Source organism: Talpa occidentalis, unplaced genomic scaffold (assembly GCF_014898055.3).
Source record: "Talpa occidentalis isolate TD23 unplaced genomic scaffold, MPIMG_talOcc4v2.1 talOcc4.3, whole genome shotgun sequence".
In the NCBI taxonomy this organism is placed as follows: Eukaryota; Metazoa; Chordata; class Mammalia; order Eulipotyphla; family Talpidae; genus Talpa; species Talpa occidentalis.
In genome coordinates, this window is record NW_023603184.1 from 106,473,383 (window position 1) to 106,617,561 (window position 144,179).

Below are 144,179 nucleotides of genomic sequence, written 5' to 3' on the forward strand. Positions count from 1 at the left end.
ATAACTGACTTTGCAAAGCATAGTTTGCTAGGAACCATGCTTATGCTGGAGACATCCCAGAAGGGCCCACACACCCCTAAAAGAAAAAAAAAAATCATTCTCTCTGAATATGAGGCACTTGCAATGAAGCTGCAGGTTTAGATGGTTCAATGTACCAATCGAAGAGCACAAAACAAAATATTAAATATTTTTGCAAGGAAATGTTTTTCACCATCATGATTTCTAAAATTCAGACTGACAATCAGAATCTTACTCTTGGACTAGATCTTATTGTGAGAAATGAATGCTCATAGGAGTCAAGCTATTCCTTCTAAAACTTTGGAAACTGTGAAGTCATTTGTCTATTTATTTTTTGGTTTGTTGCGTTTTGCTTTCTTAAGTCCTCGTTTAACTCAATAAAAGTTGTTTTGTTGCACTGTTTGAAGCATGATGTTGGCAAAGTTTCACAGGAGGATCAGGACCCAACCCACACATGCAAGCAGTGGTGATGATGAGCAATGATGATCTTAAATGACAGCTATCATGGATGGGACATATGTGCTGTGCTGAGCACTCATCATAGATAACTTCATCTGATCTTCACATTTCTATGAGTTAGGTACTACTATTATTACCATCTTGCAGAAGAGTAAATTTGCTTAGAGAAGTAGCATAATGTGTTCATGTTCACACAGGTGCTAAATTGTATCTGCTCCAAGCCTGGGGTCCTTAGTACTACATCGGGAACCCTAGAAATCCTTAAAACTGCATTGGGAATCCAGGGTCCAAATCTCACAGGCTCTCATCTAGAGGAGTCTCCCCTGACAGAAATCACAGGCAGCCAGAAGAGTCTAGAGAGAGAGGTGTGCCTATGTGTGCAGAAAAGCCAAACACAATGGGTAAGGGTGAGCTGAGCAGGTAGGTCTCTTTAATTGAACTGGTTCAAATCCACATCTGCAGGAGCTACATCTTGGATCAGCTACTCCCTTGGGCCTCTCCAACCTGCTGGGACCACATGGGAACTCTTCCGCAAGAATCATTGGAATTCTGACCTCCTTCCTTTATGGAATTCTCAGATTCTCTCTCAGCTCCTAGACAAAAAATCTGAAAATCTCCAGCTTCTAAATAACAAAGCCAGTAACTACTCTCCTTACTCAAAATACTTATGTATTGAGGACCCAATTCAACTGGGTCACTGAGATGAGCTGGGGAAAACAATACAGAAACCACTGCAGGTTACAGTTATATAAACCAAGTAAGTCAGAGAACTGAGTGATTGTTAGTGAATTGTATTCATATTATAGACCATCAAGATACAAAATTATTCCCATTCACCACTATATGAAATTAAAGGCAAGAATCATGCAGCATTCTTTGGGAGTCATTCCAAACAGAGTTATGTAAGGAGTTCAAGGATGACTCTTTAATACTCAAAGCTGCATACGGCTAACATGTAGGGGAGGTGGTGAGACCTGGTGTGGTGGGCCTTGGAAGGCAAAATGTTCACTAGAGACAAGATGACAGTGGTAATTCTGCCAAGGCTAGCTGGACAGGCCTGGATGCTACTTCCTGAAGAAGCTGTAGTCTTCTTTGTTTAGAGTGATTTGAGAAATTCCACTTTCAGAAAGCAAGCATCCCTGCAGCATCACTTACAATAGCCAAAATATAGAAACAACCTAAGTGTCCATCAGTAGATGCATAGATTAAGAAGATGTGATATATATGTATTATATAGTATGATATATCAATATATCAGACATATATCTGTTATGATACTATTCAACAATAAAAAAGAAGGAAATTCTACCATTTGGATGGACCTTGAGGACATTATGCTAAGTGAAAGTAAAGCAGACAAAAACAAATACCATATGATCTAACTTATATGTGGAATCTTCCCAAAAAAATCTTACATACAGAGATTCTTACATACAGAGACCAGATTCATGGTTCCAGTGAGGGAATCCAAAGGCACAAATTTTCAGTTATGAAATAAATTAAGTCATGGGGATGTAATGCACAGCATGGTGACTATAGTTAATAATACTGTCATGCATATTTGAGAGCTTTTAAGAGAATAGTGTTAAAAGTTATCATCCTAAGGAAACAAAACTTTTGTGATTATTTGTGGGGACAAAAGTTAACTAGACTTACTGAGGTGATTAATTTGCACTATATACAAATGTTGACTCATTATGTAGTATACTTGAAATTAATACAATGTTATATGTAAATTATACTTCAATAAAAAACTAAAATATTTTAAAAATAGTCACCATACTCTTAAATAATAAATAATCATTTAGATAATAGTCACCATACTCTAAAGTAACAGTATCTACCCAGAAATCATGACCATGAGAATTCGGTCATTTTTCCTTGGAAACACATAGCTCCCCCTTACCATGCCACACTCTCTCAGGGAAGTCTTAAGTGCTGCTAGGTATAGGGTGGATATTCTTCATGCAAATGGCCATGGGACTTTCACCCATACAACATGTGAGGGATATTGAGTACATGTAAGAGTACATTCTATAAATGCAGCAATTCCTACCTAAAGAATTCAGAGAATACATGGTTGGAAGATGTGTTGTTCTACATTTATGCCATGAATTTGAGTATAAGAAATTTAGAACCAAAGAAATGATGGTTTGCATCTTCCTGCATAGGCTGTGAGGTTACCACATGTTTGGGAAGACTGATATTTGTAACCTTCATCAAGGAAGCACAGTAGCAATCGGAGTTGTTGGCAAACAACATTCAAGGTAAAAGAAGTAGTAGGATGAGTAAGAATATAAAAGCATTAATATAAATGTACTAGGAAGCCACAGCAGCAAGAAGATATATATAGTTTCAATACAAAGTTCAATAGATAGTTCTAAGGAACTATGTGTTTGAGACTAATAATAGTGTTGCTGCTTGTTTACTGCATAGGAGATACAAAACTAGCCAGGAACAATGGAGAACAAGGACAATGAAGACATGCTGGGACATGCACGCTGATTAGACAACACACAAATGTATACTGATTAGACGATACCCATAATTCTAAACTTTCATGAACAAGTTATTTCACCTGGCCTTTGTAATACCTTTTTAATCAAACTGCAGAGGCAGAGAGGAGCCCACAAAAACACCCAAGTCCCCACACACCCTGGAGAAAGCTGGAAACCCTGTCTCTCAGTATCAATTCTCCCCTTCTACTGTAGAAATAAAATTTCAGCTGAGCATATGACTGCTTAAAGGTAACATTTCCCAGCCTCCTTGTTATGATGTATGGTCATTCGACACTTCTGCATTATGCCACCAGAAGGGCACTTCTCTGACCTTTTACTGTCCTTGCTGCTGGGAAAGGGTGAGAACAGAAGCATTCCCGGAATCAGAAATGGAATCCACGAATAAGATGGCAGAGCTGTCCTACCTGCATGACTCCCCTGTGTCAAAACTGTCCTGTGAGACAGAAATAAATTCCTATTTTATTTATGCCACTATATTTTAAGGTCTCCATGAGACAGCAATTTCCTGAAATTGAGAAAGAAAAAAAAATCAAGATTCCATTTTAGACTTAAGTTTGAAATTCCTATGAAATATTAAAATGGTGATGTCATGTGAATAGTTGGATCCACAGTCTGAAACTCAAAAGAGAGATCTACATTAAAAAAAATGCAAGAATGGTCAGCATACAGATTTTGATTAATCTTATTGAGGTATAACTTACAATACATTGCACCTATCCAAAGGGTTCAATGTCATGACTTCTGTCATGAGATGTATGTACCTGTGACTCCATCCTCACGATACAGATACTGAACATTCCCATCACCCCAAAAGGTTTCCTCCTGCTCTTCGCAGTCCATCCCTCCCTTTATCTTCAGTCTCAGAAAATGCTGATTGACTTTTTGTTGCTATAGGTTAGCTTTCACTTTCTAGATTTTTAAATAAATGAAATGAAATTGTATATACATACCCTTTCATGTCAGTCTTCTTTCACTTAGCATAACACATTTGGGACTCATCAATGGTTCTGTGTATCAGCTGTTCATTCGTCCTTATTGCTGAGTAGAATTCTACTGTGTAGCTAAAACATTTTGTTTACCCCTGTTGATGGATTTTAGGGTTGTTTCCAGTTTTTGGCTTTTGTGAATGAAGGCTGATGTGAATATGCAAGTACAAGTCTTTGTGTGGACTTACGTTTTCCATATAGATTGATTTTTAATCTTTAGGATTCCAAATTCTCAAGAATTTGAGAAAATAAGAGTGTAGGGCCAAGTTTTGAGATAAAATATGTAGATTGGATGAAAGAAAAGTTCCTGAAACAGAGTTTCAAAGAAGGCTACAAAAGCGGAGGAAAACCAGTTAAATGTGGTGTCACTGAAGTCAAGAGAAAAGGTACTTCAAAATGGCAGAAATTGACAGTTCTGAAAAATGCTGCTGTGAAGCAAAATAGGATTCAAACTGAAACGTGTCAATTAAATTTGATAACAAGAAAGTGATTGAAAACCTTAGCAAGATGTATTTTGGTGGAGAGGCGGGGAATGAAAACTGAATTGGAACTGGTTAAATCGTAAATAAGACGGGAGGAGATGAAGTATGTCTATGTAATGTTTCTCAGAATCTGGACAGAGAAAACAATGAATGAGATGATGGAGTTAAGGGAGAAGAACTCTTTTAAATGGGAGATACAAAAGCACATTTGAGTGATGATGGGAACGATTCCATTTGGGATTGGACCTGGATGGATGATAGGGTTTATACAACATAAGAGCTTATTATGGAATAAGTAGGGTGAGGGAAGCCAGGATATTTGTAAGAAAGAAGTTCAAATGACCATGAAATACAGGCAAATCGGAAAGAAAGTGAAGCTAGAAGGAAATGGAGAGATTGAAGGACTGGAGGCTTTAACGCAGCATGGCTATAGTGGAAGCAGGAAGGAATGAATTAGTGGCAGGTTTGAGTAAGTGACTTCAGAACAACACAATGTACAGTGTGACCATGGAAGTGAGCGGCTAAATCAGAGTGTGGGAGAAAGTAATTGTCAATATGGAGGTCAAAGAACTGAGGAGCAGTGTGCTTGCTGCACAGGTTGTCCAAATAAGCAACGAAGTTGCCAAGGGCAAAGGGAAAACTTGGGCTAGAGAAAAATACTGGCAAAAAGTACACTTGTCACCAGGAAAAGGTCAAACTCTTGGATCAAGATGAACTGGGCATAGGAGGGGAGAAATGTAGTGGGCGGCACAGGGGAGTCCATAAGCACACAAATACAGGATGTGGAATCATTTCATCCTTTTTGGGTGTCCTGCCTCAAATCCAAAAGATGTAAAACATCCATGGCGGGTGGGGGTTCAGGTTGCAAATCTGACTTTTGTGGAAGCCCTTAATTGGTTTAAAAGATATTCTTGTGGCGTTAATGTCTTAATGAAATAATACTAGGCAAAATCTGCTTCTGCTATTTCCCCCAGAAGAAATTTTTCCTGTAGCCAAAGCACCAGTCCTATGAGACATAGCCACCATTATTTTATATTTATTACTGTACTTAATCTTTTAAGAAAACAGGATTAACTTTCAGATTAAACACCATGTAAATGTTGCACTGTACTTTAATTAAAATGAATAAGCTAATTAAACCAGGAAAAAAAGTTCAAATAAACCCTTGGGAGTATAGCACTAGAGAATAGATTCTTTGTTAATGCTTTGTGATGTGAGTAAAGATTATAGCACATTAGAGATAAATATTAGTTGGCTTTGGTTATATTAAAGGTTCCTGGATCATATATCATGCTATTAATGGCTAGCTTATATTAATTATGTCTGCAGACCAAAGCAATATTTGACAATATATGATATATGGTATATTATAACATGACTCAATTCTGAATAGCATTGTTAGCATAGATTTAAGTTCTCATATTCAATTTAGATTTCTGGGGATTCTTGTGTTTAGTTAATGCCAATAGAAATGAGCCTTTTAAGAAAAATAAGACGTGGTAGAGGCAGAAATGCATTCATTCTATCCTGCTTGTTATACTAGGATCCTGAGGACGTAAGGGTTCCACTGGAGCTATTACGACCAAGTTAGGGGAAGTGCCTCAGTGCCTGGTAGCTCTCAATGAGCGTTCAGTCCACAGCTCATTGCCACTGAAGTCAAGCCATGGTCTGCTGTGTAAATGTGCACTGTGGGGCTCTTTAATGCATGGATTATGGGTACAATAGGCTATTGCTGCTTTTCTTTGCATAAACACATTCTTGGGGGATTTAAATATCTATACTATTGCTCAAACCGTATAATTTCTGGGATTGTTCTTATCATTTAAGTCACATAGCTTTAATGGAGATTTTCTCAGTTTGCAAAACAGTGATTTCTCCACCAGAGAAGATATAACAGTCCGCTATAGATGTAACAGTCCACTGGGATTAACTGTGTCCAAACTCATTTCACAGTTTGTCCTTAATGTGACTTAAGATATTTAGTGTACCCTCACTTAGCGGGGATTCTTGACAATTCCTGCAACAGACTAATTAGATTCAATTGATTCTGAGATCATGGATGGGTAGGTGGATGGCTGGATGGATGGACGAATGGATAGATGATAGACAGATAGATAGATGTGGCAGTGGATACCAATCACTGTCTATGATCTCAGAGTACTCTATTCAGGGCTATTCATTACTACAGACAGCTGGCAGAGTCCTTCTCCAAAGTGCCGACTGTGTAAATCATACAGAAGCCACGCATCAAGAACTGGTATGACATTTATCCAAGTGCCTCTAGTCACTTCCCAGCAGTCTCAGAAATACGTGACCTACATCCTTAGCATTGTTGGCCTTTACAACACCCACTCTCAAGTCTTTATGCATAGTATTAGTCCCAGTCAATACGCTATTCACAGTTGAACACATTTTAAAACTACTTACCTAATAAATCTGTGTCTTTTCAAACTTGCAAACACAAGGCAAAGAAACATCTGAAGACCCTTCCTTGCTATACTCCCCACAATTTTACTGAACTGCAGGGATGCTTTGCAACTGGAATTATACTCTGCATCCTGTAAAACACCAAGAAACTTGGAGGCTTTCAGCCACAGCATAAACAGAGCTAAGCTAAATCTGCTTTTGCTGCTTAAGATTTGATGACATATTATTTTTATTGTTTCATTATTATATTGTAGTTTTATAGCCTCTTTTTTCAAAGGAGTTGAAAGAATTTAATCTTTTCCCTCTACATGGTCACTTTATTTTTCAGAGAGTGAAAAAGAAATAAAAGATAATGAGAAGGGGGAAACTACAATGGGAAAAATGGAGAAGCAGCAGTATTTGTAACAAGCTCTTTCTACCAAATATCAATGGATTTCCCACACAAGTGGAAATGTGTTTAAACACAGTCCTAATATATGCAATTTAGATATGAATAAATAACTCCTTCTCTTAATATAGTTCTTCCCTTCAAGGCAATTCCACATAATAACAACAACAACAGGTAACACTTACTGAATGCTTGCTATGTGCCTGGCACTGCTCTAAGTGTGTAGCATGTAGTAAGTTGTTCTTCACAACAGCCCTATGAGGTAGATATTATTTGATTATCCACTTCTTACAGATGAAGAAACTGAGGCACTGAGGGGCTCCGTAACTACCCCCAGGTCACACACCACTAGAAACAATGAAGCTGGGATCCCTTTTGTTCCACCCATCACCCGATCACCTTAAACTGCAAGAAAAGTGTCCTCGCCTTAAGAGTGAGGCTCCCAGCGGCAATGTGGCCAGTCCGAGGCTAGAGATAGCAGAGATCCAGCAGAGAAGAATGAAGGTTGGGACTAGGTCTCTTCACCACAAACCTGGTGGGTGTTCTCCAGGAAACTGCATTGTCTTAGAGAAGAATATACTTTTCTGCACTCTTGTCTAATTCTGTAAAAGTGTGTGAGAAGGAAAAAAAAATGTGTGTGAGGAGGTCAGCTGTGAAAACCAAGAGCATTAGCACAATGCCAGACACACTGTAGAAACCAAATTGTCAGTTTCCCAGAATGCCCCTTGTTTTATAAAATAGAAACTAGGCAATTATGTCAAATATATAAATATAAATAAATTAAAAGATTTTTTAAAAATGGAAGTTAGAACTGACTTGTTTCTTTGAGGTGACTGGGGTATTGAGAAGGACTGCTGAGGAAATTCAGGGTGCCATTCCCATACTGGCAGTGACAGAACCTCCCCTCTGCCTCTGCCCTTCTGCCTGGAGGAGGCAGAGTTAGAGAAGCAGCAGGGACAATGGGACGTGGGGAAAGCGAAGCCTACTGAGTAAGTAACCTCGCAGCCCCTGCCTGGGCCATGTGCCTTCAGAACCAAGAAATACCTGTTCTCAGGAAAGCTCAGTTCAAACTGGCACAGAGAAGGAAGCTCTGCACCCCCAAAGCTCCCGTGCGCTAAGAATGTGGACAAAACATTTTTTCTGAGTTTTGAGACTATTACTAGGAAAAGTAAAATAGCATGAAATAAAAATAAAGCATAAGTTCAGATAAGTCAATTTGTTATCACTTCCAATCTTAAATTTGTGATTCTAAAAATGATACCCCATATTACAAGTGAAAAAACTGAGGTAAAAGGTAAAAAGGCTTGCTTGGGCCATAAAAAATATCCAAGGATGAATTTGCTAAATTTCCAGATACTTCCTAGACACAATTACAAAAGTTAGTAATAATTAGCTATTTGCTAAGCTTTGGAAACAGCCCAAATGCCCAAAAATAGATGACTGGATCAAGAAGATGTGGTACATATATACCATGGAATATTACTCAGCATTCAAAAAAGATAAACACATGCAATTTGCAGCAACCTGGATGGCGCTGGAAGGGATCATGCTCAGTGAAATAAGCCAGAGAGAAAAAGAAAAATACCAGATGGTCTCACTCATAGCAGGAATCTAGAAAACTTAAATAAGGGATCAGGAAAATGAATAACTATAAGAAAGTGAAAATCAAAATCAACAAAAGACTATGAACCAGAGACACTTTTTGGGGGGTGGGGGGTGGGAGGGGAGGGATTGGGGTCAGAATGGGGGGTTGCAATTGTATGGGGAATATAAAAATAAAATTTATTATTTAAAAAATAATAATTAGCTATTTGTTACTTATACTTTCTTAAAAAAGAATCTTCATAAACTAAATTTCTTCCCAGTTAGCTATCAATTTCTTTTTAAAATTATATACTAAAATACTATAATGTCTTGAATTTTTTTTAACATGTTAATAGGTTTGTAGGCAAGGTTAATAAGATCATTAATTTTATGTTATAAATTCACCTCATATAGAGATTGTTTCCTTGTACTACTCTAATTCAAAAAAAATTAATGCTCTAAAATTCTTACATAAAGTGGCTCATATGTGGAAGTCTTGAATTAATGTAGTTATCATAGTCAAAAAATATTAGGATGCCACAATAAATACAATATTTATTTAATAAATATTATTAAAATAAAATATTAAAAAGTGACAGTAATTATTAAGTTCTGTGTGAGAGAAAGAGACAGAGACATAGAGAATAAAAGTAAAAATGTCAGGGTTCCATAAGGTGAGTATCATTGTAGTACATGAAATGTATACAAAATATCCTTGCTGATTTACAAATTAACCATCTTTGTTTCTGCCAGAAATGTGCTCAACATCCTGCCTTTGGTCATGTTGGATTGCCTGGTGTGAACACACTGACTTTATCTTATTCTGTCACTGCTGGCTCCTTCCTAAGAACAGAGACTATCTCTGTGCTAAGAAGGAAAAGGAATTCATTCAATGGATTAAAAATTCTACATCCATAGAACACGAAGATTTTCATAAGTCAGACCTCATACTGAAGAATAAATACATATTTATAAGAAGCATCTTACAGAAGTCACAGAGCAGAAAGTAAAAGTTTGCTGAAATGACAGCAAAATGAAATGAACATTTGCAGCAGTTGCTATCTATTTATTCTGAAATAAAAGCCTAGAACCATCTTTCACACAATGCTTACCAACAATAAATCACTGTTAGTAATGATTTTCACACCAAATACCCTCTTTGATTAACCTTAACATATCTTGAAACTGAGAAGTTTGATCAGAACTGTGTTCCACACCAGTGGCCAACAAACTATGGTCCATAGGCTAAATCTGGAGGGCTGCCTGTTTTTTATAAATAAAGTTTTATTGGAATATGGTCATGTCATTCACTTACATATTATCTATGAATGTGTTCACACTACCGTGACAGAGTTGAGTAGCTGCAAAATTGATATTCTGACCTACAACCTGAAATAATTATCTGGAGCTTTCCAAAAAAAAAAAAAGTATGCTGACCCCTTTTCAACACAAAATAACTCAATGCTTTTTCACAAATAACATTCAAGTAATAAAACAGATCTCTTTGCTGTATCTGTTCTCTTCTGCACCCAGTCATTCAGATATTTTTCTTTTTATTTATTGAGGTATAACTGACATGCAACATTGTATTAGCTTTTGGTATACAATATAATGATTTGATAGTTATCTTCAGGGCGCTAGCAAGTAGCTTCTAGTATCCTCAGTTCTGAATTACTTATGCTTCTCATGCATTGAGAAATGATTACCACAATAAGTTTACTTCAACAAATTAAAGTCAACAAATAGTTATGAGTGGCCTCCCTGGTGGCCTAAAGATTAAGTCTCAGTGCTGTCACCACTATGGCCTGAGTTTGATCCCCGGCCAGGGAGCTAACCCACATACAGTGCAACAGACTTCACCTGTCTCACCTCCTGCTCCCCTTAGCAGTGTATTTCAATAGATCCACCTACCCTGCTCCCCACTCTGTTGCTGATGAATCCTCCCAGCCCCAAACCTCTGTCCTACACCCCAGTTCCTCTACGCAAAAACAAATTTTAATAAAAAGTTGTTTTTTATATTGTTGTTCATTCTTACAAAGAAACTTTACCTTTTTTTTAGATTTATTTATTTATTTATTTATACACGCACTGGGTACAGTCAGAAGCACGGGAGGGTGAGAGAATTCACCAGAGCCAGAGTGGGGAATAGAACGGGCAGAAGGACCGAAGTACACTGCCAAGGGGAGCAGTGGGCGCAGCAGGAGAGGTCTGCGTGCCATATGGGACCCTCGCCTGGTGGCCGGGGATCGAGCCGGCGCTGCAGAGGCTGCGGGCAGCTTTGCAGGCCAGCCTTCAACCACTGCACCACCAGGGGAGGCCTCCAAAAAGTTTTAAAAAAATAGTTATTGTGTGCTTCCTCTGAGCCACACACTATATGAAATCTCTAATGCACATGCATGAAAATTGAATAAGAATTCTTTTAGTCACAATATCTAAAGAAATGCTAAAGAAATCTAAAGAAATCTCAAAGTGAATTGTTTTTCAATGCTTTCAGCCATTAATATTTGCTTCCCAATCATCTCTTTAAGTGATGTTAAATTTTGGAACAAAGTAAATAGATGAGAATTGCATCTCTTTTCTAGAGCAGCACATGCCTCAAACAAGAAACCCTGTTTTGCCATTTCCCCACCCTCTCTGGGCTCTCTCCCACCCCACCTGAGATGAACCTCACTGGGAACAGATTGAAAATGTGCTCTTGGCCATTCCTTTTGTTTAGGAATCTAATACACTGCAGGGCAAAAAAGAATCTCTTCTTATTTTTAAAGGCCTTTAAAATTAAAAACACAGTTTTCAGAAGTAGCTCATTTCAATCTCGACCATTTTCTCCAATGAGAAAATCCGGTTCCTTGTCCTTTTCCATTTAAATTCATTTACTTCTTTGTAGTTATCTTCAGGGAGCTAGCAAGTAGCTTCTAGTATCCTCAGTTCTGAATTACTTATGCTTCTGTGGTTAATATACATAGGGAGGTTAATCTTTTGGCTTCTTTGAACAGTTTTACAGCTAATAAAAGAAACATTTCCATAATGGACAAATATGTTATAAGAATTATCCTCAGACCGGGGAATTCTACTCATTCTCCCAAACTGTACCACATTAAAATTCTTTGGAAAAACATATTGAATATCATACTCTATAAAGATAGGTGATGCTTCATTTCTTATTGCTCTTCCTATCCAGATCACCAATCCCTAGAAGATGCAAATACTCCCAGAGAGGCAGGAAACCAGGGAAGAGAGCATGGATGGCTCTTTGGAACTGTAGACTTAATCAAGCCTCTGTGCTCAATACACTGAGCTAAAGAAGCCACCTCTGTGCCCCAGATGAAGTTACAACCCCGTGCCACTATATACACAAGTGTGATGACTGGGTGAAAGAAAATAAGTAGATTAATGTAAACTCCTCATTATTTCCAGGAAATAAACACAACTGATGCCTCACATGGCTTTACATTAAAAAAAAAAAACCCAAAAGCTATTTTTTAATTTCACTCCCACTAAAATTTTTGCAATAAATAGTTAAGAGATTTCAATCTGTCATCAATGCTAAAAGAATTAGATTGTTAGTTAGAGAAACAAGAAGATAATTAATTATAATGAAGTTAACCCAGATATTATTCCTTCTGCTACAGTTACCAAAGACCAAGCTGAGGGAACCCTGGCATAGATATTCAGGGTTTTAAGTAAATGGTTCTTTACAACCTGCTAGAATCATGAAAATGTTCAGAATTTGATCTAATGTTCTTGGAAAATAGTATACTCTTAAAATAGCTCCATTTGACAAAGCAGATCCCTGAGCAACAGAATTGGAACCTCCTTGGTAAATCCTGCTGGCTCTGGGAGAACAGCCTCAGTCCCTGGGCCTCATGCTATGTTGTCTACTCCATGGCCAGCCCTTTTAAAGTTGCCCATCTACTTCCACCCATTCATTCATAAGCAATAAAACTGCTTTGATGGGATTGGTTTAATACTTGGGAGACTCCTGGATTTGACGAATGTATGACAGCTGCTTATTTTGGCCCCTTTTACAGAACTGTAGCTAATTCTAGATGGAAATTCTATTTCTTCCCTTTGGTTTCACACATCAGAATATATTCAAGGATCTGGTGCAGAGAGCCAAAAAGAAATGGCACCTGGGGTCCTGTCAGCACAGAGCTGAATTGGTGCTCAGAGCATACTCTCCCCAAGACTAACGAGTAACAACTCCAGTTAGCACCAAAGTCATCGTCCACAGACAGACCCTCCCTTCTCTCTTCAAATCCCTTCAAGCCATGACTGGCCTACAGCTTTGCGTCTTCCAGTTACCATGTTTGCCATTTTTTGGACAATTACCCAAGTTGCAGGGAAGTGTTTGAGGTGCCTCCAGCTGGCAAAAGCCTCCCACCCATCCCCAATGGACTGCTCTTCCCTAGCCACGTCCTTGACATTTCCTCCAACACAAACACCAATAGTGTTATTTTACTTGTGTTCTTTTGATGCAACTCTAGAACCATAATTTCATGGCCTTATATCAGCCATTAGATTAAATGGCAGAAAGTAAACATGCATTGCAAAATACACTCCACCAAGGGTAGGGAGTCAACTGTGTTTACAGTGAGGAGAGCTAATACTCCTTAGCTAAGAGGGTACAGTTCAGTTTGACCGGGTAGCTTTCATTGGCTCTGTCATGTTTAGATAGGGAGAAAATATATATTAATAGTGTACTATAATCAATTGCTATATATATATATATATATATATTTATATTTATTATATTTTTATTATTCACATATGCACATTTTAGGAATATTTCAGAAACAAATAATATCAAATCAGGCCAAAATAACAGATGATATGCCTGTGCCCCCTGGCAAATTCTTCAGCTTTTTGAGAAGGATAATCTAACTCTTGAGTTCCCCCTTGTAAATCTTCATTCCAAACTGGAGGGCAGATTCAGAGGTCACTTTTTGCAGCATCAAAATTCTTACTCTCCATTAAATGGAAGTCTGGGGAAACAGTGCTCCACCTCAGGAGAGACATGGGGTGCCTGGCTGGCAGAGATTCACTAAGACAAGGTAGGACGGGGGTGGGGAAATGGCTGGATAGCAGAAGCTGGCTGAGGAGAAGGTGGCTGGGAGCACTGAACAACGGTGAGGGTGTGTGTCCTCACCCCTCATGATGAGGGCATTTATGTCAGTGTAACACCAAGAACCAGGGCGAAGGAAGGACAAAGGAAACAAAAGGCTACCCAGTGTTTAGAGGCCTGCGGGCTGTTGTCAGGAGTCTAGATCTGTCTGTACAGTCCAGCAGAGGAAGCCAGATAGCAGGGGGAGAGGCTGGGCGGAGGTCAGTCAATAGAACTTTGGGAAGAGCAACCAGGAAGCTGATAATTAGTTTGACCCAGAGAATCAGGGGCCTTCCAAAAGCAGTTTCAGAAAGAGCAACACAAATCATCACCATTTTTTAAAAGTCACCATTATTGAGACTAAGTAGGTCCCTATATTAAATCGAGTAGTTTATCTATATATTTAATCCCCATACACAATACCCCATACAGGTATATTTATTGTTTAATACAATAGCCCAATGGATTACGTATTATCTTCATTTTAGAATTAGAGTGTTTGGGCAATATCTCCAAGATTAACAGCTATTAAGTTGCAAAGACAGGATTTGAATTCAGGTATCCTGTACAGGTTAACCTTAGTGCCTGCAATGCTTATTAACACATTATGATATCCTACCACAAGGAGAGGGAGGGGGAATTATCTTACTATGTAAAGGTACAGGAATATGTTTATTTTAAAAAATGCCAAAGAACAGACTTCATAGTACCATATATATGAAGAGAAAATAGTTCAGTTAATAAGACATGGCTCTGAGTTTTCACCTCACCCACATGTATATTCTTAGACGCAAAACTTTCTTGGAAAACTATGTAATTCATACATTTACTTTTCGCAGCTCCTCTAGAACTATTTAAAGTTCAGGACAATTACTCTTCTTATAGATTTATTAATAAATTTTTAAAAATTTTAAACTTCCTCCCATCCCCTTCCCTCCTAGTTTCAGAAAATTCACTTTCTTTGTTAGTGCCCACTAGTTTTTGTAAGTATTTTGCTTCATTGAATTGGCTGGTATGTAAACATCCAATGGTTGTCTTTGCCAGCCTGATTTACTTTACTACTTCCATTTTGCTGTAAATGGCAGCATTTTGTCTTTCCTTATGATTCTGATGTGTGGATATACCTTATCTTCCTAATCCAATCCCCTATCAGTGGGCTCTTAAAATAAAGCTACAAAAAACACTGTACAGCATGTAATTTTTTTGAGCTGATGGTTTTATGTTTTTTAGATAGATGTCATGAGTTGATTGCTGGATGATACAGTGTTTCCAATTTCAGTTGTTTTTTTTTTTTTTAAGGTAAATCCAGATCACTTTCCATAATAGTTTTACCTATTTACATTCCCATCAACAGTGTATCACATTAATTCTTACAGAAGTTATTTATTCAGCATTTGTGTTTAAGGCTGCCAAACTCCTTTCAAGCACCATTTCCCATTTCTGATCAGAAACACATTCAACAGACCCTGTGACCGCCCTCTGTGTGGTCCTCCCTGGTGTTTTGACACATTTTCCAGGCTTTCCTGATATCCAATGTAATGTGGTCTCTTTACCCACTAAGAGCCACAGACATCAGCAGCAGACATTGACCAATGCAGATGTAGAGGGACCTCTCTCCTGAAGGACTTTTTCTAAATGTCTACAACTCCATCTCTTTGGTGCTCAATAGAACATCTTTTCTGTCCCATGGGAATCTTTCCTCTCTAAGCAATTCAAGCACCATTCACATGATATTTCATTACCATTTACATTATACTATCATGTTACATGCCATTTGCTTATTCCTTCATAGTCATTGCATTTTGTTAGCTTTCCCTGAAGCATGATAATCTGATGGGCTAAAACCCAGAAAGGAAAATGAAGACGATGTAATGCAGGTAGCAAGAAGTGTTAAGCAGAGGAAGGTACTTGGGAGTTAACAGAATGACTGTTGATTCAGGCAGATTCCCTAGAGGCAGACTCCAAAAAGTTGGTTTATGTACTATAGCAACACAATCCAGGTACACACCCTGCCTCATTTAAGGCTCAGCCTTCCATCCCACCATTCTATACTACAGATCCACACCTAGAAAAGTTAGCCTGCCCTGGAAGGGGGTGATAAGAACAAAGAGGAGCTGCCAGGGCCAATATCCTTTACACTGAGGACTATGGCAAGAGAAGTCAATAGGAACATGAGAGGTGACCAGTTGTTCCCTCAGGAATCTAGACAATGGGCCAGCTTCCCACACCCAGGGCAAGAAAGGCTGGGTCCCGAGCTTGCAAACTAAGTGTCACATAGGCAGAGCAAGTAATGTGAGTGAGCGAGGTGACAAGAGTGCAGAAATCAGGAATGTATCTGCAAGCTGCAGGGCTCCCATCCTACTGAAGGAGCCAGCCTCTCTCAGCTTTCCCCAGTTATTACCAGGGAGAATTAAGGTCAGTGGTGCAGCCCCTCTGGTTTTGAAAGAAGTCAGAAACCCAGATTTTTCATGTAAAGGCTCTCAGTTTTAAAATGTTACTGACGAGTACCTCCCTGGTGGCACAAGGTGTTAAGTTACAGCACTATGAAGCTATCCACAGCCATTGCAGCACAAGTTCAATCTCAAGCCAGGGAGCTGACTTACATGGTGCAGCAGATCTCGTCTGTCTCACCTGGTGCTCCCCTCAGCAGTGTATTTCAGTAGATCCACCTGTTTTGCTCCCCATTCTGTCTCTGATGAATCCTCTCACCCCCCACGCCTCTGGCCTGTACCCCAGTTCTTGTATGCATAAATAAATAAATCTTTAAAAAATAAAAAATAGGCCTCCCCGGTGGCTCAGCTGGTTGAGCACAGCGCTGTAAAGCTGTCTGCAGTCTATGCAGAGTGGGTTCAATTCCTGGCTGGCTAGGGAAATGCCCATATGGCGCAGCAGACCTCTCCTGTAGTGTCCACTGCTCCCCTCAGCAGTGCTTTCGGTCAATCTGCCTGTTTTGCTCCCTACTCTGTCTCTGTTGAATCCTCTCACCCTCCCGCGCCTCTGGCTTATACCCCAGTTATTATATAAATAAAAAATAAATCTTTTTAAAAAATAAATAATAAAAATGTTACCGATGATTTGGGTATATTTTTAGACTCTGTGTTCCCTTGAGTATGGACCTCCATCTATCTGTGGTTTCCATATATCTATTTGAAGCCCTGCCTGATGCCCAAAAGCTAAATCAGCTTCTTTCCTTTCATTAGTGTGTTCAAGATTTTGCTCTCACTGCATCCTCTGCCTCTTCCTTTTGATGTTTCTCTGCTTTCTTCTGGCTCACGTCATCCTAATTCCCTCAATCTAAACCCTCATTCCTTTCTCCAAGGCCAACCTCCTATCAAAATTCCATTATAATGATTATATAAAAATACCAGCCTTCCCAATCAAACAAAACAATTTATGAAAAATCAAAATGAGTAAAACTTTTAAACTTTGCGTTAAAAGTCATCTAATACTCCCTGTCCCTGGGGGTACTTTTGAAAAATTAATATTTCAAAGGTTCATGCTTGAATTTATTTTTCCAGCCCTATTTGATACTGCCTCATACATATGCTATGTTTTCTCTTTGAATTCTGGAAGTGTTCTATTAGCTTCTCCTGCCCAGCCACTCCACTTCCCAAATGCCCCCAGCTCCACATCACAAACATGAAACTGCTAAGGCTAGAGCCCTCTCTCCTCAGAGTGAGCAGGCAGTGGTGCTTGCCACCCCCTTATGATCTCCTGTTTGAGGAACTACACCTGTGACTGGAATCTCTCTGAGGGAATTCTGAATATTTATCCAGCAGCTCCATAACCAACTCTCCACTAATACAAAAGCATTTTCATGCCACTTTTCCTAGAGTCTTCTCAATTTCTTAGTCACAAGACTAAGATGTCAATAAACAAGGCCAATCTTGAGTCTAGAGAGAGTAGACATGATCTACATACTGAGATTTACCACAACATACAACACAAACTAAAAATGAACCCACCTGGGCCTCCCCGGTGGCGCAGCGGTTGAGCGCTGGGTTGCAAAGCTGCCGGCGACCTCTGCGGCGCCGGTTCGATCCCTGGCTGCTCCCCGGCCACCGGAGGAGGGTCCCACATGGCGCGCAGACCTCTCCTGCCGCCCGCTGCTCCCCTCAGCAGTGTACTTCGGTCTCTCTGCCTGCTCTGCTCCCCGCTCTGGTGAATTCTCTCACCCTCCCGCGCTTCTGACTGTACCCAGTGCATGTATAAACAAAACGAACTAACAAACAAACAAATAAAAAAATAAAAAAAATAAAAATAAAAATGAACCCACCTGTTCACAGTGGCTGAAATCTCAGGCCAACCTTTTCATTCCACCATGGAGATGCAGGAGACTGTGCCCTAGGAAAAGCTCCAGCAGACTCAGTCCATCCTGAGGGGCATCTACCAGAGATCAGATGTCATCCTGAAATTGAGGCAGGAGAAAGGAAAGACTTGGGGCCATGAAGTAAAAGGGAGGTCCACCCAGGATGGGTGAGCCACCTGAGGGAGGAGGCGAGCAGTCTCGCGTGATTTTGCCTGCACTTCTCCACCCCACTCCCACTTTGCTCCTCCTCCAACCCTGGAGTACAGTCAGCACCTGTGCATGCCATATGGGAACATTCGGAGAGAAACGGTAACACTTCCTCTGATCATAAAGACAAGAGCAAACATCCTAACCCACCTCCCATCCCCATAACTCCTAACCCAGCACTCACAACAATTACACGGAAACTCAAGAGACAGATAAATTTTGCTGAATGTCATGCTGGTAATTTCTGAATCTGAAGACTCAAGGCAAGTTCTTTCTCATCAAGGAATTCACTTTCCTGATCCAACAGAGATACAGCCCAGAGGGCAATCTCCCCTGTTGGGTATAATTCTTTGGGTGAAATGTTTAGAGGAGGGCTGCCTGCACAGAGCAGCAATTTCCATGCAAATTTGTGCCTGCGGGGGAAATGCAATTGGTCCAACTAGTTTACTGATGTAGCTCTCCCTTCTCACTCCAGTGGGGTGGGGTGTGGAAGCGAGACCTGGAGAAGTCTGTTTGCTCATCTTTTCTCTCCCTCTGAGCATGCCAGACATAAACGACTCCTGGGTTCCAAAAGAGGCGTTTGCTCCACGCTGCTGCTCAATGGCTAGGACTGCATGGAAATGAGAAGCTGTGTTTCCCTCCTTCCCTGCAGGACCACAGAACAAATTTTCTAGAGTTTGTCTTTTCAGAAAAAAAGAGGGGGGAAACACCCAGAATATTCCATGTTTTGTGAAACAAAAAATTGGCTGATTGAGAATGTAGAGTTTACAAAGATAAATCAGCAGCAGCATCCAAATGAACTTGGGTGATTCCAAGCGATGAGAGTGCTGCACCCCACCCACCCCATTCCAACGGCCCGTGGCCACCGGGAGGCAGTGGCATGTGTTATGGCAGGAAGAGTTCAGGACCAACAGATTGTTCTAGTCTCCAGCACTAATTATCAAGATGAACTTGGGCAAACTGCAGTAAATGTGATGGAGCTGAACTAGCTCAGGACTCCTTAAACCGAGATCCAGGTGTTTGCCCTGGAGCATGAAGGCTTTCCAAGGGGAAAATAGACAGGAATACCTTTGGGGAGTCAACTACCGAGTCTTCAACTTCCGAATATACTCTTCTTTGAAATTAATCTGCTTCGGATCATGACACAAGGACTGTTTTTCCACAATAGTCTTTTTCCTACTTAGCAAAAAAAAGCATGTCCTTCGCCCACCATAGTCCTAGCGAGATACTTTCTCCTGGAAAGCACCACGCTTCTTCCTGAGGAGAGCCCCTTGAGAGAAAAGCAGAACTTGGGAAAGAAATCTTGAAGGGAGATGAAAAACTCCAGACAAGGCTTTTTCTTTCTTTTACCTTCCTCCATTCTCTTCTTTCCTTCCTCTATTTCTCAGAATTCAGAGCAAGAAGGTCCCAAAGGGTTGCGTATTAACACATTTATTTGAATTAAAAATTGAAATAAGATTTTTTTTCCTGAGAGAAAGTAAGACCAACTTGGCAGAATGGATTAACAAGAAGGATTGGCTTTGCCAATTAATTTGTATGATGGACACTCGATAAATTTAATGAGCTGAATCTGCAGACCTGAAGTTTTGATGAAAATATATTTTAATCATGGCTATGATATTCAATACATCATCTAGTATATGCACTCTGCAACAATTTAACTTTGATAAAATTTTAGATATCAACTCAAAAAGAATCTCAAAATTCTTTTATGGAGTGCACAAGCAAATGAGACAAAGCCACAAGTATCGCTAACTCATTTCAGATGAAATTTCTTTTTTTTTCTTGTTCTTTTATTATAAATTTTATTTTTATATTCCCCATACAATTGCGACCCCCTTATTTTGACCCCAATCCCTCCCCTCCCTAATCCCAACCCCCATAGAGTGTCTCTGGTTCATAGTTGTTTGTTGATTTTGATTTTTACTTTCTTATAGTTATTCTTTTTCCTGGTCCCTTATTTAAGTTTTCTAGATTCCTCCTATGAGTGAGACCATCCAGTATTTTTCTTTTTCATTCTGGCTTATTTCGCTGAGCACGATCCCTTCCAGCATCATCCATGTTGCTGCAAATTGCATGTGTTTATCTTTTTTGAATGCTGAGTAATATTCCATGGTGTATATGTACCACATCTTCTTGATCCAGTCATCTATTTTTGGGTATTCGGGTTGTTTCCAAAGCTTAGCTATTGTAAATAGTGCTGCTATAAACATAGGGGTGCAGGTGCTCTTTGGAATTGCTGTTTCTGTGTCCTTTGGGTAAATACCTAGGAGTGGAATTGCTGGATCATATGGAAGCTCTATGTTTAGTAGGTTAAGAAATCTCCACACAGTTCTCCATAGTGGTTGGGCCAGTTTGCCCTCCCACCAACAGTGCAGGAGAGTTCCTTTTTCTCCACAACCTCGCCAACATTTGTTGTTGCTAGTTTTTTTAATATGTGCCATTCTCACTGGTGTAAGATGGTATCTCATGGTAGTTTTGATTTGCATTTTCCTGATTACAAGTGATGTTGAACATTTTTTCATATGCCTGTTGGCCATTTGCATTTCCTCTTCAGAGAAGTTTCTTTTTAGCTCTTGTGCCCATTTTTTAACTGGATTATTTTCTTTGTTGTTGAGTCTCCTCGGCTCTTTGTAGATTTTTGTGATCAGTCCTTTATCATTAGTGTTGTGTGCAAAAATGTTCTCCCAGTTGGTGGGGTTTCTCTTTGTTTTTGTTATTGTCTCCTTTGTTGTGCAGAAGCTCTTTAATTTGATGTAGTCCCAGCTGTTTATCTTTGCCTTCACTATCACTGCTTTGGGTGATGTGTCTGTAAAGATGTCTTTGATGTGCATATCATGGAGTGTTTAGCCTATATTTCCTTCTATGTATTTTATGGTTTCAGGTCTTATGTCTAGTTCTTTAATCCATTTTGAGTTGGTTTTTGTGTATGGTGTGAGGTAGTTAGTCAAGCTTCATTCTTTTGCATGTAGTGACCCAGTTTTCCCAGCACCATTTATTGAACAAACTTTCTTTGCGCCAATGCATATTCTTTGCTCCTTTGTCAAAGATTAGTTGACCATAAATCTGTGGGTTTATTTCTGGATTTTCTATTTGATTCCATTGGTCTGTGTGTCTGTTCTTGTTCCAATACCATGCAGTTTTGATGATTATGGCTTTGTAGTATAGTTTGAAATCTGGGAGTGTGATGCCTCCATTCCCTTCTTTTTTTTTTCAGGAGAGCTTTGGCTATTAGGGGTTTTTGGTGATTCCATATGAATTTCATCAATAATTGTTCTATTTCTTTGAAGAATGATATTGAAATTTTGATTGGAATAGCATTGAATCAGTATATTGCTTTTGGTAGGATGGCCATTTTAATAATGTTTATTCTTCCAACCCATGAGCAGGGGATGTCTTTCCATTTCTTTGTGTCTTCTTCTATTTCTTTTAACAGTGTTTTATGGTTTTCTTTGTATAGGTCCTTTACCTCTTTTGTTAGATTTATTCCCAAGTATTTGATTTTTTTTTGTTTTGATAATAAAAGGGATGGTTTTTTTTATTTCTTCTTCTTCAGATTTATTGTTTGTGTATAGGAAGGCTACTGACTTTTGCGTGTTGATTTTGTATCCTGCCACTTTACTGAACTGATTGATGAGTTGAATTAGTTTATCTGTGGAGTTTTTGAGGTTCTCTATGTATATTATGATATCATCTGCAAATAGTGATAGTTTGACTTCTTCTTTTCCTATTTGGATTCCTTGGATGTCTTTCTCTTGCCTTATTGCTCTGGCTAGGACTTCCAGTATTATATTGAAAAGCAGTGGTGAAAGTGGACATCCTTGTCTTGTTCCAGATCTTAATGGAAATGCTTTCAGCTTTTCATCAGGTGAAATTTCTTGATTTCTTCTTTCTCCCTCTCTTTGCATCCAACCACATCTCCCACACTCTCTTTACCTTGCCTTATTGCTTTCTCAATCATAGCATTTGAGAGGAGTCATCAGTCCCAGTCCTCATTCTTTTTAGTTCCCTGAAAATAAAACATACTTGAAAGACCCCAAAATTAGAGAAAAGCTGTGGGAGCCAAGCATTAGGTCCCCAAAGCATTTCCCAATAACTTGACCATATTTTAGGTAAGGGGACTGGAATGGGATAGACTGAATATCTCAATTATTTCAGAAAAAAATGACTGTTCTGTTCCCAGTTCCCTCACTAGACTAATTTAATATTTCCTTCCCACTCATAAGAAATAAACATGGTATGTCAGGTCACACGGAGTAGCAACACTTCTTTTTAACTTTTTCTCTGTAATGTATTCCATTGACACAGTTAGCTTTTTGTTCACAATGACCCCTTGATTCCATTCATATTGGTGCAAATTGCAAGATTTCCTTCCGTTTTAGGGGTGTGTGTGTGAGTCTGTGTGTGTGACATTTTCTTTATCTATTCATCCACTGATGGACATTTGTTTCTATAGCTTGGCTATTACGAATAGAGCTGCAGTGGGAATGCAAATATCTCTTTGGGATCCTGACTTAAAGTCTTTTGGAAGTGGGATTATAGGAATCTTTTCTCAGAATATATAAAACAAATAACTGAGATTGCAATAGGAGATAATTATCTTGAAATACTGTTATCAAAATATTTTTAAAAGCAACTTTGTGGCATAGTAATATATGTGATTTTATGAATATATGAAATAGCAAGCATCAGTGACAGGAGTAATATCTATCATAATTTTAAAGCAGTGATTAGTATAAATGATATTTTGAAATATCTGCAACCACTATAACTTGTTATGAAAATATCTACTATTTGGTGACAAAGTCACAAATACTGCTGCTATTACTGAGGTTTATTACACAATAAGTCTTTATTATATGCATAATAAAAGCAAATGTTCGTTTTTGGTTAGAGTTTAATGAAAATAAAGATTTGAGCTTTTTCCCATCCAAGTTCACAGAGCCCCCGCTCTAGAAAAATTTTTGACTCAGACAGTAGTTGTTATATTTGCATACCATGTAACAACTGTCCAAGACACTTTATAAATTAAGTAATTGAAACTCTGAGACGTTAAATAACTTGCTTAAAGCAGCAAAGTAAAATATTTATTATTTAAACTCAGGTTTGTATGTATTGCTTAAAGCTTATTCCCATTTTTCACTACACGACGCTGCCTCCTTCAGGTACAGATACAGTTTACATTTGGTGGGGAGTCTTAAAAAATCAAATACTTCCAAAAAAGAGATTTCCAGTAGATTTTCAGGGATGATGAAAAGTAGTACTATTTGGAAATAGGAGTCTTTAAACAACCATTAAATCTTGTTACACAAAGGACTGTTCTCATTCACCCACCCACTTCTTCAAAGAGGTAAGGAATTGGGCCAAACCATACAACTATGCCCATAATCCTGTGAGAGCTACGCAGGTCACAGATGTAGGGACAAGCAAAACTAATACATATTTTTGAATGAAAACAGCAGACTGTGGGAAGGATATATTTTTACAGCTGTCATTGCAGGTAATGTTCTAGATGCACTCTGGACATTTAAAAATTATTCCCAATTATTATGCCTACTCATAGAGGAGTAACTGATGAAACAAAATGGAATAAGAAGGAATCTCCCTCTTTGTACAGTTTTCCAATGGCTTTGTGTTATTGAGTAGATTTCCCAGATCTTAGAAGGAAGAAAACATTGGGAGAGGAGAGAATTAAAAACACTGCTTCACCGACTGTATGCAAACAGCTGAAGGCAGGATCCTCCTACCAGACTTTAGCTCACCAAAGGGGGAGACCACACCTTTGGCCCTGTTTATGTTCCTCCATGTTTTCTGGCACAGAAAAGGCACATGATGGTTGTTTAGCTTAGGCAGTGCTGGCCAGTGAACATCTTCTGTAACTCTTCAGCACATCCAAAGCATTTATCTGTCTAAAGAGTGCATTCAGTATTTTCAGCAGGTTGATTTTCCAGACTGTGAACTTTTTGGACTATGTTACATTCATTAATCACTGAAATGAAGCACATCTTACCCCTTGCCTTTATATTTCTCTCCCACCAAGTTTCTTGCCATTTTTAAGTAGAGTCAGTAAGTATTGTAGCCATTGCACCCACTAGAGGACATACCTCATCTGACTTTTTCTAATGTGTCAAGTTCAAATATGTGGTATTCTATTCAGTGCATTAGAAAATTTAGATGGATAGCAGTGAATTATCTCTACTAAGTATAATTATCTTACACTACAAACACTACCAAAAAATTTCTCCAGTCTCTAATTAAAATTTCTCCAGTCTTCTCTATCTAGTGTTAATTCCAAGACTCTATTTCAACAATATTTATTAAGTACCTACTATAACCTTTGCACTATTCTACCTGCAGAGTTGGGAATCCAATGTGATAAATGCTTAATGGTGTATAAATGAAGCTTTATGAGTGAATAGAGAAGCAATACATTTTTGTAGTGCTTCACAATTTTTAAATTGCTTCCATATATAATAGCTCATTTTTTTTCCCTCAAGGCCTTACTTTCTTTCCTAGGTGGTAGGTTGGGCAGATATTACCACCAAGTATTAATAAGTTTTGCCCAATGTTCCAACAGTGCATGAATAGAAAAACTAAAACTTGAATCCAAACCACAAAGATCTAGCCCAGTTCTTGAGTCTCCATGTTCATGATCCATTCCCTTTCCAAGCTGACTGCTTTCCCACCTAACCAAAGTCATTCAACAAAACCACACAATGATATATTCTGAGACCACTGTTGTTTTACATCTTATCCCAAAGTTCCACCTGCAATTATTCCACTAGGAATAATTGAGTAGAAACATTTAATAATCTATTAATTCCATACTGAGGGTGTCCATTTATGTATTGCTACTTAACAAATTATTCTGAAACCCAGTGGTTTAAAACAACAACCACCTTGTTTTATCTCATGATTTTTTCTGTCAGGAATTTGGGATGGCCTTCCCTGGTGATTCATCTATTCATCTGTGTTGCCAGTGGTCACTCTGCTGTATTCAGCTGCCTGATGGCCTCAATCACATGGCTGGCACTTCATAGGGGATGGCAAATGGCTATAACTCTAGGCACCTATGTGTGAGCTTTCAAGCATGGCAGCCTCATGGTAATCAAACTTTTCACCTGGAATCTCAGGGTTTGAAAGTGATAAGCCAGAAGCTACATGGTCACTTGTGACCTTGCTTTAACGGTGACATAGCATCACTTCCATTATACTGTTTGGCCAAAGCAGTAATAAGCCTGCCCAGATTCAAGGAGAGGAGACACAGACCTCTCCATAAGAAGAGGGTCAAAGAATTCATACCAGGTTTTAAAACAGTTACATTTGAGTTTCTGAGTTAACTTACACCTCCCCTTCTTGACCAACGGTGGCCAAGAAAGTCGTCTCTGTTCTCACCCATTTCCTCTTTGTTAGTTCTCCAAGTTTGCTCACCATCCTCCACCTGTTCTGCACACGCCACAAGGTCCCATCGCCCATGCTGTTATGTTGGAAGTTACTTCCTGAACCTGGGCCCTCATCACACAAGGTTCTCTGTCTTCATCTACAGCTGCAAGGAATGTACACTACGGGACTGAAACTTCATTAATTTTATTTAAAGTACTACTTGTCTCTGGATTCTCAGTGCTAAGGATGGCGCTCTCACATTGGCACCACTTTTGTACTGTTCAGTTCCCTGAGGCACTCCTGCTGCTTCTTGGTATACATGTCAGTTCTATACTGATATCTGCCAACTTCACATTGCACTCCCACAGTAGGGTCTTGCCCTGTTTTCATAGAATGTACTGTGCTCCCAACAGCACCCTGAGTTGCAGCCCACTAAACAATACACTGAACTGCAAAGTAAGAACACAAGCATGGGGTCAGAAAACTCTGCATCTGTAATCTCTGCTCCACTACCTATTCCAGGTTCTTACCCAAACTACTTAATATCTCTCAGTCTTAGTGTCCTAGTCTGTAAAATGGAGACAAAGATAAATATGCCATAGGGCTGTCAAAGAGATTAAAAGGGACTGTGTAGGTAAAACAAATGTCACACTGCCTGGTATTTAATAAATAACAACCAAATGGTAACTGTGGTAGTAGCAGTGATACAACTAGCACTGACGGTGGTTAACAATATTTAATTGATGAAGGACTATAAAGGCATAAAGTACCTATGAAAATGCAAAAGAGTTTTTACAGCTCCAGTCCTCTCTGTGTATATATAAACTGACTTGAATAAAAACGTGTATGTGGACAGATACACACATACATAACATCAAAGTATTTACATTTACCATTTGTACCAGATACACAGTTGAACCTCCATATATGCAGGTTCTGCATCTGCAAATAGAACCACTGAATTTAAAATATGTATTATGCAGTTAGTCTATGATGATTGCATCTAAACCAAACATGTATAGTTCTTCACCCCTGTGTTATTATTCCTTAAATGACATAACAACTATTTACTTATAATACCTTATACAATGTAAATGCTATATAATCTAGAGATATATAGGACTATGTGCATAGGTTATATTCAAATACTACCCCATTTTATAAGGGAATTAATTGTAACTTTACTGAAACCAATCCTCTTGGATACTGAGGGATGATTGTATTTTTATTTCTATTTCTTAAATGTCCACATGGGTATTTTTGGACAGTCATTCACACTGGCTTTTCAAGTAATTTTTTGCTTAAAGAATCTACCTATCTTAGAAAAGCACTCAAATGCAATGGTTAGATTCAACAGATCACAAAGAATACAGCATGATGAAAATGTCTCTGGAGCATCATAAAGAAACACTTTAATATTTCAGATAGCTGGATTCACTCCAAGGACTGACACACCCCGTCTGCATAGAACTAGCTGGCTTCAAAATATAGTTCTTGGTGCCAGTCTGCAGTTCAATGAATGTGATCAGTGCAAATACAAGGTGAATAAATCTTACAGATACTGCACTAAGTTATTTCCCAACACAAGAACACTAGAGGCAAGACAATCTTGATTAGTCAATAGCAGGGCTAGTATTTCATCTTGGACTAGCTGATGCAAAGGTTCATGTTATTGACTTTGTTTGAATCTTCTTTGAAGAAAAAGCAATATTCCACTTTGAATTGGTTATTATTGCAATACCCTCCCATAGCTAAGATCTGTCAATATTCCTTCATCTGCGAGATGCTTAAGGTCTAAGGTTTTACCCCTCCTGACATGAAGTAATCTGCATCACAATTCACATCACTGACACAGTTCAATCTTTCTGAACAAATGAGAATCCCCCCAATGGGACCATATTTAACTGTCACTCATCTATAGTTATGCTGAGGAAAATGAGTAGAGGATAAGCTAAGGGCATTTTAGAGGGTTTGAAATTTGCTTCTTAATAAACAACAAAAGTTTGGAAGCAACACTGACAGTTCCTAGGTTGGTGTAAGCATAGTGTTAATTCCCTGGGACTGCCATATCATAGTACCATAAACTGGGTGGCATAAGCAACAGATTTATTGGCTCACAGTCCTGGAGACTAGAAGTCCAAAATCAAGGTGTCAGCAGGTTGGTTTCTTCTAAGACTTATGGGGGAGGTTGTATTCTAGCCCTCTCTTCTAGCTTCTGGTGGCCCAGGCACTCCTTGCCTTGTGGCAGAATAATTCTAATCTCCGTGTCCATTTCACAAGCCATCTGTTCTCTGTGTGTGTTCACAGCATCATTATTCCTTGCAGATCTATCTCTGTGTCCAAATTTCTTTTATATAAGGACATCTGTTATATTTGATTAGGACCCACCCTAATGATGTCATTTTAACTCAATTGCCACTGTAAAGACCCTATCTCCAAATAAGATCATGTTCTGAGGTATTGGGGGTAGGACTTCAACAGACCTTTGTGGGGGACACACAATTTATATACAAACTATGCAAAACATGGCAAAACTTTGAGTGAAATAGAGAAAGGAAATGGCATAGTCATATTACAGCATTGTAGGTCTGGGGGGAAAATACCAAAGTATTACAATACAAAAGGTTCCCATTCTAGCCTTGTAAAACTGTCTTTCCATTGTTTAGTCTACTTTTCTGCAAGTTACCATTAACATTGTTCCACTTTGAATTCTGTGATTTGAAACCCAGAGAACGACTTGACAACTTTTTTCCCAAATCTGCTCTAGGAAATTTAACTCCCAAGTAGTTTCTTTAGCTAGATACAGGATTACCCTGATTTCTCTATATTTGTTCTTTCTTTAGCAAGAGGGTTTGGAATAACTTGCAGTCAGCTTCTTTGTATCTTACTGTAATAGATGTGCATGGTACTTATCATTAGCCATAAGATAGCTGCAAACTGATAAAAATCCTTCCAAACATTGGAAAACTTACTTCATCTTTCTCAGAAGAATATTTTTCCTCTTTCCATCCTCTGGCTTCTCAGAACCAACACCATATAGAAGGGGTCAAATAAAGAACCTTTGGTATGTATAAAGTATGTTCTTGGGCCATAAACATTACCTCTGCCAAGGACTAGGTTCCTAGAAATGGATTTTCAGTTTCTCTCAAGCGCACTCCAAAGAAGAAAAGGGAGGAGAACCTCCTGAAAGACTATTTGGTAAAAATTGTACAAGAAATGAAGGATAAGAGATTAATTAATAGGAATCTTATCTGAATCCAACTCTGGATATATGTAGGATTTTGAGATTCTATTCCACAGTGGAAGCAATAATGAGGAAAGTAAAACCACGTTAGAAATACTGGTCTCCCTGGTGGTGCAAGGTGTTAAAACACAACCTGTGAAGCTGTCCTCAGCCTCTGCAGCATGAGTTCGATCCCCAGCCAGCCAGGGAGCAACCCATATGGCGCAGCAGACCTCTTCTGACTCGCCCACTGCTCCCCTCAGCAGTGTACTTCAGTCAGTCTGCCTGTTCTGTTCCCCACTCTGGTGAATCCTCTCACCCTCTGCACCTCTGGCTTATACCCCAGCTCTTGTATGCATAAATGAATAAATCTTTAAAAAAAAAAGAGATGCTTACACTAATCTTTGTAACTGTACATGTACATATGTAACTGTATTGTCCCTCTAAATTGAGTGCTGAATTGTGACTATTCCCAAGTCAAAAGAACCTTGGTTTAAGAGATAGACAAAGGAAAGTTAGAGAAAAATAACAGCTGCTAGAACTTACAGTTATAGAATAATTAATTGTAATAAATTTGAAAATGCAATGCCAGAATCAGAGGATCATTTAGTTGTCTCATATTTTTACCTGAGCAACTGATTACAGAGAATCAAGTTGTGGAATGTACAATGGCAGCCCCAGATTCATGTTCAACATGTGGATTTCTGGACCTTTCCAAAGGTGCCAACATACACTAAATGAAAAAAAGAAAAAGAAAGAAATATTACAAAATCATCTACCCCAAATTTGTCCTATTAATTCCAGTGATAAAAGTCACATAGTTTAATGGTTATTTGGCTATTATGCTAGAGCACTAGCTTTAGATATTCTTCTTTCAAGTGAAATTGTATCTTTGTGTACATTTGATGACATCACATCATATTGATATGGTATATGAGTAGTTGTGTTGCATGGTCTCAAAACCAGAACAGCCCTGAGAGATTTTCTAGCTATCAAAGTGTCATTTACACAGAAAATCCCTATATGTGCTTCCTACAGTTCTGTAAGGGAAAGGAAATGGGTGCTCACTGAGAAGGATGCATAGATCCTGAGTGCATGTGCGACTTACCCAGACTCACAGACAAAGCCAGTATCATGCACCACATGCGCTCTCTTCACATTTGTGTTTCATGCTCCGGTCACTCCAAACACTGTTCTCAAATACTTCAGCATCTGAGACAGCTATTCTGTCTCCCCAGACCTTACCCTTTGTTCTCAATAACAGAATTATCCATGCTGCTGATCACAAAATTTCTCAACCAACACACTCACTTCAACTCCATTGCATTTTGGGCACAATTTGGATTTTCTCATCACTAAGAATGGCTCACCTTCAAGGTCTCTAGTCAGTTCTTTTTCAGAAACAATCCCCTCATTTTTTTCTACTGTCCTCATAAACCTACTCACTCTGCCTTTGTCAAGAAAATACTAATTGAGAACATGCAGTCCTGAGAAATCAGTGGAAGAACTATTCAACAGCCTGCCCACACGGCATTTTCCCTCTCAGCATAGCACCCCCTTAGCCCCCTTGGCTATTAGCACCTCTCAATCACTAGTCCACACCTGCTCTAAAGGCCTTCACTGTCTGCCAGGAAGTAGATGGTCATTTCATTGTCACTCTCACTAGCATTCTAAATCCTTCAATTTGTTGATCATCCATCATTCTAATTCCCAAATCTGGGTCACTTTGTTATTCACATTTGCTGCTCCTGCACAACTTTGCTGCTGGATAAAATCAAAACCACGATGACCAGGTCCACCACAAATTCAAACTGACTCACTCTAAGACCTTTAAATTATTTCAAAAGGAGCTAATAGAGAACAAAAAAAAAAAATGGTTGGATGTTTTAAAGATGCAGATTCGGGATTGAAATAATGTAGCTACTTATAATCACAATTCAGCTAACCATCAACAGAACGTAATGAACTCGGTGTCACAGTTGGTGCTTAAGCAGAGTTCAGATGATAAGTTTCCAAAGAGAATGGCTGTAAGAAACAGCTAGAGAGATTTTGTTAAATACATGATCCCAAGTCCTATCTGATATCTACTGAATCAGAACCTCTGGGAAGAGTATTTCTAAAACTCCATAGGAGATCTATTGCCACTAATCCAGAGATTGACATTAATTAGGGTCCCACTGTGTTATATTACTCACTGTATTTTTTTCCAGAATGCAACAAAAGGGATGTCTTCAATGAATGTCTACGTTGGATGGTTGAATTTTATATTTCATTTCCTCTTGTTTCTTTTTTCCTCTACCTGAGCCCAAAGTTTATTAATGCTGTCTATTGCTGTTCCATGCATGACACTTAGACAACAACACATAACTGCAACTTGGAGCATGATCCCTGCCCAGATCAGCTGTCAGTCTAGGGTTTCCACCAGGCTGGAAATGACAGTGATGAACATACACATGAATCCTGCCCATTCCACCTCCACCAGTGAAAACACCATAACTCTTCATTTTCCCACTGATAGACTGACTGTTTGCTGTCTTTATTTTCCACTGTTGTCTTCTTCATTTGCAAAGACTTTATGTTAGCCAGAATGAATGCTTCATTTCTGCCCTTATGGTAGAGTAAAAGCAAGATGAACATCACGTCTTGCTGGACTAAACACTTAAATACATTTGTTGCTGCTGCTTGTCTCAGTGGACTCGACCTAGTGCAGCTCATGTCACTGTTTTTCAAACATCTTTATGGTCAGTGAAAAGATCAAGCATTACCTCCAGTGATGGTAAGATACAAATAGCCAGTTCCAGGAACATCCCTGAAGATGAGTCACAGTCTGATCAGTTGATTTGTAATAAATCTCTCCCACATGTTTCTTGATAAAAGCAGACCTTTCAGGGTTTTTTCAAGTTCCTTATTCAGGCTTTCTTTCCCATACTTTTCAGTTGCCAAATTCTATAAAACTATAATTTTCCTGATTTACTATGGATATGATTGTCTACACAGTCCTTAAAAAAAGTTCGCTGCAAATATAGTTACTTGACCCCAATTTCATATATACACACACACACAAAAGAAGTACTCTACATGCCTCTTCTTGTCTTCTTTCATTAAATTACAAAAGGTTTCATATAGGTCAGCATAGCTGGTGCCCCCTTACTTTCATTTCTATGATAATTTTCTTTATTATCAATAACAGTGATGGCAATAAAAATAATAATAATGCCTGCATTTCTTCCCAAGAGTACAAAGGTCTTGGCCCTGGGTACCAACATGCACTAAAATAAATAACAGATGCTGTATATCTTTTTTTTTTTTAACATCTTGAATGTCTTAAACAATTTCCCTTTGGTTACTATGGAAATTGCTAATGATTCCCAGTTACTAAAGGCAAGAGTGGTTTAAAAAAAAATTTTTTTTAATTTTAAAAAGAGAAAGAAAACGTCTGTCTTTCAAAGCTTGTAGGCTGACCATAGACCTGAGGCATAGAGCAGGGGAGGGGAGAAGAGGGGCCATCACAGGGGAGGGGAGAGAGCAAGGGCTGTGGTGATGAATCACGGGTGCTTTGGTGGTGGGAGAACTACAGTGATGTGGGAAGAAATCAAATACTGTCCAAAAATGAAGAAAAAATCATGTAAGGAAAAACAGAACTTTATCTAAAAATGAACTAAAAATAAATTTAAAAAAATTAAAATTCCATCTTTTCTCTTGTCCTTTTAACAGAGCAGTCTTACATTTTCAGTCTTTCGAGTCTCATATACACATCACAAACTCTTTGAAATTAAACAGACACTAGAGCAGTACTCCAGGGTTTTTCTCAAGGAGAATGAAGGCCAGAGTTTATATAGGAGTTTTTCTAACAGAGACGGTGTCTAGAGAAGATGGCATGACTTATCTAGACGAAAGTTTGTCTCTGAGGAAAATATGGGCCTCAGGCCCCCAGTCTGGACTATTCTCTTCTTGCCCAAAATCATTCACTTCCGCTTCCCTTATTAAATCATAAATCAGCCTTTTGGAAATGTAACTTTTCTTTGAGTCACTAGATAGACCACTTAATATCAATGAAGTAGACTTTGATTTGTTAGTTATTTCCTTGCAGACACCATACCTACCAATCCAGAGGCAGCAACAAGATAAATGGGTCAGGAGGCACAGATCAAGTTCTTCGGAAGCACAGAGAGATGAAAATGATTAAACAAAAGGCTCCGTTTAGCCCATATTTTATTTTTTATTCATTTCAATTGATTAAACATTTATAAAACTTTTATTGTCCTGGAATAAGTTCCCTTGAAAATTGAGCCTGGGGCAAGGCTTAAATTCTGAACTGTACAGGGAGATGTAATCCAGGGCAGTGTGAGAGATAGAAGAGAGAGCTGAAGCAGGTAAGATTAGGAAGCAAATGCAAGATATGCATTGTGTTACAAAATCATTCACTTCACAAAGAGACACAGTCTCTCGGGAAAGGCAATACCGAAAGGTTTCTCTTGGAACAGTCCAACAAGGGGTGGAAAAGAGAGATAAATGATCTCTCCACTCCATCCATTACACCTGAGCCATGCCGTTGCCATCCAGGAACTAGAGTGGAAGAAGAGTTCCTGCACTCCAGAGAGACAAAGGCCAGAGAATCAGAGGTGCCACAGAAGAGGTGTCTGTGAAGTATTTGTCTTATATCCTATCCTTAGTCAATATGGCTATCAGAAATGTAATTAAGTATATCCATTGTATAGTTTCAAATCACAACTAAAAAAAAAAAAATACCTTATGACCACTGGTTTCCTTTGAAAAAGACATGTAACAGTGTATGATTTGCCTTTGAATTTCCTTTACAGTATTTCCAAACAATAAACATAAATAAAAAAAAACAGTTGATCTTCTGAACTTTTGCTTGCTAAAGCCCCTCTAGACTAACAGAATTAAATAATAGATAAGAGTTTCTAAGGAAGCACTAGGAAATCAGATGAGCTGCTAGGTGGTTGTCTGGCAGGAAGGTGGTTAGGAATGACCCTGACTTCCACAACAAAATGGTGTATAGGGCCTCCCTGGTGGCACAGGGATTAAGTCTCAGTGCTATCAAGCTAATGTCAGCCACTGCTGCATGAGTTTGAGGGATTTAACCCACACAGGCACAGCAGAACTCTCCTGTCTTGCCCGCTGCTCCCCTCAGCAGTGTATTTCAGTAGATCTGCCTGCTCTGCGCTCTCTCTCTCTCTTTCTCTCTCTTTCTCTCTCTCTCTCTTACACACACACACACACACTCTCACACACTCTCACACACTCTCTCTCTCACACACACACACACACACACACACACACACACACACACACCCCTATGGTCTAGACCCCAGTTCTTGAATGCATAAATAAATAAAAATACATCTTAAAAAAAAAAACCCAAATGGTTTATCAAGTCCAGTGCTGTGGGAGGAGGGAGAAATTTTGGGAAAATAAATAACTCCTTTTATTTGTATGCAAATAAATTATTTATATGCAAATAATACAAGCAGCTCTGCAACTATGGTTATAATATTTTGTATGTCTTATTAAAAAAATATTTTAATTTATCTGCCCTGGGGAGAAAGCTTTTATTTTTATTGTGTTACCAAATTTTCCACTGAATTGTTAGAGCCAAAATAACTCTGCATCTGATGCAATCTGAACCAGAATCATCGGACATATTTCTAATTGTGATTAAAATACTTCAGTTTAATTTAATTTCTTTCTGCCGCAAGGGTGTCCAAATGTCCTTAGGGCAGAGGATTTGCTTTGAAAAATTAAGCATTTGCTTTGAAAAAATTCATTTTTGCTAATGTCTAATGTTAAAGAAGTTATTTGAAAGGCATGGGACAACATAATTCTACTATATCAAATCTTATTTTCCCTAAATTAGCAAGTTTAAGATGCTTACATTGTTAACCCCAAATCCTTGGACTACCTTTCTTTTCAGTTTGTCTGAATTTCTTGGAAAAACATCTATTTCTTGATCATTCTCTACCTACAAGGAGAATACAAAATAATATTGGGGGAGCTTATCTTGTTATAGAACTAGTCTATATGAAAGAAGCCTTATATTAGTTTTCTAGAGTTGCCAGAAAAAAGTGCCACACCCAGACTGACTTAAACAACAGACATTTATCATAATTTTCTGGGAGCTGGAAGCCCAAAATCAAGGGGCTGGTGATTATTTCCTTCTGAGAGAAGGATCTATTGCAGGCCTCTCCTATGGGTTTGCAGCTGGTCATCTTCTCCCTGTGTTCCTTCTCATCATTTTGCCTCAATGTGTGTCTCTGTGTCCAGATGTCAACCTTTTGATAAGAACAACAGGTCACATCAGATTAGGATCCACCCCAAGGATCTCATGTAACCTGATTACCTCTGTAAAGTCCCTATCTCCAAAAGGTCATATTCTGAGGTACTAGGGTTAGAACTTCAACATGTGAAATTGAATGGGACAAAATTCAATCCATAATGCCCCCCAACCTTTCAATTTGCTTATATGATCCACAAAGATGGATTCCACTGGGTAATGCAGATGTTGGAAGGCAGGCTTTTGTATCCAGTCACAGCCCCTGGCTGCCTTTGAGACCTCAAATAAGTCAGTCTCCTTAAGCTCTGTTTCTTCATTTGTAAAATAGGACTGATAATAGTTCCTACCCCTTAAGGTTTCTGTGAGCATTAAGTAGTAAATCCATGCAAAGTGCTTCACCCAGTGTCTGGCATAAGTAAGTGCTCCTGAGCTGTGACGACTAGTATGAATTACTAAGCTATAATGATCAGTATAAACTTAAAAGTAAAGCTCACAATGCAGAGGTGGGGAAAATAATTTCTACCTTTCTTTTCCAATTGATTTACAGCCCCTCCTGCATAAGATTAAGAAGATTCCCAGAGCCAAGCTCTGGGAAAGGTTGGGCTAGCATTACAGAGGCTGGGTCTGTACCCACAGGGTCATCCATGCTGACACTTTGGGTCTCAGAACTTCCTTCTCACAGTATCTGCTTTTCCATATCGCAGAAAGTCAGCTCTACTCTCTATATTCTATTTCTAAGCAGTTCGTATTTTCTCCCTTATTCAGCCAAAATTAGATTACCTTTTTATTTATTTTTTTTGGTCATTGCTGAATTTTCTTCTAAAACCTTCTTTACAAATACATTAATATTCATGTGGTTCATATATTAAATTTACATAAAAGAAAATTTTCTGTTCCCAAGATACTCATTTTACTTTAGGAAGTCCTGAGACTTGTTATAAATACCTGTTTTTGTTGTTTTTCAGCCTTGGCTTACCTCACCTTCTCATGAAGCCAGGAGTAAAAAGATCTATGCTGTGAGATGGGTCTCTGACCAACGAATTTGCTTTCCTAGCGCATTCGAGAAGGAGTGAAATTAGCAAACTCTGCTCAATCTGACATGTTCAGGAGATGCACCTCTTGGGAAAAGGTCTAAAACTTCATTAGAGCATCCTGGGCTGCTGTGAGTTTCATGGACCCTTCCTCCATGGAAAAAAAAAAAAATTAGAAACTGTTTTTCAATTTCACTGGCATAAAGATGAATATATTAATATTGCATATAAAAATATTCTCTTCCTCCTAAAAGTCCACATTTTTTCTGGTTTGAAAATAAATTAGAATGATTTGTTGGATCCCTACAAGTCTTATGGACCCCAAGCACCATGTCTACTGTGCCAACAAGTGTCATCCTGAAAGCATCTGAGACCACACAGAAGTTGATACAAGGTTCTTAGTTGCTAACTTAACCAGCCCTTTATACAGCAGCAAAGATCTGACTTTGATAACTCTTCTGTTATTAGCCATGAGCTAAGTCTTATTAAGAGGAAAATAATATGCAAGGCTATTGTAACTGTGGCCTCCAGCACAGTTAGAGCAAGGATTACCCAGACTCATGGCACATATTCATTTTCATCATGTCTCTGAATTTCCTCTATAAATGTGCAAATACATAAATTTGGATTTGCTGCTTTTCAAATTTTATTTTTCACAAATCAAAGTTGCCAATGAAAAATAAAGGAAACTAACTTGCACTGAGAACATACTATGCATCAGGCATTGTCTTGTCCACAACCATGGTCCAGGGAGACAGAGTCTTAAGCTCATTTTTACATACAAGCAAACAAAGACTAAAAAGGGTCAAGTAACTTGTCCAAGATAATGGAATTTAGTGATGATAGAACAACAATTCAAATCCAGATCCTTTTGATTTCAAAGTCAGTACTCTTTCTACTGCATCAGATAGATTGTTTATGTTGAGTCGTCCTACTTAGTATCTTTAGATAAAAAGATTTGGAGTGAAATCTTTTTTTTTTTTTTTTAAGAGAGAGTAACTATTTTCAAATTAAGCCAGTTATCAGGTAAAATCATATCATCTAATAGAATCACAATCTTTGTTGAACCTGAGGAATATTAGAAGATATGCTTAACTTTGGAAACAACCCAAATGCCCAAAAGTAGATGACTGGATCAAGAAGATGTGGTACATATATACCATGGAATATTACTCAGCATTCAAAAAAGATAAACACATGCAATTTGCAGCAACATGGATGGAGCTGGAAGGGATCATGCTCAGCGAAATAAGCCAAAAAGAAAAAGAAAAATACCGGATGGTCTCACTCATAGCAGGAATCTAGAAAACTTAAATAAGGGACCAGGAAAATGAATATAAGAAAGTGAAAATCAAAATCAACAAAAAACTATGAACCAGAGACACTTTTTGGGGGGTGGGGGGCGGGAGGGGAAGGATTGGGGTCAGAATGGGGCGTTTGCAATTGTATGGGGAATATAAAAATAAAATTTAAGATTAAAAAAAAAAAAAAAAAAAGAAGATATGCTTAATTCAATCTCTTCATGTTCTGGATGAAAAACTTCTAAAAGGATTTGTAACATTGCCAAGGGCACATGGAAAGAAATGCACCATAATTATAGCTGCTTGCCAAACACAAAAAGCAAAAAGTAACATATATGAAGTATGAAAAATAGAAGAGTTACAGGAATAGAGAAGACCAAGGAAGTTAATCTCATACAAATTTGTGTTGGTAGAGATTCAATAATCAAGGCAGTTTCTATTAAGCTATAGAAATTGAGGTAGGCTTGAAAGATGAGTAGGAGATAAACTAGCAAAATGGAGTACAGAGTGCTTTCTAGATAACCAGTGCAAAGCCAAGGACGGAAGCACATTAGCATTTAGCCTCAGCTTTAAAAATTTAGAAAGCAATTTCATAAACCCTTCCTCCATTATAGCTTACTATCCTGTGTTTTTTTAACAAATATATATATATAATTTTTATTGTTTTTAGTTAGAAGTAAATGAATGCTTATAAAAAGTTCAAAACATTACAGAAGTATATAACTAAAATCAGAAAATTTCCCCTAATCCTTTTCATAAATCTATCCCAACTCTCTTTCCCATATGTTAAGTTTGGTATGTATCATTTCAAACTTTTTAAAACAGAGATAGTCAGACACCTGGCATTTCTAGAAAAGTTAGGGCTAGAGGAAGGAGATATACTGGAAGAAGAGAAGAAACCTTGGGGAAAGAACTGAGATGTTTGAGAATAAATTAAAATACTTTATTTTGTATAATGGCAATGTAAGTCATATGCCATTGGAGATGCTGAATGGATTTTAAGTTTGGTTTGGGACAGGGAGAGAAGAGGGTTAAAAAGAACAATTAGTGGAAGTCCTTAAAGTGGGTGAAAGAGAGCTACCCCAAAGGGCCTGGTAATTAGGGTATATAGGTTACAGAAATTGGAAAGAACAAGACTATCAAGTGTTTTAATCCACAAGCTAAAGAATCTGGAGGGTTTTCTCTAGGCAATAAGAAGTGACTGAGAGTAGTTGAGCAATGGGATGGGTGACTTAATAGATGTTTTAGGAAGAGTCATCTGGCAGCAATAGGCAGGGGATAGACTTGAAAGTTATGGAGACCAATCAAAAGGTTATTGGATCCTTAAAGCATATAGTCCCAAGGAGATCATCTTAAACAGGGACAAAAGTTCAAATATAAGTATTTTCACTACAGTGTTTTAACAGCAAAATATTTATGGAAACAAGCAAAATATCCAAAAGTAGGGAAGTAGTTATAAGAAAACGATGGTATCCCCAATTTGATGAAATTTCAAGAAGTCATTAAAAATAATGTGTTTGAAAAATACTTAGTGACATGGAAAATGCTGGTAATGCAATGTTGAGTGAAAACACTGACACAAAAATGTGTATGAGTTTGACCCCAATTATATAAAGAATTCCCTTATGAATACTGTTGTGATTATCTTGCCTTAGGAAAAGATCATTAGTCTTAATGAACATGTTTTAGTTTCTAATGTTCTGCATTCAGTAAATAAATTGAAAAAACTTTCATATATCAGCATGACTTAGCTAAAGGAATGTTTCAATTCCTATTATTAATTCAGTTTTATCTCCCTAAGCGAAAGATATAATAATTGACTCTACTTCTCTGAGTAGGTCTTAGGAGTAAATAAGCGAAATGAAAAGTAAGACCCACTTCTGAAGTAAAAATACTGAACCAGTGGGGAGCCAGCACCCACTCATGAACCCCTTGTAATGCCATGTTTACAAACAAATATTATAAAGCCACAACCTTCTGGAACAAAAGAAGTTAAAGTTGTAGGAGGGGTTATCTCCAGGAAATGGAACAGTGAGTGATTTCATTGCCTATTAATAAGTTTGCATCACTTTGATAATTAGGAGGAATTTGTTTTGTTTAATTTACTTTATTTGTTTATTTCAACAAAGGAGCAGTGTTTAAGATTATGAAGTACAGGAACAACAGAGAAACCAAAACAGGTCCAGAATTGCCTTCTGATTCAGGATATAAAGCCTTGACAAGGGCCTCCCTGGCAGAGCAAAGAGTTAAGACGCAGCACTATGAAACTGCCCACAGCCACTGCAGCATGAGTTTGATACCCTCCAGGGAGCTATCTACATGGCGCAGCAGACCTCTCCTCACATGCCCGCTGCTCCCCTCAGCAGTGTATTTCAGTCAATCTACCTGTTCTGTTCCCCACTCTGTCTCTGGTGGATCCTCTCACCCCCTGCATCTCTGGCCTGTACCCCAGCTCTTGTATGCATAAATAAAAATAAATCTTTTTTTTTAACAAGCCTAAATGCCTAAATTCTTTTTTTTTTAAAGGTTTATTTATTTATGCATATAAGAGCTGGGGTCCAGGCCAGAGATGCTGGGGGTGAGAGGATCCACCAGAGGCAGAGTGGGGAACAGAACAGGCAGACTGACTGAAATACACTGATGAGGGGAGTAGCGGGTGAGACAGGAGAGGTCTGCTGCGCCATCTGGGTTTCCTCCTGGCCAGCCCGGGGAATTGAACTTGTGCTGCAGAGGCTGTGGATTGTTTCATAGTGCGGTGCTTAACCCCTTGCACCACCAGGGGGCCCTAAAAATAAATCTTTTAAAAAATAAAAATGAATAAAGGCTTGATAAAAAACAATTTGTGGTATATTTCATCGACTTTGTGACTACAAAGCATTATGAACACTTCAGATATTAAAAAAATCTAAGTAATTTTACTGGGATATTCCCAAAGACTTTAAATGGAATAAGATACATTTTATTTATGAAACAGCACCTTCTGGCTACCAAATATTTCATAAAGCTTCTAAGATGACTTTCATTAAGAACTGTCAATATGGGGGTGGGGAATAAAAATATCTTTGAAAAGAACTGTCACAATGGTAATGCAATACAAGAACATTTCACAATTTCCATTAGTAGCACAAAACAAACAAAATACAATTTTAAAGACTAGAAAATTACACTTTTCAGTATAATTACCTTGACATTTTTTGACATTATAATGACACTAAATTCAGACACATAATTACCTATACAAGTTCTCAAATCATCATTCTATAGATCTTAGCATTGTAGCTACTTCATAAATGCTAATAGGACTATAAAGGTACTATAATGATTTATAATAATGAAAATGGAGTTTTCTAAATTAGCAGTTTATTCTCCATTTTCCATCAAAATAGTCAACAGGTAAATTTCATTTTGTCATAAAATTTCTATTTCTATTATTTTAGTCATTAAACCAAGCGGTAATAAAACGAAAATTTACTGTATCCGATGTGGTAGGATTAACCCAATCCCTGCCATCTTCAGGTGGCATTGACTATGGTCTTCCTTCCTGTCCATTATCCCCCAGGAGAAATGGACACCTTTAGACCACCCAGAACTTCCTGTCAACTCTAAAAAGAATTTCCCTGGATAATTATGTAAAGCTCAAACAAAATAAAACATAAATCAGACATACTCAAAAATTATTTAGTTATTAAAAAGAAGGAAATTTTGCTATTTGCAGCAACATAAATGTGCCCTGTGGGCATTATGGTAAGTAAAATAAGTCATACAAAGAATGCAAATATTGCATGAGCGCACTTAAATGAGAACTCTAAAAAACAACAAACAAAATCAAAACTCAGAGACAGAGAACAGATGGGTGGTTGCCAGAGGCAGGGGTGGGGGATGTGGTTGGGTGAGGCCAAATCATGGTCAAAAGGCATAAACTTTCATTTATAAGAAAAATTAGTCCTGGGGATGTAATGTACAGTATGGTGATTACAGCTACCAATACTGTGCTGTATATTTGAGAGTTGCTAAGAGAATAAATCTTAAAATTAAAAGTTCACCACAAGAATAAAAAAATTATAACTATGTAGGAGGACTTAACTAGACATTGCGGTGATTATTTCATAAAATATACATCTATGGAATCATTATGTTATACACCTGAAATTAATACAATGCTTAAAGTCAATTATAAGTTTCAACTAAATTTACTCCACACTCCATAGTTCAATGGTTTCTGTAGTAATGGAAGATGCATAGCAAGTACACAGGGAGGGCTTCACCAGAAACAACTTGACATTGTGTATTTTTGCAGTCTGACATGGTCATTTTTTTTCTGATCTCACAATAGAGAGCTTAGCCTTCCTAAGTTGTTTTAAACCTCAGCATTGCTAGGTGACCTGAAACTGGTAAATTAAACTCCTTGGCACCCATTGGCCTTACTTGGAAAATTTATTTAACAAATATTTATTAGCCAATTACTTTCTGAAATGCACTATTAAATAGATGTTGGGGCCTCCCTGGCGGCGCAGGGCATTGAGCACAGCACTGTGGAGCTATTCACAGCCTATGAGTGCCAGTTCCATCCCCAGCTGGCTTGGGAGATACCCACATGGCAAGGCAGACCTCTCCTGTCTTGCCTGCTGCTCCCCTCAACAGTGTGTTTCGGTCAGTCTGCCTGTTCTGCTCCCCGCTCTGTCTCTGGTGAATGCTCTCACCCTCCCGCTCATCTGGCCTGTACCCCGGTTCTTGTATAAATAAATAAATCTTTAAAAATAAATAAGTAAATAAATAGATGCAGTTCTCTCTCCAATGTTTTTTGACTCTTGCTCATTGGCCATTCTTTCTCAAAGCCTCTCTATCAATAAGAGAAGAAAAGTAATAAAATCTAAATATTTAAAATTCATTAACATAAAATTGTAATGTACTTCTGATTTTCAAGTATAAAGCCCAAATATACATAGAAATGCTAAATTTCAAAACTAATGTAGCAAAACTTGCAAGCTGACCATAGATATGAGGCACAGAGCAGGGGAGGGGGAGGAAAAGGGGTCAAAACAGGGGAGGGAAGAGCACAAGGGACTGTGGTGATGGTCACAGGTACTATGGTGGTGGGAGAACTATGGGGATGACACCTGAGGGGAGAAATCAAATATTGTACAAAAACGCACAAGGATGTAAGAAAACAAATTAATCAAAAAAACCTGTGATACATTAATTAATGCATGCTTAGAAAGCCTTTTTTTCAGTTTTATTGCACATAATTGACAAATAATATTGTATTAGTTTTATGTGCACAACATAATGACTATATGTAGATGTATATACTGCAAAAAACTACTACAATAAATTCCGTTAACATTCATCATCTCACATGGTTACACTTTTTTTTTCTGGTGATAAGGACTTTTAAGATCTACTCTCTCAGCAACTTTCAAAAATACCAGAAAGTATTATGTCCTGCTGCATATTACATCTTTAGGACTTATATATAACAGGAAGTTTGTACCTTTTGACCCCCTGGCTTCACTCATTTTAAACTTTTTAAGGATACCAAATCCTATGGCACCGCTATGTTCAGCAACATGACTGTTTCTATTTGGTAGCTCTAGTACTGACCATTTCTTGTACAAATATAGCTGCAAACAGAGTGCCCCCAGGTCTCCTCCCCAACTCATGAATACAAATAGAATCACACTAACAATTGGAACTCAAGTTCTACTGACCCTTGCATCCACACAGCAGGATTCAACATCCTATAATAGTTTCTCAAGCACTTCTGGAAGTCCAAGTTCTCTCTGAAGTCAGGTGCTTCGGGAACTCACGAATAATCTGAGCGTCTGTTGTGGTTCTCTCCAATTGGGCATTTCCATAAGACCAGGCAGAGGGCACGTGACCAGGCTTACATTCACCAGACCACACTACTGTTCTTCTGCCACCAGAGGTGCCAAGCTGCACGGCGAGATGGGACAGTGCCTGATGACTACCTAGTGCTGGCAAACGGTGGCCGAGCCTGGCAAAAGGCTCCAAAGCAGCCATGCTTGCATGCCTATGCCATCTGGAATTTTAGGTTTTGTTTGTGGTTTAACTTTTTTTTCATTGACACAACTCGGAATTACATATTATGGTTTGGCTTTTTTTCAGACAACATGCTTCACAGTAACCACAGACCTCTACTGTGTGACTGGCAACTCTTTTCCTTAAAATGAAGATTCTCCTTGGACACTCCGAGGTTTCCTTAGAAATATTCTCTAAGTTCTGTACCATGAATCTACCAGACACATTAACACATATTCAGACTCTAGCCCAGGCTAAAGCTGATACCCCCATATATGCTAATTATACCTATACAAGTCTAAACAAAAGTGCTAAATTTCGAAGAAAAAACATATTTTTGGTTTCCTTTAGAGAAGGATGCTAGGGTTAAAGTTTTGGGTTTATTATTTTGAGAAAAATAATTTGTAATTAAAGAATTCATATTTCTCCCTTTGGTATAAAATTTCACCAAAATAGTTCAAATTATACCCCTAAAATTCCCGTTTGCTCATTCTAATAGAGTAACTGATTATTTAAATCAAGCAAACTGAACCACTTCCCCATAAATTGTTTCCCCACTTTAAACTTGGGCAAGTTATTTAAGCTCTCTAAATTCTAGTTCCCTCATTTTTAGAATGGGGATGATGATAATAGGACCTACCTTATAGGGTTATTTTAGGGTTAAATGAGTAATGTATATAAAGCCATTAGAAGAGTGTCTGGTGCATAATAAGCATGTTTATTAGTCCTTTAGGACTACTCTGTTAAGGACTTGAGGCGGCAAAGCAGGCATGATTTTAAATGAGACAATGTATAACATTATCTCACCCTAATCTAAAAGCACTCCGGGTATTTGGTCAGTGGTTACTGACATACTCTTGAATCCTCTGTCTCTTAATCTATAAAATGGTGCTAACTGAAAAAGTACATGGAAATTATTTGGCAATGACATCATATACAGTAAACATTCACTTATTATAACATTTGTTAAATAACCTGTAATTACGTCTGCTTTACATTATTTTTTTTTTACCTTGCACTTTCTTTTTAAATATGCTTTTTGGGTTATTCTAACTTAGACACAGTGAGATTGTTAAGAAGTTCAACATTAGCAAAAGTAGAACTTACCTCAAAATATCATTATTTTACTGGCACAATAAAATTAGTTACAAGATACATAATCTATTTTTTACACTGACTCAGTTTAGGAATAAACTATGTCTTACAGTTATAATTCCATTTCACTCTAGAAATTATGACATACGTTCATTATTACTATGCTATTTACTTTTTGGGTGAAACTTACTTTTAATTAGTCTCAAATCAAACCTACCTGCTTTTTATACTTTGATTATTTAGTTCAATGTAGTTTTATTTCCGAAGTTAGGAAGGAGTGTCTCTCAGCTATAGCCTCAGCCTTCAGAATTCTCCAAGTTGTAGCCTGGAGTAGTTTCTATCACAGACTTTTATTTTTTATTTTTTATTTTTTGCTTTACATTATTGTGCTGAGATAACTCAGGTATAGTACTAGCATAATGATTTTGTATTTATTAAGCAAAGAGTTAACACATGTTTGTTTTCTCGCCACACTTTCCTTTTAAACCTTAAGGAATCATATATCATCTTTTTCTGAATTACCTTTGAGTTTCTTTTCCTTGTCTGCAATACCTAGAAGTTCAAGGAATGGAGAGAGCCAATGATTGATATAAACTCTGCCTACCCTACCACCAAGACACTGCACAAACCTGTGAGTAATAAGCAAGGCTTCATCAAAAGTGAGGATTTATCTGGATAAATCTAGTTCAAAAAAGGTAGCTGAGTTTCTGGCAACACACATACTAAGTATCAATATCAACCCTTCCTTGTAATGACTGAAAATATGGGATAAAATATAAGAACATCTTGAATGCATCCTCATGAGAGCAAACAAGGCAGGAAAACCTAGGAAGGCAGTACTAAATCAACTTTACCCTTAGGACATATGCTGAGCCCACTGAACCTGAGCACAGATTTTTGTGCTCTAGAGACAGAAGACAAAGCCCAGGGACCACCCAAGTTGGAGTGTCCTACATTAGAACCCTCATAAAATTGGGAACTAAAAGCAAACACTCAGTGAAAGAGGGGGCTAAAACAAACTACCCATTTCCACACTCCCACCCCAAAGATTGTATGGAAACTAACAGTTTCAAAACTTGGCAGTGAGTAGAGTGGAGAAAAATTATATCCTGAGAATTTGTAAGCACAAGCTTACAAGTTTGCTCCACAAATTTGCACTTTTTAAGCAGTCTAAATAAAACTCAAAGTCAATATTATTTAAAGTGGTCCTAGACTGGTAATGTCCCACATGCCTAGAAAAACAAATGCAAATTATTTGTAGGAAAGGCCTCTTTCATCCCGAGACACAAAGAATCTCAAGGGATAGATTTTCAAGCAAACTAAACCTGAGTCAAAATTGCTAAACACTCAAGGAACCAAAGCCATGAGTAAGAGCCAGCAGAAATAAAACAGGACAATCAGATCCAAAACACATCAAATGTGACTGAAAAGTACTTGAATTGTGATACACAATATTTAAAAGCATGTTTAATTCTAGAAATTAAAAAAGTAGCACCAAAATTAAGGAATCAATGGACAGATTTAACAGCAGGTAGGACACAGTATAATAGAGAGAATTAGTGAACTAGAAGATAGATAAAAGAAATTATCAACAAAGGTTAAAGCAACAAAAGAATTTAAAAATTAAAAGAAGATTGAAATGTATATTTTAAATGAGTGAATTGTATGGTATATGAATGATCTTAATAAATCTATTTAAAGAATTAAAATTTGCATTAACTAAAGTAAGCTAGGTTTTAAGACCAAATAGACTCAAAATACAAAGGGTTCTAACAAAACCGAAGCTTAGATCTCTTTGACATCACAGCCCATATCGAGTGTTCTTGGCCTATGAGCACCTCTCTGCTTGCAGTGAATCAGGGCCTGCAGCTCCCTTCATCTCATGGATCTGCCAGCCCCCGAGCCTTGGGCCTCTTCATAGCCTGCATTCATCAGACATAAAGGGAAAGAGCATAAAGGGGACACATCTACTTCCTAAAAGCCTTGGCCTGAAAATGGTCACACAACATGACCACTCTATGCTATAAGAAATGCTGAAAAATCTCAGGCTTTTACCTGAAGATATAGAGCTAATCAGACTTCCAAAAATCCAAAGGGAGTGAAATGGTGCAAAGGCAACATTCAAAGAGATACTGGCTAAGAATTTTCCAAAACTGGCGAACAGTTGGAGAAATCTACAGGTCAGAAAAAAATCTTCTAAGACCACAGGAGAAAAAGTTGGGACAAGATACTGCATATATTCATGGAATGAAACATGCCACAGGAAATTGCCTAATTATCTCTCACATCATGAAGCAAAAAAAAAAAAATTTATATCATTGTTCATTTTTAAACAATATTTGCTTCCCACCCCCCACCTCTCAAGTATAGTCTCCATAGAATTTCCTTCACCAGTGCACCCATGCACCATCATCTCAGACTCACTACAAAGGAAATGGAGGTGTATATGGCTGAGATTTGAAAAGAAAAATAATCAGGTATACACATATGCTGTGTAAGTTCTCTATCTTTTAGTGTAACTGCTATAAATCTGTTAATGACAGGTATTGGGATTAAATTACCATGCTACCTTGGGATTTGTGGAATCAGATTGTAGCTTTTATAATCTGATGCTTTTTTCCTATGATTAGAGTTTTTACTTGGGATATTTCCATTAAAGCAAATTCACCATAAGCCTTTAAGCTTTTGGTAGAGATGGTCTAGCTTAGCAAAATTTATTCCATTGTTTAACTTCAGCTTTGATTTGTATACTAGCTATACTTTTGGAGTAAAATAAGTAGTTTTTCCCCTTTATAATATTATGTAAATAAGATACTTCATGATTTCAACTTTACTAAACAGCATAAAGCAGTGAGGCTTTGGAGTCAGATGTAGATGAAGATTCTGATTGTCACTGAATCACTGTTGTCACCATGCATACTAAACTTTCCACACCATGAAATGAAAATAAATCCTACCTTTTTGTGACTTTAAACAACCACAACAATAAAAAGAAAGAACAAATATGTCATTTGAAAATTAAGTGACAGTCTAAAAAAACAAATTATTAAAATAGAAAGGTTGGTAAATATACTGAATATAAAATCATTACGCAAAATGGTATTTCTGTATACCAGTAATAAAAAGAAAAAAATTAAAGATGTCATTTATTATAGCACCAAAAATATGATGTGTTTAAGAATAGATCCTACAAAAGATGTGCAAGACCTTTAAGAAGAAAAATATAAAACTTTATTGACAGATATAAAGAAGACATTAGCTAATGAAGAGCTATACAGTGAGATTGATATTTGTCAAGAAGAGACGATAGAATCTTAAACCAAAGGAATAGCAAAGAGTCCAGAAACAAACCCACACACAAATTTCAGAGGTGCAACTGCAGGTCAGTGGAGAAAAAACTTTTTTTTTCAATAAATAGGGATGGGACAATTTGTTTTTAATATGAAAAAATTAAATTCCTTCCACACAGTAAACAAAATCAGTTCCAGGCAAGACTATAAAACTTTTAGAAGACAACAGAGTAGAGCATTTTTATGGTCTTAGGCTAGGAAAAGAGTTCTTAAACCAGACACTAAAAGTTCACATTATAAAGGAAAATATTGACAACATTAAAATTAATGTCCTCTGTAGCTCAAAAAGCATTATAAAAAGTGAAAAGACAAGCCCAAACTAAGAGAAGATAATAGCAACACATTAAGTATCAGAATGCAAACTATATTTTAATACTTCTGCAAATCAGCAAGAATGACAAACAACCAAATAGAAAAATAAAGCACAAATAGCCTATAAACACAAGAAAAAATGTTCAACCTCACAGTAAATCAGGGAAATTAAAACCATGAAAGACGATTCCAAAACAGTCAGACTTAGGAAGTGTGATAAAGTCAACTATTTATGAGGTTGAGGAGCAGTAAGAATGCTCCTTCCCTGCTGGTGAGAATGTAAATGGGCACCACCTTCTGGAAAATAGCTTGGCATTACCTAGGAAAAGTAAGTGCACATACAGAGTTTAGTATCCAATGTTCCTACTCCTAAGTATATATCCTAGAGAAATCTTGTGTATGTGCATCAAGAGATCAAGAGACATGCAGAGCTGGATATGACAGCATTGTTTATTACAGATAAAACTGGAAAACAACTTCAATGCATTCAACGGACTAGAGCAGTAAGTTGGGTTATATTTTCATATACAAATATCATACCATACAACAATAACAATTTACTAGAGCTACAAACATCAACATGCATGGGTATCACAAGTGAAATGTTATTAAAAGAAACTAGTCACAGAAGAATATGTGCAATTTCTTTTCATTTATATAAAGTTTTAAAACCTTATATACAATCCAGACTAAACAATGCGATGTTTAGGGGCATAGGAATAGGCGTGATGATAATAAAAAAAAAGCAAGGGAAGAATTAATAACACCCAGAACTGTTGATTCTTCTAAAGGAGAAGGAGGGTCTGGACTGGTGTAAAAAAATAAAGGGGGCCTCCCTGGTGGTGCAAGGGGTTAAGACGCAACCTATGAAGCTGTCTGCAGCCACTGCAGCACAAGTTTCATCCCTGGCCAGGGAGCTACCCACATGGCACAGCAGACCTCTCCTGACTCGCCCATTGCTCTTCTCAGCAGTGTATTTCAGTCAATCTGCCTGTTCTGTTCCCCACTCTGTTTCTGGTGAATCCTCTCACCCCCACACCTCTGGCCTGTACCCCAGTTCTTGCATGCATAAATAAATAAATCTTTAAAAAAAAACTTAAAAAAAATAAAGGAGGAGGACATTCCCAGGATATGGTTATGTTCCATTTCTCTGCTAGATGTGGAAGAATCTATTTGTTTTTCTTTAAATTTTTCACATCTATTTTCATACATTCTTTTGCATACCTGTTATATTGTATAGTAAAAAAGTAAGATTAAAGTCATTTGACAATTGCCTTAATTATCTGAATTTTTCCTGAATTACAAGAACAATTATTTCAGTGTTCTCATTTGCATTTGTAAAAGAAAGTCAGAACTTGGGGTTTCTCTCTGTGACAACACCTAGAGACTTAAAGAGAAAACTTTTATTCACAATCCCTATTCATTTACTTCAGCAATAGGTTTTAAATAAGCAAGTTTTCATAATCACTCAAAGCATGGTAGAAAATTATATCATGTCTTTTTTATTCTTAACGGTACTTATAATATTAAAGAAATATCACTCTTTAGCAGTGCTGTCCAATTGAAATATAGCATAAGCCAAATAAGAAATTTTAAACTTCCTAGTAGCCTCCTTTTCAACATTTGATCCTTTTTTACAAATTATTATTGATATGTTTGGCATTCTTTTATATTAAATTTTCTAAACCTGGTGTGTATTTTGCACTTTCAGCACATCTCGATCCGGACTAGTCTCATTTCAAGTGCTGGACAGTCATGGTGCTGAGACTACCCTACTGGACAGCACAGCGTTAGAGTCTCCAGATGAAGAATGAGCCACTTGGCTTCAACCCTAGAAATTAGGAGAGATCTACCCCCAAGCCTAGAGGCTTATTTGCCCTCCAAACTACAAAGAAGTAGATTTCTAATTTTAGCACTAAGAAGAGGTAGGTACCTTATTTACACAGAACAATAGAACTGGTCATTTGTATCATATCTTTTCTCTTTATATCCCTGAATTTCCTCTGGATTAGACCTAACAGGAACTTCTTGTAAAAGGGAAATAATAATGCTTTGGACTTCTTAAGCCCATTTTCCTGAGGAATCTAAAAAATTTTAAGAACATTGGTTCACTAATCAACAGTCTTGACATATTCTACCATTTCAATCCATGTATTTTTAGAAAAATTGGGGCTTGGAATAGAATGCCTAAAATCACAGATGGAGACAAAAGGTGAACCTGGGCCGTGGGCCCCCTGAGCTAACACCCCTGGGCGCATGTATGTGTTTCTTCAGGTTATTCTATTTTCTTTTGGTTCCAAGCATTCATGGTTCCAATTATTCATGAATGTAATATTTCCTTATATTATTTCATATTTCACCAACTCTACTTCATTGCAATATTCTTCCTTCCATTCCTCAATTGGCTTCAGGAACCAAATTTAATATGCCAACTTCATGCCTTATTTAGTAATATTTCCAAAAGGAAATAAACAACTGGTAAAAGATTTTGTTTTCCTGATTGTGTAAAGAAAAGCTATTATAACTTTTTCAGAACAACTTTTAGCATTAAAAGCCAAATATTGACTAATCACCAGAGAGCTAGAGAATGAGATCATCAGTATTGATGGAATTTTTCTTTTGACTCATTTTCACTATTTTGCATAGGAAATAAGAATGTTCTTAGTACATGTTGTTTAGTGAGTGTATTCATTTTCTAGCCATAATTGCATAAAGGTATTATTAATGAGAATCAAGCATTGGCTTTCTGGGACTCATTTGTATGTTTAATACACACTCATTTCCCTAGTCTTTCCCTATATTTTAAACTGCATTTTATCCACAAAATGTTTAACTAACCTCTAGTATGTTGATATTCTGACTTTCAGATTTCCTAAGCCAACAAAAAATAAACATTTTAACTGAGGGATTAGCATAAACTTACCAATTCTTATTTTGCCACTGATAGCTATAAAAAAGTTATATTCTATCACTTATTTTGTTACCATCATTTCATTAAAGCAGTGCTTCTCCACCCTGAGCATGCATCGGTGTCATCGAGAGGACCAGTTAAGTCACAGATGACAGATGACTGGGCCCTACCTGCAGAGCCTTTGATTCAGTAGGTGAGGGCCCAACAACTTATATTTCCAGCAAGTTTCCATGGTGCTGAAGCTGGTCTAGGGGACCACACTTTGAAAATCACTACTTTAATGAGGCCATTTTCTTCAGGAAAAAAGAATGATGAATGATAATCTCAGAATAAAGAACGATAATCTCCTGTCTCGCCCACTGCTCCCCTCAGCAGTGTATTTCAGACAGTCCATCTGTTCTGCTCCCCACTCTATATCTGGTAAATCCTCTCACCCCCACACCGCTAGCCTATACCCCAGCTCTTGTATGCATAAATAAATTAAATAAATCTTTAAAAATAAATTGATTAAACTTAGCTTACTTTTCTCATTTCTTTCCAGGTCAGTGAAAATTTCACAAACAGTAATAGTCCTTGATGTCACACTGGAAACCAATGCCTTAGTCCAGTGTCTGAGTCACTGGTGGCTAACACTTGAAATGAGACGAATCCAAATTCAGATGTGCTATGAGTATAAAATACACACTGGATTTTAAAAATTTCTACTAAAAAGAGTACAAACTATTTTTTTAATAAAATTAATAATTTTAGGTTGATTAGATGTTGAAATAACATTTTGGATATATGTAGTAAACGAAAAGTATTTTAAATAATTTCACTTTTAAAGTGTGGCTGCTAGAAAATTTGAAATTACATATGGGGCTCCTCATAATTCTATCAGACAGCACTGCTTTTAAGCAGTGGGTCCCAGTGTGGTCTCTGGGCCAAAAGTATCCGCATCAGCTGGAAACATGCGTGGAAAAAATATTCTTGGACCCCGATAATGTTTACATTAATGAGTCAGAATTTCTAGGACTAGAACCAGCAATCTACACTTCAGTAAACCCTCCAAAAGAGTCTGATCCAGGTTCAAGTTCAAGAACCACTGCTAGAACAATCCTAATCAAACTTGAATGTGCTTACAAATCACCAGCGGAGCTTTTCAAATTCTCATTCTAGTTCAGTAGGTGAGAGGTGGAACTCAGGAATCTGCTATTTTAACAAGCTCCCACTTAGTAAGAGAAACTGCCAGAACTGAGGCCATTCTTTGAGATGGCCTAGGACCTAGAACTCCTTATGGATCACTCTAACAAATATCCTCTACAAACAAATCAACACACATCCCCAAACACCAAAGGATTCAAATCACAAGATTCCATTTGGGCTATTCAAAAGGAAAGGAAACGTGTTCCTCTGCCAGAAAGGATTTTTGTCAGGATCCTTTGGAAGCTATAAATAAATGCTTCCATTTAATTGTCTGCATTATCAGACAACCTGCCATGTTCATCTAATAAGAAAGTGTGTGTTTGTGTTCCTATTTTTCCAGTAGGTTAATGGTGATTCAATATATTTAGAGCTGGAAGCTACTTCCACTAGGTTGGAACATTTGAATGAAAAATGGGCACTCCAGCTGCATCTCCCTTGGCAAAGTGATTCATTTAATCAGCACTGTTGTTTATATCTAGATAGTGAGTTTTAATCTTAGTTACTATCTGCTGAATTTAACTAAGAGATGGCAAGGAGGACAAAGAAAGGAGAGGAAACTCTTCTCTTGAACTGTGCTGAGTCCATCTATAGTGTATCTATCATTAGAGGAACCACAGAGACAGGGGAAGATGATGGGAACCAGGGTAGACCTCAGATTCTGCTTGGTTCCCAGGAGACTGAATCAGACATCCAAGAAGTAGCTACCTCCATATCTGAAAGAGGTATTATTTTTCTTTCTTTCCTCCTCCTCTTGAGTCTCTTTTATTTTCCTCACAACTTGTTATAATAGAAAATAGAGAAAAGTAACATTTACAGTAGTTTGGAGGGGAAAGTTTACAATCCCAATGAAAAGACAGAAAGTGACTATTAGTTGTTTGACGTGTATTATGTCATGATGTCTTAATAAACCAGAATACAGACATGAAAACTAGTAATCATGTCTTCTACAAAACTTTGCCAACAGTCTGTTTTTTATTAATTGTATTATTTTATTGCAGCATTGGTATACAACATTGTGCCAATAAGCTTTGAAATAAAACTATAAAAAGCTTTATTTTTTTAACCAAAGTCTATCTCTTTCATTGTTTATTGTAAGTACAGGAAGAAAAAACACAGAATTAAATAGGTGAGGCATTTTTTATATGTGATGTATTATCCTTCCCTTTCAATTTTGATAAAAATCTATAATATATGGTACATAATCCATGCTAAGTATGAGAATGTGCTGCAAAATAGCTTTTTGGTACATGCGTACACATATATATGTATATGTATATACTTCTTGTTTTTTTCAACATTGACTTAAACCCAGCCATTAAATTCAATTTCTAAAATTCTTCATCAGGTACAGTGAGTCCACCATATGCCTAGTCCACATGCCATTTGAAGAGACAGAGTCATATAATGATAAGGCAATAAAATAAAAAATTTTGACTACTGAGATCTGTGAAGATAGTTTCTTATGTTGACCATTCATAGTCTAGATAGAGATAGTAAAAAAAAGTTCCTTAGCTATAACACAGTAAAGGGTTTAATTCAAAAATTCATTGTATTTAACAACAATTTGTGACTTCGGCATGAGTTTAGATGCTGGTGTGGTCACTCTGGGGTAGGTTTTTCAGAAATTGAATTTTCCGGGGAAGAAAAGTGCCTTGTGGAGTCCATGAAGAATGAACGTGACAACCTGGAGAGCCTAGAGTGTCCCAGGTAGAACATCTGGTCACATAGAGAAGTGTGACATAGTCCCCTTACACAGGTCTGGTTTGGAGCCTCAGCTGTTCTACCTACCAGTATGTGGACTTTGAACAAGTCACTTAACTTCCCAACATCCCAATTCAACTCAGATCAACCTTGCATGAACACCAATGATTTTCCCAGGTATTTCTGGATAAATCATTTTCTTCCTTAGACTCTAGTGCCCTGTGATTTTGAAATAGAGGATAATATCTACTTTTCAGTGTTGCTGAGCATGTGAAAATAGTATGTGTAAGATTTCCCCCAGAAATTGAAAGTAGAGCATTCCTGTTTGGTATGATTTGAGAAATTATGTTTTTGGTCTGGGAATGCTAAAAATGGTTCCATATAAATTAGTGGTAATAGCACTCTCAGACCCTAAAAATAACCTACCAAATCATGCCAAACAGAAATGTTCTGCTTTTTAAGACTGGGGAAAACCTGTACAGTTCCTGGAACAAATCAATGCCCTGTACCTGTATTGTGCAAATATGGATGCAAACCTGGCTGAACCAGCAGCGGTGGCTCAGGCAGAGTTGCAGAGAAACTCTGGCTTCTCTTTCTACTCCCCTCCTGCATGGTGGCGACTTCGAGCCTTTGAACTTGCTCCTCTAAGGAATAGGAAAGATACTTATTTTCTTTGGTTAGCACACTAAATGCTTATGTAATCTTTTTCATACCATGGGATTTTCAATTAGTTCAGAAAACTGTTCTTACTCTATGTTCCCACCATACATTTTCCTTACCTTCACAAGTCCTAGCTTTGTCCATTCTTTCATTTACTTGTTTATTCACCAAATATTTATTTAACACTTACTATATTAGATTTTTAATGCAAGAGGAATTTTTTTTTAATGTCCATAATTCTCTAACTTCACATTTCTGAGATATGGAGCTCGAACCCATTATACTCAGTTCAAAGTTTGGGCAAAAGTCTGGGTGACTCAGTCAATAATGAGTGCAAACAACCTGACTTTAGGGTCAGAGTAAAATACCAACTCCTTTTGAGACAACCTGGGTAGAAGGAATTTTGAAATGGGAGGATAAGAGTTGCCCGGTGTCCTGTTGGAAAAGTGGACTAAATCTAACATCTTGTTCAAATAAGTTGGTCCACCAGACTGAACAAAGGTGCCATGCCAGACAAAAGGCATTAGATTGTGACTCACAATTATCTCACAATCTGCTGAAGAGGGAAGGCCAAGAGCCCCTATGGGCAGTTGGTAAATGCTGATGAAACAGCAATGTATGGAGAATATAATCCATCTGCCCCATGCCCCTGCAGAGTCCATCTCAAAACCCACTGTGACACTGTTCCCCTCTGCCCCAACTCTTGGATCTGCCCCTTAAAATCCTCCTCCCTCCTCCCATTTTCCCTTCTGGATCCAAGTTATAACTCTGCCGTTCTGGTACTGGCTCCCTTGTGTATGAGTTTTTAATAAAATCTTGAATGGCTTAGCTGAAACTCTCTAGTGAATTCTTTCTCCAAGAGGGTCTCCAGACCCATACATTTTGGAAATCTGTAACACTTTGTGTGGTCCCTCTAACCTCTCAGCACTCTATACAAACTATTTTAAAAATTCAAAAACCGCCTTCTCCCAGAAGCATCCCTCATGGCCCTTGACCTCTCCCCGTCTCAACCGCACCTATCACAGTGTGCTCTAATTGTCTGCCAAACCAATGCACCTCCTAAAGACTAGTGGTTCTCAAACCTTAACTAATCAGCTGGAAGGCTGGTTAAACTAGATTGCAGGGCTCTGCTCCCAGAGTGTCCAATTTAAGAAGTCTGGAATGGATGGAATACAAGGTTTGCCAGGGGATGCTGTTCCCAGGGATGCTGTTACTGCTGGTCCAAGATCATACTTTGAAAAGCCCTGTTCTCTTTCTTGAGAACTCCAATTTCTTTTATTTGGTAGCCCTAGCACCTAATGCACAGTGTAACACATGATAGATATTGAAACAATAGCTGCTGAATGGAAGAATGGGTGAACTGCTGAATCCTTTGCCATTTGGATATGGAATGAATAAGATAGATATGGAATGACAAATTTATCTCATAGCACAAGAGGGACCCCAGATGTTCCTCCATTAGTACTAAGCTCCTTCTTAACAAGCAGAGGATGAGATTCCCTCTGCTGGAAACTGTGCTACAGTACACTGCTATCTGGTGCTTCAGAAAGCTGCCATATGAAAATGCAAATTTTATTTTTGATACATGAACTCACCCCCTAGGATCAGAGACTTGATTTGATAGGTTAAAAATAGTAAACTTTCTTTTCTGTTAAATAAATATCTCTTCTTTAATAATAGCCATATGTGAATGAGTAAAAGATGACAAACAGGACACCAGCATTAGAAATTCATTCCAAAATATGACAGTAAGTGCTCCTTCCCAATATCGACACCGGAAATCAGGCTGACCAAATTTCTGATGACCTGGGAGTCCTTCCCATGGAGAGTCTAAGTTCATTAAGAATATGAGATGGATCCCAGATTCAGTCTTTTTAACAAGTTTCAGGTGGGGTGCAGATGGTGGTTTTTTAAGTCCCCCAGATGACTTTAATGTGCACAAGCCTGAGAACAACTACAAGAACCCAAGGAAAAATTTTCTTATGAAACTATTTTGACCTAATATTTTTCACCTGGAGCAGGTTAGGTCATGGTGCAAAAAACCAGGTTCTCAACCTGGAATGTGGCTTTGTTGCCCTTTGGTTTCCTGGAAGGAATAAATGTGTAAGGCATTTCTACCAAAGATCACATTTTGCGTCATGGCTCCATAGGGCTTGAGCCACTCCAACAATAACAATAGGGCCATTAGTCAAAAAGACCTCAGGAAAAGGGGGAACTTGTCACAGGATGATGCCAATTACCCAATTATTCTGAACTCCTAAACTAAACCTTGTACTCTGGTCTTACAACATCAAAAGTTTGGGTATGATCTGGAGAAGCCATTAGCATATTGAATCTTATGCTGGGACAATGGGAGGGTAAAATAAAGGTGGAACTAGGAATGGTCTTGCACGTGAGTATAAATATGGTGGTGTCAACAATTAACCTTCCACTGAAAACATTTTTTCCTGTTTATATGTATGCTGCTCTGGTGAGAAAAAAATGTGTTTGATGTCATTGGACATTATGTTTTGAAAAGGACTTCCCGTGTGCTAAGTTTATTTAAAATGAATTATAGTTTTAATTCAGAAGTAAAAAATTCTACCTTTTAAAAGCCCAATTATGTTGGAATCGTACTGCTTTCCTACTTTCTTCACTCTTTTGCCTTCACCTTTAGAACAAGAATAAAATGCAAGCATCTCACCATAGTACTCTGTATGGGCCTCTGCTCCAGGATTGGGGCAGTTAGTCGAGCTTCGTGAGGTCTGAGCACTTTGGCTCATTAAATTGTTTAATATGAGCTCTAGTTTTTACTATCGTGTAGCAAAAACAGATATTTTCCAAAATGAAGAGTAGACAAAGGTAGAAACATGTATAGGACTTCCAGGACACACCCTCACAGGGACTCTAGAGCTAAGTCATTTTGTTAAAAAAAAAAAAAATAGTATTGCAAATTACCATTCATTTTTAGCATGGCACCAGCACACAGGAGTCACTGGATTAATGTGGGTGACATTCGCTTCTTTTCAATAACTGCTCGTGTCTTTCATTAAATAATTACGATCAGGAAAGAAAAAATGGTTTCTTGCAAAAGAATGATTTGAGGAAGGAAAGGCTGCAAATGTGCAAACTAAAGTTCATTATATTTTCAATAAGAATTTCAAGCACAATAAAGATTTTATTATCCAAATATATTACAAAGAAATTGGTATGATGCCCCATGAAAGATATGATGCTACACTAGGTTCATTTGTCTTTCCTTTGCTCTCATACCCAAAATCATAGGCTTCCCTTTGAATAGGACAGGTTTGAGATCCATGTAATCACTCCCATTTTTATGTCTACAAAGTTTTTGTGCATCATCTGGTGCCCTGGACTCCACATTTGTGATGGGAACATGTGCTGCACATGCAAAGGGAGAAGGCATTTCCACAGGCTAATCTCTGCTAGCTCCCCCACTTTACTCCTCCCTCGAACTGACCACCTCACCCTTAACAACTCCTGCATGGGAGATCAATTAGTTGTGATGTGCACAAAAACCTCCACTAAGAAAGCAGGAATTAGATCAACCTCCCTCTCTCCTACCACTTAGATTCTTGGCCTATTGAAAAATGTTAGATTTGATAAAATTGAAAATTCCATTCCTCAATTGCACCAGCCACACTTCAAGTGTTCCACAGCCATCTTGCCTAGTGACCACCATATTTTATGGTGCAGATGTAGACAGATGTCCAAAGGTCATAACTAAGATGGAGAATAATGGTTCCCTTATTTCTTGGAAAGTCAACCAAGGAGGAGAAAAGGGAAAAAATAGGGCAGTTCCCTCTTTCTCAGATAATTTTTTCAGTCCCACCAAATCCACCATTTTTTTTTTCTTTTCCCATGGATTTCATTCTTTCTCCTTCTCAATCCCTTCCCATATTTTCTAAGCACAGTGCATCCTATTTTCTGCATGGTGATGTGTGAGAGACTTTGAAGGCAATACACGAAAAACAATACTTCTTCAAAATGTATTGCTAGGCCTGCATTTGTGCTGCTGACCCTCACAATAACCCAGCTTGGGTGGGGTGGGATGGGGTAGCCACCATATGGAAGCTGCTCTTGCTACCCCCATGCTCCTGTGCTCAACAGGGGTATACTATTCAGTTATAATTATTTTTGTCATGCAATCATCATAGTGGTTGGTGTTTGGAATTCATATTCAAGTTGCTTGGTGGTTTAATAGCCTTGGTAGTTTAATTCCAACACTTTAAAATAATTGTTTTAATATTGATGAAGACTGCTCTTGCTACTACTTTTAAATAAAATCTGATGGGCAGCAATCCCATGTGTATTAAAATAGAGTAATAATAATAACTAATAGGGCCTCCCTGGTGGTGCAAAGGATTATCTCAGCACTATGCAGTGATCAGCCGCCACTACAACACGAGTTCAATCCCTGGCCAGGGAGGTGACCCACATGGCACAGCAGACCTCCCCTGTCTCACTCGCTGCTCCCCTCAGCAGCGTATTTCAGTAGAACTGCTTGTTCTGCTCCTCACTCTGTCTCTGGTGAATCCTCTCACCCTCCCTGCACCTCTGGCCTGTACCCCAGCTCTTGTATGCATAAGTAAAATAAATCTTAAAAAAAAAGAACAATAACTAATAGAAATGAAGTCATTTTTTCCATAGTGTGTGTGAAAAGCACAATCTTTTTATCTCCGACTTACAAGTGGAGTTGAAAAGATTGCACCGCAAATCTTAGTCACATTCCCCTTGATTCATCTGTTATCCACTCAGCGTACACAAAGACTATAATTCTCCCATCCCCTTGAACTTAGACATGGCCAAGTAATACTTTCTAACCAATAAAATTAGAGCAGAAATGAAGTACATCACTTCCAGGATTAAGGATTCACTGGCCATTCTTGACTCCATGCTTCTCCTCTCCTGCTTTGATCAACCTTGAAGTATTGCACAGGCAGATCACATTTTAAGATGGTAAAATCTCCATATCACTAGACAACTCTGGAGAAGAATTCACCACCCACCAACATACCAATCCACAATGAATACGAAGAGTGAGCAAGAAATAAACCATTCTTGTTTTAGCCACCGATGATAATTGGGGCTATTTTTATTGCAAGCACAAGTAAGTTATTCTGACTAATTCACCAAAGCATAACCAACATAGTCTCTCTCTGCTGGCATAGCAAACTGTTAATGTTACTTAGAGATAGGAAACCAGATTTTCCCTGGTGTTTGTCAGATACCTTTTGAAACACCATTAATTATTTCTATTAGGGTCTCCAATAAAACTCCAGTGTAATGTATCAGGGATTTAATAATACACAAACACATCACACCCCCCATGTGCCTGCAGCTATACCATTTAAGATGCTCTCCTTGCCCTCCAACACCATGGTTCCTGTATTACGTGCATGATGCTTAGCCTCCGTGTGAATCCTTCCCTGCCACTTCCTCCCTCTGTGCTCACGGGAGTGGACCTCGATTGCAGCACAGCAGGTTACACTGTTATTGAGATATAAGAAAGTGAGTTCCTGTATGACTCATCTCCATTTCCCTGATGTGTCACACACTATGAGAGTAGATAAACTAGTGACTATTTGAGGGGAGAATGAATGGACAGATGTATTTATCGGTTTTCTTAGACTTGCTTAAGCCCCTCTGTAATTTCCATTTTTATCACCTCTTCCAGCAACCATCTCAAATATATATACATCATTGTAAAAATGATGTATTTGTTATACAAAAACACAGCTTCAAGACAAATCCTAAATACTCCCCCCTACCCTTGAAGTTGTATCACATGGTGGTTAAGCTCACCATCTCTAGAATCAGATGACCTAGATTCAAATTCTGAATCTACTACTTACCAGCAGTAGTAACCCCGAGAATCAGATCTGAAGCTTTGCACTCAATGTGCTCCTCAGCCAGCTGCTCCCAAGTCACACCTTGTGAGAAATTCCACATCTTGGAACACATTTCCCACCACCGAAACTAAAATCTGATATATATATATATATATATATATATATATATATATATATATACACACACACATACACACACACAGATATATATACACACATATATATTTTTTACATCATTTTTCATTTTTGTACAATGTATACATTTTCATCTTGGTTATAGTCCCCGTGAAATTCCTACCACCCATGCACCCGTGAACTATCACCATGGTCCCTTGTGCTCTTCCCACCTTTGTTTTGATCCTACTCCCCTCTCCCCCCCTGCAGAATGTCTCTGGTTTATAGTTGCCTGTTGATTTTGATTTTTACTTTATTATAATTAGTTGTTTTTTCCTGATCCCTTATTTGGATCCTCTACATTCCTGCTATAAGTGGGATCATCTGGTATTTTTCTTTTTCTTTCTGGCTTATTTCACTGAGCATGATCCCTTCTAGTTCCATCCATGTTGCTGCAAATAAAATCTGCTTTTTAATAAGACTCCCAGGTGAGTCTCAAAGTCACATGTTCAAGAAACACTGCACTAAAGTAATATCTAGTAATCTGTAATTGAAAATTATATCAAATGTTATGGTTGACCTTGTTTGAGCAAGAGCACTCACAGCAGTGCTTCTTAATCTACAAGAGAACACAGAGTGACCCTCTAAAGAAATCACATAGGCCTGAGACCAATCCCACTTAGCCCACACCACCGGACCCCTTAAACCCTCACCTTCATCCTATTGATCAGAGGTTGGTGGGCCCTGGGCATCCTTTTTTACTTTTTTCTTTTTTCTTTTTTTTTTTTTTTTAGTTTCCAGGTGATTTTAATAAGATGAGACCTATTAGCCTTAAGGGAGCATTAAATTCTGACTAGGTGTTCTGATGATTGGGCTCACCAGAAAAAGAAACTGGTCGGGCCTCCCTGGTGGCGCAGGCGGTTGAGCTCCACACTGTGAAGCTGTCCGCAGCCTCTGCAGCAGGGGTTCGATGCCGGCTGGCAAGAATCCCACATGGCGCAGCAGACCTCTCCTGTCTCGCCCGCTGCTCCCCTCAGCAGTGTATTTCTTCAGTCTGCCTGTTCTTTTCCCCACTCTGTCTCTAGTGAGTCCTCTCACCCTCCTGCGCATCTGACCTGTACCCCGGTTCTTGCATAAAAATAAATAAATCTTTAAAAAAAAAAGAAACTGGTCAATAAAAAGAAAATAATCTGTGACTTGGGGGAAATTCCAGTAAACCCCATCGGGTTTTTAAGATCTCTAGTGTTTTTCATGGTGAGGGCCCACCCTGGGCCTTTGTACCCATCTCCTGCTTCCACTTATATTCACCTTCATTCCCACCGGTCTGCTCCCACCATCCCCAGCTGCAACAACCTTTGTTTCTCGTACTGTTGGTGACCCAGCCTTGACTTCTCAGTACCCTTCTGCATGTTCCCCCACATCCTGTTTTTGACCCAGGGCTGGGCTTTGATAGTTTTTCTGATCAGAACTAGAAGAGACTTTCCAGTTCTCTTCTAGTTCCAAGGAAAAAAGAACAAATCCCTGCCCCCAAAACAGAAGACTCAGGGAGCTGAGGAGGGTATTCACCTGCTTGCAGCCTGTAGACACCAGCCTCTCAGAGCTGAAGCCACTTGCTTGTATGCCTCAATCTTCCCCTTTCCCATCCATTTGATTTCAGGAGCAAATGATCTAGTGGCAGAAGAAAATTAAACAATTAAATGTGGCAATTGTGATCCTTTAACTTTGAAAGTTTCATAGCAAAAACTCGGGTCAAACCAAGGGTTAGAAAACAATTTTAAAACATACTCCTATCAATTAAACCAGGGTTTAATAGCACTAATTCTTAGGGCAATGGAAGGTCATTACAACGTTTGAGCAGAGATCAGACATAATCAATTTGCATTTTTAATAGCCCCTTCTCACTGAATGTTTTCTCTCTTCTCTGGAATATGGAATATAAAAAAACAAACCAAAATAACAGACAAAAACAAACCCTTGAAATCAGAACTGAGGCTATCAAAAGGGGAAGGAGGGTGGGAGCAAAGTAGTGAGGGAGCCAGTGGTTTAGGGTGGAAGATGATTGGTGCTTTGGTGGTGGGTGTAGTGTGGTAACATACATTTGTAGAGGTATGAATCTCTACTCCTAAAACATACACAGTGTCACAAATCATTACCTCAATGAACATGATTTAAAAAAATTTTAAGACCCTTATGGTTACCACGTGGCAAATAAAATGCTGGGGACAAGAGTAAAAGCCAGAAAACCAGTAGGAAGCTATGGTGGGGGTTCAAGCACAAGATGGTGGTAAATTGGACCTGGAAATTATAGCAGAAGTTAACAGAACTGGGCAGATTCAAGAGATATTTTGAAGGTAGAATTAACAAAATTTGCCAATGGATTCAATTAGGTAAAAGAGGAAGGAATTAAAGATAACTCCTAGGTTTCTGGCTTGAACCACTGGAAAGGACCACTTACTGTGCTGGGAAAGAATAATGAAAACAGAATCTTTTGACAGACCTGCTGAGGTGTTCTGGAAAGTACCTAGCAATTAGGAGAAGGGGCAAGTGGGACCACCAGGTGAGATATTAAGAGCCAGGAGTCTGGCAAGAGCAGATTTGCAGGTTTGCATTTAACACTAGGAGAATCTAGGAATAGGATCTCAAAATCCAGTGCACCTCCCTAAGTCCCGAAACTTTTAGTACTTTGGCTATTTGTCAGAGAATAAAGACAGACTCAAGCGTGAGAGAAGAGAACAAAGAACCAGGGAAAGCAATATGTGGAGCTTGGGGACTAGCTGTGAAGCAAGCACTCAAATCCTGGAACCCAGGTCCAGGGGACCAAAGGAGCGGTAAAGACCCTCCTTTCTGAGATGTTTTCTTAGTACCTTGCTTGTGCTTGCCCATTTAGTGTGTATGGCTCCAGTTTGCCTGATCAAATTACAACAATGAAAAACCTTAGTTTGGGGCGGTGGGGGAGTCTGAACCGACTCAAGAAGCATGTGGGAGCCTTCCTGGTGATGCAGGGGTTAAAGTCTGAGCATTATCAAGCTATTGCCAACCACTGCAGCACTAGTGCAATTCCTGGCCAGGGAGCTGACCCATATATGGTGCAGCAGACCTCTGCTGTCTCACCCACTGCGCCCTTCAGCAGTGTATTTCAGTAGATCTGCCTGTTCTGCTTCCCACTCTGTCTCTGGTGGATCCTCTCACCCTCCTGCATCTCTGGCCTACACCCCAGCTCTTGTATGCATAAATAGATAAAAATAAATCTTTTTTTTTTTTTTAAAGAAGCACCTGTGCCAATTTTCTGGGGTGGAAAATGTTTATATACACTAAAAAGGCAGGATGATCCACAGCCAGGTTCATCTTATGCAAATGAGGTTTTTAGTCAGTGCAGTACTGATTGATGAAAAGCTTGTCAAGTGGTGATTGGTAGAATTACAATTCTGGCTGGTCTTTGGCTGGAGGTTGATTTTATTCTCAGCTGTGAATATGACTATGCACGCTCAGGAGCCTGGACATGCCTGGTTCCAATTCTCTACAGACTTCCTGCTCTGGTTTTTACCCATACTTGGTGTAGGGTAAGAAAAAATATCAGGCTTTTCTGCCCTCCCGCCATCAGGATAGATGAGGGAACCCTGTGATCCTGAATGCATGCCTGATGGCGGGCACCTGAAGTGGGTACACCTGCGCTAAGACTGTGCTTTTTTTAAGGGCGGCGTCACAGGGACGCCAGAAGCCGAGAAAGCAGCAGTAGAAGCTGAAGCCGAAAGAGAAGCCGAGAAGCAGCAGAACGAACTCCAGAGAGTTCAGATAGAGCGAAGACTTGCTGGGGGGGCCTCCCAGCCCCCCAGCCAGCACCCCTGCCTGCCATATGCCTGGTGAACCCCAATAAAAGACCTGCAAAAAACCACTGAGGACTCTGACTCCTCCTTTACCCAGTCTGCATGGGATTAGAGAACCTGCACTGTGTCCAGTCCTGCCCCTACACTTGGTGACTCCATTTTTATTTTTATTTTTAATATTTTCATTAGATATTCCAATATTCAATTAATATTCATTATTTAATAAGTACTTGTAAAAAACTTACTATATACCAAGCGTCATCCTAAGTGCTTTAAAATGCTCATTAAATCCTCAGAATAACCCTATGTTAATGGTAAGAACCACTATTGTTGAGTTGACAACACCACACTGACAAAAGAGAGTCATGGAAAAAGCTGTAGGATGTAGGATGCTGCCAAAGAGCAAGATCCTGGCCTTTCCATTGATAGAATAATCATACAGCATCAGTTGTGAGGGGAAGGAGGACAAAAAAAAGGGAGGGGAGAAACTAGAAAATGTGCTCTGTCATCTATAGCATGGGGGTTGTGAGTCTCCCTCCAGGCACTTCTCATCTCCTTGATGACTTGGTGTTGTAATTGAGATCAAGCCCTAGATCCCCAGTCATGGTTTCAATCTTACCAACAAGGCTGTCCATTGATCAGCTTTTGGGGTCCCTTGTCATACATCGGGTCCTCAGCCCCCTGGCGTTCCTGGTCATACCTCATGATGCATAGCTTTCCCAGAGTGATCAAGTATTAAGCTCTTGGTTGATTTGAAAAGCACCTTGTAAGGTTTGGCTCCTATGACTGATTGAGCAGTTCTAACCTTGTATAGTATAGGGTAAGGAAAAATATCAGGCTTTTCTACCCTCCCGCCATCAGGATAGGTGAGGGAACCCTGTGATCCTGAATGTATGCCTGATCGCAGGCACCTGGAATGGGTACACCTGGGCTGAGACTGTGCTTTTAAGGGCGGCATCACGGGGATGCCAGGAGAAGCCGAAGTAGAAGCCAAAAGAGAAGCCGAGAAGCAGCAGAACGAACGCCAGAGAGCCCAGATAGAGTGAAGACTTGCTGGGGGCTGGGAGGCCTCCCAGACCCCCAGCAACCCTGCCTGCCACTTACCCGCTGAACCCCAATAAAAGACCTGCAAAAAACCACTGAGGACTCTGACTCCTCCTTCACCCGGTCTGCATGGGATCAGAAAACCTGCTCTGTATCCAATCCTGCCTTTACATATAGGAATGCAGCACTGCAGGTAACAAAAAATGGTGGCCACTTAGGATTAGCAGACCCACACACTATTATCCCCATGTTTCAGCTGAATAGATAGGTATGCCAGATTAATTAACTTGCCCCAGGTTACACAGATAAATAATGACAACTCCAGGAACTGGTGCCAGAGTTCATGCTCTGAACCACCATGCCCTGTAATGAATGAATAATAAAATTAGAGGTGTTTCCTTTACTGAGACAGATTTTTTTAAATAAAGTTTTACTTCCAAGTTGTGGCAAAATACTGGTAAATGCAAAGCTGTTTTGAGATCAAAGCCAGGTGAGTCTCAATTCACTGCCTCCACCAGTGAATTATCATACTAGACTTCGATATCTTAGAACATATAAAGGCAACATTACAGTCCCCAGAGGATGATATACTCTTCCTTTTCTAACTTTTTTTTTAGATTTATTTTTTATTTATACAATAGCTGGGGTAGAGGTCAGAGGCATGGGAGGATGAGAGGATTCACCAAAGACAGAGTGGGAAACAGAACAGGCAGACAGTCCGAAAACACTACTGAGGGGAGCAGTGGGAGAGACAGGAGAGGTCTGCTGTGCCATGTGGGTCGCTCTCTGGCCGGCGGGAGTCAAACCCACACTGCAGAGGCTGCAGAACAGCTTCACAGTGCTGCGCTCAACCCACTGTGCAACTGGAGAGGTCCCTTTTTTTAACTTCTATACAGATAGTTGAGTTCATAGCAGATGATTCTTCCTAGTTGAGTTCATAGCAGATGATCCCTCCTACATACATACATAGTCCAATGGGAATGCTATATTAACCACTTGGTCCAATTGACTTTTATTTTTAAGATTTATATATTTATGCATACAAGAACTGGGGTTCAGGCCAGAGGTGTTGGTGGGGTTGTGAGAGGATTCTCCAGAGACAGAGTGGGGAACAGAACAGGTGGATTGACTGAAATACCCTGCTGAGGGGAGCAGCGGGCGAATCAGGAGAGGTCTGCTGCACCATGTGGGTCACCTCCCTGGCCAGGGATTGAACTCGTGCTACAGTGGCTGTGGATAGCTTCATAGGTTGCATCTTAACCCCTTGCGCCACCAGGGAGGCCCCTCTGATTGACTTTAAATTATGTTGTGCTATATTCCTTGCGACTGTTTTTAAGTTTATGGAATGGTATTATAAAAGATATCACTCATATATTTTTAATTGAACACTTTAAATCACAAGATGATACTGTACATCTATATTGCTTCGAACTATTGAGAAGTATGCATCCAACATATTTTATTCATTCTTCCTTTTGAGAAATACACACAAGATTCTCAAATGCCCTGTATCACTAGACTATGATGAAAATTTTTTTGTGTAGCCCCTACTAGACTTATGGAAAAATGTATCCAGAATATATAATTATAAGGGGTCATAAAAACATTAATGAACTTTGACTATTCTTGTTGGGGGGAAAGGATGCTCCAAATGAACTCCTCAAACACCGGTTTTATGGACCCCACCCCCACCCCAGACCAAAGATATCTAAGACACCAAGCACTACAAATCCCATAATGTCATCACCACCGAAGGGAGGATTGCTGGGAACTAAGAGTGGAGATAAGCAGCCAGGTTTGGTGTATAACCAGACATGTGGGCCTTGGGGATCTCTTGGCTTTTCGCCAGCTCTCAGCAAGCTATAGGGATTCCAGCTCCAGCAGAACTGGTAGGACGCATTCTTGAATTTATCTCCCTCTCTTCTCTCTGAGCTATTCATTTCTTCATTCCCCCTTCTTTTGTAAATAAACCTTTTATTAACCTTTTTGTGTGTGCCTGCAGTTGAGTCTACTTATAAAGTGCCTTTTAAGCATATAGGTGAGGAGCCATAGTCAGGCAACCCATTTTATATCAGGGTTTCCCTGTAACAGTTTAACAGCTTACTTTCTGATATGAGTGCACCACCTAAACTTCCACACATGGGCAGTTTCCATTGCCCATATCCTTGACAATACTTACTATTATTTACCTTTTTAAATTTTTGCCAGTTGGATGAATATGAAATGATAACTTGTTAAAATTTGCTATTCTCTGATTACTGATACACTTCAGCTTTTGTTCATGTGTATACATTTGTTAGATTTTCTAGTACATCTTTACAAAAATAACCTATTTATATCTTTTGATAATTTCTCTGTTGAACTTATCTTTTTCATATTGATTTGAAATGGTCATTGTATGTTCTTCATATTCATTCTTTGCTACTTTTAAACATTACAGATAGTTTATCCTATTCTACCACCTCTCAGATTTATTAAGGACCTTTCTACATTTTCTATGGCAAATAGTAGGGACTTCTGGTAACATAGGATCTCTTTCTTTTAAATTAGAATGAAGAAATGTGAAGGTCTTCAGCTCCCATAATTGCTAAACCATCCCTGCATCAAACCATGAGACATAATGACTAAAGAGAAAGCCTCACACATGAATCTGAAGTTCTATTGCCCAGGTCACTAAATTGATGTTTAAAGAATGCTTTTGGTGTAACATATTAATAGACGGAAGCCATTTTTTATTTACCACACCTTGTTCTACAAGGGTCTAAGGAAGCTTACAAGAAAACAAGCAATAAAATTGAAAAATAAAAATAACAAAAAAATCAGGAACAAGGAAAACACACAGCAGAATAGAAGGTCAAGACCAGAAGGAAACTAAGAATGCAGATATGTAGGCCACAGGGTCTACAAAGCTATTAATGTTGAGCCAAAAATTTGGCTCTGAGCTTCTTGGCAACCTGAGGGAAAAGGGAAAAGGGAACACAATTGGGCACATTCTACGATATTCTCTTTGCTGATAAGAGAACATAATACATTCCTTAGGAAAAGATAAGCCTATCCTGACCTTGAGTTCCAAGGGAATTTCTCAGGTGGGCTTCACATTGGGGGCCCAACATCTCTGTAGTTTCTTGTAACATATCTCAGTGAAAGCGAATGGCCATCAAACTGTAATTAATTAAATCACAGAAAGTAACCTACTCTATCATCTGCCAGTTAAACATGAAAACAAAATGAGACCAAAAATAAGCCTATGAAAATATGCAATTTTGAAAGTCCAATTTAGTAAAGAATCAAACCAAAAACATATGGAAGAAATGGTGACATATTAATTAAGATAATGCCAGCATTGAATTAGAAACCCCTGAAAATCTTACTGGCTTAACACCGAAATTAGGCAAATTTGTGAAGACCAGACCTGGAACTTTCAGCACACCACTGCTGCTCATGATCCCCTAGCTAGAACTTAGAACTATCTCTGCCCAAATTATCAGTCATGTCTTTGAAGCATTTCTCATAGCTTCAATTTCCTAAGAGGTTTGCAAATTACAGCCTACTGCATAAATCTTTCTAACCACCTATTTCAAAGGTAGGAATGGTATTTCCATCTTTTAATGGAAAATATCTTATCTTAGTTCTATCACCTATCAGTTAAATTCATCTAGGGCCTTTCTACATTTTCTATGGCAAATAATAGGACTTTCAGCAACATGGAATTCTCTTTGCTTTTAATGGTTGGGGGGGAAAATCAGAAAAAGAATAATGTTTTATAACACATGGAAATTTTATGAATCAAATTCCAGTCTCCATACCTAAGAATTTTATTGGAACACAGCCATACTTATTTGCTTACATATTTAATCTATGGCAGTTATTGTGCAACTCAACAGAGAGTTGAATAGTTGTAAGAAACCATATGATTGTCAAAGCCCAAACATTTTCTATCTGGCCCTTTATAGAAAAGGGATGCCAAACCCTGCTTGAAGCTGATTGTTGAGCAACAGTTACCTCAAGGTGGTACACTAAAACACAAATATTTCTAATTTAAGGGGATCCATAAGCAGTAATAATCAAATGAGGTGATGTAAAATCAGTACCTTAAGGGAACAACTGAGGAGACTGAACAAGATTCTGGCCATTCCTCTGTAATGCAACTGGAGTAAGGAGACCCTGTAGGCAAAGCCAAAATTTTCCTTAAGAAGCATTTCTGGATTCATACCAGTTCAAAGACAAATGATTAATCAGGCATTTTTACATAAACAAGTAAAGAAATAATTTCTGGACCTACTAAACATAGAGCTTCCATATGATCCAGCAATTCCACTCCTAGGTATTTACCCAAAGGACACAGAAACATCAATTCCAAAGAACACCTGCACCCCTATGTTTATAGCAGCACTATTTACAATAGCTAAGCTTTGGAAACAACCCGAATACCCAAAAATAGATGACTGGATCAAGAAGATGTGGTACATATATACCATGGAATATTACTCAGCATTCAAAAAAGATAAACACATGCAATTTGCAGCAACATGGATGGCGCTGGAAGGGATCATGCTCAGCGAAATAAGCCAAAAAGAAAAAGAAAAATACCGGATGGTCTCACTCATAGCAGGAATCTAGAAAACTTAAATAAGGGACCAGGAAAATGAATAACTATAAGAAAGTGAAAATCAAAATCAACAAAAAACTATGAACCAGAGACACTTTTAGGGGGGCGGGGGCAGGAGGGGAGGGATTGGGGTCAGAATGGGGGGCTGCAATTGTATGGGGAATATAAAAATAAAATTTATTATTTAAAAAAAAAAAAACAAGTAAAGAAATATTTGCTTACCTGAAAATTTGCTTTCCAAATTTCTTCTCTTTTGGAAATGTTAGGCATTAAACTAGCATGGTTTGATTTCAATAAATAATTTATCATTTTGTTGTAGAAAGGATTCTATTTTCTGAATATTATAAATTCCTTAATTCCAATGGTGCAAAGGTTAAGGCTAAAGGTAAATGACTAAGAATCATATTTCATGGAACCAAATATTGAGAAGTTTATTTATAGGATTATACTAGCATCACTTCATTTCTTGATGGCTCTAAAACCAGATAAAGAACATAAAGCAGCTCCTTTTTATCAGAATATCTAATCAACCTCAATATCAACTGATTGCCTTTCTTTCTACTGAAGTTCTAAAACAAATTGGTTGACAAGGAATATGTGCTGCTTATACATACATAAGATCAGTTTAAGAATAAAATGTACTAAATTTATCTTTTTTTAAAGATTTATTTATTTATGCATACAAGAACTGGGGTACAGGCCAGAGGTATGGGGTAAGAGGATTCACCAGAGACAGTGGGGAGCAGAACAGGCAGATTGACTGAAATGCACTACTGAGGGGTAGAGTGGGTGAGACAGGAGAGGTCTGCTACACCATGTGGGTCAGCTTCCTGGCCGAGGATCGAACTCATGCTTCAGTGGCTGAAGATAGCTTCATAGTGCTGCAACTTAACGACTTGTACCACCAGAGAGGCCCCCTAAATTTATCTTTTAAAAAAAGTTAGCATTAATATCAATAGATCTCCCTACCCCTCCCCACAACACTTGAGCATTACAGTAACATAAAATATAAGCCTCAGGACAGTTATTCTTTCAGTTATTGTGTTCGTAGTCATCCACAACAAACAAAATCCCCAGTCCTGGATATCCAGACTATCTGAGACCAAAATATCCAAAATTGGGGAATGATTTCAGAGATCACTTTCAGGATCCAATGTCAAACTCTGTGTTTTATATAAGTAGAAAATTTGCACAGACTGGGTAAGAGACTTGGCTGGGTGACACAGCCAGCAATCAAAAGCACCAGCATTCGAGTCCAGCAAACCCAAGCCCCACCCCTTGGTTCCTCCACTACACCACAATTCACCTACCTAAGCTCTGGCTCTCTGGGCCATCAGCTCACTGACTCAAGTAAGGTTCATGTAGCCTCTTTCTAAAATAGATAAATTTGAGTAAAATACTACTAAGTGCATGAACATCTTCCCAATGACACCTAAAAAGCAGAGGCCCTGTCTTTTCCACAGGGCCCCAAAGATCCCGCAATGCCTTTATTTTTTTCCAAATAAATTTTATTTTTATATTCCCCATACATTGTTTACCTTGACTCTTTAGCCAAAGGCACAGATATCTTTCACCTTCCTGATCAAACTGTGTGGGCTCACCATGGTTCTTTTTTGCCTCCGAATTCTTCCCTCTTTGGTAACAGTTTTGTGGATCATTCTGTGGTGTACAGGAAGAGTAAACACCAATAACTACACAACTATGTACCAGTTAGCAAATATAAGTGATGAGCAACAAGATCAACCATTTTTATCTTAATATTCCAAATTGCTATGGGACAATTCAAGAAGTGTTCATAGGTTTATTTCTAACACGATAATTTTACTAATTTCTTATTTTGTCAGTGTTTTATTTTTTTAATTCTACACCACGACCTGAGCCACTACCTCTTAGTAGGTTATTTGGGGAAGAAGTCTAATCAACGAAACTTAATTACTATTATTTGGTATTACATGACAAAACTAAATAGTAGTCTCCTATTTCCCTCAGCTTTTGAAAAGGACCAACTGTCAATTAACAGCATTGATTTATTTAAAATAAAAACGATCCCTCTTTTCTTCTACTTCCCAATTGTAAAATCCCACAATCTCCAATTAACAGTGATTTATTTAAAGCAAAAATGGTAGCAACTTTTTTTTTCTTGCCCATTCCCAAAATGCCTAACACTTCCTCTACACTAAATCAGATTGCTGAAGTTCTTTCAAAATCCAGTGTGAAAATGACACCAAATGGGTAAATGCTGTGATCTTGATTTTCAAAGATCTTACCTAGTAATGAGTGTGGTTTTCTTTAAAGAGATTTAACTATGATAGTTTTAACTACAGTACTCCTGCAATTTCTGATTTTTTTCACCTAGACCTAACCAGTGTCAAAACAAGGAATCCATGCCAGTGCAAAGTCTGGGCACACAGAATGGAAAGCATCTGGATTAAAAAGTTTTAAAATGCAGATACCTGCGTGTTTGGTGGGTGGTATACATGGAAGACAGTTCATTTTTCTCTTTTCGCAAAGGTACCTGATGAAGCTAGAGTTTCATACAATTATAGAGAGAAGGGATCATGAAGTCCCCTACCCCTCTTTCCTACCCCCTGAAGTTGATCAAGTAGACTATCTTTCTGTAGTTTCATGTTCCCATCTACAAAGCAGGATAATCATGGCATTTGTCTCGTTTGTTCTATGAAGATTAAATAAAATAACATATATTTTATGCAATTGAGGAAGGTGCTCAGAAAAAACCTATCACTTAATTAACTCTTGCTAAATATAAGACTTTTTAAATATAGATTAAGAAATTTAGGTCAAGGAGGCTATCTGACTTAGTACAGTATAAGAATACAAGAAGAGCTGCAAGTACTAGTTGTCCTACTTCACATTGAGCACTCATTTGACTTTTTGTCATCCCCTTACAAAAATTTCCATCTCGTAAATGGGTTTGACCTAATAAAGTGAGCCATAACATTACTTAGCATTAAAGAACATTTGACAAACAGAAATGCTTTTGTTAAGAATAACAAAAGATGTCCACAAATATGGATGCAACTAAGGGCATTGCTGTGATACTGCCCTTATTTTCAAAACCATTCGTGGTGATTTGGCTAATGTTCCAGTAGTCATTGCTCTCATCACTGTGTAAGAAGTGTGATATCTACTGTTCCTACTTAACAAAAATGGAAACTGGAGAACAGAGTAGATCACAGAAATCAATCTGCCTATATTCCTATAGTTTTATGAAAGACACAAAGATTTAGCTAGGTAACAACTTCTTCTAGGAAATGTAAACATTTCAATTCTTATTTCTTTCATTTACATGAAAATCAACAGAGGCCAAACAAGTCTTCCAGAATCAATATGAGAAAGTAATTCCATTATCATCAACTGGGTAACATGCCCCAGTTTAACTTTTTTTTTTAATCTTGGGCCATTTCATACAGTGAAGAAATTCAAACAAGCTACATTTCTTTTTTTTTTTTTTTTTTTGCAGCAACATGGATGGCGCTGGAAGGGATCATGCTCAGCAAAATAAGCCAGAAAGAAAAAGAAAAATACCGGATGGTCTCACTCATAGCAGGAATCTAGAAAACTTAAATAAGGGACCAGGAAAATGAATAACTATAAGAAAGTGAAAATCAAAATCAACAAAAAACTATGAACCAGAGACACTTTTTGGGGGTGGGGGGTGGGAGGAGAGGGATTGGGGTCAAATTGGGGGGGTTGCAATTGTATGGGGAATATAAAAATAAAATTTATTATTTAAAAATAAATAAATAAATAAATAATTGAGAAAATTAAAAAAAAGATTCATTTATTTTTTAGATTTATTTATTTATACAATAGCTGGGGTACAGGCCAGAGGCGCAGGAGGTTGAGAGGATTCACCAGAGACAGAGCAGAGAGCAGAACAGGCAGATCTACTGAAATACACTGCTGAGGGGAGCAGCAGGCGCGACAGGAGAGATCTGCTGTGCCATGTGGGTTTCTCCCTAGCCAGCCAGGAATCGAACCCATGCTGCAGAGGCTGCGGACAGCTTCACAGCACTGCGCTCAACATGCTGCGCCACCGGGGAAACCCTACATTTCTTTTAATTTTGGAATGAAAGGAAAAGACACTATAAGTTTACCTATTCTTTAATTTTTAAAAAAAGGATATTTTCTTGACAAATGCCCAAAGATATAAGAATCAGGGTATTTGTTACAATGCTGTTTGCAGTATATGAGGTAGATAACAACTTAAACTTCCAATAAGGGAGGATAGATCAAATAAACTATGGTATATCACCATAATAGAAAACTATATAACCATCAACATTGAGCATAAATTTATTGTCATAAGATGTTTACATTAATAAGAAAAAGCAATCATAAATGGTAATTTGTTATGATCCCAATTTGATGAAAATCTAAAATGCTATTTCACATGTATAGATCAGAAGGACATACATCAAAATAATGATGTTTATTTTTGAACACTAAAATTATAGGTTGGTTAGGGTAGTTTGTATTTTCTAAATGTTTTATAGAGATGTATTTTTCTTCTAAAAAAGTAATAAACTTTTCAGTGCAGCAGATCAAGCTTCATCCAAAAAAGGTTAAGATTAAGGTTAAGATTAAGAGATTCTTTTCAAATGTGTGGTACATTACTTCTTCATACAAAGTAAGTGAGAAATTGCTTTATTTTCCTTCCGTCCCTGGAAAACCTGAGTTACCAACGAAATCAGAGAACTAAGATCAGAAAACAAAGTTCAGGATTTCAATTCCCATTCAAAAGTTAATTTTTTATTTGTTCAGTAAATATTTATTATGCAGCTTAAATTTAGGGAACTAAGGATAAATCATGAAGAGATATATGAACAGGTTTCTCTCAGAGAACACAGTTACTAAGAGAATAAGGAAGGAATCTACTTAAATTTAAAAAGAGATAATATCACAGGAGAGGTATGTGTGAAGGAGGTTTCTTTTTTACTCAGGGAATTAGGAAAGTGTTATTAAACAATAAAAATAACGCAACTGAGATTCACTATTGAAAAATTGAGTTTGTATGGTTATGTGATGTCTATTACCTTAGAAAAATGAAAAAAGCAAGTTGCAAAATGAAAAAAGCAAGTTGCAAAATAATTTCATACACACATGCCCCTTAGAAATTTGTATGTCAAATGTTAATCATGCTAGCAGAAGAATTATAGGTGGTGGATTGTTTTTTTTCCTAATCATTTTATTATCTATCATGTATTATTTCACTATAATAACCTGAATGGTATATTACAAATCAATAAATAGGGGAACCTTGCCCAGGTTGACCGAATGAAAGTTTACATCATGCCAGGCTTAGTGCTGGACTGTGAAGGAACTAATGCTGACATGTGATGGATTGTGGCCTACTTCTCTGATAGCCCAGCTCTGATTTTTCCCATTTGACAATACCAAGTAAGTGGTACAAAATAGTCTCTACTCTGACATAACATTCAGAGAACCGAGTAGATGCCAAAAGACTAAAAAATGGATCAAGTAACTCTAACACTTGAAGGTGTTTGTAGCTTTAGAATGAATACCAATATGACCTCACAGAGAACTTGTTCTATCTTGGTAATATACGGTTATCTTCTTAAATAATAGCAAAGCGGCAGGTTTGGTAAGTCACAGAAAATAAATTGATGAAAACTAGCTTGACTTTAGGAAAGTTTGCGAAAATGTCCTGTAGGAAATTTTTGGAAAAATATGACTGGTTCATTAGCCAACTACAGCCTAATTGGCAAGAGGAGACTTTCAATAAATTCTTAAGAATGAATGAGACAGGGGCCTCCCTGGTGACTCAATGGGTTAAGACGCAACCTATGAAGCTATCCACAGCCACTGCAGCACAAGTTCGATCCCTGGCCAGGGAGCTACCCACATGGTGCAGCAGACCTCTCCTGACTCACCCACTGCTCCCCTCAGCAGTGTATTTCAGTCAATCTGCCTGTTAAGTTCCCCACTGTATCTCTGGTGAATCCTCTCACATCCCATAGCTCTGGCCTGTACCCCAGTTCTTGTATGCATAAATAAATAAATCTTTTAAAAATAATGAATGAGATAATCCTCTCATATTCCTCAGGATACCCATGAGGAACTGGATTTTTTTTATAGAACTGGGGTTTATAGAACTGCATTATTTATGAAAGAGAAAGCTGGGGGAATGGGTATAATATTTACAATGCTCAAATTCTGAAGATATTTTACACAAATGGTATATTCTTTACTATGGAATCACCCAAAATAGCTGGGTCAGAGACCTACACTAGGGAAATGGACCGTTAAATATTGTAATGGATAATAATGATAGCAACAACAACCAAACTAAAATGTATTTTACTAAATACATTTCACAAAAGAGATAGCTCCTCATCTCCAGTGATGAAGGGTATATATAAACCTCTTTGAATTAAGGAGCTAGCTTAAGGGACTGCAAACCAGTCCCTTCCAGAAGCAGGATCCCTTGATTCTCATAATAAATATGAGTAATCTGTCATCATCAGAATATTTGCACAATTAAGCTAAAAATGCAAAACCAAATTTATTTTCATGAATTTATATTCAAGATATCATTTCAATAGAATATGATTAATATCAACATATCAATAGAATATAAAATATACTATTTTGGATATATGGGTAGTAGATTTCTGAAAAATAGATTTCTATTCCTTTAAAAGTAGCTGGCTATTTATTAACTAGAATGTGCTAAATGGAAGCTAGAATGAAATCTAATATAATTCTTTCAGTTCCAAAATGCATGACCTTTGTACCTAACATGTTCAATATACTCAGTAGAATATAATTGTAGTAAGAAAAAACAACCCAACTCTTGTTTATTCTTCTGACCTATTTACTGAATATTATTTTGTTCTATTCTTCGGCCATCATTTTTATTTACAACATATAACCATTCTAATAACCCAGTTGTCACCATAAAGCACTTTGGGGTTTCTTTTTATTCCCAAATAGTAGTGAAAGGGGCCCCCCAAACCTATTGATTTAGTACCAAATTGAAATAAGTCCAGAGACCCACTCACTTTTCACAATGAGTAAAACAAGGTCAGACTGGGCATCTTCCAAATGTAAAGGCTTAATTGGACTAATTCTTTCATGATAATAATGTATATTTAAGATAGCCACTAAAAATTGTCAATGCTAATTTAGTAGATCAATTCCATTAAATGCTTTGAACTTTTCACCACTTGCTAATCTCATCTATTAAAGCTGCTGTTTTGTTGAAAATCTGAAACTAGAACTTAATATCAAATTATAAAAATTCTAGCCAGATCTAAGAAATACTTCCTAATATGTGAAATATAACCTTAAACGGTCTTGAGTTTAAGTGCAAGATGCTATTCAGACAATTTCTTACCATCAAAATACAGAAAGAGAAATATTATCAGTCTACTAGCAATTGACACTGTGGTAAGAAGCTTACAGGGTTTAGCTCTGTTTTCCAGATACACATTTTATGTGTCTGAAGCAAAGTTTAACATTTGTGATTATTGATTATAGACAAACCTTCATACAACTGCATTGTTCATATTTTAAGAATTTAGGTAATTGTTTCATTCAGATCCATAAAAATGTTGAAATTTTGCTCAACATTTGATGAGCAACTTAAGCAATATAACTCATAAATATGAAAGTTTAATAGATCCATCAATTAGCTAATGAATTTTGAGAGAAGAGACTCCAAACCACTATCAAGTGGATCATGTCTCATTTGTTTGGAACCAGACTTCTAAGGCTATTTTTATTCCCTGTGATTTACCACCAGTATCCTCTGGGTGATAGTTGAGGAAACAGATGCTGGGAATCTCTCTCCACTCAGTTCCTGAGAGGAGAATTCTGACTCACAGTCCTGCCAGCTCTGGCTTTGTACTCACACAAGCCCAGGGTGGTGGAGTAAAACGTAAATGACTGCCTGATTTCCAGTCTCTCCCTGCCAGTTTCCTCAAAGTTTCCACTTACGCATATGACTCCTTTACCAAGTTCGTTTGAAGTTCCCATTCCAAAATCCTGAACGGCATGTTCCCAGGATACAGTTAATTTTTTTTTTTAACCCATTCAGTGGGGATTTTCCAACTGAAATAAAAGATAAATTGAAAACTGGGGACGGGGTATTCATTTTTTTATTTTTTCCCTCACTATTGATTAGTAGTACTGGTATCTGCACTGGGAAAATGCAGGGGGAAAAGTTGTAAAATGTTCCCTTCTGAACTCTAAGCACACTGTCTTGTAGAGAACCACAAACCTCCCCAAGTTTCCTGGATCCTATTACTTTTGTGAAAGGATTTTTACCTGAAATAGATCTGCATCTATATGGAGATCATATTTAACTTGTTGATTAAAAAAGTAATACTTATTAAATGTCCACAAAGTATAAAGGTTTATTCTTTTTTAGTTTATCTAGACTAAGAAGCCTATGGGGGAGGGATGGGGAATTTATGTGGCTTAAATGTACTTTCTAATGGATTTATAACAGAAGCATGTTATAGATTAAGAATTCAATCTCACAAGGCAACAGTTTCTATTAAAACAAAATCTTTTTTTAAAAAAACTTACTTTATTTTAAACAATAGGACATAGATTTTTCCCAATTTATGTAAGCCAATGGAATTTCCTTATCAAGTCCAATTGAATTACCTAAATGTTTATTTATTAATCCTGTTATTTAGTGTGACTTAATGATAACCTAGAATAATTGATTTAGGCTATTTTTACATTAGGAAAATTTAGCAATTGTTATTGCCTCAGATAAAATGAGTGAGATGCATGAATTAGATTTCACAACATAACTGCAACACCTTCTGGTGGTATAGCTATGTGAGACAAGTCAATTTACTAATTTAATGGAAATCTGTCAGTTCTTGAGAAGTTTATTAGCATGTATATCATGTATATCAAGTAACCAACTAAACATTAAATTTTTGCTTTTCTATCACAAAGATACTTAACCACACTCAAGTTTACCACTATGTATGTGATTCTTAGGAAGAACTTACTACTAGAATAGACATAGTGCCCCATCACCAACAAACAAATGTTTCTTACCAGTCACCAAAACAATAAATACAGTTAAACAAAATAAAATTATATGTATGCATATATCTGTATATATGTGTATACACACATACACACACAGAGACATTCACTATCCATTACCCTAATAGAAAACCACTTACATGCAAAATTTTGGTGAGATGTTCATAATGAGCAAAGAACCTTAAAATGCAAGAGATTCTCAATGGAAAATCCTATAAGCCACTACACAATAGGCAAAAAGTCAGCATGAAAGTTGACATTTAAAAAATCCATTATCCAGTAATACTCTACACAGATATCAAAAGAAAATTACACACATACACACAAAAAAGGACAATGTAAATGATACTGAACTACTTTTGCAGTTGCAACAAATAATTGATGTTTAACAGTTACACTCTGTGACTCTCACCAAAATAGTCAATTGATTCAGATAGATATTCGAGCAAAGAAAGTCAGTCAAATGTGCTAAGTTATCTAATCTAAACAACTATATGGCCACCCAAGCAAAGAAGTAAATTCACCACTTGCATATATTTGAAAAAAAAGACTGGGTCAGCAACATGCTTATGGTGACACAGACTAGAACAGAGCGTGACATTTTAAATGAATATGTCAACTCTGGTATACAAATTACAAGACTATAATCTCCCCAATACACAAATACAGTTGCCTCATTAAAAAACCCCAGGCAGCATTGACAAGGGTAAGACAAAAAACTCACATTTTAACATATCTCTGACCAAAAGACCTAATATGTGTAATACTGAGGGTCAGTCCTGAAGCATCTCAAGAGTTAAGTTCTGTTAGGAATAATTTTGAAAAAGTATCCCAGTAAGAATCAGACTTAGGCTAGTTCAGCAAGAGGAACTGTTCCATAATGAGGCTTAGCCTGGACCAGTCCCAGTAGAATTAATTTTGTGCTGTAGAACACCTAGATAAATTAGTTTTGCTTTAAATATTGAGTCCTAAAAGAGTTAAAAGAGGGAGAATATCAATCAATAATTTTTAGATTAACCACTTTGTATATGACAAAACAAAATTAACTTTGGCATTATAACCCTTTCTTCCAGCATTTCAGATGAACCCCAAGTTTAAAATAAATAATTGGAGACTTAAAAACCAACCAAACATGCACATTTGTTTCTTGGTACAGAATACTAACTCACTGCCCAGGATGTGAAAAGAGAAGAGTACTCACACATTTTTTCTAATTTATAAATATCATTACTGGTTTTATTTATAAAAATAATCACATCTGAGAATTAAGAGTCCTATAAATATAAAGAAAGATTTCTAAGGATTTTTTTTTAATGAAAATACAGAAGCAGTTAAGCTTTAAAATTATGTGATAAATAATATCTCAGTTACAAGTTAGCCTAAATTCTTTTTTTTTAAGATTTGTTTATTTATGCATACAAGAGCTGGGGTACAGGCCAGAGATGCTGGGGGTGAGAGGATTCAGAGACAGAGTGGAGAACAGAACTGACTGAAATATACTGCTGAGGGGAGCAGTGGGCAGGACAGGAGAGGTCTGCTTCGCCATGTGGGTTGCTCTCTGCCTGGCCGGGGATTGAACCCGTGCCGCAGAGGCTGCAGATTGCTTCATAGTACGGTGCTTAACTCCTCTAAATTCTTAAAATTAAATTTTAATTCATTCCTCCCAAAGTCTACCCATTTCTTCCCTTTTATAAAACTGGTTTCTATTGAAATATTTGTGCAGATTAAAAGCATGTCTACAAATAGCAACAAATTTTAAAAAGGTAAAACAAGATTCATTTCCACAGGAGATGAAATCAGGCTTTTAACCTGGCCAATTGCCCACATAAACACTTTTCAATGTTATTTGGTAATCATTTGGTAATTAAAATGGCAAATCACAACCACTCTTAATTTACATCCCAGTGCCAAAAAGTTATTTAGCAGATAACTAGAGATGGAGGAAATGTCTCTTTAACAGATTCTTCTAAGAATACAGCTACAGGAAGCATCCGGCTTTCAAACAGCCATAAAAAACAAGAAGCAGTTGAACAGTGGCACCCAGAGGTGAAAAGTATATTACTTCTAGAGATGACATGGTAAACCATAATCTGTTTCTCTGTCATCCTTTTTGTCACTTCCAGATTTTTCACTGGTAACATATCAGAAATAATATTTTCTTAATTACATAGCTGAAATGCTGTATTTTAACAAATAGAAATAAATACTTTATTTCAGAAAAAAGTACTTGGATCAAATTGCATGTCAGCTTCCCTCCTTCAAAACAATAAATAAGCCAACTGCACACCAGGCAGAACAGAATAGAATGGCCACTCACCTACTTAAGCCTATCAAAATTACCAGAAAAAACATTTTGAAGAAATAGTTCTGTGACTACTATATAATTTCCATATACTCCAGATTATGTTTTTTCAAAAAATGTTTGCTGAACAACCATATATCCTTTAAACCAAGTTACCAAGGCAGAGATTTTTAATTTTTAATTTTTTTAATTCCATAACTCCCATAATGCTGATAGCAGAAGATGGGGATGGGAATAAGAGTGTTGGACATGAATGAGAAAAGGAAATAAAAACACTGTTTTATTCCACAGGAAGTTTAAAAATAACAAAATCTATTTTAACCGAAATTAAAATGAGCCTGACGATTTTTAATTAAAGAAGTTCCATACCTTTGAACCTGTCAACTAGCAGCTGCATTAAACATTTGGCTGGTGCTGGGTTCCTAAACTAAACAGCCGAAAAATACCTCCTCCTGGGTCTAATCACCTTCAGGGAGCCTCAAATAAACCTTAGTTTGTGGGGCCAGCACAGGTCAGGTTTTTTAAGAGCCTCAGAAGACCAGTCTTATTTTTGCCCCTGAACTGAAATGCACACATGTACTTAGTAGAGAGGGTTTTCCGGCCCGTTATGCCTAATCTATCACCGGTTTTCAGCTGTTCCTGGGTTTCCATTACCTTTTGTCAGACGTTTTCTTCAAGATCCGCTGCTTCTTTTTAATCACCTAAGAACCAACATTGATGTGACAAGCTCCAGAATAAGGCTCATCCTTTCTGATCTGCATCTTCAGCCTAATGATGAGAAATGGGCTTCCAGAAACTTAAAAAAGGCAGGGAAATGCTGCCAAAGTCATTATCCACTACTTTGAATTGAAGCGATCAGCCCCTTTTTAGAAGAGTAATAAAATATAAACACTACAAAGCCTTCAGCATTTCATATGCAAAATGAAGATTACCCAGCGCTATTCAAAAGAAAAACAAAACACTTCATTTCTACTATGAAAAGCAACATCAGAATATAGGCTCAATTTTGTATATCAAGCAAAGCGTTCAGTTGTCAAAGTGTTCGGTTTGTGCCCAAACGAAAGGTTATTATTAAAATAATCTCTCCCTTTTTTGATACCTTCTAGTTTTTGTTTCCCTTTCCCATAAAACGCAGTGTCCTTGCCTAAATCAATACTTGGGCATTAAGGTGTAGCTTCTAAGTCTCCAGCATGCTATTTGTCCTTGAATAGGCTGTGAAATGCAGCGAAACGGCTGTCTCCCTGCTTATGGTTAAGTCTCACACAGTAGAATTGCAGGTTTTCTCTACTCAAAATTACACCATCAAAAACAAACAAACAAAAAGACCACCATCATTGCCCATATTTGGGGATCCCATTACAATAACAGTTTGAAGGAGCACCGGGCTTACAACAATTTGGAGCCGACCTTACGGAAACTGTGCTCTTGAATCCTTTTGATCTTTCCAGCCATTCTTAGAAAATCCACAGCCCTTCCCAGGCCTGAGCCTAGCTGAGGCAACACGCAGCGTAGATCTGGGCGCCATCTAGTGGACTCTATTGATCAGGGGCAGTCTTCAGGACATTATGGGGCTCATCCAATATTCCGGGAGCCACCCCACAGCCACCTAGAAAATAAAAGGCTCTTCAAACACAATAGAAGCAGTGGGGAAGGAGACATCTGTAGGAAAAGGAAAAGAATATATATTAATTCAAATGATTCGTAGAGGAATTTCACAACTAATTTTTCTTTTTTTTATTTAAATTTTATTTTTGTATTCCCCATACAATTACGACCCCCTTATTTTGACCCCAATCCCTCCTTTCCCCGCCCCCCACCCACCATAGAGTGTCTCTGGTTCATAGTCACAACTAATTTTTCAATATGCATTTTAAGTCTTTGAAATGCCCAAGTGCTTTATTATTTATATATTTCTTATGAAAAGGAAAATATGGAAAGTCCATTTTGCCAAAATGTTGTCATTTTTCTTACAATCTGCCAGATTGGATAGTATAGCGTTTCATTTTACCTTAAGGGTTTATAATTAAATGTGCCAATCCAAATGGGGTGGAATCCTTATTTTTCCTATCATGTAATAAATACATAAGTTATAAAGATGCTGTTTACAAAATACTGGACCAAATATTTCTCCCTTCTCTATCCCAACACCATCCATTCCTAACATCCTCCAAAAGAGTTCTCACTCTCTCCCCACTTCATTCCCCTTCTGGATAAAGGAATTCAACTTTCTTCCTAGCAGAGTTGTAGCTATTACTCAGTGTAAGATCAATTTCAAAATACAACTCCTGGAAAGTTATATCCCCTCCTGATCCACAATCACTTCCTACTCTACATTTCCAAACATATTGGAAATATTCTAAATATTAGAATTTGGAAAGAAATTCCAAACATTTTGGTTAACATTGCAACTTGTTTCTGATTTCCTAATGGTTCAATGGGACAAATAGTATTTTTGTGTGATCTACAGCTTCTACTGCAGTAGAAAAGCTATTAAATATTGAATAAAGGGCTAGAAGTAGATAGCTGTCTCTGTCAAGGTAGTTAATAAATACTCTGGTTATTCTGCCCTTTTGATGGGCTAAATATATCAACAATAACTAACATTTATTGAGTCTTACTAAAGCTGGCTCTCTGGTAAGTACTTACACTTTTTTTTTTTTTAAGATTTATTTATTTATTTATACAAGCACTGGGTACAGTCAGAAGCGCGGGAGGGTGAGAGAATTCACCAGAGCCGGAGCAGGGAGCAGAGCAGGCAGAAGGACCGAAGTACACGGCTGAGGGGAGCAGCAGGCAGCAGGAGAGGTCTGAGCACCATGCCACCATGCGGTACCCTCCTTCTGTGGCCGGGGAGCAGCTGGGGATCAAACTGGCGCTGCAGAGGCTGCGAGCAGCTTTGCAACCCAGCACCCAACCGCTGCACCACCGGGGAGGCCCAACACATTTTCTTACTAAATGCTCACAACAGCCCTATGAAATAAATACTACCATCCTTATTTTACAGTTGAGGATAAGCTGAGTCTGAAAGGTTGAGAAATTTGCTTGACACTTGACATCCATAGGAAGAGATGGAACTCCCTCTGACCTCAATCTGATGAGCCTGAGACTATACTCTCAGCCCCTGTGCTCCACTGTGACTCTGCTGTATGTTGTTACTAAATATCTGATACACTATGATCTTATTACTGGATATATTATATTTCAATAGTCTCTTTGCAAAAATTAGAGTTATCACTATATTCCATGCAAAATCAGTTATTTTCAATAGTTGCTAAAATTATTCAAGTTGTTAATATTTTTACCATGTTTGTTCTTCAAAGAAAGAGCTTACTATAATCAAAAGATTTGTACAGAGGAAGGAAAAGAAATTACTTTGCTGATCAAAGGACTGATGTTGGAAAATATGCAAGCTGACTGCATTTAGCTAAGAGTCAACAATGAAGTGGAAGAGAAGGGGAAATGGGAGATGTAATAAGTGCTGCTTTGTTTTTTCAGCTCACCTGGTCTCTTTAAACTTTTTAATTTAGGAATGTTTCTTACAGTTCTAGGTTTGGCCTCATGAGTAAGCCAATCAAGGATCCCACAGGAACCACCTGTAGTGTTTCATTTCAAGGAACTGAACAGGGCAACCAATCCCTTAAAATATTCACAAATATTTAAAATTGCATTCTTAGAACTTTGACTAAATTTACAAAGGAACAGTGACCAAAATCGCTTAAAACTGGGAATAAAGCATAACATGAATAAAGAACATGGCAAAATCCTGTGATGAAATATTATTCATCATTGAAAATGAATGCATTAAAGCCACACACAACATGGATTGATTGCAAAATATAACTTTAAGCAAATGAAGCAAGACCCACAAAAAAATACACATAATTCCACTTGCAGGAAGTGCCCACACAGACAAAAGTAAAATCCATTATTTAGGGATGCATAATTCAGATGGGAAAAGCTGAGAGAAATTCAAGGGAATGATGCCATGAAAGTCAGGCTAACGACTGCCTGTGAGAGGAAGGGGAATGGGACAGGGCAGAGACACAGGCACCTTCTGGTTCTCTGGCAGTGCTTCTTCAAATTGTACACTTATACTGTGCTCGCTTTTCCATTTGTATAGTTCCCAGTAAAAATGTAAAATAAGCACATCCAAGAGTCATTCTTAAAATGGATCAGGAAAAAGAATGCTTTCAGCTTTATGTTTTGGTGAGAAAAAATGTACTGGCTCTATGATTGCAAGCAGGATTGGGAAGAGATAAGACCAAAATAAGCCTGAAGACTCAATTGTAGAAGAGGATAGTGGTTGGATTGTGAGTCTTAGAATCAGTCAGCCCTGGATTTGACTCAAAGCCCTGCTACCCACTGAGGTCCTTGGGCTGGTGAATTAAAAACTCTAAAACCTTCCACTCAGCTCTGAAATAAAGATCAGTGTAGGTCATTATCGGGCTGGTTTTCATTCATTGCCCAACTCATTTGTTTGGTTTTCTTTTTCTTTTTTTGAGATTGGAAGTAGAGAAGAAAGATGCTACAGGGAGGAGAAAAGGAGAAAAATAGAGACTGCACTCATTGTATTTCCTTTCCACACATCCCAGGGTCACTCCTCAGCCTGAGGGCCTTCTTCATGAGCCACTCACCTGACAATGCTCTAGCAAGAACCAGCAGGGGCATTCTTGTCGCTGAACCCAGCGAGCCTCTCATCTGTACATCATTTGACTCTGTTAGCTGTTCTCTTGTCCTGGGAATTTTCTGCCCTGGGCTTCTTCAACACCCAGAGTAGTCTCTGTCTCACCAAATCCCTACCACTGACCACAGGTTTTTGTTATTTCCCACAGGTTTTTGTTATTTCCTCCGAGAGCCTAACTGGTCCCCTCTGGTGTGGCCCCCTCCCTAATTCTTTCCCTACACTTTCACCAGAGGGTTTATCCTAACATGGAAATCTCATAGTGCCTCTTGCGCAGAGGCATTCTATGAAGCAGTATGTCCCTTAGCCCTGAAATCTGTCTATCTGCTAGTTTCCAGGCTCATCTATTGCCATACTAACCTACTCAAATTCATTGGGATCCTCTTGCTTTTATACCACCTGTTCACCCTCTGCCTGGAGATACATACATATTTTTTTTTAATAGAGGCATGTTTTATTTCTTTATTTGTTTGTTTGTTTTGTTTATACATGCACTGGGTACAGTCAGAAGCGCGGGAGGGTGAGAGAATTCACCAGAGCCAGAGCGGGGAGCAGAGCAGGCAGAAGGACCGAAGTACACTGCTGAGGGGAGCAGTGGGTGGCAGGAGAGGTCTGCGCGCCATGTGGGACCCTCCTCCGGTGGCCGGGGAGCAGCCGGGGATCGAACTGGCGCCGCAGAGGCCGCGGGCAGCTTTGCAACCCAGCGCTCAACCGCTGCGCCACCGGGGAGGCCCTGGAGATATATACATATCCCAGAGGGAAAATGCCCTGAAACACAAGCTTGGGTATATATATATATATATATATATATATATATATATATACACTTTGAACTGTACAATGATTTTATTTATTTTATAACTGAAAAATATCTGATCTAAAGTAAATTAAATAAAAACATACATAGATTTGACTCAGTAGATTTCACAGTGAAATCTACATCTTTTATTAAATATTCATTAATCATCTATGTTACTCACTGGCAGAACAAGTTTTAAATATAAATATGAAAAATCCAATGCCATAAAAACATAGCCTTTGCTATTCTTATTTTTGGTGTTTAATATTGCAACTCAGATGTTGCTAAATTTCAAATGCTGGTTTTGAAGACAATAAAAACAGAACAAGGGAAATGAAGGAAAACAGAACTGATTAGATAGAACTGCATGAGGACACTTGTATGGCCTTTGTAAATGTGAGGACATGATCTTTGGAAGATATTCTTGATCTTTAATTTACATTATAGTATGTAATATACTTGTAATTTTTAAACCATTAATCTAAGAGTGAAGGATCTGTTTGTCTTATCTACAAAACTTACTTTCCCTCTCTGAGTTGCTCTCCCCAAAAAAGAAACAACAAATGTGAGCCACTTTATTCAGAAGAGAGAATTTCATGACAATAGAATTATTATGACAAACATTTTCCACGCTTTATTCTTCATGCCCAGAACGACATTGGTAAGATAAGACACTTTAGAAGTCAATAGCACTTATTTTAAAGTTTAAGCTATCATGTTTTAAAAAAGTCATTTCCTTAAACAGGAAATATATTAATAATGACACAAAAGACAGTACCAGTCATACTATAGAGCACAATGTTTCCTTTCAAAAAGAAAATAATTTCCTTATCCTCAAAGGGTTGTTATTCCATAATGCAGTTGTTCAAAAAATAATTACAGAAGGGGAACCACCTCGGCACCCTTCATCTCACATTCACATGTTTTGCTGAGTTCTTGTCATTTGATATAGCTAAAGGTTTAAATTGAGACTACCTGAGATTTATAGTTGCATTAATATTCTCTTTCTTACCAATGCAATAATTTTTATTTTCTTTACACATATTTTTACATCAACATTTGCAAAACTATCATGTCTTTGCAATTGATCCATTCAGTTAAGTATTACAGTCCCAGGAAGCTCTGCAATGAGTGACTTATTAAAATACATCTTTCCAGACTGTTTAAGTGTTTAGAAGCACTTAAAGAATAGAATTTCATACAGAAGCATTTTTGGCATTATTTAATATGTATTTTTTTTTTTAACAATGACTGGATTAGATGGTGGGAGGTAAGAGGATCCCAAGTAATGTAATTGTACATATTTGAAAGATCTGCGTTGTTACAAGTGGTATTATATTCATTTCCTAGTAGCTAAATCATATAACCTTATATGCTGTTTCAATTCACTGCCTAACTCATTTCACCAACAGTCTGATTTTCCCATTCTTATCCAAATAAAGTTCTTTATTTGACCTTTATGCTAACCATTAGTTATAGTTTAGCCTAGTAGCCAAGGGGTATGTATTTGTTTTAAATTCCTTTGCATATTGATCAGCTACTGGTCAATCAAAAGCACTGTCAAAGTCATCTTGAAATATAATAAACTATATTGTGTCTATTCACATAAAATCCATTAAAAGACATCAAAATTAATTAATGAACTTGGGTCAAATATTCCAAACTCTTTTTCCAAAGTAGCCAACAAACTGACTTCCTGGAGCTGATGGATGCCAGTGTGCAGATTCTGGGTGGTGTTTGAATTCATTTCGTCAGCATGTTTGTGAGTGAACAGACCCAATGGAAGCCCCTGGTCTAGGCTCAGGATGTAAATTGGTTTCTGGAAACAAATAGTTCTTCACTTGTTAAAACACACTCTAAGATAAGATACCCCTAAATCTCCAAAATTGTTGTTCTGCTTTTGAATCATTCTCAAGAGCCAACATGTAGATTACTCCCTTGAACATAACTTTTTACTAAAATCTGATTTACTAAACACATTTAGAAATGCTTGTTCTTAAAGTCTCATTTTATTGAGTAAAGAGGATCAGTTTGGGTTTGGTAACAGAAACAACAAAGATGGAATTTTAATATTTCCATAAAGCTGGAGGTAGCATAAATACATCAACATGAAAAGGCACATCATTTTATGTGAATTACCTAAAAAATGTGATTTTAACCAAAAGCTAAGAAAGAGAAAATATGATAATATCAAATCTACTTATTTAACAGACTTACAATCATTTACGTTGGGGGTTAAGGGAGGGGGTAAATCATTCCATTAAGCTGATTTACTAAAAGGCAAGAAACATGCTCTTGAGTGCAGTGTGGGTGGAAAAATGACTCACTCTTCCACTGTTTCTTCAACTGTTTCATGGTCAAAGATGGCTCCTATTTCATAGCATATGATCTGAGGGAGATTTAAAGAATTTAAAAGTTTCTCATTCATTAAAAAAAAAGGCAGACTAAAATAAGAATTTTTTTCCACCCCAAAATATCTTCCCTGCTAATGTGAAATTGTACCATTCAGTTAAAGTAAGTAAAAGAGCAAATCTTTGTACTCCAGGGAAACAGAAGCCACACCTGACTCACAGTTCTATACCCAGGACAGGATCATTACCCGGCACAGAGGCTGATCAATAAATATCTGTTGAACACCTTTCCTAACATTTTTATGTAAAAGAAGATTTTTAAATTCTATTTGTTGATTTACTTTCCAATCCATAAATTCGAGAACTTAAATAACTGAAAAGATAAGAAAGAGCTAACTTCAGGGCAAAAACAGTGTACCTACACTTTACAGATAATGGAGATGAAGGCAAATTTCTGTTTTACAATTTTTAGGCCAGCCTGACTACAATATGAAAAAATGAAGAGGAGAGAATGTGATCTCTTCTTATACTTGAATTCAGTCACTTAATAATGTAGTACTTTCTTTCTCATCAAAATTTTGTGACCCAAAAGTCAATGGACGGTAGTGAGCTCTTGTCTTTATGTTTCTATAAAACCTAATTCTAACCTTATTTAATTGAGTATTTGGGGTATGATGAAGAGTTAACTGACAAAAGCTAATTCTAACATATGGATTTTCACTAGCCCTTCCACATTGTCAGATTTCACAGTAATAATATTTATTATTGGGATTGAGTACTAATATAGTAAAGAGGGACAAATACCTGGTGCTGGAGACATAATTTTAATCTTCATGAAAAATCTTACATGAATAAATTCCCCCACCCCTTCCTAAAGGCCTGTGGGCCAGCATTAATTTGCAGTTTGTAAGCTAAAGTCTCAACAAGGCATTGGAGTAAGTCAAATGGAGAGCTGTGTACTGTAATATTATGTCAACTCTTAGATTACCTTTAAAGAGGGAAGAAAATATGGCAGGTTTCATTTCAACACTTGAAAGAAAAGGCAATAGGGTTATGTTAAATTCAGGAAGGAAAATTGTTTAGTTGCATCTTTGTTAACAATTTGGAAGCATCTATTGTATTACTTTTATAATGTTATTGAGCTAGTTTTATTAAAGCAAATTTATAGCAATGTTAGAAATTAATACCACTCTTATTTCCTCCACTGCCTGACTTTATTGAATGCCATGGGGCATATTAATCAGTAAAGCCAAGTAGTGCATGAAATAAAAGTATAAATTAACCTGTAACATGAATGTAAAAGAGGCTTAATAAAATAGAAATAAATAACACTTTAATGATAATCAACCTGCCCTGTCTAAGCCAGGCAAAAATTGTAATAATGCCAAACACAGTATCTAAAGAGCACTATATATTTATATAAAGTTAGAAGGAAGCACACATTGACATGGAAGTCAAAGATGACAATTATGGCCACATAAGCCAGAAATAATGTGTTGCTTAAATTGCCGTATTATTGGTCCACATATAAACACTTGTACTGTGTTAAAAGAGTTTGGAAACTGAGACATTAACTATTCTAAGTTCCCACTCTTTGTCAAGTGGTTTAGAAGAAATAATTGTCTTATTGGACACCCCTCCTCCTAACTCCTCCCACCCCCAGTATTCTGATACTTTTGAAAGTATAGTATATAGCTTTTAAATTTATTGATATGAATTGTATGTTCTTCAAACTGTGTTTAAAATACCATGTTCTACTACATTTTTTAAATCTCTTTTTTTTTGTCTATAATCATAACTCCCATTTGCTCTTTTTCATGTTATGGTACATTTTCTCAATCTTTCTGGCTCAAGTAAAATACAATATTAATGTCAGTATTAATACAGTATGTCTATAAGTTATATACATACTTTAAAAAATAAAGAGATTACCGAACAACAAATAACCAAATGACACTTTAATTTATTTTCCTCCAAAAAGTGTTTCATAGGCGTATAATTAAGTCAACTATGGAATTGCAGTGTAAGACACCTACAAAATGAAATTCAAAGCTTATTTAAAAGAAGTAGCCATAGAATGAATATTCTTCTCAACTCCTCACAGAAAAACTGGAAACAACCATAAGCTTCAGTCTTATCTAGAAATAAACATTTACATGTGCAATCAAAAGCAGATCATAGGGGATAGGGAGGAGGCTCGTAATCTTATTTTCATAAGCACCTGTTAACTTTGCCAGGTTGATGGGAAATCAAAAGAAAATAACATGTTAGCATTTGGAATAATAAAGCATGCTCCCCAAATGCAAGATGTTATTATTAATATTCATGTACAGAAAATACCCATACACAGCTCTTCTCTTGGTCTCCAGGATTTTAGAATTGACTATATTTTTCAAGGAAGATGATATAAAAATTCTTTAAAATCATATTCTAAAATTATGCAAACAGTGTCTTTTAAATTATAACTACTTTTCTTTACTAATACTGATGATAAATCAATGTGATTAAATCTGCAAGGGCCACGTGCTCTTTCACCAAGTCAATCTCCCTGGAATATTATACTCCTATTATGTTTCCCTCCAAAACCCTACCTGGTTCTCATTACTTTCAGAATAAAGCCCTAACTGCCTAGCTGTACATCGAAATTTCACAGAGCTCCCCACTCCTCTGGAGGCACACAAGGTTTTTACCTCCAACACTGGCCCCCTTTATGTATGATCTTTCTGCCTGAAGCCTTTCCCCCATCTCCCCCAACTACAAACTTCAGACCTATCACCATTCCCACAAAATTAGTCTTCAACTGCTCAAATATTATATATAAGGTTTTTGATCACTGAGTTTGCATTTTGTAATTTCAACATAAAGGGAATTAGAAATGTGGACCCACAGAATTGTTGATCAATCATGAAATTTTACGCCTTACCCTATAGAACTTTAATTTTGGCAAAAAAAAATTATTTCTTAATTTCAAAAAATTTGTATGTGTTGTAGCCATATTCAGTGTCCTTGACAATGTAAAGTCGATGCTTACTTTTAAACTATTTCTTATGAAATACAAAAATGATTCTACCAAAAGTGTTCAAAATTATAATAAAACTCTTCTTAACATAAATATGCAACCTCACATAGTGAGGTTGGGCAAAATATTATGGGCAAAATCGCCAGTTCAGGTATGTGAATATCAGTCTGGAGTTCCTTCCTCTCCAGTAGAGCAGAAATCTAGGACGACCTCAATATATAAAATGTCTGACCAGAGACATTACAAAGGCTTATTTAGAGTGCAAAAAGTAATTCAGATATTTCAAATTATGTTATGGTAGTGAAAACCTACTGACCCAAGGACTTCATCAAGCATAAGAAAACAATATCAAAGGTCACTGGGCTTTGGCATTTTATTAACTTCAAAATTGAAAATTAAGTTTAGGTCATATTAGAACACCCAAGTGATTGTTGTGAGGCCTCCCCTCACTATCATAATGTCCAAAATGGTATATTTTCACTTTTCTGCTTTATTTTAGAGGAAAATAAGTAGAGCTGTAAATGCCAGGGAACAGCAGTAGATATTACACAGGGACTTTAGCTGATCTCACTTTTCAAGAAATAACAAAATTCAGAAAAGGATTTTTCCCTTGATTAAAATACAGAGAAAAAAGAACTCTTAATGTCAAATTCTTACCTATAAATTATTCTTTGGGGTGTTATGATAATTATAAATAATTGAAGAATAAAAACTGATCCTCTAACTTAAAATTGTAATAATCTAGCACATAATGATTGTATTCTAAACATCTATGGTATATATGTATGCAGATTATAAATATCTTTGTTATAAGTGTAAAGCAACAACTATAATAATTATTATAAAAATCCAGCTAGGGAGACTGCAGAGCATAAAACAGTATGGGCTCCTCCTGCTGTTTCTACTGCTAAACTTAACTAACATTTCCGGTTGCCAGGGCCGAGTGCCCTGATTTTAAGGTTGATTCATAAACAAAGGGTAAACAGAACAAAATTAAAATACTATTATGTCAATAAATCAGTGGGTTGAGAAGAACTAGAAAAATAAGATGGTCAATGCATTTAGTGTAATAACCACATATCCAAAGGTGAGCATGACCTGGAATTCCAAACTTATGATAATGAGTTTCTGGGGTACATGGAGGCTGTCCTGCCACTGCAGTTAGATTAAGAAGTTTTCCAAGTCTGACTTGCCCTGGAACTTTGTCAAATCCGAAAACCACATAAAGCCCTTTGGCAGATTGGACGCGTTGCTGCCATCTCTACTCTCTGCAAGTGCAGCATGTCGACCAGCCCAAGCCCAACTGAGGAGATTATTTTGGAGAAACTGTAATGACACTGAACAGGAGGCTAGCCTAACATCTTGTCCAAGCGAGCTCCCAGGCCTCTTCCATGATGGCTGCTTGGAGTTCTGTAGGCTAATGAGGGGAACCATCTGTACTGCTTTGCTGGCAGATGCGTCCCCCCTCACACTGTGCCAACATCTCCTAATGGGAAGGTCTATAGAGGGCTTCAGCACCACTCTGAGGGAAAGATTGTGCTATTTAGCAACTGTGTGATCTAGAAGCCAAACAAATATTTAATTATTCGTATATATACATTTTAGTATGCTTTGTGTTTTGAAATGTATCAGAATGATGTGTGAGCATATTTATTATAACTTTGTTTTCATGTTGTCACATTCAGAGATATCCACAAGAAAAATGATATCATATGTTTATTTCTTTTGTGAAAACTATACAGACTATTTCAAATGAAAGACTGGATACAAAGTGAGTGAACTGGTTATTTGTTGATATCCCTATTCAAAGTTATCAGAGAAACCGCCACAGGAAAATATATATTTTTCTTAGCTTCCTTCCTTCAAATATGTTCATTTACAATGTAGCATTAATTTATAATTTTCTAATATCTAAAAGTAATAAAAGTTAAACTCAAATGATCTTAAAATCTTATGAATAAATTTCAAATAATGATGGAATGACATTTCAAATCATTTACTTGGTAGCATATGAGAAATTATATAAGGATCATAGTAGGCCTCAAGATATTTTAAAACAATCATTAAACAATTTTAAAGAAAGGCCTAATAACAATCTCAGTATTTAAAATGTGTTTATATGTTACAAAGCTATTTCAAAAGAAAATAAATTATTTTATCTTGCTGTAACTCTCAAAATTTTATGGCAATTTAACTCTGTCATTCACTTGTTTCAATTAATCTACTGTCATTGAAATAGTCCTGTTAAACTTTTTCCCAAAAAAATAATAGTCCTCCTTTTCAGGTACTGATATGAAATGCATTCAATTCTACAAACTCAGCTGCCGCAGCAAGAGAGAAAAGAGACACAGAGGAGATCAGTTAAAGAAGATTTAAGATTTTTAACCAGGGCTTTATTATATACCAAAGGTTACATGATGCTTAAAATCAAAGAAAAATGTCTACATTTGAATTTGTTGATAACAAGTTTGGATGAATTTTTAGTATGAAATATGAGGCTTTTAGTATAAGTATAAAATAAGCTTAAAGTAGTAGTTTATCTCAAACAGCAACACCATGACCAGCCATGTTATTATCTAATGTCTCACTTACATAAGATTTTAAATATATTTCCCCAACAACAGAGTAACATAAATTAGACCGCCAGGTAAGACAGTGACAATTCTTCTTTGAAACCATCTTTGAAATTAGATTTGCCTTCCAAAAAATATTATTCTGAGAAATTTCAGTTCCAGTGATCCTTATTTTGTATTACTGACATATAGATATACTTAAAAAGAAAAGTTCTTCTTTACAAGCTTCAGCTTGTTTTCAGAATAAATTAAACATCAAATATTAGTACTAATAATTGATTTTAGCAATAAGTAATACAGTTATAAACATCTCCCACTATTTAATGAAAGAAATGTCTCAGCTTCAGGTTTATTTATTAGCATTTGAAGTTCCTCCATAACCCTAGTAAGATCAGTTATGGCTTAATTAAATGAGAAAAATGGCCTGCCAAAGATTCTTTGTTTCTAAAATAAATACTGTATGTTTTCAATTTTCCTGCAAATCATCATTACCTAGTTCAATTTCAGGATAAATTGAGTTCCAAGCCTAAATCTACTTCATACATCCCTAAAAAGGTGGCTTTTGCCTGGAACCTTTATATTTTTTATCTTGTACCAGTACGAATATCGTCTTAAGAGGTTTCTGCTTTATTAACCATTTGAGAGTTATTTATCTTAGAGTTGTGTCAGTGAGAAGGTAGGCTGTTCACAGCAGAAATATTTGCCATTTAAAAATGAACACAAATTTAGACTTACAACATGTCTGTCCTCATTGCTGTGTTTGTGAAGTTCCAGAATTATTATATGTCCTAAGTATATATTCAAATATATCTACAAATAAAAAACAAAAGGTTAAACATTCACTGGCAAAGATTGAGATGCTCCATCAACATGGCAGGAATATTTCAAATAGAAGACTGCTTCTCAAATCCTTTGGAAGAAAGACTGCATTTTTCGGGCCTTCCCTCTCTCCGCTCCTGACCACCACTTTTCTCTACTTCCAGCTATATTCCCGCCTGCCCCTCTCTGGCCATACTGCAACCACCTCCCATTGGAAAAAAATCGGAGGACAACGGCTAAAGGGAAGCGACCAGACGTCTTCTCTGACTTGAGAGCAGTTTCCGTCTCCGACCACTAGCTGTCGCTAGAGCTCTACAGATGCAGCTATCTATTGCGTCACAGTTTGCTAATTAACGGAGCTGTTTGCAAACTAATCGTTGCCGTCCGATGAAATGATTTTGACTACGAATATGGGGAAAAGCAACGGCACAAAGGTTGCTATCTCGAGTAAAATAATTCCATTTTATGCCTCCAAGCTTTTGTCATCAGAAAAAGAAGAAAGGCATCATTAAAGAATTCGAGGTGTTTTGTTTGTTTGTTTTACTTATCCAAATAACAGGGGGAAGTTTTTTTTCCTTCACAAATTACCGCGATCTATATAAAACTGTAAACTTTTCCGGTTATATAATGCTCTGATAACGTAAATAAAGTGCCTTTTTCTATTCTATCGCTAGTCTAAGAAATGTCCACATTAGGGTCACACCTGAAAGCCACTGTACTGCTTTGGCTACTATATATAATTCACTCCAACACCCTCATTCCTTGTAACTGGCTTCAGTTTTCCACATCTTGGCATTAATGCTCCAAAATACCATCTTTCCGTTCTCTCACCCTGCCATTGCCTCTTCCTGTAAAGCTGAACACTGCCCTTCCAGACAGATCCAGGGTGCAGACATATGAGGAGCAGTGGGAAAGCCTTCTGAATACACCTGACCTTGCTCATTTTAGGGAAAAATAGCCTCTAGGCAGCAGTGTGACTCATGGCATAATTTGCATTATGCAAGGGATGCTGGGATTTAGATCTGGACAGAACAGAAAGTTGTGTGAAAAATGCAAAACATATGCTACTGTGGAAAAATTGTTTCATTTGGGAAATATATATGTATATGTAGTACTTTTCTACAATTTCTAATTGTGAACACTGATTATTTGCGCAACAGAAGATAAATTCAGGTGGAAAAAACCTACACTGGACTACCACGATTAAAAAAAGGAATACATTATAGTTTGGTTCGTGAAGTTTCTAATGGCTAGTGAGGCTCATTGGAATCACAGGCCACACCACCCCCATCCCCAGCCCTCCAGCCCTCATTTCCTGGGACAGTGGAGGTGGGGCCCTTGGGAAAAGAGTGGAAGCGAAGGAAATGGTTTCTCGGAGGCTTCCTCTGTCTGTCAGAGAAAGAACATTTTCAAGTACCCCTTTCCGCACCCTTACCCTGATTCCTCAAAGAAAAAAATGCTATACTTTATGTTAATAGACGTGCTTTACCCTACATTACAAATGAGATAAACGTCGTTTGTACTTTACAAACCAATCCTCTTTGAGTCAAACTTATACCTGTGGTGCCCGGCAAGGCAAGGCTTCCGAGTTCTAAATTCTAAATCCTCTCCTGAGCTGTGTTGTCCCTCTGGGTATCAATGAGTGCTGGTCCTTTAGTCTTCAAATAAGGCCCCAGAAATGAACTAGGACAGAGTGTGGTATGAAATACCAACTTCTGGTTGTTTCCGTGCCTTTTCCTTTCCTAGCTGAAATTTCTTTTAAGAACGCTTATCTAATAATACCTGGGTGACTTTGATGTAGGAGGGAACACATAGATGGTGAAAATGAGGTTTGAGGGTCGTGTCCAAAATTCTGCCTCAGCGAACACAATGTGGGAGCTCAGTGTGTCTGGGCGTGATGGAGGGTCAGATTTAATCCTTCGCAATCAGACATCATTCGCTGGGCCTTTCAAGGAGACATGATAGGGAACTACATTAACCACATCTGAAATGCCCTATGCTTCATGCTAACTATAGTTATTTTTTGTTACTTACTGGCCTTGACCTATCCACGGACTGAATCAGTTGCTGTTGAAACCGGCAGGTCTCTCTCCAAAGCCCCGCGCTGTCCTGAGTCCTATGCACAGTTTAATTCATATTCCACTCAACATGCCCGTTTTATTTCCAGTGGAAATTGCTCATTTAACTGCACTGTAAGTTTTATGGGGTATGCCCCAGGCTGCGTTCTTTATGCTAGGCATTTCAGTATTTATGAGCAGAGCTATACCCAAAACTTCAAACATAAAGTAAAACCAGCAAAATATGCTCTCCTCTGGTTCCATAAATACTTTTCACCAGTTTCATTATTTTTTCCAATGAAATTAAATGAGTGTGTTAAACCTGTAACATAGACTATTGCTTTGCATCGCCAGAACTGCTTTTTGTCCTTCATATTCAAAGCTGATACAGCTCTACTTTCCTGCTGAAGGATGAGACTGCGAAAGAGCATTCTGCATATGGTCTAGCTCACCAGTAACAGGAAAGATGTCCTCTTTTGAAAGTCTAGAGAATTTTTCTCCTTCTAGGTGACACTGACACACAGTGAATAAATACCCTGGGTACAGCTCTAATGCACATGTTGCAGAAAGGCCTGGTTAAACGAGATAAATACAGTCAGCCTTCTGCTACAGATGGTTTCTGTGTCTGCAGGGTACACAGGCATCTGATTTTACCTATCGCAGACTTGAATACATTCCTAAACTACTCAAAAGCTAATGAGGTTCTTCTGTGTTTTGCTAAGTCTATGATCATCTTCACCTACTATTGTATGCCACTGCATTAATAGAACAAAGCACGTTTCCAGGGAATTCCAGAGTATGAGAGAAACACTACTCGATAAAGGCCATCCATGGATTTTGAGAGCAGTTTCAGTGGAGTGGTGCAACAGAAGACTTATGAGAGCTTCAGAAAGTGTGGACAGCAAGAAAATAGACAATAGTTACAAACCACCCATGTATCCAAGTATTTGGAAAATTTAGTAGGGTCAATGGAGAGTTTACTAAATTGAGGAGTTAAGGACATATTTAGAGTCCCAGGAAAGATGACCAATCTCTAGGACTAAGGTTTGAACCCAGAGCAAAGCAGAACAGAGCAAAGAGGTGTTCTTTCCAAAGAATAGGGAACTTTTCCTATACTGATAAATAGCCAGAGGTGATATTGGAAACTACAGGAGGAAATTCTTAAATATTTGCCCTCTATGTGCTAGATCTTCATGATTCTGGGATGTAAATAAACTAGACCAGGGTATGGAAATCTATAAAAGATGAGATTTCAACCTTCCAGAAAATTTTCTGGGCGAAACTGTAACAGGTTGTCCCCGGGTGGGGCAGGGAACCTGGAACTTCCCCCTTTCCTGGGGACCACCCTGTTACAAAACCACCTCTGCCAATCCTGCAGAATATGAGGGAGATCCTCAGCAGCTGCCTCCCGTACAGGACTTGGTTTAAACTCATGGATGACATCACTGATGACATCACATGAACATCTCTGCACCAGTGGGGGTCAGTCCAGCAGCACATGGGTGAAAACTCAAAATAATAATAATGGCTTAAATGGGCCTCCCTGGTGACACAGGGGTTAAGACACAGCACTATAAAGTTATTGCCAGCCACTGCAGCATGAGTTCAATCCCCAGTCAAGGAGCTGACCCACATGGCACAGCAGACCTCTCCTGTATCCCCTGCTGCTCCCCCCCTTATCAGTGTATCTCAGTAGATCTGCCTGTTCTGTTCCCCACTCTGCCTCTGGTGAAACCTCTCACCCCCATATCTCTGGCCTACACTCCAGTTCTTGTATGCATAAATAAATAAAATAAATTTTTTTTAAAAAGGTTCACATATTCTGGTTCTCCTCCCTTAGGGGTACCTAGTAGGACTGTACATTCCTGAGCTTTTTTAGGTTACACATGGCCATATGACTTGCATTGGTCAACAAAGTGACATGAGTCATTTCCAGGTAGAAGCTTTAAGAGTATACAATTCACTACATTTCCTCTGCCCATATGAGCAGTAGTGGGAGCACTGGCTGAGATGCAACACTGTCAGCTTGGGTCTGCGTCCCCATGATGTGCACAGTCCCCTTGCTGACCAGCACTGGACAAATGGCATAATTAAGAAGTAAATTCTTGTTACGTTAAGCCACAGAAATAATTCTTTTTCACATGAAAGTCTAGAAGACCAGGCCTTTTACATGGTTTTAAGGAGCACAGCTTCTCTGTCTCCTGTTCAGACGTGCACATTCTGGGATTCCAAGCATCAGAAAGCAGGAAGCTCCCAGAAGCTGTTTCCCTCCCACCTAGAGCCCCTTGGGCAGAGCTTGGGCACACGGTTCCACCTACAGCCACAAGGGAAGGAGAAAAGATGAAGACTGGAGGAGATCCAACTAAAACATGCAGGAGGGGAGGTACTGCCAACTTGCTCTTAACTCTCACAAACTCCTTTTGTAAATGCGTGGACTACTGCCCCCAATATTTTTTTTATAAAAATGAAGTAATTTGAATACTGAATAACATGGATGGGGAGAAATTGAGCCCACCTAAATTTATTTTGTTAGGGAGGAACTAGTCTTCCTCCCTAATACCTACGTTAGTAAGAGATTATGAGATAATATCCTCATTATATCCTTCAACAAGATTTGAAACGACACTATTTATACTAATTCCAACAGTAGAACTACATCATACTGTAGGAGCCGTATCGTTTTAACAATTTGCTCAGTTCAAAGCCAAGTGAAAAGCTTTTTTGCTGGTTTTAGTTTCACACCTAAGTTCATTTTTGGTCACCATTCCTTGTGTAGCAAAAAAAAAAAAAATTGTCAAAATATTTCCTAAGCATTTTTGGTGAGCACTACACCTAGGCCAGGCAGAAGCCTAACTCACAAAGCATTATGGTCCAAGATATGGAGAAAAAAAGGCAGACCAGCGGGTGGATGGCAATTTTAGTACAAAAATTATCCACCAAAATGCACATCAAAAAAGGGCCTAACTAGGCAATGTTGTTGTCCTTCATTCTCCTGTCCTTGACCTCTACTTCTTTCCCTACCCCTGTACTTTACGTAGTGGGAAATCTATTGTCCATTGCTGGGGTTCAAGCAAGCTTTGGCATGTTTGTCAAACTGGTGGGGCAGGCCTTGCAGGAGCCTGAGGGGCCCCTGGAAAAGAATTCAAACTGGGTCTGCTACTTCAATGCAAACGCATTGAGACAAGTCTGGCAAATTAGTAGGGGATAAAAGAAGGAGGGAAGAGATGCAGAAAAGTCTCCCAACAAAACAACTCATTCTCTGAGAAGAGGGAGAGCTTTATTTGCTTGACATGAGGACTGATTTATTTTCTCCTTTCAAAATAACTCTTGTGATTGTTTTTCAGTCTAGGAATTGGGCCACAGGGTCAGAATCTGTGGACCTCCTGGGATCATCACTGTTGAGGCTAACACAGGTTTTGGTATCAGATCAAAAAACCAGCCTGAAAAGTGTCTTTGTATACATTAGAAAAACATGTCCTGCCTCAGAGCCTGATGGAGAGAGAGGTCAGGATAGGTAACCGGAGTCAAAGCCGCCGACCTGTCATGGAGGCCCTGATAGGATTGTTGTTCATGCTATTCAGTCAAGGGGCCCAAAAATGTCCAACTCCTTCATCATGTCAGTCTCTTCTTTTCTCCAGAGGCCCTGGAAAAGATATTTAGAAGCAAGAAGAAACCGGAAATCAAAAGAACCCTATGCCTAGGCCAAAGCACGGCTCTCTGGTTAACAGCGAAGAACATGGTCTAGGCTACACTTGAAATGGGTTCTTCCCCTCCCCCTCAGGCCAACTTGAGTCTTGGCACCCTTAAGCCAGCTAGTCTCATGGGATAAGAAAGGAAAGTAAAAAATAGCCCAAACAGTGACCTGAAATCTGACCTCAGAAGGAACAGCAAAGGGGGCTGGGGTGTAGACACCGGGAAAGTGATCCCATGTTTAAATCCCCAGCACTTTGTGATTCACGCTTGATCATAATAATCCTCCAAGGGCAATTCTGGGGAGACTCTTCAACAAATTGGTGAGGAGAAAAAAGTTGGGGAGCCAAAAGGAATGTGGGATGAATCAATACAATATTCCAATACCATAACCCCAAAGAAACAAAAGCATTAACAAGAATTTAAAGGAATAATAACACTGCTCCCTGGCACATAAAATATAAAGGAATGGCATTTTTCTGGAACAGGTCCATTTGTGGATTATTTAACTGACTAGTTCAATAAAGGCTAAATTTACTAAACTTCAAGCTCACAACTAAGGATTTTTTTTCTTTCTTTTGATATATTTAAAACATTTTAAATTAATTTCAACTGTCAGTTGATGTAGATTTATTAGAAAGGTAATGGAATGTAACCTAACTGCTAGAGTCAGTAAATAATAAATTTATTGTAGTTTCTTAAAACAAAGTGATATTAAATAATAAAATGATTCATAACTCTTCAAATTATAATAGTCACTATGTATTTGACTTGGGAAGGAAAGAAATATCCAACAGAGGCATGGTTTTCAAATTTTTTCATAGTCATAAAACCTTTTTCTAAAGCTATGTTTTATACAGACCTTTCCTATAAACACAAGATAAAGCTCTAAGGGTGTGCTGGAAAATATTTAAGAAGGAGCTCTCTAAGAAAAACTAATTTGAGGGCCTCCCTGGTGGCACAGGGTTAAAGTCTCAGCACTATCAAGCTATCACCAGCCACTGCATGAGTTTGATCCCTGTCTTGCCCACTGCTCCACTCAGCAGTGTATTTCAGTAGATCTGCCTGTTCTGCTCCCCAGTCTGTCTTTGGTGAATCCTCTCACTCCCCTGCACCTCTGGCCTACATCCCAGTTCTTGTATCCATAACTAAATAAAAACAAATATTTTTTAAAAATTAATTTGAAAGTGTTTTTAAAAAGAGAGAAAAGAAATAGTCTCATTATAGAGTCATTCAGGTCAAGCCCCACCAAGACTTAATGCCTAACCTAATTGCAGTATCGTCTCTCCCCCAAAATGGAATTGTAAACCAATCAATCTGGAATTTCCTGGTCAGCACTAGTGAGGTTATCTGCATGATAAGACCTCCTCCCTCTAAGGAAGGTAGCTTTGCCTGAAATAATCTTTTCTTGTCTCACCCTCTTTCTGATTAGCAACACTTACATTTTTCACAGCTTCAGGCAGTGCCTTTCTACTTGCTAGATGGGATGCAGCCTACCTGAGAAATCACTTAAGAAAGCCAGTGAGATCTCTACATTTATTTGCATGAGTTGTGAGGGTAGGTGGCTTTGATCAGAGGTTTGCTACTTTCATTAGTGTAAATGTTCCTACAATGGCCATTGCTGAGTTAGGTAGAGATGCAGGTAATGAGCTCCTGTGGACACAAACCTTTGCCTTCCTCTGCAAGGTGTCCTCTACCTTCATACACCAAGGGCTGTTAGAAAGCTCACAAAGAGATAATTTAGCAATCCTATTTTCCTACTCCTAATCTACTAAATAACAAAAATCCAAGAGTGTATTTAAAAGACCTAATTGGCTTATCAAACATTTCCTGAATCAGACAATATCCCTTCTAGCAGATAGAAAAGAGCTGAAAGGGACAACAGAAAAGGAAGTTTTTAAAGGTAATACAAGAAAGTCATTGATGAAAAATAATTACTGCAGGTTAGGTAATGTAATCTACCTATGGAGAGTGGGAGGAGTCCATGTGGCACATTCCTCATTCTCCTTGGGGAGGGAAGCCAGTAGAAAGGATTACTAGTTAACACATTCCTGGGGGAGGCTGTGACTATAACTAGGTTAGCATTTAAGTCTTGGTGGGTTTATTACCTATATTTTGGGTTAGCCGTGTTTTTTTTTTTTTTAACATACCTCATGATTCAATGACAGATCTTTATAAAAATACAAATACACAGTAGGAATTTAATAACTACCAATAGACAACTTCCCCTCCATTTAAATAAACTTTGACCTTCATCCTATGATATCCTTACTGTGTGTTTTAAATACAATTTGCCTCAGCTTTTGCATTAAATAGAATTATACAGGGACACACAAATGACTTCTTTAAAATTTGTTCTTGCTAAAATGATAAAGTCAGAGCACACAGATATTACCTAACTCCCACTTGCCCTTCCTCTGCTTTCCCTTATCTCTTTCTTTCAGTCCCTCATCTTCCTCCTTTCCCCTCCTTCACAACCAGGTTAGCCTGGTTGAATGAGGCATCTGTACGGAAGCAGGCCATATGTCCATCTCTTACTGTTCCCAACTTTAGAGTGATATGGGCCTTCTGAATTGAGGGAATCTAGTCCAGAAGCAAGGCACCTCCTTTTAGTGTTTCTTCAGAAAGCCCAGGACCAGAAGAGTTGACTCCATTCAGAGGACAAATGGCCTATTAGAAAATGCCCTAGGACCATGGCAGTGACATATAGACAGAAGAGTAAAAGAAGGAAATAATAGAAATTCCAGCTTTTGCAACTTCTTACAATCCCTGTGTTTTCTCTCCTCTTAGAATGTGTTTGTTCTTGTTATCAAATAACCATGTCTTTTTTCCTTTTTGTGCCTCTCTCCAGCCACTTTGTTCTCTCTCTCTCTCTCTCTCTCTCTCTCTCTCACACACACACACACACACACACACACACACACACACACACACACACACACACACGGGGGTTGGGGGGAGGAGGGATAAACATTTCTTCACACTTGCTAGGAACCCACAACGAAATACTTGCAGTATATCAACCTTAACCAAACAAAAGCAGAGGCGGGGCCTAGTATACAAATTTGAGTAAAGACAGTCCTAGAAGGCCGCCTTGTCAGACTGTGGCCTGGCTAAAGGATCAGTCAGTTCACCCTTCTACATACATACACACATTTATGGAGTCCCTAGTATGTGTCAGATACTTTGCTAGGTGCAGAGGGTCTGAATTCAGCACTGCCTTCCAAGAGGCCCAGTTTCCCCTGTATTCCAGTATGGAAAAAGAAGCGGACCCTTCTGAGAAAAAAACTTTTCTTTTCTTTTTTTTTTTTTTTTGGTGGGACCCTCGCAGGCGGTGGGGGAATGAACCGGCGCTGCAGAGGCTGCGGGCAGCCTCGCAGTCCAGTGCTCAACCGCCACGCCACCAGGGGAGGCCCGAAAAAAACTTTTCTATAATGATTTGCTTCAGTTCCATAATCTACTCTTTCAAATATATTTATCATCACCTTACCTACAGGCTTTAGTATCTCATTCTAAAAATATTACCTAAGTTTTCATCAGGGGAGGTTAACACCTTTTACTTTATTCTAGTCAAAACATTTAGAAAGGATTATAAATTATTTTGGGGGCAAATGCAAAAACATGGCAAACTTTTCCACAAACAGCATTAACTTTACTCTCTTTCACCAGTTGTACTGTACCCAAGGCATTTCTCTGTGCATTGATTTTATTACTATTGTACTTATTAAATATGGAAAATTATTTGGTGTCTGGTCTAGAAGTGAGGGGAACTTAAGGCATGTATGTTTCAAAAGCAAACAGGTTGTAGAGTGTCATAAGTATTTATAGCATTCATTTCTACAAAGGCTTGTAGTTATTATTTGACTTAAATTGTCTAATACCTAGTCACTATTGTAGTTTTCTCAAGATCATAAATTTTAAAATAGTATTAGTATATTAATATGATCTGTCTGCATTAAGAAGCATTTCCATTTATGATTCAAAATAGAAGATGAAAGGATGCTACACCAGTGCTGTACTGAAAAACAATATCACACAATGCAAGAAAAAGGAAATTTATGAGCTCATTAGCTCCAACTGGGCAGAGATAAAGTCTTTTTTTACTCACTATTTTATGTTCAGTACCTAGCATATAGTGAGGAACACCAGGTAAATAATCAATCAACAGATTTGGTTCATGAAAATAAGAATGGAAGGAGAATGAAAGGAAGAAAAGGAGAATATCATGGAAAGTAAATGTGAGAACATTTTTTACCCTTGACTTAAATAAGGTTTTTGCATAGAAAACCAAATATTTTTCAATGATGATTATTAGGACTATGTAATGTATATATTGCCAGAACTTTTTGATTGCAAGTGACAAAAGCCCCCCTCCATGTATCTTAGGAAAATAAAGATCAGTAAGATAGTAACTGGTTTATATATTCACAAATTCATTTCAACATTCCTGACTGTATGTATGTGTATATATATTTACCATGATAGTACTGGTATTTTTGATAATAATATCCTTCAAATTCTCTTTTGAGTGGATCTTTATATCCCACTAGTACCCTCACTGATTAATGACATGATGAAATCTTTGACATATCTTCATTTTATATTTGTATGAAAACTGTTTTTACTTGGAAAAACCATGCTTTAACACCACAGATATTCCGAGGAACATTTTTGGGGTTATGTTAGCAAGTTCAAAAATTTTTAACTTTCAAAAAAATACCATTCCACTTTCAAAATAATATGAATTTTATAATAAATTCAACTTTCCTGAATTTGAACTTAAAAAAATGTACCCATCAGATAATTTCGAAGTAGAGTTTTCAAAGAAGATAGTATGTCAGTTACTTTAAAATCAAATCTTTAAATAAAAAGACCCGTCTGTCAAAGCAGACAGATCTAGAAAATATGAAGAGAACAAAATTAAAGGGAGAGCAATACTAAATATATATAATTTTAATATCAATCCTAAACAAAGATCAATAGCACAATTGGTTAAATAATGACTTGTGAACATATACTAACAAAAAGAAAGAATTGATCATTAGTCAAGATTATTATTGAGGCAAGAGTTACTGTGAAGTAAGATCCATATACTCTCCTGATTAACTCAATAAATACTTTTTGATTGTTCAATATCTTGCAGAATCGATTATGTACCAAGTGCCTTTTTATCCCCCAGATCATTTACATTTCTTCTTTGAAAAGTTTATCTTCAGGCATCCTCTACTCTGGCTCTTAAAAAATGTTAAAACAGAATAAAATGTAATTTAATCTATTTTGCATTTTGCTTCCTGAATATTTTATGATTAAATCATATTTTATGATTATATTTTATAGTGACTCAAAAAGCCAGCAGAGTAAAGCAGATCTAACTTGGTATGTAGTATTTAAACCAAAGACAATGAGTGTAAAAACCTGCATGGCACTTGTCTTTGGTGCCCCTTTTCTCCCTTCAGCACCCCTTCTTATCACAGTTCCCCTTCTTCAGGCTCGGTGTTGTGCCGGAAACCCACGACTCTGGCTTACCCAAGCTTGTCCTTCCAATTTTATCCCAGGCACTGACTACAGGCATCCAATCTCACCAAATCTCACTGTGTTCTGCTTTCTTAGGAAAGTTGAGGTCTTTTCTCCTTTCTCCTAAATTCCTTTCTTGCTTGCACCCAACTTAACCCTCAAGGGCAAACATTTTTGACGATTGATCCAAGCCCAAGACATCAAATTCGGCCAAGTGTACTGCTGCACAGATTCACTGTGTGTCTAAAGGTCATGCGCTCTACTCTCTTTCCCACGACACTAGATTCAGGTTCTCTCTCATTATATTCTTTCGTGTGGTGGATCAGATGATAATATCTCAAAGCAAGTTGGAGAACAGAATCTTTGAAACCTCAAAAAGAAACTAATTTTCTTTAACTTTAATTGAACCCTTAACCAGCAGTCTCAAGGGAAGTTTCCAAGGCAAAACAAATGTAAAATAGTTTTTTTTTTTTAAAGAAAAAGCTATATTTTAGGAGGGAGACTATTAGGTCAAAAGTGAAATTGATTGTGAGAACTGGATAAAGACTCAAAAGGAGATTACTCTGAAAAGTTACATTTTATGTTTTGCCTAATAATGTGTCAAATATTCACAAAAATCTTTCTCTGTAAGGAAGGCAGCAAAGGTACTTGGGAAGTGCTGGGAATTTGTCCTGGCATGGAGTGAAGGGGAAACTGCCAGACATACATATACATACATGAAATCAACTTATTGAATTTCTTTGTTTAACCTGGAAGATATGGATTACTGAACAAAAGGGAAACAATAGAGACAGATATTCTGGCACTAGAAAACCAGGTGAAGGTGCAATGGGAAGGGGAGGGAGGTCTGGTTCTGGTCTCAGATACTTGGAGTTCAATTGAGAACCACCACCTGCAGGAATATGCTGCTGGTCTCTCATGAATATGTTATTATTTTATAACTGCTGTGGAAAATTTTTAAAAAGAGATAAAGCCAAAAGTATAAGGAATAAAAATGTGGAGTTTTAAGTTGGACTTTACCCATGTTTGGCAATTAGATTTTGGTCAAATAACTCAATCTACAATGAAAAGACATTTTTGACTGAGTTGGGAGGAAATGATAATAAGTAGTTATAAAGTGCCCCCTGAAAAATCAAAATCAACAAGCAACTATAAACCTGAGATACACTACAGACTGGGGTGGGGGGGGGAAGGGATTAGGATCAAAACAAGGGGGATGGGAATTGTGCAGGGACTGTAACCAAGATGAAAATGCATACATTGTACCAAAAATGAAAAATTATGTAAAAAATATACAAAAGAAAAAAGAGAAAAAAGAAAAAAATCTTAAAAAAAAAATAAAGTGCCCCTTGACAAAACACAAATATTTGTGATTAAATATAAATTAAATGTTAAATTTTTTACTCCTAAAAACATGATGACATTTTCTCAACATGATACTAGCTAGAGATTCCTGGGTCTTCCTGAGGTTGTCCATCGGAGAGTATACAGACAAAGCCAATTAAAAGAATGATACCTCTGAAAATATCAAGGTGTGGTTTCTATCAAAAGGATTGCAATATTTTATTTTAATGTTAAAAAATTTAAATATGCACCTCAGATAGAATGTCCTTTAGATGTCTCAAAATTAGCCCAGACAAACCACACAGTTTACAGTTATTCCTGGAGAAGAAGACAGGAATAGTGAGTGACTTTACCGCAGTACCATATGCAGTCTGCAAGTCCTTATTTGGATTTGAAACTCTCACTCAGAGCACCTTCTCTCTCCCCTCTACCAATTCAGATATTATCCATTTTTTAAAACACCATTGAAAAGTTTCATCTCCATTATGAACTTTTCCTAGATACTAAATTCAGTTATTTCCCATTTATCTGAGATCCAGATATTAATTTAGATCATACCAGTCAGTACTTATGTACTGTCTTCCTATCCTAAGCATACTATGAAGACAGAAGACAGAAAAGGGGGCTTAAGACCTTTTAGTGTTTCCAAAGCTTTTCAGGTACTGCATATATTCTTGAGTAACCAAAACATAAGGGAAAAACCTTAGGAGTCTGAGGGAAAGAGATTAAATTTATATAAAGTACTGTCATGTCTCTAAAACTATATTAAAACAATTATTTATTATGCATGCAATTTGAAGACATTAGTATAAAACTACACATATATCAATTATTCCTAAAATTGCCTACATTTGTACCTTACATACTCAAGGTTTTTTGTTTTGATCTACGATAGATATAGTGGGCTTATGTTTTAGCCCGGCTTACCAGAAAACAGTCAGAGGGAGACTGGGTGCTCTTGATAGGTGTAAATCCAGGGCAGTGAGAGAGGAAAAATAGAGGTGAGACAGAAAGGAATGGGAGAAGCGCTATGTAGGTAGGCTATATGGTAAAACTGTGCTATGAGGTAGTGAATGAAAGGGAGGAAGAGGCTGATGACTGATCTGCCATGCTCTCCTGTTCAGAATTCATCCCATGTATAGTTAACACCCCAGCCCTTTCATTGCATCATCCAGATCTTTTTGCAGCCATTTGGGAAGCCAGGTTCTTCAGTGTGGTTTTTCTTCCAAGTCCCATAATGGGGAAAGGAGCCAGAATCTCCGAATGACTGGCACAACTGCAGCCAGGAAGAGCCAACATCCTGGACATGCAACTGGTCAGCCCCAGGCAGCAAAACCACGTGGGTGCCAGAGTTGGCAGTTATGTTCCTGCCTAAGACAAAGGAACCAGCCCTGTGGAAGCAGAGGGAATCTGAGGAAGTGCATTAAATGTCTCTGATATACTACCAAGAGGTTCAAAAGACAGAAAGTTCATCCCCCATTTTCTCTGAGAATTCTTTTCCCTGATTCTCAAATGTATATGTTAATTACTGTAATCAAATCCAACACCCAGCTTTCATTTGGTGTGCAGAGAGCAAGGATCTTTGCTCACTTAAATGAAATTACATTATAATTGTAATTGTGTAATTTTTACCTTGTGTTTAAGATAAAGAGGTATCCCTTCTGGCCAGCTACACCATATAGTAGCAAGCAGTGGGAAATGGCTTCTCCATTTTCCATGTAATATACTATATAAAAAAAATTACAGCTTAAATCAAAATGTATTCTGTGGCAATTGTATACATTTATCAGGGGATTCAAATGTGCAGCTTCCACAAGGAAATGGGCTATGGGCAAAACTGCTCCTACTCAAACCCAAAGAGAGCAATACTTTTCAGTCCTATGTTCAACAACCACTTTCCATCATAAGCCTTGACCCTTTGGATGATGGAGAAAGCACACCATAGCTCATCCAGTTAAATCAGGTAATATTTGCAGGGCCTGGGACAATACTATCAATGGAGGCATCACTGCCTACAGGTTGCCCTGAACTTCTCTTTCCAGCTCTTGCTCAGACCCGCACTGAGAGGGTCCTCTAGAGTCTTCATGTGAATGTTCCTGTCCAGTCATCTAAGACCTCCCATAACAGAGGAGTTGTGTCCCTTAGGGAGGTGAGATAGAGGAAAAGGATTGCTACAAGCTCTGATGTGTGTTCTGGGCTGTTTGGACAAGAAGTTGAGGGGCCCCAGGGAGCCACAGCATGTCTAGAAGAGGACTTGCACTAAAAAAAAAAAAAATCACAAAATTGCATATGTTACTGCAGTTTGTGCTAGTTGAGGACAACTGACTAGCTCAGCTCTGTTGAAGGCTGGAGACTTACCCATGAATTTCTAGGTGTCTGCAAATGACATCTGGCATCTGGAGGTGAGTATCTGCATAGATTTTTATGAAAGCTCAAAGGCTTTGTTTGTTTTGCAGCAATTTCTTGTTCTGTTATCCTGGTAGTGTAATCTAGTCAAGGCATTGGTTATTGACATTCAATAGCTTCTATTACAGAGCTTGTTTTGAGCAAAGAATAGCCAAAGCAGAATGGTTATTTAGATGTTAAGAATTAAATGATGAGAGATTTACCAGTTGATAATTATACCTAAAGTTTAAATTATGTATTGCAAAATACCTGCTTTCTTTTTCTTGCAGCTGAGGAGATGAGGATTGGAGGATTTAGTCAATCTCCCAATCTAATTTCTCAGGGAAGTAATTCTTGGAAGTAATTCGTTCTTCTGGTATGAAATGATCCTGTATACGATTTTGATTACAATTTTTGCCATTTTACTCTTTAATCTGAGAGATTTATTGTATCTTGTAAGAAAGTAGTTAGTGGTTTATTTTATAACCCTTAACTCACACATCTAATTAGATGAGCAAAACACAATTAGCATCTAAATTTCACAGCACTTTGGAGGAAAAAAAGTCTTCACTGAAAGCCAATCATGAGTCTTAAGATATAAATGGTTTGTTAATTGAAAGAACCAAATGGGGAAATGTCTGAAAGCACAAAAAGAAGCCTGTAAGGCTTAGTCAAGGTCATCTGTAGAGAAAGCATCTCCTGTAGAAGGTGCCCCACATCCCCCTACATTGTGAGTTCTACCAATTCCATATGGAAAATTTTACTTCAAAACTGCTAATAAAAGTAACTCACTATTAACCATACATTTCCTTATGGCATTTTACTTAAAATACACTGGGCAGGTCATGGTCTGTATTTCAGAAAATTAAAGGTTCTATGGGATGGCAATTACCTTCATTCTGTATGGAGGGCCAGGGCTACCTATTGCTAAAGCTACTTCCGTTCGTTTGGCAGAGCCAAAGAGAAAGATGGGTGAGTTGCTTTCAGAGTAAGCTGTTCATCTCACACTACCTCTATTTTCCATCAGACATAGTGTTTCTTCTTGTCTTGCTCTTATTAGTCACATGCTCTTAGGCAAATTCTCTGACCCATAGTGTCCTAGCCTCCCAAAAGGAAATAGTAAACCTACTAATGGCCAGCAAAATGATTAAATGAAACAACTGAGCTCTAGTTTTGGCAACTAGTGGGCTCTTTATCTTTTAAATATAGGTGGAAATGAGAAGTCATACTGTTCCTACCTTATCATTAATGCCTAGAAAGTCAAGCTCACATTACAGGAAATAACACAGGATCTTATGCTGATATTGACAGAAGTCAGAAATGGGGGAAATGGCTATACCATTCTTTCCTAATATGTACTTATTTCTAATGAAGTAAGTTCTCCAAGGAATAACCCATTTATGTGTATATATACATATATATATAAATTTTAGATATGTATTTTTCCACTAATACTTAGGAATCTGACTTTATGAAAATTTAAAAAAAAAATGTGTTCCACATGTTAACATAAACTTTAACAACACCTTGGAGTTGGCTTATACTACCAAGTGAAAATATGTATTGGCTAGAATGTGATGTTCTTGGCAACTAAAAATAGCCTGGTATCTGTCCATGAACCCTGAAAGACTCCTTTCAGTTCTCAAAGGTGTGTGCAGTCACTAAAAGATGAACAAAACTGAACCATTTGACATGGAACTTTAGCTTGAGGACTTTGGAACACATACTCCTTCCAGCTGACATGGCACCTTGTCCAATAGAAAACTGCAAATGTTAATGAATATAATGTAGTGAAAGCTTTTTGTTATCAAGTAACAATGTTAAAAACTCTGAACTCTGAATGTTCAGAGGACTAAGTAATTTGCCTATGGTCATTATAAGATTTATGTAAGCTTTTCAGATTTGTCAAGAGTAAAGTCTCAGTGCCAATGATAATATTAGTATCTATGTATATTTGAAGTTTAGTTAATGATGATGTAAAAGAATAACCTCAAAGTTGATTTTATTTGCTATAATAGACACCATAAACATGGTTGCCTTCTTATTTCATTTCTGTGAACATTATGATTCAACTAATACAAATTAAAACTGCCCTTGTATAAACATTAAGGTAATACTTATGTATAATAAATAAAGCTTCACTGATAAACATGAGGCCTGATTTGAGTTTTATTTCTTCTTCAAAAAGTACTTCATTTTTATTACTTACCTGGAAAGGAAGATACCATGATCACAAAGGTGGTTTTCCCAGAGCGAGGCTTATCCATTGCACTCCAGATGTGCTGACCCCTGCGAATTCCCCAAATGTGGGAAACTCGATTGCATAATTTGTGGTAGTAGGGGACTGCATTCGTGCTCTCCCCTAAAAAAAGAAAAAAAAAAAAATACTTCATTTTAGGTAGTCTTAGATTTTTCTTATTTCTTTCTATTAAATTAGTAGTGTATTGTATCAATAATTAGAACAATAAAATATGATATAAATTAATGAGGAAGCTGGACTATATAGTTTATAAAATTTGTTCCAGCTTTAATGTTCTAAATTACATTAGAACAAAATTCCATCATATAAAAATGAGAGGAGAAAAACAGCATCACACAAAAAATGAACTTATTTTAACATCTGAAGTATAAAATCTTTCTTTCATCCATTGGGGCTATTCTTTTTTGAATGGGTTTGAGTACACATGGAACTTCATTATTATAAAATGAATTATAGTAACTCAAAAGAACTGTGATGCCTACAAAGTAAAGAGCACCTTCGTAGTTACATGTTAATCTGGTGCAAATTTGTTAAAATTATCAAATAACGAGAAAAATCTTTAAATAACCTTATTAGAGTTTATGTGTTAGTTCACTCTGTTTGATTGGGATTTCAAGGTCAAAATGCAGGCAGATCTATTGTCCATGAGAACCTTCTACTGCATTGTGGATGACTGCCTTCTTGTTGTCTCCTCACATAGTAGGGACAGATAGATCATCTTCTGGCATCTTTTACTATGAGTGCACTAATCCCATTCATGAGAGCTTCAACCTCAGTACCAAATTACCTACCAAAGTCCCCCACATAACAAATTAGGACTTTAAAAATATGAATTTGGAGAGGGAGGATATTTAGTCTACAGCTTTATCCCTTTTGTTAATTTGAGCTGTTTGCTAAGTGGTATTTTTGAGAAATATGTGAATTTAGAAGCACAGTGATAGGAAGTTCAATATAGCTCCCTCTCCAGCAAGCTGTATAAGTCTCATATGACTCACTTCCTTTGACTGTATTTCCCCTTACTATTCTATAAAAGTACAGAATTGAACTAAATAACCTACAGCGCCCCTTCCAACTCTAAAATGCTATAGTTACCACTAATGAGGGTTTTTGTGATATTTTATTTTTTTTATTTCACATAATTCTGTTTTAATCTTTGAATATTCTGAATATTTTGAAATGTCGATATAACATCTGTTTCTCTAGCAGATCGAGAGTTACAATTAGAAATTTGTTTAGGGCCTTCCTGGTGGCACAGGTGGTTGAGCACAGCACTGTGAAGCTGTCCACAGCCCCTGCAGTGCGAGTTCGATACTGGCCGGTAGGGGAGATATCCACATTGCACAGCAGACCTCTCCTGTCTTGCCTGCTGCTCCCCTCAGCAGAGTACTTCAGTCAGTCTGTCTGTTCTGTTCCCCGCTCTGTCTCTGGTGAATCCTCTCACCCTCCTGCACATCTGGCCTATGCCCCGGTTCTTGTATAAATAAATAAATCTTTAAAAAAGAAAGAAAGAAATTTGTTTAGATGAAAATATAATAAAGAAGGAAAAGACATACAAAGAGTCAGGTACACAGAATAAGAAAGCAATAGTCTCTTCCTCAGCTCCATCTACATTGCAACATTCCTCCTATAAATTGTTTAAGTTCTTGCCAACTGAGTATAATACTAAGAGAACATCAGAATATGAAAATGTAGTAATGTTACTATTTTCAAATGTCACTGATCTCCCTGTTAGTATTTTTTTAAGATTTTTTATTTATTTGTTTATTTATTTATGCATACAAGAGCTCAGGTGTAGGCCAGAGGTGCAGGGGGTGGCTGGGGGGGAGGTGGGCGGAGGTGAGGGTTCACCAGAGACAGAGTGGGGAGCAGAACAGGCAACCTGATTGAAATTACTGCTGAGGGGAGCAGAAGGTGAGACAGGAGAGGTCTGCTGCACCATGTGGGTTAGCTCACTGGCCAGGATCAAAGTCAAGCTGCAGTGGATGCACATAGCTTCATAGTGTTGAGTCTTAACCCCTTGCTCCACCAGAGAAGCCCTCTGTTTGCATGTTTTGCTTTTTATTTTTCATTTTCTTTGTTGTTGATGAACAAGATTGATCTTTAATACCTAGGAGCCCCAGAATTAAAGTTGATTGAAGTGAAACTGGTCTATCCACTGGCTTTCCTGTATCAAATGGCTTGTGTCTCTTTCTGTCCTTCTCAAAAATTTCTAACAGACCCTTAAAACCTGAAGGTAGTTATGCTAAAAGGTCATATAGACTTGAGAACTATCTGCCATTTTGGGAACATGAGATTTAATGTCAGCCACTTGAAAGAGGAAAATTCAGTAGATTGGCTAAGAGGAAGGAAGAGAAGATGCCACATGGCCCTAGTGAGACCAAAAAAAGGAAGAATGTGGATTCCTTGGTTCCTGATAGCTAAGCCGTTGACACTCTTCTTTCCCATGAAGACTGACTATATTTGATTTTGTGAGATCTTTGTTAACATATGTCCCTACCACATTTATTTGAACTAATTTGAGATCTCTGCTCTTTACTTTTAAAAAGAGCTGAGTTAATCAACTCAAATAATTTATATTTTCTGCAGTGTTTATTATAGCATCATTTACAATAGCTAGGATATGGAAACAACCTAAGTAGTAAAGCAGATTGGATTAAGAAGATGTACTATATCCACACAACGGAATACTTTTCAGCCATAAGGAAAGCTGAAATGTTAGCATTTTTTACAGCAAAATGGAAGGAGTTTGAGGGAACAATGAGTAGTAAAGCAAGTCAGAATGACAAAGACAAATAATGGACATTTACATAGTGGACAGTTCAACAAAGCAAAATACTTATAAAAACTAGTGAAAAGAGGCCTCTGTGGTGGCGCAAGCAGTTAAGCACCGCACTATAAAGTAATCCACAGCCTCTGCAGCACAAATTTGATCCCTGGCCAGCCAGGGAGCCACCCACATGGCACAGCAGACCTCTCTTATCTGGTCCGCTGCTCCCCCTCAGCAGTGCCTTCAGTCCATCTGCCTATTCTGTTCCCTGCTCTGTCTCTGGTGAATCCTCTCACCCCCCACATATCTGACCTGTACCCCAGCTGTTGTATGCATAAATAAATAAATCTTTTAAAAAAAACAACTAGTGAACACTAATAAACAAAATGGGTTTCTTAGATTAAGAGGGAGATGGGAGGGAGAAAGGTTCAGAGGGATGGTGGGGGCAGGGGAAGAGCTGACATTAAAATCACTGGGGATACTCCTCAAGAACTACCTATAGTTGCTGACATGATCTATACGCAGTGAATAGAAAGTAGCACTTCAGTGGGCTTCATGAAATTATCTAAGATCTTGGTTTACAAGGCTTATGCTGTTAGTTTACATGAAACATGTGCTATGAGTGCCTCACCTGTATTTAATTGGCCCAAAGTGTTTCCTGAGAGGTAGACTGGAGACCCAGAGAGTGTGGGGAGTCTGAGTCAGGGAAGCCTGAGTCAGGGTACCTGCAGGCAGTGTGCTCACCCACCCCATCAGCTACACCATGTAGCACTGTTTTACCTTTCAATAAACAGCAGCAGTCATTGAAGGACAACCTGTTTTCTACATTTTAGAAACGTAGATGAACTATCTGATACAGTCCTAACTTTAGCAGTTATTCCAGTATGTGACTATTTTGTCTTTGTTACTGATTAATAAGCTCTAGGCTAAGGAATGTGTAATTTCAAAATTGCAAAACCAACATTATTTTTTTTAGCCAAAAGGAGAAAAAAATTCCAAAGCTCCCAATTATTTTATATTGGGGATCAAAATTTGCCACAGTCTTTCCTCAGATACAAGAAATCAAGTGTTCTGAATATGTTAGGACATTATAAGGTGTTTAATGCTAAATGATCTTTTATTAGGACACTTGGGTCACTGCTTAGGTGCATTTGAATCTTTCTTTTTCATCCTCCCCAAAACATTTTTATTATTTAATAATACTACATTCTCCTTTTTTAAATTGTCTTATACCTTCAAATAATAGTTAATGCTTAAAATGAGGCTAAATTTAAAACAGTATTAATGAAGTAATATATAAATTTTATTTCCAGCATGCATTAAAACTGCTTTAAATTTAAATCACTGCGTATTAGAATATTATAATTATTCTTCTCATATGGTTCATATGATATCATCTGATTTAAGGAACATTTCACCAAGACATAATTAACCTGTTAGAAAAAAAGTACAGTAGCAATATAATTATAGCATGTAGGTAATTAAAATAATAAAAATTGAAAAAAATCTGAGATATAAATAGAAAAGAATTATTCTGGCTTTACTAGTATATCTAATAGATACTGTTTAAAACATTGTAACTGCAACTTTTAAAGACAATGGTAGTATTTGAAATGAATAGAATTCACAGTTGATATTATAAGCTTGGAGTAAATACACAGCATATGCTACTTAGCACATTTTATAAATAAGCTGCAGGATGTAAACAAGGTCAGAGATATACTATCATTGTAAAGTCAACATAGTCTTCCAGATAGAGATTATTTGCTTGTGTCTTGAAAGAAGGGAAAAATAAGACATTGAGGGTTCTATCAACTTTGTCCCTATGATCCTTTATATTGTCTATCCTATTTTGTCAGATTTCTCATTAGTGATCCTGCTTTGTTCTCATATATTTATTTCCAAGAACAATAGAAACTGTACTTAGCTTTTGACTTGCAGTTTTGTTATTATTATTTGTTATTGTTATTTGTTATTATCATATTGCTGCAAGGGACCAACCAGAAGAATAGCTCTATCTACAAACAGCAAAATAACACTGCTTGAATTTAAGATTTCTCATCTGTAAAAAGAATTCATTAACTCAGAATTCACCTCAGTTCATCTATTTTCACCTCAGTTCATCATTTTCTATGGCTTTCACATTATGTCCATTACATGAACTGATAACACAACTGAAAGCATATTCATCAATTAACTTTTAAAAGGATTATGTTATTACCATGTACATTTATGAACAGTCAAAAACCACCTATTTTCTGAGTCAAAATAGACTTCTTACAGGCCCTTTCCTCACTCATTTTCTCCATCTTGTTCCATGAATCATAATAATATTAATACAAAATAGCTAAATTTTTAAAATTTTTTAAAAAGATTTATTTTTTATGCATACAAAAACTGGGGTACAGATCAGAGGTATGGGGGATAAGGGGATTATTCACCAGCGACAGAGCGGGGACCAAAATAGACAGATTGAAATACACTGCTGAGGGGAGCAGTGGGTGAGGCAGGAGAGGTCTGCTGTGCCATGTGGGTAGCTCCCTGGCCAGGAATCAAACTTGTGCAGCACTGTCTACGGATAGCTTCACAGGTGCATCTTAACTCCTTGCACCACCAGGGAGGCCTAAATTTTTAAATTTTATGTATGTTGTAACTAATCTAAACCTTGTAAGAACCTTATAAAAACCTTGTAAATATTGTATGAGGAAAGTACTAGTTTTTCTTTTTTTAAGATTTATTTATTTATGCATACAAGAACTGGGGTACAGGTCAGAGGTAGGGGTGAGAGGATTCACCAGAGACAGAGTATGGAACAGAACAGGCAGACTGATTGAAATACACTGCTGAGGGGAGCAGCAGGCGAGTCAGGATAGTTCTGCCGCGTCATGTGGGTAGGTCCCCGGCCTGCTGGGGAATTGAACCCATGCTGTAGTGGCTGCAAATAGCTTTAGAGAGTGCGTCTTAACCCCTGCACCACCGGGGGGGCCCCAGAGAGTACTACTATTCTTATCTCCCTTCATACAGGGGTGATTAAGTAGCAAGGGACTAGTACTGGGGACCAAACCTGGAGAGTTTGGCTCCCAAATCCTAACTATAAATCATTATATTATGTGGCCCCTGTGCCTGTGTGGTGTGAGTTGGAGTCCAGCGCAAAGCAGAGACCCTCCTAAAATGGAAGGTGTCAGAGCGGTGCATGTCCCAAAGTACACACTTCCTCCTGCTGCTACCCATCACAGCCTCAACAGGCCTGGGGTCCAATCCCATTTTAGAGGTTCTGGCTGGGACTTTTCCTATTCTTCCTAGTTCCACATCCAAGCTCTTCAGGAAGTATAACAGAGAGATTTCCAACAGGAACCCTTCCTTCCTGGGACTTTCAGAAGGAAGAAGTCATTTCCCACATAGTTTGTGATAAAGACAGGCCAGGACTAGTCTTAACTGAAATTATAAAAGTAGAGAACATTTCTTTGTTACTTTCTCAGCTAACAAAACATTTCCCAGCCTTTTGATGTGCTCAGAACTAACCTACTCAATACCCTTGAACTGGTTTGTCTCTGGGCTGTCCAGAGTCCTTCCTTATGGCTTTCCACTCAGTATTGCCTTTCCTTTGAAGTCTGTAATTCAAACTACTTCTCTTTCTGTAGCAGAAAGTACTAATAATTTCCTAATATCTGTATGTCCCTTCTTCCATAATGACAGAGCTCCTATTTTCTAGCTCCCTTGCAGTTTATTATGGCCATGCAACCAAATGTTGCCCAATGGGATATGAATATACAATGTGTGTGCAATTTATAGGAAGTGACCTTAAAGGAAGGTGATACACTCTTCTTTCCTCCTTTAGTCTTACCTCCTGGCTACCCTTGTAGATTTAATTTCTGGCATGAAGCATAACAGATAGCAAGATAACATGAGTATAAGTCTTTACACCATGGAATACCAGGCCAAATTCTGTCTGACAACTTTAAAAAAACTTTTGGAATATAACAGAGAAACTTCTACCTTGTTTAACTACCTTTATTACCTGAAGAATTTTTGTTACAAGCAACCTTAACCTAAACTACTCTACCTCTTTTTGTTATTGAGTAACAAGACTTGTGGCTTTGCTAATATAAACAGAAGAGTATTCCCTTTAAAGCACAGAAGTTTATGAGCTGGTCCTTCCTGATTAGGCTAGTGATTATTAAAGGAATGTGAAAAAATGCCCTCTTAAGATAAAATTCAGTTTGAAAGGCTACTAACACACATAATACCAGGTTGTGTTCAGAAACTGATTATCATGTAGCCTTTTCTTTCTGCATCCTTTCCTAATCCTTATTTCCCATTTCTGCCAGCTAGATCAACACCTCTGCCAACTGGAGGTAAGATTGTGTTCTGAGAAAAGCAAAACACAGCACAATAATGGCTTATAAAACATTATATATCAGTTATAATAACCCAGAGGAAAAGAGCTAAGTCTTGTTTCTTTTGCATTTCTTAAGTCAGTTCCCATCCCGTAGCCAACAAAATTCATCTTTTCAAAATGACCAACAAAATTCATCCAGACGGAAAGTAGATTAGAAGTTACTAGAGCTGGGAAGAGAACAGGGAATTAGTGCTTAGTGGGTACAGAGTTTCCATAGTAAAAGAAAAATTTTGGAAATGATGATGATTATATAACATTGTGAATGTAATGTTACTAAACCATACATTTAAAAATGGTTAAAGGGCCTCCCCAGTGGTGCAAGGGATTAAGATACAATCTATGAAGCTATCCTCAGCCTCTGCAGCACGAGTTCCATTCCAGGTCAGCCAGGGAGCTACCCACATGGCGCAGCAGACCTCTCCTGTCTCACCCGCTGCTCCCCTCAGCAGTGAATTTTAGTCAGTCTGCCTGTTCTGTTCCCCGCTCTGTCTCTGGTGAATCCTCTCACCCCTCACACCTCTGGCCTGTACTCCAGTTATTGTATGCATAAATAAATAAATCTTAAAAATTTTAAAAATAAAAAAATTAATAAAAATGGTTAATGTGGGATATTTTATGTTATATATATTTTACTACAATAAAAACAAACAAATAAATAAACAAAATGCTAGGGGGAAATGCCTATTAAGCGAGACCAGGGCCTACCTCTGAAGCCTCTTCTTTTGTTTCTTACACTGCCACCAAAATTAAGTCTATTTCCTTTTAGGGCTCAAATCTCTTCCTCTTACTTCATCTGCCTAGCTCCTTTCTAACATGTCTTCCATTTCACACTGAGATTCCTTTCAGATCCAATCAAAACTATCCCTTGCTCCCAGAACTGGAGCTGACAGTTCACCCTCAGCTTCTTTGGTTCTGACCTCTCCAACTCTAGCTTATTTCAGTTCAAATATGCAGGGTGAGATATGAATTACATTGGCCAGAAGTCAGTACCAGTTCTTTACTGGGTGTGGTCTCCCACAGGGCTTTCAAAATCCCTCCAATTGAGTGCAATTTCCATGTAGGTACTGTGTTTTAGTGCAAGTATACTCATTTGCATTATCTCAATTAATGTTATCTCACCTAACACTTTAAAGAAAATATCACTATTTCCATAGCTACTAAGTATCAGAAGATGTTTCTGCAGACTCAACAATCTACCTTCCAACTTCTTTCAACTATCCAGCATCAAATCCTCTCAAAAGTTGTATTTTTTTCTGTTTATTTTATTCCTCGCCAAGATGTTTTTTTCACTTCCCTAGGTTAATTGATGTGGCACCTAGCAGTTTTCTTCTGTATTCCAATCCCTGTTGACATCAAGATAAATCTGGTGTCCATGGCAAACTAACCTAATACTCTAATTTCATATTTCCCTAACCCTCTTACCCCCAGGAGGCATAATCTCCTCTTCACTTACACCACACAGCACCATGGACTTTGTCATTACAGAGGACTCCTCTGCCTCTGACATCCTATGCTCATATACCCCACCCTGACCACAACCTTTGATCCCTCTAGCTCTCTTATCCGGTTATTTCCACACTTCTATTTCAGTATCTGGCACTTTGATTGCTCAATTTTCTCCCAGTCCCTCACCACCTTTACTTTGTTATTTAATCCTCATGATCCATGACTTCAAGCATTCTCTTATCAATGCTCTCAATTCCCTTGGTTCCTCCCATTCCACACCCCAATCCTAGACTAAACTGGCCTCCTAGCTTCTTTGTTCCTACTCTCAGTCTACTGAGACCTGTTGGGAAAAAAGTACCCAGCTAAGGAGATTGAAGATACCCCAGTTTTCGGTTTTAGTCCTAAAACTGATTAGGGAGGCCCTAATCAGTTCTTTCACAACTGTTATTCAAAAGTTCACCACCCTCCACCCCAACCATCTCAACAGATAACTTTATTCCTAATGACCTACCTTATTCCTAACGAGGCTAGAGACCATCAGGCAGGCGTTTCCTTGATGCCCACAATCTAATTTAGAACCATATTGGTCCAGTGAGTGTACAACTGCCTCCCCAGTCTACACTAATCATGCCTTCTGTGCTCTTGAGCCCATCTGTTTCAGCTCTCCAAGATTTTTACTTCACTCATCAATTTTCCTTTCTCATGCATTTTAAAATTCTCCTGCTCTGTCACCTCTTTCCTATGAATATATTTGTCTCTTAAATGATATTTAATCCATAGACTGTGTTTTCTGAGATGGGAGTCTTATTACAAAGAAATCAATTCTTCTCACACTTAAAAATTTATAGCAAATTTTATAGAATTTGTTTTTGCAATCTGAAAAACATGATTCTAAGATTATATGGAAGAGTAAATGGGGGGAAATAACCTATTTAAAAATTTTAAAAGTTAAAATTTTTAAATAGAGTCTGGTTTTTTTTAAAAGATCTATTTATTTATGCATCCAAGAACTGGGGTACAGGCCAGAGGTGTGGGGGCATGAGAGGATTCATCGGAGACAGAGTGGGGAACAGAACAGGCAGACTGACTGAAATACACTGCTGAGGGGAGCAGAGGGCAAGACAGGAGAGGTCTGCTGTGCCATGTGGGTAGCTCCCTGGCCAGCCGTAGATGGAACGTGTGCTGCAGAGGCTGTGGCAGCTTCATAAGTTGCATCTTAACCCCTTGCGCCACCAGGAAGGCCCCAAATAGAGTCTGTTTTTAATGATCTATTTTTTTCCCATCAAATTACTTGTATTTTGCTTTATTTGCTAGGGTTTCAGGTATGTTCGTGAAATCCTTTGTAATATTTGGTACCAATAAAATAGCCTTGGGAGAGCCATTCTCCTACCTGTGACCATGACACCAGAGCTTACAGTGAACCTCAGAATTAGATGGACACTCAAGAGGAGAGCAGTGCATATGACATCCTCATTGAGGTACTGGCAGCAGAGGCACAGAAATGTGGAGTGGTAAGGAAGATATGAGGGGCAGAGTTGTTTAAGATACTCTCCCAGGGAATCTCCAAGATAACCTAGAGAGACTTGGGAAGGGAATGATTCCATTGCTCTTTTCTTCCTTCAATTCTACTCTTTTCCCTTTGGGATTTCAAATACTCTTTCTGTCTTGGCTAAAATAAAGAAATCTTCAAAAATAGTCATGTTAAGAAAGGCCCCTACAGAGTCTGGGGGGGTTTCTCTCCCCTTTCCTTCTCAAGGTCCTTTAGCACCTGGAGCAGTGGATGAGCGAGGTTCCTCATATTCTCAGAAGGAGTAAAGCCCTCACTGTCTTGGTAGCTCACTTGATGGTTCTTCTCTGAAAGATATATAGCTTTGCTCTATTCCAAAGATATATTAAGACTCCTTTGCTCCAGATAACATAGACCAAATTCAGCTTGCTTAAGTATGAATAAAACAGACTCACATAACTGAAACATCCAGGGCAGATCCTAGCTTGAGTCTAGCTGGATTAAGAAGCAAAAATAATGTCATTAGGACTAGATCTTATATTTGTGATTTTTTTGGCACTGCTTCCCTCCCAGGTGACTCCATTTTTGGACTGGCTTTGCCCTGTCCAAGGCAAGCAAGAACTGTAGATTTCCCTCCTTCATTTCAGCAACCACACAGAAAATATTCTTTCTTCCCAACTGTTTAAACAAGAGATCAGAAATTAGACTAATTAACTCTATCTTTCCAATTATTCACACTTGGATCCTTTCTTTCTCTCATGTCCCATCTCCAATTTGACAGGAAGTTGTATTGACTCTACCATCAAAACATATCCCAAATCAAACCAGTTCTAATCCCATTTCTCACCATCTCCTCAGTTATCCCTCAGATCTAAACTACCATCATATTGTAGGGAAGCAAAAATCTGCTATCCCAAAACATGTTTTTTTAGCAATGTTAATTTCACGGGAGGGGCTGTGAAGCCAGGTAGAAGTTGCCCCTTTGAAGGAGAGTAGACATGTATAAAGGAGAAGTTAGCTCCTTCACTATGTAGGAAAGCCCTCACCTTCTTATCTCTTTTCAATGGAAAAGGCAAAACTTAATCTATATACCTTTGTCTAGTGTGACTTCCTTGGTAAACTTCATAAACTTCCCTTTTCTTCCTCCTAACATTCCTTAGCTAAGCTATTTAAGATGGTAATCTGGGGCCTCCCTGGTGGCACAGGCTGTTGAGCACAGCGCTGTGAAGATGTCCGCAGCCTCTGCAATGCTGGTTTGATCCCCGCCAGCCACGGAACAACCTACATGGCTCAGCAGACCTCTCCTTTCTCGCCCGCTGCTCCCCTCAGCAGTGTATTTCGGTCAGTCTGCCTGTTCTGTTCCCCGCTCTGCTTCTGGTGAATCCTCTCTCTCCCGCACATCTGGCCTGTACCCAGTTCTTGTATAAATAAAATGAATCTTTAAAAAAAAAAAAAGATGGTAGTCTGAAGCTAAGTAGATGAATTACTTAGTTTTATTGGGTCTCTCCCATGTATACAGGAATATGTATACATATTATTATTAAACTTCTTTTTTGAACTTTTTCTCTTATCAATCTATCTGATGCCTGTTAATTTGTCAGCCTAGAAGAACCCAGAGGGTACAAAATGATTTCCTTTGTGCCCCCAACTATTTTTATTTTTTTTAATTTATTTTTTTTTAATTTTTTTTTTAATAGAGGCATGTTTTATTTTATTTATTTGTTTGTTTGTTTGTTTTGTTTATACATGCACTGGGTACAGTCAGAAGCGCGGGAGGGTGAGAGAATTCACCAGAGCCAGAGCGGGGGGCAGAGCAGGCAGAAGGACCGAAGTACACTGCTGAGGGGAGCAGCGGGCGGCAGGAGAGGTCTGCGCGCCATGTGGGACCCTCCTCCGGCGGCCGGGGAGCAGCCGGGGATCGAACCGGCGCCGCAGAGGCTGCGGGCAGCTTCGCAACCCAGCGCTCAACCGCTGCGCCACCTGGGAGGCCCCCAACTATTTTTAATGTGGATTATTACAATAATCTGAAACTATTCTTACTTCTACTCTTACTCCCTACTACCTATTCTCAGCAAGCAACCAGAGTAATCCAGTAAACTATAACAAAACAAAGAAAAAGTTCTTTTTAAAAAAAAAAAAGATTTATTTATTTATGCATACAAGAACTGGGGTACAGGCCAGAGATGTGTGTGTTGGGGGGGGGGGTGACAGGATTCACCAGAGACAGAGTGGGAGAAGAACAGGCAGACTGACTAAAATACACTGTTGAGGGGAGCAGCAGGTAAGTCAAAAGAGGTCTGCTGGCCCACGTGGGTAGCTCCCTGGCTGGGGATAGTGCTGCAGTGGCGGCGGAGAGTTTCACAGGTTGTGTCAACCCCTTGCACCACCAGGGAGACCCCAAAGAAAAAGTTCTGAACTGACTATTATCCCCAGATTTCATGCAGAAGGGGGAGACAGAAGCACCTATCTCCCTGTCTTTCCCAGAAAGAATTTTATTTGCATAATTTGAAAAGCTGCTGCCCAAGGATCTGGTTCCCCATTAGTTTACTTTTAGATGATGATAAAGGAGAAGTCAAAAATTAGGACTAGTAGTAATATCAACCCATGACTTAGGGAGAGCTTAGAGACTGCATGTTTGTGCCCTCTTCCTCCTCCTTGTCCCTATTCGCTTACTGAAACCTAATCCACAATAGATAAGATGGGGTCTTTCGGAGGTAATCAGGTCATTGAGGGTGAAGCACTCCTCTTATGGTATTAGTGTCTTTATAAAGAAGAAAGAGGAAAGTACCTTTGCACTCTCTCTAACCTCCTTCCCACCATCCTGCCTCTCTTCAATGTGAGGACAGAGCAAGCTGACAGGTATTTGCAACCAGGCAGAAGGCTCTCACCTGAACCCAACCTGCTGACACCCTGATAGCCTTTCCAGTCTTTACAACTGTTAGAAATAAATGTCTATTTTTAAATTCACCCAGTCTACGTATTTTGCTAAAGCTGTCTGAACTAAGACAGATTAACGTTGAAAATAGGGAAATTAATTCAACAGATAATCATTTGTGACTCAGAGAAGGAATTTCCATGACCCAGGGCAGAAACGTGATTATGAATACTTACTCATGAGTGGCTGGAGGCAAATCACAAAATAGCAAATGAATAAACTGCTAAGAAGAGCCTGAGAGCCTACTCCAGAGAGGGTATTACAGTAGTCATACAGGACCCTGCATTCAGGAGACTTCCTGACTTGGCTTAATGTTCATATGTCACTGTTAAGAAATTCTTAATAATTTTTTAATAAAGAGCCCTCCATTTTCATTTTGCACTAGGTTCACAATTATGCACTAAGTTGTGCAAAGCACTGAAGGGACCCAAAATGTTTTATTCATTGAGTATTCACTTAATATTCAACAAGTGAATAAATTGCCTATTATGAGTAAAAAGGTCTCTACAACCCCTGACATTCAACCTTCTTAAGCCCTAATTTAAGTCATCTAAAAAATGAAAATAATAGGGCCTACTCATAAGTTTATTAGAAGAGGAATTAAATGCGATCAGGAACATAGGGTTCTTAGAATAGTGCAAAGTAAATGGTAAGTGTTCAATAATGTGAGTGACTATGATGAATTTCCAGGACCTAGCATTGTCTGGCACATTGTAAGAGTTCAATAAAGTGGAGATAAAATGGAAATCTCAGATTAATCTAGTTTGATATATTTTTGTATAAATGAAACAGATATGGCAGATATGGCTACATATACACATCCATATGTACTTAAAACATTAATTAGGCCTAGAAGAAAACATAAAGGGATATTCACAAAGTTGCTGACTATGGTCAAATCTGTGTGATAGTATTTAAGGGAAGAAATTCTTATTTTTATTTTATATATTCTCCTTATTTTAAAAAACTTGTCTTTTAGAAAAATAAAGCAACTGGAATATTCTGAATATAGTGGCTGATAACAAGGTTTATAGAATAACACAATTCCTTCCTTCTAAGAATTACCTTCCTTCTGTTCAAAATATCTTCATCCAATTTCTATTCTTTCAGTTGATTCTGCTATAATTTGCTATTGATCTTAGAAAAATCAACTCCTTGATCTGCTTAAGAGCTTTCTCATTTATAAGATGAGACAATTGAGATAGTGCTTTCCAATAATGGACTTTGCCATGCTAGTGTCCTGAATGTAGGTGAGGTTCTGATAATAGGCCAGTTGAGAAGATTCAGAGCCGGGAAGAATCTCCCTGGCCAGTCCCTCTGGTCATGAGCAGCTTTGTTTAGGGGTTCCTGGGATATCTGTGCAAAGAAAGCAGTTTGAGGTGTAAGTCAAATAAGCAGCAAGTATGGGGGACAACAACCAGCTCATTCAGTTCAGCTGTTTATATGCTACCAAAGAGATGCCAGTGACATGGGTATCTATCTGCAAAGCACCCCAAGGCCTGGCATAATGGGGTTCCTGATGGGCTCAGTTCCAGGTAATGCCTCTAATATTTGTCTTCACACACATTTAGTGGATATTTCCATCCTTTTGCTGAGATGAACTCTTTTAGTGGCACACGTTAGCTGTTGACAGTGTGTGTATGTTCTGAAATGTATATTTTCAGCGAAAAAATTTTGATATAAAATGCAGTATTGGGCCTCCCTGGTGGTGCAAGGGTTTAAGACGCAACCTATGAAGCTATCCGCAGCCACTGCAGCTGGCCAGGGAGCAACCCACATGGTGCAACAGACCTCTCCTGACTTGCCCGCTGCTCCCCTCAGCAGTGTATTTCAGTCAGTCTGCCTGTTCTGCTCCCCACTCTGTCTCTGGTGAATCCTCTCACTCCCCACACCTCTGATCTGTACCCCAGTTCTTGTACACATAAATAAATCTCTTAAAAAAATTTTTAATAAATAAATAAAAATGCAGTATTGGGTTTGAAATTCATTAGCATTAGCATATGAAATTGCAACATTACATTTATCAATAAAAGAATTGTCATTCTTTAATATAATTAGCTTAGCTAGATGCATTAAAAAAAACTAATGTTGATAAACTACATACCCAAAATCAATATAATCTATGTTACTATCCTGCCTAAGGTAACTGATAAATCTAACACAATCCCAATCAAAATACCAACATATTTTTCAAAGAAATTGAATTTATATTGAATCACAATAGGGAACCTCAAATAGCAAAGGCCATCCTGAGAAAAAAGTAGAGAAAGAGAGGCATCATGTAACTGACTTCAACCTTTATTATAAAACAACAGTATTAAAAACCATAAGGTATTGAGACAAAAATAGATATATGGATCAATGGGACAGAGTTTAAAGCCAAGAGATAAATCCACATAGGTATTCAGTAACTAATCTATGATAAAGTAGGCAGGATCATACAATTGGGAGAGTCTATGTAATAAAATGTGCTGGGAAAACTGGGAGGCCACACACAAAATAATGAAGTTGATCACATACATAAAAATAAATTCTAAGTGGACCAAAGATTTAGAAATAAGGTCTGGAACAACAAAATATATAGAAGATATGCAGAAGGCTAGTAGATAGATGAAAAATGTACATCATCGCTTCTAACAAGAGAAATGCAGATTAAATTCACAATGAGATACCATCTTACATCTTTGAGAACAGCACATATTTTTTTTAAGTAATTTTTAATTAATTAATTAATTAATTATTTATACAAGCACTGGGTACAGTCAAGCGCAGGAGGGTGGGAGAATTCACCTGAGCCAGAGAGGGGAGCAGAACAGGCAGAAGGACCGAAGTACACTGCTGAGGGGAGCAGCAGGCGGCAGGAGAGGTCTGCGCACCATGTGGGACCTTCCTCCGGTGGCCAGGGAGCAGTCAGGGATCGAATGGGCGCAGCAGAGGCTGCGGGCAGCCCAGCGCTCAACCGCTGTGCCACCGGGGAGGCCCAAGAACAGCACCTATTAATAAGATCCCCAACAAGAAGAATTAGAGAGGATTCAGAGAAAGAATAACTCTATTACACTGTTGGTGGGAATATAAACTGGTGCATCCATTATGGAAAGCGATTTGCATTCATCTTCAAAAGGTAAAAATGAAAAGAACATATGACCCAGCAATCCCACTCTTGGACATCTATTCAAATAACATGAAATCATCAACATAAACCTATTTACTCTATAATGTTTACTTCAACACTATTTACAATAGCTATGACAGGGAAGCAGCCTAAATGTCCTTCAAGAGATGATTGGATAAAGAAGATGTAGTATAGCCACACTATAAAATACTATTCAGTCAAAGGAAAAAATGAAATGCGGCCATTTACAGAAAAAGGGAGGAAGTTTAAAGGAATTATTTATAGTAAAGCAAGTTAGAATAAAAAACACACTGGATATTTATGTAACAAGCAATTTGACAAAGTAAAACAATTACAAAAACAAGCAGACATTAATAGATTTAATGAGGACTCAGAGGCAGGAGTGGAGAAGGCGAAAGGGGACAAGAGGCTATAAAAGATAGGGTTGGGGGGGAATAAAACCCCACATACCTTCTGGATGAACAAATCTGGAGGCACCAAATTTCACTGAAAGGCAAAGACTTGAATAAGTGCACTGAATAAGAATACCATATTCTTCATGAAGTGGTTAGTATCCCTCTATTGTTTCTTAAATATAAGAATTTAATATAATTCAAAGAAGACTAACAGAAGTTATTAATTAGAAATAACTTGGTTGAAAAACATGTGTACAAACATGACCTAAAGTTAAGTGGTCATGCTAACAGTGTTTCATATGGTACTTTGATATGAATATCATCTTTTCAAAATTGATCAAGTTACCTACCACTGTTTCATAGTACTCAAACTCACAAAGCCTTGATGCATTAACTGGACATAAAGGATATAAATTTCCCCAATTATTTCAAGTACTGTTGTTAGCTATTGGGAACATTGATAAGCAGCATACATAATAGTTGGCTTATGATGATGGAATCAGAGCAACAGGAGGAGGCTCGTTTGGAGGTTATTTCATCCAAATTCCATTAAAGCCTGGTTACAGCCCTGCAACTGAGTACCTTTTGTTCATGTCTGCCAAACAAAATGCCTGTTCCACTTGGATAAGTCCAGATAAACATCAATAAATTTTCTTTCCTAAACTCCAAGCTCTGCTAACACAAGCTGTTTTTCAAACAATTTACAATAAAATTGTTGGATTTGTAACCTTTCCAAGTGAGGGCCTGATCAATTCTAAAGGACGGTTACATTAAAATACAGAGGGCATTTCTCAACAAGGGAGGGAATCTCCCTTGCCAATCAATTGTGGTCACTTTTTTCAGTACCTTTGTTTAAATGTGGACCCACAAGTTATTAATTTATAGCTTGCATGCATGTTAGAGATCACCTAATTTCATCCCCATTTTCATGAAAAAGACTAAAGTTCAGTGAGTTCAATGATTTCAAATCACCTGATGAGGCCCACAAAAGATGAACTCTCCAGCCTTTAACTCTAATCATCTCATTCATTATATTTTCACAACAGGAAACATTAAAGTAAAAATGACTGGCAAATAGTTTATCTGGCCACCCTACTTTTAGAAAACTTGTAAATTACACAATTCCTTATATTCCACCTATGGGAGAACGGTTTCAACTCTTTCCACAGAAACCAGAAGTGTTAGAAAACAGTGCCAAGAGATTTTTTTGAGTTCATTGAGTACCTAATGAACTGACCTGGTCTAATCCTGCCTCATTTCTTTAAAGGGAAAATTTCAGCATGTCAGCCGCGTTTCGGGGCCTTCTCGAGGTGCCCATAATCTGTATCTGGTAGTGTCGTAGGTTTCAGTGCGGCCCTCACAGGTGGGTGTCACTGCCACACAAACTTGTCCCTGGCAATAAGAAACCGGCGCGATGCCGAGGGGCAAAGAAGATTTTATCTTGCAACCTCTGACTACAGAAGAGAAAAGTGTGGTTTTACTCAGGCACGGTGGGAATAAACTCGGAAATGGAGACCGAGAGACCTCTGTGGAGGAGGGGAAAGAAGCGCGAGAAGAAAGGGAAAGGCCCTTTTCACCGGTGACGCGCGGTCACGAGCCGTTCTCCCGACGTGGGCGCGCGCCATTGGCGGAGCGCAAGCTGACGTCCCTGCAGTCGCCCGGGCGCGAACGACGGCAAGGGCGGCGCCGCACTGGAAGTTGGCGAGGCGCGCGCGCTCCCGCGGCTCGCCACGCCCCCGCCCTCCATCCGCCAACCCGCTCGTCCAGTCGCTCTTCGCGCCCAGTTGGCCACGCCCCCTCCACGCCCGCCCCTCCTCCACCAGACCGGCGGCGCGCGGAAAGCGCGTCACGTGACGACTGGCCCCGCCTCTTCCTCTCGGTCCCATATTGAACTCGAGTTGGAAGAGGCGAGTCCGGTCTCAAAATGGAGGTAAAACCGCCGCCCGGTCGCCCCCAGCCCGACTCCGGCCGTCGCCGCCGCCGCCGGGGGGAGGAGGTATTAGGGGGAGAGTGGGGGGTTGATGGGTAGTGGCCGGCGTGGGGGGCCTGGCTTGGTGGGAGCGGGGAGGCCGGGTGGACTGGGTCGGCTGTCCCGCGCTCTGCGTTGAGACGGGCGGTGGGAGGGGGAGGGGAACGGGCCTCAGCGGCCTCCTTGGAGCCCCTCGCCCGCCTCATCCTCCTCTTCGGCTGCACAGGTGGCCTCTAGCAGGAGCGGCGCGGCTGGGGAGAACCTCGGGAGGGACGCCGGCCCGCCGGCCGCGCGGCCTCGGATGCGAGGCCGAGGGCGGCATGGCGGGCCTCGGCGGGAGCGGTTGGGAGGAGGCGGTGGGGGAGGGGAGGGGACGAGCAGGCACATCCGGGCGAGCGAGCAGGCGGGCGGCGGCCACATTGACATTGATCCGCTGCCGCGTTACGAAATGGCGCATTGGCCCGCAATGGCCGCCGCTCCGCCGCCGGGAAAGAGAGCGCGGGATTGGAAGCGAGAGGGAGGAGGCGGCTCGGCAGAAAATGCCGCAAATGGCCTCGCAGCTTGGGGCGCAGTGTTGGCGCTGAAGTTGTGCCGGCGCCTTGCTAGGCCTCACCGGTCTCTTTAAGACAACGAGGATTTCGTTTTCTGTGCGGTGGTTTGGGCCGCCGCTCAGTTGGAAATAGGAAAAAGTGTTAGTTTGCTGCTTTTAATTACTTTCTGATGTGCCTCGTTAAAGTCCTAGTAATTTTATATATTTCTCGTGCCATGTGGATGCCCGTGTTCACCATCTCGCTTTGCTGTACAATGGGGCCAGAGGTTTGTTTTTTTTTAATCACCATTTTTCTTCGAATGGTCGACTCTGGTTGTAGTTTCTTGGATTTTTATTTTGGAGAATTGCAACCATAGTTTTGAGATGATTTTATGTTGCTTGTAATGGAGTTTTCTTGTCGTGTTTGTATTGTCAGTTAGTTGTATTTAACAGGGTGGAAAAACAAAACTAAGTGAGATAAGGGCTTAGGCTATTAATTTGACCTTTTTTTTCGCAGTTCCTGACAATTTTCATATTATATTCCTTAACCTCTACTTTCAGGAAGACAGCTGTTATCCCCTTTAAACAAGGTTTCAGTCCGTGTATTAAATTAAATGCCAGTTAATATCATCAAAGAATTAAGTCGTAAACCGTTTAGGCCTCATTTTAATTTTTTTTAATGTCAATTTTTGGTGTACTGTGCTCCGTTTGCTTTAAGCTATATATGCTATACTTATGTGCAGTTTGGGCTTGTAAGCCTCTAATATGTGTTGTTGAAATTTTGCTCTGTGATAAAAGTGCAGATAAATGTTTGCAGCTTACAACGTGTAAAATGTAAATGGTTACAGGAAAAAAAATTTGAATTTTTTTCTAGGATTTTGGCGGGGGGCGACGATGCTTTTTTAATACAAAGACTATGTTAGCAGTTTCATTTTCTTGAAGCCAATGAGTTTTTTTTTTTAATTTGCGAGCCATAACTTTTAAGTTGTACTGGATAGCTTGTGCTTTAAAATGTTGGGATGTGGACTGAGGAGGGAAGATGTGAAAAGAAATAGCATGGATGAAATACTAACAGCATTTTTTGGTTTCTTAGAAAATGGTTTTTCAGTGGTAACTTCTAAAATAAACTCCAGACACTTGTTTTTTATTGTTGTTCTGGAGTTCTCTAGGTCTTCAATTTAGTTAAGGTGATAAAATGTCATTTGAAAGATTGGTTATTGATTTTCACTGTATCAACTTTAATCCATTGACGTGTAAGATTAGGCTGAAATTCTTAGCTAGGCAATGTTTAATGGTACAGGAATTTGATGTTGTTAATTATTTACAGCAAATGCATGGGGGTTTGTTTGTGGGGTTTTTTTTGTTTTTTGTTTTTTGTTTTTTTTTTCCTCCTCTAGCAGTTATTCTCAGAAAGATAACTAAAGTATGTTGGTTTGTTTCTTCAGGGCCATGATCCAAAGGAACCGGAGCAGTTGAGAAAACTGTTCATTGGTGGTCTGAGCTTTGAAACTACAGATGATAGTTTAAGAGAACATTTTGAGAAATGGGGCACACTTACAGATTGTGTGGTAAGTAAAGGAACAAAAAGGATCTTTAGAAGGGATAAAGGCCCTAAGGAAGTGTTTCAATGCTTTAATTTTTATTTTGTAGGTGATGAGAGACCCCCAAACAAAACGTTCCAGGGGCTTTGGTTTTGTAACTTACTCTTGTGTTGAAGAGGTGGATGCAGCAATGTGTGCTCGGCCACACAAGGTTGATGGGCGTGTAGTGGAACCAAAGAGAGCTGTTTCTAGAGAGGTATTTTAATATAACCATGTTGTATAACGGGTGGAGTTGTTACGAAAATTATTTTTTGACTTTTTTTTTTTTTTTTTTTTGGAATAGGATTCTGTAAAGCCTGGTGCCCACTTAACAGTGAAGAAAATTTTTGTTGGTGGTATTAAGGAAGATACAGAGGAATATAATTTGAGAGACTACTTTGAAAAGTATGGCAAGATTGAAACCATAGAAGTTATGGAAGACAGGCAGAGTGGAAAAAAGAGAGGATTTGCGTTTGTAACTTTTGATGATCATGACACAGTTGATAAAATTGTTGGTAAGTAGCATATGGAATTTGAATGAGAAAACTTCTATACTAAATTTTGCTAAATTACACTTAAATTATGAATAATAACATAAATTATATGGTTCCATATTCATGAAGTGGCTATGCCTGTATAACCAGCCTTTAAATAAAGAAAGGTCATTAACATCCCAGAATATTCCCTCATCCCCACTCAAAGTCATTATCTCTTGATGCTTAATGAGTTCTTTAGTGATAACGGATATCATTTACATGTTTTTTTTTTCCCCAAACATCACATAACTTGTTTGTTTGTTTGATTAAAAAAAATTTTTTTAGTTCAGAAATACCACACTATTAATGGGCATAATTGTGAAGTGAAAAAGGCCCTTTCTAAACAAGAAATGCAGTCTGCTGGATCACAGAGAGGTGAGTAGTACCGTATGTGTGAACATGGTCAATGTGAGTGGTGTTTATGCGGTTCTTAAAGATCTTTCTTATATGTGTTAAAGGTCGTGGAGGTGGATCTGGCAACTTTATGGGTCGTGGAGGGAACTTTGGAGGTGGTGGAGGGAACTTTGGCCGTGGTGGAAACTTTGGTGGAAGAGGTAGGATGGTTATATTATTTCTCAATTCATGTCTATCTAAAATTTATTGGTGAGTTGAAAATATATATATGCGTATGTATTTTTTAATGCATACCTTGTTTTTCTTCAGGAGGTTATGGTGGTGGAGGTGGTGGCAGCAGAGGTAGTTATGGAGGAGGTGATGGTGGATATAATGGATTTGGAGGTGATGGTAAGGTTTTGTTTTTTTATAATTTTGATTGTTTCTGTACTTAATTGAAAATTAAATATGCTTTTATAAATTTTAGTCAAAACTAATGCCATAGATTATTTTCCCCTCGAGATACATTAGCTCTTTTTGGTTACTAACATTGTGCTTAGCATTTGAGCTGCAATTTGAATTATTTATGTCTAGATAATATGTTTACTGTTTTCTTTAATGAGTTTATATTTTAAATTTTTTTTTCAGTATTAAAGGATATTTAGGTAATTGATTTTGATTCTTGCCAAGATTCTTGCTGTTGTTACCAGGTGTTACTAGGCTTAACAGTGTTGAATCAACTCATTGGCTTATTTCTAGTCATTCTAAATGTAAACTAGAATTCAGTAGCCGTATATTTATGGTTTCATCACCTGATTTATTTTTATTGCTTTTCTGTTTTTTGTTTTTTTTTAGGTGGCAACTATGGTGGTGGGCCTGGTTATAGTAGTAGAGGAGGCTATGGTGGTGGTGGACCAGGATATGGAAACCAAGGTGGTGGATATGGTGGTGGAGGAGGAGGATATGATGGTTACAATGAAGGAGGAAATTTTGGAGGTGGTAAGCTTTTACTTGTTTTCAATGTTAACTATTTGCAGTTTTATTATAGGAGTCTAAAAATGTTCGAGTATAGCATTTGGTCAAACCTTGTGTTCTGTAATAGGAAAGGATCAGATTGGTGGGTAGTTGAGTTGAATTTTCCATGTTCTCTAACTTGTTTTATATGTTTTTAAAATGGATATTTATCTAATTATTGCCAGAATTTTACTTTAGAGTTAGGTACTTTTAAATTCAACAGATGGAAGGTATAAATTGAATTTGCAGATATGTTGAAGTGAATAGTCATCTGGGGTTTAGGTGACAATTGCTGTGAGTAGATAGATTGCAAAATTAAATAAGTCATTACTTTTCAACATATCTTGATATATTGATTTTGAAGTTATGTTGCCTTAGAATTACAGTGAATCAAACATGATTATGATGGGTATCAGTGGTATAAAAGAGGGACCATGTACTAAGGGAGTAGTGTTTAATAATAAAGAAAATATGACATCTGTCAGGATACATCATTTGTTGGCTTTTATTTATACTGAGCTCTGTTGATCGGTCTCTGCTTCTGGTAGTTCTATAAAATAACTTTTCAAAGGTCTGCATGTAATGATGGTATGGTTGTTAAAAACTAGGGTCAGCCACAAATAAGAATCTTTGTCATTTCAGGTAACTATGGTGGTGGTGGGAACTACAATGATTTTGGGAATTATAGTGGACAACAGCAATCAAATTATGGACCCATGAAGGGGGGCAGTTTTGGTGGAAGAAGCTCGGGCAGTCCCTATGGTGGTAAGTATTCTTTAAAATTACTCGATGACTTTTTAAATTTGGAAACCAGTGTGCATTTCTTACAAAAACTTAAAATGTATTTCCAGGTGGTTATGGATCTGGTGGTGGAAGTGGTGGCTATGGTAGCAGAAGGTTCTAAAAATTCAGCAGAAAAGGGTAGGTATCTTCAAATTTCTATCATAATGATAAAGAATATGTGGTACTGTTCACTGAGTGTAATAATTTTTTTATCCTGTATTATTCAACAGGCTACAGTTCTTAGCAGGAGAGAGAGCGAGGAGTTGTCAGGAAAGCTGCAGGTTACTTTGAGACAGTCGTCCCAAATCCATTAGAGGAACTGTAAAAATCTGCCACAGAAGGAACGATGATCCATAGTCAGAAAAGTTACTGCAGCTTAAACAGGAAACCCTTCTTGTTCAGGACTGTCATAGCCACAGTTTGCAAAAAGTGCAGCTATTGATTAATGCAATGTAGTGTCAATTAGATGTACATTCCTGAGGTCTTTTATCTGTTGTAGCTTTGTCTTTTTCTTTTTCTTTTCATTACATCAGGTATATTGCCCTGTAAATTGTGGTAGTGGTACCAGGAATAAAAAATTAAGGAATTTTTAACTTTTCAATATTTGTGTAGTTCAGTTTTTCTACATTTTAGTACAGAAACTTTAACAAAATGCAGTTTTGAAGGTGTTTCCTTGTGAGTTAACAAGTAAAGAAGATCATTGTTAATTACTATTTTGTATGAATTTTGCTAAAGTTAACTGTAAAGAAACACCTGCTGACTTGCAGTTCAAGGGGAATCTATTCTCCCCATTTCCAAACCATGAAATGAATGGGCACTGACATGTGGAGAGAATAGATACTTGTATGTTTGCAATGTGTTTTAGATAAATAGAATTGGGTATTTAAATTAGCATACTTGTGAATTTAATAGCATTAAGATTTACCTTCAAATGAAAACTCTCAAAATTTCTATTTGGTTTTTGTGCATTTTCTTTCAAAATGTAATCATGATTTTAGTGTGTTGGCTTTGCTGAGAGTCCTAGCTGTGTTTTGAACATCTCCATTTTACATTGCCTTGGTCACATGTGAACTGATGCCATAGTTTTGAGTGTAAAGAATGTCTGCTGCCCTGTTTAAATTCTGGAAAGGGTAGTGGATATTTTCCCTTTCCTCCTCTAAAACCCATTCTTTAAAATCTTTTCAAAATTCAGAACCACTAAGCTGCTATATGTGAGCAAATTAGTGGTGACTTTTTCTTTTTTAAAGCACAAGAGGCCCATAAGTCTTCAGTTATTTTCCTTGGTTTAATATATTTTTTTGATACAAGCTCTCAGAGTAAGAGAATAAAAATCATGCATTGTTGAACCCTTAACTGGCTGGCATGCTTTCCTGTTTGTACCCTCTACATTTTACTGGCTAAAACCAAGGATAGTCTAAGGTATAATCATCCCAAATGATTTATTGCAGTAGAAATGTAGCACAGTTGCTTAGTATAAGATACTCACTTCCCAAAGACCTGAATTCAAATTTGGATATTTTTGAGTTCTTAAATTCCCAAAGAACATACTGATACTCGATGTGTATACTTGAATCTAAATCATGTTGGTATAAGTTAATTTGTCTGGGAGGACCCTGACTGAGAAGGTGTAGATCATGAGGTCACACATACATAACCACCACGGTCTACTGTTTTGCGCCAGCTAGTGCTTACAATTTTCATTCGAGCTCTAAGTATGTGCCCTGCTGTTATTCTTTCTTTGGCAGTTGAACGTTGAATTGGAGATTTCTTATTTTTGTTCTAAGGAGTACTAAGCAAAACAAGCAATAAAAAGGGGAATGGGGCGCGCTAGTGTTTGAATATGCTCTCTTGTTCTAATTCTGTGCATTATTAATACTTGGATGCATGCAATGCCAGCATGGAAATCGGTCTTCACAGATACTGCAGTTTTCCAGAAAACACTCACAAACAAATAAATGTAACAGACAACATTCCATTTGTTAATGGACATATGTGAATAAGCAGCGTAGAAAATAGGCTATTAGAAACTGGTTAAGTCCTTCAAATTCAAGTGTGGTATATAAATGGACACTGTCAATGTTCATAACTTAAACCTGGGTACCTGGTCAAAGTAATGCTTGGGAAACACTATTAAAATTGAGCTAAATTGTCTCAAGTTCTTTTATTCATATAATAAAGGTTGAAGGGAATGGGGGAGATCAACATACCTGTTTCGATGTTTGTGAAATTGTTTGATACAACCTTGACAGTATCCTTTAATGACATGGAGTTAATTGTACTGTTAACAAATTTTCTGTGTTCTGGAATTAGTGTAATAGTGAAAACATTTTCAGTAAGTTGATGTTTGCAACCTATAAGCAGGTGAAATCTGTGTATGTGACCTGTTTATAAGTTGTATTAGCTTAGTTCTTGTGAACAGTGTGGAAAAGTAAGCCATGAGGAGAGCGTTTAACCAGCTTTAAAGGACCTAAGATGTGCTTTTTAAGCACAGTGTGGATCAAAGGAGACTCACTAAGACAGGACTTCAGCAGCCTTTTGAGTATGGACAAGTCAGCATAAATAAAGAATGACAAGGCAGCAGCAAGAGCTTCAACTACAGAGAAGTGAAGGCATAAGATACTATGATGATAGTGAGCAACTTTTCAAAAGCTAGTTAAATCTGCTTTTTACAACTGAAATATCGAAGAAAGTCTAGCAGGAAGGAGCTTCGCCTTTTGGAACTTCAATGAGAGATAGTTGCCACAGTCACTAGGTCTAGCATTTAGACCTGCAAGGAAGGGCAATAAGCATTAGGTAAGGCTTGAATTTGAATTTTTTCACTAATTAAAGAGTAATTTTTTGTAAAGCAAGGTAAGAGTAATCTTTTTGATTTGCAGGTTGAATGAGAACCCTACTTGCCTAAATGAGGAATGTCTTTCCTACCATCTTAAATACGAAGGTTTCTGGCTGGGTAAGGTTTGTAGCTCACAGTAAAACCTCATGACACCATTTGCTTCCTTAAAAATTTATATTAGGTATTTAAAACATACAGGTAGATGGTTGAAAATCTTACTTGGAAAACTACATTCAACACATTATAAAACTTTTGAAATATCCCTGCAGTAACCATGAAGCGTTCATCTTGAGTCAGATGTGGCCCCCTATGTATACAATTTATTGTTGGTGTCTTTAGGGTAAAGTACATTTTGACAAAGGATAGCTCAAATTTTGAGAACATCTTTGGTGATACACAAGACGAAGTAGACAAACTGCCAATCCTTATTCTGGGGGAAAAGCATTTTGGAAGGAATTTTCAAAATTATACAGGTGTAAAATGGTCTCACAAGTTCTCACATATAAATTCATTTGGGCTAAACATTTGGGAGGGAGTGTCAAGGGTTGGTTATAACTTCTGGACTAGAAAAAGTGGGGTTCTAATCCCTCCTTTTGAAAAACCTAGAGTGAGTAAAACACATAACTGTTGAGATCAGTTGCTGATCATTGATAAGGGCTATTGCTGCACCAGAAGGGTTTGTTAAAAACAGATTTGATGATTATTCACATTTAAAGCACTTGGGAAAGGGAAACCATGCTTTAAAATGTTTCTAAACCATAAGTCAACTCACTGCATAAACAGTGGGCAGTTGGCCAGAGCTTATTCTCAGAAAACGGCTGGTTGGTTCTGTTTCTGTACTTAAATCAGGACTGAATTACTACACATTGACATAAAATGAAGTGTTGAAAAGGTAATATAATACAGCCTTTTAATAAACTTTACAATATGGTTTTAGTGAAGCAAATTTCCTAAGATAGGAACAACTTTCTTTTTAAAGGCATTGTTCTTTCCAGTTCATCTTAATTCTTTATAAAATAAAGTGATTTTTACTTAAATAGTTCACTGTCGTTTCTGAAAATTACTGTTCTCTCAAGTCAGCGCCAAGATGTCATAAAGGGCAAAATGAGGCAAACTTGAACTGATACTGTTAATAGGTTAGTGCTTCCCACACTATACTACTTGCCCAAAAAAGCTATAGAAGGAAATTTGGTAATGTTAAGGAACTAAGTAATTGAAATAGGCTTGGTTTTATGGTATATAGGCTACAGTATATACAATTTGAAATATTTATAATGACTTGGAGTACTAGTAATTGATGTCACAAAGTAGCAAATAAGCATGCAAATGTGCCAGGGTTAATGTAAGGATTGATAGTCTAATCAAAATTTTAAATTTCAATGTTTCTGATTTTTAAGAAGAGGTGGTCTGTAATGGATTCAAATGTTTGATTTGTAGCATAATGAAATGTTTACAGAAAGATAACTTTTTCATTAAAGTATTTTTAGAAATGTGTGTGTGATTTTGTTTCGTGATGTTGGTGACATACTGTAGATGATTATTACTAGTAAAATGAACAGAAAACTTGAAGCGAGCCTTCAAAATAACTACATTAAAAATGGGAAACAGGAATTGTGCGTGTCTCCTAAGGATTGTCTGGAACATAAAGTATACATGAGTTGCTTGGATGACATGAACCAATTGTGGGGGCAATACATAATTACAAAATAAAGTGGTACCTCCCTGATGGCACAAGCATTAGTCTCACAGCTGCCCCACTGTTCCCTTCAGCAGAGTTTTTTCAGTAGACCCACCTTTCTCACCCTGGTGACTCACACACACACCTCTTGGCCTATAGCCCAGTTCCTGTATTGACAATAAAATGTAAGTGAAAAGCTGGAAGTTGAAATGGTACAGATGGTGGAGCTACTACTGTAGGCCCTTGAATGTTCATATTTTAAAGGAGGAAAAACTTGCCCAAAACTGATTTGAGGATCCCTGCATTTGGTGTAGCTTATGGTCACATTTTCCAAAAGAAACTACCAAAGTAAAAACTTAAAATACCTTGGGTTTTTTAATCTTGACTGGCAGCGGATGAGTGAAACATTTTGGGGTGATGTTGACCAACAGGAAAGTCTAGTCAAACTACAGTGTTGTAACACATGGAAAGTAACCATTAAAAGATTCCTTGGCTAAGGTTTTGATGGTGATTTAAGTTCTTTATGGCACAACTATAAATTCTTAGCTTTAACATGTTAAGTAGAAATTGTAAAGGAAAGGATTTTTTTTTAGAATTGCAAGATATTTTTTTTACATTGGTTTCACAGTATATTTTTCCATATTCTATGGGGTTTAGTGCCTTGTAATGGCCAGTCTCAAACTGATTGCCACTAAAATAGGTATATTTTGGGCCTCCCCGATGGCGCAGCGGTTGAGCGCTGGGTTGCGACGCTGCCCGCAGCCTCTGCAGCGCGTTCAATCCCCGGCTGCTCCCCGGACACCGGAGGAGGGTCCCACATGGCTCGCAGACCTCTCCTGCCGCCCGCTGCTCCCCTCAGCAGTGTATTTCGGTCCTTCTGCTTGCTCTGCTCCCCGCTCTGGCTCTGGTGAATCCTCTCACCCTCCCGCGCTTCTGACTGTACCCAGTGCTTGTATAAACAAAACAAACAAACAAACAAATAAAACATGCCTCTATAAAAAAAAATCTTTATATAAAAAATAAAAGAGGTATATTTTTATCAACAAAACTGCAAAATAACACAGGTAGCAAGATTAAAAAATTGTAATACTGGCATTTACTCAACACTGCAATTGAAATTTTTGAAGATTGTTACCGATCCTGTTTAGTATATTAGGTTGTCGAAGTACCAGAGAATGTGGAAGAGTAGGGTGATAGGTAAGTTTTACTTAAATTTTCAAAGATAATCATAACGGCAAACATATTAGGCTGCATCCATGTGGTTACATGGGCATAATACTGTAGGACTAGGAATCAACTTAAAATTTACTGACAGTACGGATAATGAGTGAAAGGGTTTTGACAAGCTTCAAGAGGTGAAGGAAAAATTTACATTTATATAGCTATAATCTTGCAATCACAAATCAGGAATTCTGTCAAATGTTATAGCTGAAAGTTACACAGATAATTTTCCTTAAAAATCACTAATTTGTGCATTCTGTCGACAGAAAAATTGAGTAAACGTAATCTAATTTAAAACTTAAAAATGATATGTTGCTTTCTAAATTTACTCAGTCATCTTAACACTCTTAATAGGTAGGTAATAGGAAAATGCAACTAAGTTTGATTCTTACATACCAAGATTTTGCTTACCAGTAGTTTTAAGAGCTTGGGCTAGTTACTTGGAGTTTCTTACACTGTGCTCCACTTTGGGATTGACAGTGCCAACATCCCTTAGAATGTTTTGTATGTTACATAAAGTACTTAACCACGTTGAGAATAGTTTTCAAAAATTTGATTTAGTAGATACTTAAAATGTTAAATGAGGGTTTTGAAGTTGTGATGCATTAATGGTATTTTGAGATATCTGGCAACAGTAGCTTGATGTTAAAGTTAGGATTTTAACTGTCCGGTACTGTGAGTACATTGTGATTTGTTGCCTATGAGGAATGTCAACTTCGGTGTTAAAATAACTCCAATGAAAAATAAGGAAGTAGGGGCCTCCCTGGTGGCACAAGGGGTTGAGCACCACACTGTGAAGCAGTCCGCAGCCTCTGCAGCACAAGTTCGATCCCCAGCCGGCCAGGGAGCAACCCACGTGGCTCAGCAGACCTCTCCTATCCCGCCCGCTGCTCCCCTCAGCAGTGTATTTCAGTCGGTCTGCCTGTTCTGCTCCCCACACTGTCTGGTGAATCCTCTCACCCCCTGCATCTCTGGCCTGTGCCCCAGCTCTTGTTGCATAAATGAGTAAATCTTTAAAAAAAAAAAAACTCCCAAATTCTGAACTAAATTTCATCTCATTGGGTACTGCTTTTACCTAATTCCTCTAGTAAAGTGCATTTGATACCTGCCTTTATATTAATCTGATGGTTGAGACAATGGGCTTGAAGAGCTTAACCTAGTGTTTGGTTCATAGCTTAACCTAGTGTAAGTATTAGTAATCATGGATACTGTCAATATCCTGAAGCATACCAAAACTTAATGGGTGACAAACTGATTATGCCAATATTGAGGTTTTTTCCTCTGCATAGAATTAAAATTTAATCTTTTACATTATTCTCAGTTCTCAAAAAGAATTAGGCATCAACTGGTAGAGGGACCTCCCTGGTGGCACCAGGGGTTAAGCGTCAGCGCTGTGAAGCTATCCACAGTTACTGCAGCATGAATTCCATCCCAGACAGGGAGGAGACCCACATGGCGCAGCAGACCTCTCCTGTCTTGCCAGCTGCTCCCCTCAGCAGTGTGTTTCAGTAGATCCACTTGTTGTGCTCCCACTCTGTCTCTAGTGGATTCTCTCAATGCCTTGCACCTCTGGCCTACACCCTAGCTCTTGTATGCATAAATAAATCTTTTTAAAAAACACATCAACTAATAGGTGAAATTGGCCTGTTAAATATCTTTAAAATATACATTTGAGAATTACATTGTAAAAGCAAAAAAATAAAGGCTTGGGAAGTACTAGAAACAATTTAAGTAAGGTTTTAAACATTAGGTGGCCATTTAATCTGACAACAGATTGATGCTCTTATTATTTCAGGTTCAGATCAATGAAAATTTGAGATTTTTAAGTAACAAGTAAGGGATTGTTATATTTAATATCTAA

The 144,179-nt window shown here is 38.0% G+C and overlaps 1 protein-coding gene, 2 long non-coding RNA genes and 1 other non-coding gene across 11 annotated transcripts; 2 read left to right on the forward strand and 2 right to left on the reverse strand.

Annotated features, from left to right (window-relative positions):
• Nucleotides 1–7,710: 7,710 nt before the first annotated feature.
• LOC119255962 (uncharacterized) lies at nucleotides 7,711–83,446 on the reverse strand. Of its 4 annotated transcripts, none has more exons than XR_008553590.1 (11): nucleotides 83,176–83,446; nucleotides 82,423–82,536; nucleotides 71,948–72,068; nucleotides 71,720–71,781; nucleotides 69,892–69,964; nucleotides 62,499–62,600; nucleotides 36,363–36,563; nucleotides 34,983–35,069; nucleotides 29,714–29,819; nucleotides 18,241–18,372; nucleotides 7,711–7,881 (listed from the first exon to the last, which is right to left on the reverse strand). It is a non-coding gene; the product is annotated as an uncharacterized LOC119255962 (long non-coding RNA). The 4 variants fall into 4 exon arrangements; XR_008553588.1 differs by adding an exon at nucleotides 68,862–68,962 and having other exon boundaries at nucleotides 82,423–83,446; XR_008553587.1 differs by having other exon boundaries at nucleotides 82,423–83,446.
• A 29,755-nt stretch (nucleotides 83,447–113,201) lies between these two features.
• Nucleotides 113,202–113,365, forward strand: LOC119256426 (U1 spliceosomal RNA). Its single transcript, XR_005127761.1, has one exon. It is a non-coding gene; the product is annotated as a U1 spliceosomal RNA (small nuclear RNA).
• Nucleotides 113,366–127,263: 13,898 nt separating this feature from the next.
• On the reverse strand, nucleotides 127,264–131,446 carry LOC119255967 (uncharacterized). 2 transcript variants are annotated; one of them, XR_008553591.1, is made up of 4 exons: nucleotides 131,080–131,446; nucleotides 129,898–129,933; nucleotides 129,105–129,307; nucleotides 127,264–127,670 (listed from the first exon to the last, which is right to left on the reverse strand). It is a non-coding gene; the product is annotated as an uncharacterized LOC119255967 (long non-coding RNA). The 2 variants fall into 2 exon arrangements; XR_005127594.2 differs by lacking the exon at nucleotides 127,264–127,670 and having other exon boundaries at nucleotides 128,569–129,307.
• Nucleotides 131,447–131,698: 252 nt separating this feature from the next.
• Nucleotides 131,699–137,537, forward strand: HNRNPA3 (heterogeneous nuclear ribonucleoprotein A3). Of its 4 annotated transcripts, none has more exons than XM_037523601.2 (11): nucleotides 131,699–131,838; nucleotides 133,786–133,908; nucleotides 133,991–134,137; nucleotides 134,225–134,435; nucleotides 134,742–134,831; nucleotides 134,915–135,010; nucleotides 135,120–135,200; nucleotides 135,645–135,788; nucleotides 136,446–136,568; nucleotides 136,655–136,724; nucleotides 136,817–137,537. In XM_037523601.2, exons 1-10 carry the CDS (start codon nucleotides 131,767–131,769, stop codon nucleotides 136,705–136,707), a joined length of 1,140 nt encoding a protein of 379 aa, XP_037379498.1. In that variant the 5' UTR covers nucleotides 131,699–131,766; the 3' UTR covers nucleotides 136,708–136,724; nucleotides 136,817–137,537. The 4 variants fall into 4 exon arrangements, with proteins under 4 accessions (XP_037379498.1, XP_037379499.1, XP_037379495.1 ...); XM_037523602.2 differs by having other exon boundaries at nucleotides 131,699–131,772; XM_037523598.2 differs by lacking the exon at nucleotides 131,699–131,838 and adding an exon at nucleotides 132,272–132,627.
• Nucleotides 137,538–144,179: the final 6,642 nt, after the last annotated feature.

Excerpts from the sequence above, each read along its gene's own strand:
- HNRNPA3 (XM_037523598.2), top strand. The coding sequence starts at position 132,532 with ATGTGCCTCGTTAAAGTCCTAGTAATTTTATATATTTCTCGTGCCATG. Across the intron at positions 135,201-135,644 it reads TAATGGATTTGGAGGTGATG|GTGGCAACTATGGTGGTGGG; the intron begins GTAAGGTTTTGT and ends GTTTTTTTTTAG. Across the intron at positions 136,569-136,654 it reads CTCGGGCAGTCCCTATGGTG|GTGGTTATGGATCTGGTGGT; the intron begins GTAAGTATTCTT and ends ATGTATTTCCAG.